This window comes from Crotalus tigris, unplaced genomic scaffold (assembly GCF_016545835.1).
Source record: "Crotalus tigris isolate CLP2741 ecotype Arizona unplaced genomic scaffold, ASM1654583v1 scf7180000017744.3724543626:3957646, whole genome shotgun sequence".
In the NCBI taxonomy this organism is placed as follows: domain Eukaryota; kingdom Metazoa; phylum Chordata; class Lepidosauria; order Squamata; family Viperidae; genus Crotalus; species Crotalus tigris.
This window is the reverse complement of record NW_024096611.1, coordinates 1,976,629-2,107,556: the sequence shown is the minus strand read 5'-3', so window position 1 is coordinate 2,107,556 and position 130,928 is coordinate 1,976,629. Positions and strand designations below refer to the sequence as shown.

Here is a 130,928-nt window from a genome sequence, read left to right as displayed (position 1 = left end):
TGCACCACTGGCTGGAAATTAGGAGAGGTGATGCCTTTGATGTTTTGAAGGCACAGGCTTGGAGAAGATGAACTGAGAACTATTCAGTAGATACATTTCCAAAACTAGATAGTTAGGATTGCCATTTAGGATTGTGCTTTCTATGGAATTCCTACTGAAATCATTGTGCAAAATAAAGAACTGGTTTACCCTTCATTTTTGTGAAGAATATTACTATTTTTAAAAGCCTCTAAATAGGCAGTAGTAAGAATACAAGAAAACAATGAAAATGCATGCGTTGTTATGAAAAGAGTTTCAAGCTCTTTTTTTTGCTTGCCCCACAAAACATTTTTGCCTGCTAGTGACTTTCATGCACCAATCAATTACATCCTGTGGGTTAGGGTTAGGATTAGAGTTATCAATTGATGGTTGAATTTTACTTCTGAAAATGTATGTACCTAGCTCATAATCAGAAGGATATTCTACCAACTGATTACATCCCGGTGGATTAAACTTTTTGGATGTGAAATTCTAATAGCTGGCAAAAAAAAGCAACAAGAGCTGTGTTTTAAGTTTAAAATATTTGCCAGAATAGTTCAAACTAGCATAATTTGGTCTAATGGTTAAGACACCTGACTAGAAAGGGGACACTGTGAGTTCAGTCAGTACAACCCATCTCACAGGGTTGTTAGGAGGACAAAGGTACTGGAGAATTCTGGTCTTAAAGTTGCCACGGTTGGGGACCCATGTTCTAGAAGGCATCCAAGTAGCATATGTGAACAGAAATGATAGAAATAGTACCTGGCTGATAATGTCCCCTTTTTGATGAAGTTTGTTGGGAAGATGATGGGGCTTCAGTTACAGAGTAATTTCACCTGGACTGCCTTCACTCAGAACTCAGGGCAGAGCATGGGATGGAGACCACTCCGCTTGCTTTGGTGGTTACACATTGATGAATAAATCCAGCCCTGTTCTGTTTTCTAAGTGCTGTTTCTCCAGGGGCATTCTTCATTTCGCAACAAGACAGTCATCCTCCCCCTCTCTGCCAGAGAGCCATCTCTCCCACTTCTCCTGCCAGACATGGCACCAAATCCCAAACTGGTGTTTTGTAGGAATGGCAAGGGAAGTGATGCTGGGCTCTTTAACATTTGTTCTCCGATCTGTGGGATCACCATCATGAGAAGAAAAAGATGGCAGGAGTCTCTCACAGTAACGTTGCCCATCCAGGCCCAGCACAGCAGGCATGCTAGTGCTTGATCCATGAAGGTAGGAGGGCATTTATTTATTTTTTGACACACACCCAGTGATCTTCTGGAAGATTGATGGATATGTTTATGACATGAGACCAGCAGTCTTCCTTAAACTGAGTGTGTACAGGTAGTCCTAGACTTATGACCACAATTGAGCCCAAAATTTATGTTGCTAAAAGAAACATTTATTAAATGAATCTTGCCCCTTTCTTGCCCCAGTTGTTAAGTGAATCTGTTAATGCTGCTAACATTGGATGTTTTTGCTTTGACAACAGATGGAAATGCATTCATTTTTGTCTTTCGCTTTCAGAGCTGATTGATGCTGGGAGGGGGGATGTGGATGAGAGTCCAGTTAGTCATAACAACAGTTTCAAGATGTGGGAATTCAAGGTTACTGAGCCCAGAGTTGATAACGATTTGGCAGGCTGGAGAGCTGTGGAGAGAGCCCAGGTTTCAAACTAATTGGGGAATGTGATTTTTGATTGTTAGTTGGAGGATGGAATTGTGCTTTGCTACTTTGTGCCAAGGGGAGGGGAATTCAGTTTTTGGCTTCAACTATGTAGTGCCGACTTTATGCTGCTCAAATAAAAGATTTTTTAAGGTAAACAATGCCTCAAAGTTCTTTTGAAGAGTTTCATCAGTCGGAACCATGACAGAATCATTGCAGTTGTTAAATTAGTGACATGCATTGATTTTGCTTATCAGAAGGTTGAAAAGGGGGGTCACAGGATCCTGGGACATGGCAACCATCATAAATATGAACCAGTTGCCAAGCATCCGAATTTTGATCAAATGGCCATGGAGATGATGTGCAACAGTCATTAGTGTGAAAAATGGTCATAAGTCTTTATTCATTTTAACTATTTAATTAAACTTTTTTCCATCTTTATTACTTTATTATTACTCAAGGCAACAAACATACCCAATACTTCTTCCTCCTCTCTATTTTTCCCACAACAACCCTGTGAGGTGAGCTGGTCTGAGAAAGAATGACTGACCCAAAGTCACCCAGCTGGTTTCTTTCATCGTCTCCTGATTTCTAGGCCAGCATCATAGAAAGTTCCAGGGATATGAGCTACATGGAAAGTTTAAAAAGAATAAGGACTAAGGCAATGGAAAACCACTTCAGTACTTTTACCAGGAATACTGCATGGATGCTTTCAAATCCAGTCTGAAGGAGTATTTACCATTTACCGGCAAAGTTTTTATCTAAAAAGATGCATTATTCATCGGAAAAAAGAGGAAAGTTTATTCTAATTTCTCCTCAGGAATGGACAACAGCCTTTGTAACTTTCCCAAGGATATGTATAATTTATTTTAAAGGGAATTGCTATGCAAGGAGCAAACCCAAACACTGTAATTTTATGAGGCCAGTTTCTTTTCAAATGGAATGTACAAAAAAGGCTGACCTTTTAAAAACAGTCAGGAATTCCTGTAACATAGATCTCTATTTTGAGAACTGGATGGCAAAGAAATATGTCTCATTGGATTCCTCTAAACTTTCCAGAAAACAATCATCGTTGTCATTGACAATTTTGTAAGCATAGTGCAATTGGGCTGGGCTGTTGTTGTTGTTTTTAAGTCCACATCACAATCAGCTTTAGAGACGTCTGTTCCTCCTTACTGTTCTTAACACCTTTCTGCTGTGGAACTTTTCCATATCTGTTTGCCTCATTGAGAAATTTAGCTGATTCATTCAATCTAACATGTAAAAATCAATTTGTTTTTTTAGAATTTTATCCCATCTTTATTACTTTATAAGTAACTCAAGGGAGCAAACATACATAATACTCCTTCCTTCCTTCTTTTCTCCACAACAACAACATTATGAATTGGTTGGGCTAAGAAAGAGTGACTGGTCCAAAGTCACCCAGCTGACTTTCATGTCTAAAGTGAGACTAGAATTCACAGCCTCCTGGTTGCTAGGCCAGCACCCTAATCACTAGATTAAACTGGCTCAGGTCTTTCTCTAAAGGCCTGTGGTTCCTTGAGAGCCACTAAAGTTGCAGAATTTGACTGTAATTTTTCCCTTTGTACAACTAACAAGGACAAAGGGGAGAGAATCTTTCAATAATTGAAATTGAAATAATCTCCTTGGAAATCATCTTTGCAGGTAGGCAGAATAAAACTCAAAAACTGATCTCTGAGAGAGATGGGTAGTTAAGAAATACAAAGATAGATGATGATAGATAGATGGATAGATGTAGATAGATAGATAGATAGATAGATAGATAGATAGATAGATAGATAGATAGATAGATAGATAGGCAATGGATGGATGGATGGATGGATGGATGGATGGATGGGGCTAAAGCTAGCATGATGGTCCTGATCATATTTTTTCTCTCTAACTATAATTGCACAACTCCCTTATCTATCTTTAAGTGAACCATGGTTTACTCAATTCTCTTGATTCAGATGACGTCCTAAGCTAAACTAACAGAAAGGTTCATGGAGCAGTTGGGCAAAATGTAGCCTGTTAGTTGTGGTTTAGTTTCTGTGCCTACAGCCTCTTTTTTCTTTCTGTCATTGTCCCTGCTTTCGTTTTCATTTTGCCCAGCAGAAGAAAGAGAAAGCATTCTTGTCGGAAATCTGAATTCATTATTTGTGAAGAATGCATGAAATTAGTCCAAACCCATTGGTTGGCAAAGCTGCCTTGGAGGTAACATGATGGCCTTACTACTGCTGATTACCTTATGATGAGATTTCATTTGCAAGTTTGCTCTTTCCTTCCAAGGCATCAGCCAACAACTTTTCTTCTATGATCATTTTAGAACTTACATCATTCCACTCATTCCCATCACTCTTGTTTTCATTGCTACTTTATTCTTGACCTATTCCGTTCTATTCCATTTCTTTCATTAGGCTGAGAGTTAAATGCAAACTGAAATGACAGGTTAAGACCATACATGCTGAGGGTTTCTTTCTTCAAAATGGTTCAGAAATAGCTAAGGGGAGAGATTAAGTGGAGTGAATTATGCTCTCTTTTTCCAAAACCTGTTTTATTCTCATAACAACTTTTTGAGCTAGGTAGAGAGATGATAGTTGGCCCAAAATCACTAAATGAGCTTCATAGCTGAGAAAAAAAGTATTGAAAACCTCCTGTTACCTATTCCTAGACTGACACTCTAATCTCTACATCACATACAATAGTTCATATATCATACTAAGTCATACGTTATTAAATAAATTCCAGTTAGCTAGGTTTGAACTTCTTACTAAGCCATACATTGTGGTTTACATAATGACTTGATATAACAAGCTAAGCACACACAAAAAAGCACACTGTGATGTCATGTGTTGTGCAAATTCTGTCATTACCTGTTTGGTTCAAGAAATAAAAGAAGTATGGCTGATGGTTCTTTCTCCAGTGAAGTGGGTCCCACTTCCATCTGTTCCTGCATGGTACACTGATTTCAGGGACTTTGGGAAAACATATTTGAGCAACCACAAGTGGGCAGCAAAGTGTTTTTTGTATCTTTTCTAACATCTTGCGGTCATTCAGATTTTTCAGCCAGACAAAAACATATTTAATTATTCATGTAATTACGGCAGCCAGGATTGTGTTTGCACAAAATTGGAAAGCACTGAAAGCCCCCCCAGAGGGAGAGGTGATTGGGAAAATACTGGAATGTGCAGAAATGAATAGACTAACAATGACAATTAAAGATAAGACAGAGTCAGACTACTATGAAATCTGGGGAACTTTTTATGATTGGCTGAAAAGAGAATACGATTAAAAGATAGATAACATCAATTTAGATGGAAGAAGAAGAAGCAGATAAGGAGGGAGACCCAGGCGACACAGTATTGAATAACTGGAGGTTGTATAAATGTTTATAGAAGTATATACCGAGAAGATTAGATAAATAGAAGTATTAATCTTATTGTATATAATACAGATAGGGAAATTTGGAGAGAGGAGTTGCTCGGACATTACCCCTGAATTGTATCTGAAGAGGGATGAGAGGGAAGAAAGGAGAGGAGAGAGAAAAGAGTAAAGGAGGGGAGAAGGAAGTAGGAAGGTTGGAGGAGAAGAGGAGAAGTGGGGAGAAAGGGGAGGAGAGTGGTGAAGGAAAGAGAAGAGGAGAGGAAGAAGAGGGAAGTAGGGAAGAGAAGAAAGGGAGAAAGAAGGTAGAGAAGAAGGAGTGTGGATACAGTGAAAGGGGAAATGGGCGAGCAACACCAAAAGTCATGTGTATGTATTTATTTCATTTTATTAAAAGTATCTTATATATGAATGTAAAAAGAATGTATGTTAACATCTGATAAATATTACGGTATATGTATGGGGGAGAGTTTGGAAAAATAAAAAATTATTAAAAAAAAAAAAAGATTTTTCAGCCAGACATGACAAACACTCATTCTTCCATTTGTCCAGCTTAATTTACTCTGTAAAAGTTTGGTGCTTCCTTATTTAAAACAAACAATAACAGTTCTGTGCTCAGAAACATGCTGATGGTCTTCATGGAATATTTTAGGAGGCACAAGACCTGTAATGGATAGAATAATTATACAAATTGATAAGGTTACATTTTGAACATGGATGAAGCCAAGATTTCAATAGTATTTGTTTGTCTTACTATTTAATGACATTGGCCTATTCTTAAATTTTTAATTCATTGTTGGCAGGCACAACAGAAACAAAATACCAAGAGAAAGATAGTCAGTGATATAGTCCAGGGGTGTCAAACTGCCGGCCCACGGGCCGGATGCATCATATTGATACCGCGCCCACCCCATTGCCGGCAATGGCAAAAAAAGTCTCAATACATCGTGAGACGTCACGTGACGTTGCAAGTTTGACACCCCTGACATAGTCAAAGGAGACCTCACTGGCTGAAAAATTATTTCTTTACAGTAACAATGGATTGAACAAACCACTATCCTTGTGTAAATAAATATGTTTGTAGGGAGGGAAATATCAAATATTTAAAATTTTCTTCTGTTAAGGAAACAGTGATGGGAGTAACTGAAAGTGGGTGGTTGAAAAGCAAATCTCAGAAAAGTAAGCATTTCTTTTCCCTGCTTCCAAGACAAGTAGGCACTGTCCAATCTTGAGACATATGGTGGGTGGCTAAAATCTGGATGACCTTTACAATCATCCTACTACAAGGCAGGCAGGAATTGCCACCAGACCAAGCCAGACACGGTTTAAAATTGTTGTTACTTATTTACATATTTTTAACTCATGAGGAATGCAGAGCAAGGTTTTTTTTTAAGTAATTGTGTATAAATTTCTAAGAAAAGTATTTCATTAATTGTTTCATTTCTTTTAAATTTAAATTCAATGTAGTTTAATATACTGTACCTCTGCCATGGTTTTTTTTATAATTGTGTGCAAATTTGTTAGATGAATTTCTGCAGTGTGGTATGCTATTTTTCATTTCCTACTTGTGCGTCTGCTATTCCCAGATTTTTAACTGATGCATGCATTTGCATTATTAGATAGAAGCCTTCTTTTAAAATAAAAAATTCTATAATCAGAGATAATTTGCTACTTTATTTCAGAAATCATAACAGCGAGATTGAATTGAAGTTATAGGGGTTTTTGGGGGACGCATCAAAAAATGAGAGTGTTACATTTAGAAAGTTAATGGAAGGATTAGAAAATTCAGTTGTACAAAAGTTGTAGGACAGATACTGTATGTAGTAGTTATCTATTAGTTTACCAAGAGTAAACTTGTTTTGACTGATTATATGACATCAAGTGGACATTGATTTTTTTAAGGGGCATATAAATAGATTTCCTCCAGGAAATCTATCCTAAACCTGGTCCTTAAGAGTCTTTAACCATGAACCCATTGCTTTTGTAACTGAGTCTATCCACCTATGCTGATCATCCTCTTCTCATACCTTTAATGTTTTCTTAGAATATTATAAATGCCCTTTTGGCTGCAAAAAGTTACACTTTGTTTTAAGTAGTGCTGAGTATTATTGTGTGGTGTTTGAGTAGTACTTAGGAAAGGATGTTATTATTCCAGCTCCTCACCCTTCTCTTTCAACCCAGCAGAGAGTGTATCAGAAAAACAACATTTAGAGCTTTCAGAAGATAAATTTAGGACAATCTATGTGGGCTGAATTCTACCCCAGAATGAAATGGATCTGGAAATAGATACATATCTAATTTTATTTCCAGATTGTTTAGCAATGAAGCCTTCTGGGATCTTTGGAACTCTGACAAAATGTGCATTGCAGCTGTGACTCACTTTTATTAACATCTCATTTCAGTAGAAATAAAAAAAAAGTACCAATAGGAATCACACAGATTGCTGTCTTACACCCCCAGCTGAAACAAAGATGCAGCCTCTGATACCATTTCCTTGGAATGTACAAAGCATCCGTGATGTTTGCCCTAATTTTAAAAAGCTGAGCTTTTTAAGACAAATACAATTGTTTAAGAAAAAAATAATCATTTTTCAGCTCAGTCTAGAAGGCAGCTATATTTTTCTTTGGAATGTATTGAGAACAGCGGTTGTAACATAGCATGTCGACCTAGAATGAGTCCTGTCAGCTTGCCAATTTCCGAAGAATCCATTAGCAGAAGGGACAGATGGATGCTGTCATCTATGCACATTGAGAACTTGGCTTCAAGAAAATCACATTGTTTGCCTTTATACTCAACCTCTTTTGAACAGAGTACCTACCCTTTTAGAAGCCTTGTCACACAAGCATGCAGCTGGGACTTTGCCAAGTGGCTCACAGTAGAGCGGCAAGCCAAGCCAAAGAGAGAGAAGCATGAAAAACATCTATTAATGCATTCTCTTTTCATGGGCAATAGTGACAAGCATTGGCTAACGTACAAAACAGGAATATATCCAGGAACTTGTATGTTGGATCCACCAACATATTGCTTTTATGAATCAATTTAGAGTTGACCCTCACTACCTCAAGCTTCCTCTTTTCTTCTGCCCTTTACTGCTGTCTTCCTTCTTGTCCTCAGTCCTCTAAACTTCTTTCCCATTAAAACTATTTTTTCTTGTTGAGTGAGTTGGTTTCCTGTGGTTTTTAAAAATCTTTTTAACCCAATACTGTAAACTTACTGTAGTTATGATTAAAGTACTGAGAGCATAAAAAGGAGATACATTCACAAAAAATATTTCACTATCTTCAGTTTGTTGACAAGATATTACTCGTCATGAATTTCTTTGCTTGGTGTGAATGGAACTTGGATAGGTACTGTATATGCTGAAAAGGAAGGGAAGTTTGTAACGTCTATCATCACTGAAATACAGAAACCCTTTACTGCACCTTCTGTGAAGCATTGTGCGGATGCTAGAAAAGAAATGGAGAACACAGACAATCAAGAGATATAGCAGTTGAGTCCGCTGTCAGCTTATCTCATAAACAGCAACTTAAGAGAGAAATGTGGGAAGAAGTGTTTCAAGTTGTTCAGAGAATCACTCTGAATTAACTCATTAAGGCTGGGAAATTCAATTTCCAAGATTCCCAAGCTAGTACTATATATTCCTTACTGAAATCTGTGTAGTTCTTGCTTCTTTGATTATGTATTTATTTATTTATTTATTCATTCATTCATTCATAGTACATAGTATGTTTAGGTGTGTGTCATGTATGTGTTTCACTTTGAGAGTAGGCAACTAAACTTCATTTCTGATGTGTGTTGTTGTGCCCACAGTAAAAAAAAATGACAATAAAGATTATCTTATCTTCATTCATTCATCCATTTATCAAACTTCTTAACTGCCCATTTCCCTCATAGAGGGGCTCTTGTCAAGCGATGTAGGGCTTGACAACTATACAGTATTTATAGTGTATGATATACTTTCAGAAATGTAAAGTATTGTTTATCGAGACTTTTTAAAGGAAATTCTCTCCTTGTTGTTAGAGAAATAAAAGTTTTGAAGCTCTATTTGTTTCAAAGGAGTAATTGCCTTTTGCTGATCCCAGGGTGCTTTTGAAATATATATATAATAGTCTGGAAACTAGCAAGAACATAAGAAAAATATATAAAAGGTACTTTTGCTATTGTTTTTTTAAAAAAAACCTATAAGGCTGGAAGACACCCAGACATTTTATTACTATGAATCGTCCTTGAAGGCTTTGGACCACATGTGCTTGTTTACCTCCTAATTTCTATATGTTTTCCTATTGTTAACTAAACTGACTTAGTTGAATAATGTTACTATATCTGTCTGTCTGTCTTTATTTCTATTTGTCCGTCTGTCTCGTACAGAAGAGAGAGCTATTCTGATATATGTATGTATGTATACATTTAAGTAAGTAAGTATTGGTTACTTGCATTCTCTATGAATTAAATTCAAGATTCTTTAAAAATCATATTACATTTACTCATCAATGTAACAATATCATTTTCAAAAGTAGTTGACAATTATCAATAAATAATTGATCTTATTTCCCAATTTGACCCCTGTATGTATTTCCCAATTTCATTACTCCTTATCCTCCCTAATTTCTAATACCCACCTTAATAATAATAATAATAATAACAACAACAACAACAACAATAACAATAATAAAGTTGGAAAGGACCTTGGAGGTCATCAAGTCCAACCCCCTGCTCAGGCAGGTAACCCTATACCATTTCAGACAAATGGCTGTCCAGTTTCTTCTTAAAAACTTCCAGTATTGGAGCATTTACCGCTTCTGGAGGCAGGTTGTTCCACTGGTTAATTGTTCTAACTGTCAAGAAGTTTCTCCTTAGTTCTAGGTTGCTTCTCTTTTTGGTTAGTTTCCATCCGTTGCTTCTTGTTCTGCCTTCAGGCACTTTGGAAAATAGCTTGACTCCCTCTTCTTTGTGGCAGCCCCTGAGATATTGGAACACTGCTATCATGTCCCCCCTCGTCCTTCTCTTTGTTAAACTAGACCAGGGTAGGCAACCTTGGCTCTTTATGACCAGGGGTAGGCAACCTTGGCTTTTTATGACTCGTGGACTTCAACTCCCAGAATTCCTGAGCCAGCTGGCTCAGGAATTCTGGGAGTTGAAGTCCATGAGTCATAAAAGAGCCAAGGTTGCCTACCCCTGAACTAGACATATCCAATTCCTGCAACCGTTCCTTATATGTTTTAGCCTCCAATTCCCTAATCATCTTTGTTGCTCTTCTATATATACCATTACATTCCTCATCAAGATTTAGTACGTCTGTTTCTGTTTCTCATATGTACTTCATATAAGGTGAAGGCGCTTACAAATCAAGTTTGATACCTAGTGGCAGCATTCTTGATGCTGTAAGTAGCTTGCCATTGCCTTCTTCCAGTTTCTACTTCCCAATCTAAACAACAATCCTATCATTCCCAGTTAATCACTAACCCAAGTACTAACAAGGCTAATCCTGCTTAGTTTCCAACTTCAAGTATTTTCACCTTGGTATTTAGGATAACATATTTATGTATAATTGAGATTGCTGACCTTTGAAAAGCCTCCCATCCCCCATTACAACTTAGCTCTTGCTCTGGAAATTATCAGAAAATATAACACAAACTTGCTGAAAATTATCTATCTGTCTATCTGTCTGTCTGTCTGTCTGTCTGTCTATCTGTCTGTCTGTCTTCATCATCATCATCATCATCATCTCCTAACTGTATATAGTTCATTATGCAGAAATTTCTTTATCAGTCAATAACATGATGTCCTATACCAGTGGTTCTCAACCTGTGGGTCGGGACCCCATTTGGGGTCGAACGACCATTTCACGGGAGTCACCAAACAACGCAGTCCATAATTTTTTCCCCCTTTTCCTTAGCTGTGCTACTCCCTTTTATTCTATTGGCTTTTGAAAGCCAATAGAATAGACTCTCTTGAATAGAGTCTAATTCTATTGGCTTTCAAAAGCCAGTAAGAATTGTTCAAGCTGTCTCTGCCCTGCTGAGCCCACCAAAAGTCCCATTCTGCAAATGGTGCTGCACCAGTTGAGTAGTCCTCAACTTACGACCGGTTGAGTAGTCCTCGACTTATGACCGGTTGGGGGTCGCGGCATTAAAAAGATTGAGAACCACTGTCCTATACAAATTATAATGTCACCATCTGTTTTACAAGGAGGTAATGGGAGACATTATCTTTAAGCTTTGTTATATTTTTAATACCACCATGAGGTGGCAATAGCACGCTATGAATTATAGTGACAGCCATGCCGGTAGGCATTTTAGAAAGTATTTTTCTAATGGTTTTATTGTCACACAAGAGTTCTAAAAAACAATTTCCAACATTTAATCTTTGAAACAAATGGCTACAGGTAATAACTAGGCAGTTCTAGAACACATACAGAGAGAAGTTATTTCTCCCAAAAGCAAATAACTAAGAAATACTGTTAGTAGGAAGTCAAGGAAATTACCAAGCCCCATGAAGCTGGCAAGACAAGGAAGCAAAATCAATATGGATTTCAGGAAGATTTTTCAATACTGTAAGTTGAATTTCTCAGCTGTAATTAGATAATTAAGGCAGGATCTCATTTTTTTTTTCCTCAGCCTCTCACTAGCTGGACTGATGCTTCTTTTGAGATAAACATTCAAATGGTTCCTTGCCTGTTTTCACACAATCTTTCATAAAAATACAGTTCAAAAGATCAGTTTCCATTGATTTGATATATATTTTCATTATTTGTGAGCACCTGAAATATAAAGTTTGTAGAGCATAATTGTGAGCAAAATGACTAAGTATCAAGTATTTGTCATAATGCTGAATTCCATTGTTTAGGAACGCAAAGAAAGAAAATCACCCCACGCTACTGTGCATTTATGTCATTTGCATAGCTGTCTGTAATGCAGTGGCTCTGAGTCACTTAAATAAAATGTTCATTTAGGAGCAAAATTCATTAATAAGCTGTAAAAGCAAAATAAAAGTATCTCAAAAGAACATTTTACATAATTCACATGTTGGAGACACATTTTTTAGAACATGGATTGTTTTCAAACATATGAACCACTTTAAAATATATATAGGTCTATGCCTAATCCCCAAAAGACCACATAATAAAGCTCTTTGCCAACGTTGTTCCATAATGGAGGTGGAGCTTACTAATAAAAAAACATATTTTGAGAATCACTCTTCTCACTTCCTTTAATTCAGCATTGGAATTTATGAGGAGCAAAAGAAATAAAGTCATATTTAAGATCATTTGCTTTCCCTCTATTTAGGAAATTCAGTATCTCTCTCTTAAGAATAGTTATCCTGTAGCGTTTAATTGAGTCTCAGCACGTCCCTGAATATCAGTTGCAGTTGAAAATTGTGGTCTAACCCTGAGATTGAAATGTACCAGGTTAGCAATATGCCAAACTACTTAACTTTAGACCAGTGGTTCTCAACCTTTTTAATGCCGCGACCCCCAACCGGTCGTAAGTTGAGGACTACTCAACCAGTCGTAAGTCGAGGACTACTCAACTGGTGCAGCATCGTTTGCAGAATGGGATATTTTGGCGGGCTCAGCAGGGCAGAGACAGCCTGGACAATTCCTATTGGCTTTTGAAAGCCAATAGAATTAGACTCTATTCAAGAGAGTCTATTCTATTGGCTTTCAAAAGCCAATAGAATAAAAGGGAGTAGCACAGCTAAGGAAAAGGGGGAAAAAATGGCGGACTGCATTGTTTGGCGACCCCCGTGAAATGGTCGTTCGACCCCAAATGGGGTCCCGACCCACAGGTTGAGAACCACTGCTTTAGACTATTTTTTTTTACTTTCCCATTTTGTGGGCAATGTAAGTCTGGATCCTTTGGGCAGCTGCCAACCATGCGTCCCTTACAATAGGAAAATAAGCTAACTGTTGCCCAACTAAATAAATTTATGCTCTAGAAATACCAGAATACCTGGTATTCTGAGCATTGTCGTCCCAACATCCCTGCATTGCAAAAGTTGGTGAATGGTATATGCTATTGAGATACCAGAATCAAGCTTACCTGAGACAAGAGAGCATACTTAGTTTCTCCCTCTCATTTGGATGTAATAGTGACCTGTGTAGATTTTTTTTATTTCAGTGAATAATCACAAACCAGGAAAAGAAGCCAATCTGCATTCCAAAGAAGCTATGAAATTGCATTAAAATTCTAACAGCCCAGTTGTAAAACATAGTTCACTAGTCTACATTCACAGTTCATTCATACTATTTTTTGTGGGTTTTGTGAGTGGGTGCTATACATCGGATCACACTGTGACAAGATATGGGGAGCACCCAGTGGTGGGATTCAGCCGGTTCGTACCACTTCGGCAGACCCGGTAGCTAATTTTATATATATATATATATATATATATATATATATATATATATATATATATATATATATATATATAAATGTTATTGAATATACAGTTAAAAACAAAAAAGACACAGTGGACATAATACAACTTCCCTGAAAAATTTCTTTACATTGTAACAAATTATACATATGAGATCTATAAACTTTCTAGTAAGCATTCTTTCAATCATATACATTGTGGTTAACTAGCTTTCAATTCTATCTTATAAAGAGTACTAATATCAAGATTTCTAAACTGTCAACTTACCAATCAACATTCGTCCCAGCGGTCTCCTTAACTCTAGCCATTTATACATGCCATTCCAAATTTCGAAATAGTCTGTTTCGGTTTTATTTTTAAGCTCTAATGTTATCCATTTCCGCGCAGGATAGGATTTTGTTTATTACTTCCTTTTTAGTAGGGGTTTCTTTCCTCTTCCATTTCTGAGCATATGCTAGTCTTGCTGCAGTAAGAATGTGCAGTACTCGGTATAAAGATCCTTTGCTGAATTTCTCCTTGGTAATCCCTAATAAAAAAAGTTTCTGGTTTTAGTTCGATTTTTTGTGATAATATCTCTTCTAGCCAATTTTTTATCAGATGCCAAAATTGTTGACCTTTTGGGCATTCCCACCACATATGATAATAGGTCCCTGGTAATTCTCTACATTTCCAACATATCAATGAAGTTTTTTTATCCACTTTTGCTAATCTTGTGGGGGGAAGATGCCATCTGTAAAACATCTTATATAGATTTTCTTTATAGGTGGTAGCTAACATTAGCCTCCTGTTCCTATCCTATATTAATTGCCAATTATCTAAATCGATACTGTAGCCGAAGTTTTTGCTCCAAGTTAGCATTGTATCTTTTACTTGTTCTTCTAGCATGTCTTGTTCTAGTAAATATTGATATGTCTTTTTTATCATTTTATCTTCTGTTCCAAGTAGGATTTTATCTAATTCTGTATGTTCTAATTTTATTTCGGGTTCTTTTTTATCTTTTCTGTATTTTTATTGTATTTGCAGATATGCCCACCATTCCAGCTCTATGCCATCTTCCAATAACTTTTCCTTGTTTTCAACTCTCCATTCTCATCTAAAATGTCTTTATATGTAATTACCTTTCCTAGATTCATAAATTCTGGATGCACAAATATCTCCAGTGTCGATATCCAATTGGGAATTTTCCTGTAGTTAGATTTTTCAATTTTAGTCCACACATCTAATGGTGCCCGTCTAATATAGTGTTTTTGAAAATACTGATGTGCCATGTGTTTCCCATCCCATAGTATTGTATGCCACCCTATCTGCATGTTGTGGCCTTCTAATGCTAACAGTCTCCAATTCCTTAAGTGTCCATTCCTTTATCCAAACAGATGTTGCCACCTGGTAATATATTTCCCAATTTGGGAGGAACCGGTAGCTAATTGTTTTGTTGCCCAGGCCCAGAATGGACTTCTGGAAGCAGCATCCACACAGAGAACCAGTTGTTCACATACTTGAATCCGACCACTGGGAACACCTATCTTCATCAGCATTTTAATATAGGTATGTGTCACTCACCAATTGCAACCACATCATGAACTTTTCCTTCCAACAGCCTTTTCACAATTTATTCTTTATTTCAGTTTTCATCATGGGAAAGCAACGCCTCACTAGCCGTAGGCAAATAGCAAGATGTAAAGATAAAAAGGTACCAAGAATTTACTATGAAACATAGGAGTTAAAGGATTCAGTGTCAACAAATCACTCTAAAATTTTCTGCAAAATTATAAAGCAATCCCACATTGTACTATGAGAGTACCCTCTATGATCATTATTTCTTAGTATTCTTGTGCGCTAAATTGATACAATTGCCAATAAAGCAGAAGGATGATGTTATCTTTACTGGGGAGAGGTGAAGAAGAGTACAAGAATGTGCAGATATGTTAAGCAACTCTTTATTGCAACAAAGGATTACATTTTTGCAAAATAGAAATTGCAGCCATAGAACACATTATCTCTCTCTCTCTCTTTCTCTCTCTCTCCATCACAATTTTATTGTGTCACCTATATAAAAGGAACTATATAAAATGCTTGGGGAGGCAGTTTGTTACAGGGCTTAAGGCACCAGGTTAGAAACTGGAAGACTGAGAGTTTTCCTTCCTATTTTAAAATATCCAGGACATTATATAATTATTTTAAAAATGCATCAAAAAGAGGAGTAAGGTTTTTTTTTAAAGAAAATGTATGAATTGGTAAATGGGTGTGGTGGGAATTAGAATCAATCAGTCCCTCTATATTCAGTCATAGACTGGCAAATAAAATACAAAATTCACAATTAATTAGGATTAAAAAAAGAAAAAAACATAATTGTTCTAAAATATCTTTAAAGGATTAGAGAACATACTATGGCAAACTGAATAGACTTTAGAACAATACTTGACTCCGGTCAAAAAAATAAAATCAGATTGATTCAATTAGCAGCTTAAGATAAACACATCATAAGAGCCAGAATGCTGAGTAAAAATGGAAATCATAATTCCTGGGGAGCACCTTTGTAAAAAGGTCAGTGCAGAATAATGTGTTCCACTGCTTCAATTATTCCTCCATCATATGAACACATGAACATGGTATCAACTCTACAATGAGCATGGCTGCAGCCATTTTTCTTCTCATTTTAGGTTGCCACATAGAACAGAGGGAGGGGATTTGCCCAGGTACTTCATTAGTCTAAACAATTTTCTGTCCTGTGGGAACCAAGGACTGGGCGTTGCATAAAAAGCCCACCAAATAAGTATATTGAGAAATGTAGTGTCAACTTTAGAATGAGCATGGCTTCAGCCATTTTTTCCTTCTCATTTCTAGTTGACACATAGCACAGAGGGAAGTTGGTTGCCAGGTGTTGTGCTAGACAAAACAGACTTTTTCTCTCAGAGTTTCTCTCATGGGAACCAAAGTCATTGGCTGCTCCCAAGACTGCGGGCTGGGCGTTTGATGAAAAGCCTGCCAACAAGCTGAGTGAGGAAACATAGTTGCTTGCATAGTCTCAGGGGTGGGATTTCTTAGCTTTATATTGGGGAATTGTTATGCATCTCTTCAGACTTGGTTTCACTTTTGAAGTACCGGTATATCAATAAACGTGTTCTTTGAGGAATTTGCAAGCCTCTGAGTTCTGCTTTATTTGTCTCTGTCGATCGGAACCATGACACGCAGTTGCTTGCATAGTTTTGTGGGTGGGATATTATATACTTTGTAATTGGACAATTGTTATTTGTGTATTCAGACTTGGTTTCACTTTTGACCGTGCCGATACTTTGTAACTAATAAACATGTTCTTTGAGGAATTTTCAAGACTTGGAGTTCTGCTTTATTCGTCTCTGTCTGTCAGAACCATGACGCATAGTCTTTGTTCAAAAGGAATCTTCTGGTATCTTTTTTCAGTAACAGTTGTTGGGAGGACATTGAATTAGGCTAAGAATAAGATCCTTCTGAATTTTCGAGTCATTGTGCGACTAAGATAGCTAGCTGGTTGAAGATGTGCATAATGACTCAAGAAGGTGTTTCTGAGTAGAGCTGGAAAGCCTAGTTGCAGTTCTAAATCAATGACTTGATATTTAAGATTAGCTGATGCACATTCATAGCTCATCAAAGTGATAGCTGGTCATGAAAAGCCATAACACTGTAGTTTCGCATATACTGCCTGGAAGACTGATCACTGTCAATCATAATTAAAGGGGACAAGAAGATGGAAAATAATAGGAGAAGATGAAAATCCAAGTAGAAATTTCATTTTTAAGTAGGCCAACTTCATGATGAAAAGACAGTGTTCAAAATGCAATGACGTGCTTGAAAATAGTTCTCAAAAATGTGGATTGAACTCTTTCCAAAGGAAGGAATGACATGTAAGGGCCCAGCTGAGCCCTGAAGCAGACCTGGGCTCAGATCTTAGCTGAGAAAACTTTAATTGCTGCAGGTATATGTTGAGCTCCTTTGGAGAAACAGAAGGATACAACACTGGTTTTTGTACATTTAAAATAACACAGTGAGCATGAGATTTACAGTGTGCTGTAGAAGGAAGTTAGAAAAGTTTGCATGGAGAAGGATAGTGAATGGTATTGATAGAATTAAATTACTTAGTTTGTCTTTTCTAATAGGAGAGAATAAAATCGCTCAGGGTTGAACTGTGAGTCTTGGTGTTATCTGACCTTGGTTGTCTGCTTGAAGATGTTTCATTACCCATCAGGGCTCCTAACATCTGCAAGTAAACAAGCAAGCTCAGACAGTACCAAGGACTCCACACTTTTTCTTGTTTCTACTCTTAGTTTACTTCCTTCTCAGTCAGTAATTTTCTGTGTTCTGCATAATGCTGGTTACCACTGAGAAGGAATTGCATGATGGATGTGTATACATTAAAATGGCTGAATGTTCTGAGCTTTAAATCATAATGGCGTTGCCAGAAGCTAGCCCTCTAAGACAAAGAACTGTGCTGCACAAGTGATTAAGGATCAACACTATTGGCTTCAAAACTTGTATAAAAATGTGAGCCACAGTAATTGTTTCAGAGGTGTCTTGTGGAGCTGTTAGAATAGACTTTAAAGTGGGAAAAAGATGTAAATGCTCATGAGTTGTTTAACAGGAATGACTGCACTCTTTTTTGTATATCTAGAGTACACAAAGTTTTATCAGCGACTTCTGAGTCCTGCCTATTCAGGTTCCTGACCTAAACACCATTTCCCAGAAGCATCAAATATTTCTTTCCCTGCTTTTTGCAGTTCCTGGATCAGTGACAAGGAAATTGTTATCTCACTTGGCTGTGTTAGAATCTGCCACATATTATCACATCAAAGTTGAGGTCTTGTCCATGTTGTTCAGAGTTCATAGAGCATAAAAACAACTCTCAGCTAGCCATGCTTAACCTGTGAAATGCCGCCTGTTTGAAGCCAACCAATCAATTTTCACATTTCAGAGTTTCTTAGACAGATGATTCTTGTTAGGACAGGTGAAACTTCTTTTATTTTGAGTGTATTCTGGTTGTACTTGGGCAATATTTAAAGCATGGTTTTCCTTTCCGTTTTCACCTGTTTGCTAAATTTGATCTTATATAGGTTTTATCAAAGTATGCAGATTACACTACAGTAGCTTGATTCCTCTAAAGATATTTTTATTATTCAATATCTATTTTCTTCTTACTTGTGAATTAAAATATACTTATGCTTCTGCATCTCCTCTTCAACCATATTGAACCATTTGGAATATTCTCCTGCTGGAAGTGAGGTTGATCCCTGCACTCCAGCCCTTCCAGAACAGCCTTAAACCTGGTCTCTGTCAGCTGACCTGGTGTCCCAATAGGGACATTCTGGGCTGGGAGTGGCTGATGGGGTAGAGAGAAGATTCCCACTCCCATGTTACCTGTCCTCATGGTTTTTAGTCTTTATTTAATCTATCTAAATTTTAACCATTTGGTTTTATGTTTTAAAATAATTTTATCATTTTGTAAGCCACCCAAAGTCTCTGCAACAGTCAGATGGATTGAAAATAAATAAGTCTAATAAATTAACAGATATTGGCAGTGACCTAGGAGGGGGATGAATTTTTTTCCACATCTTCTTTCTGTACAGGTTTCTTGGAAACATGAATCATTCTTGCCACGCATGTATTCATATCATAAGAATTGTTTAAAGTGATCACAAGCGTTGCCACAGTGTGCCTGATTGTGATGGTTTGGAAGGGAGAAGACTAAACACGGATACACGTTTAGATAGAAATGTGTCTTATGAATATGTGCTATACCATAGGGCAGTAATGGCGAACCTTTTAGAGACTGAGTGCCCATACTGCAACCCAAAACCCACTTATGCATTGTTGGGTGCTGGGTGGGTGTGTTCTAGGCTGTTTATTTGTATTTTGGGTGTTGTTGGGTGTGTCAACATTCAGCAGTCATATAACTCACACCTATTTCCCTGGCTAGGATTTCTTGGGAGTTACTAGGACAATATGTTTAAATGAATATCTACAAACTGCTCATAAAACGGTTGGCTGAATTTCCAGTACTGCATTTCATAGTTGCTTTGTCCTTATGGTATTAATGTGCTGCCATTGTAAATGGTTTTGTACATCCACTTAGAGATTATATTTTAAATAATGAAAAATGACTTATGTTTTCAATAAATAACAGATTGTGTTAACATAAAGAGAGGGCACACAAAACAAATCTGTAAAGAACTGGAGTTATTTGCTGAAGATCTATCATATTCATCATTTATGTCTCTTAGAAGACATACTGCTAAACTTCTGGAAATGTATTTGTAAGGATTTGCAGATTGGTTTGGTCAAACAACTTTGCTGATACCACTTGCTCGGTTGTTAAGCATCATTGTTTGAATGCTTTCAGTATTGAAGTTAGCAGAAGGAGTGTCTCTGAATAGCAAATTTGGGATAGGCAAAAGTAAAATTATACAAGAAACTGAGAACTATGACAAATAAGTTCAAGCTTTAAATGAAGGTTTTCCTGGATCTTGTGTTCTAGGACACACTGTCTGATAATAATTAAACTGTGCAATGAATCAAGTGAAAATGATTCAGAATGTGCTGTCACAGGAACTTAAGACTCATTGCCTCTCTTTGCACAAAATACCAAATTATGCTGTTGGAATATAAATTCTGAGATTTGCTGATTTTTTTCCTCATCCAAGGACTAACCAGGCTTGATTCTTTTCAACTTTCTGAGATCAGCCAATTAGCTAAGTCTGAGATCTCCTGTAGCATTGCAATTATGTACCAACTGAAATCTCATCGTAGAACTAACATAGTTTGTTTCACCTAAGTAAATTCATGCACTGCCTGGTTATCCATACTTACACTAGAACTGATCTTCCTCAGTGCGGTTCTTGAGTATTACAATCAGTGCTGGGATTCAACTATGTGAATAACCAGTTCTCTGTGTGGATGCCACTTCCAGAAGTCCATTCTGGGCCTGGGCAACAAAAAATTAGCTACCAGTTCTGCCGAAGTGGTGCAAACAGCTGAATCCCACCACTGATCACAATATACCAGTGATTACTGTCTTTGTGCCTACTGGACTCTTGGACCATCTGCCTGGTTCTATTTTTTTTTTTCACACCAAAACCGAAAACTGAAATACTAAGTAGTAAATTACCAATCTCCAAATCAAGTTTCAAGACACCACTTCGATTTCAAATGGGCGCAGCAAACTTTCTTAGAAAATAAAATGAGGGCACTTGGAAGGTTTCTGCTTTGTTTAGAAATGGGTACATTTGCTTCTATCCCCACCCCGTGGCAAAAGTAACAGAAATAGTAAGGAGTGTATTGCAGATTGTGAGGGAGTGAAATTGGGGAAGATGGTACAGTAGATATAATTTTGGTAAATCTGTTCTTTATTATTCGTTATGTTTTCCAGGACAGCTATTTTGGGAGTGTGCTGCAAGATACTGTTATAATTTTATTGTCATAAATCTAAACAGTTTTGTTTTTTTTCTCCATTACAGCAAAAGACTGTTCAATTAGGTAAGTGTCAGTTTGCTTTAATCAAGCTCTTAACTACTATATATTCTTCTCCTGTAAGGAGCAGCAAGAAAGAGAGAGGCAGCTTTTAAGCAGAGAAAACACCACAGGAAAAAAAAAGAAGTCATTTGGATTTTTGTCAACAGCTTAAGATCCCTGAAGCCACATTTTTCCTTGGTAAATACAGAAGTTGATTACTGTACCATTTATCTATTTTTGCAAGTTCTTCAACTTCTCAGTCAAGCCCACAACCCTGGTATTCCTGGATAATCTCCTGTTCAAGTACTAACCAGGTCGGGTCCTGCTTGATTTCTGAGCCCAGGCAAGACCAGCCAGGTGCTGTCACCAAGACTGCAGCTTGGCTAGAAAGGGACCTTACTTGCATACATCAGGAGGAAATTGCACTTGGCTGAGTATAAACAAATTTATACAAAGGTTACAGATTTGGTAAGGAAAAATCCAAACCCACCATTTCTAGAAAGTGACTGATTTCGGTTGTTGACATATTGAAACATTCTTTACATAGTCATTGTTTGTTCCTGTGCTAGTTTTGTTCTACAGCAAAGCTTGAATATTGGCTAGGATAGCTACGAAGCTGGGGTTGTTTTCATTGGTTTGCCTGATCACAAGATTTTTTTGGGGGTGGGAACGATAGTAATTTATGGATATTTGCTTAAATATATATAATAAGCTCACTTACAAGTTAGGTAACCTTCCTGCTAAGTCAGCACATATGCACTATAAAAGAATCAGAAGGCTCCAAGCTCTTTCCATCAGTCATCACTTGAGGATAAAAAGTTATTATTTGTCTAATTATTTGTAGAGCTAAAACATTATTTCAGAGCCTTTATCTAGCAGCCATTATTAATTTACCTGCCTGCCAAGGCTCAAATTCATCCTACAAAGAATTGAGCAACTCCCAGTAGCTTTATCCTCTTCCAACTATTTTAATGGATGGATGGATAGATAGATAGATAGATAGATAGATAGATAGATAGATAGATAGATAGATAGATAGATAGATAGATAGATACAGACAGATTCCCACTAACCACCTCTTCTAACTCTTTACAGGAACAGAAAACATGACTAAGCTATTTTAAATATTGCTGCCCTTTCATGACACTGAAAATTAGCTGCTGAAACAGCTGCCTCCCTGTTTACTAGCAGGACTGGCCCTGGGGAAGCAGTGAAAAAGGTTGCTTTTCTGTTTATCAGATAAAGTTTATCAGACCAGGCCAGGGTCAACTTCAATCAATTGATGTGCATTGCCCTTTGGTTCACACTGTCTCCCTCACTGTGCCAGAAAGAAGTGGAGGGCAGAAAGGAACTAAACTTCCACATAACCTGATAGTTTTAATTGGTTTGTGCTTTCTGCCTTTAAGAAATAAATCTCAAGTCTACAAATTGAAATGCCTGGCACTTTTGACAAAATGCCAGCAGTTAGCTTTGAGATCATGGGCGAAAGTAATCTATGAATACTTCCTGTAAATATCTCTCTCCCACACATCCACACCCATAGAGCTGTACACCACACATCTTTTTGTTGTTGAGGTTAGGAAATGGGTGAAGTCAATCTAATACAAATGAACTGAGAAGAAAATCTTCTTGCAAACCTTCTAAGTGGCCATGTTATGACCAAGATTGTGAATGGAAGCAGCCCATTTGACATGCCACCTTAATTATACTTTTAATTAATCTATGTACAACACCTGAAAATGGATATTCTGATCGTCCTATCTCTACTTAGTCATGTCTTATGAGGAACAGGCAGTTTGTGGTGAGTACACTGAACAAGATGAAACATCTACAAGAAATCCAGAAAATGTGACTATTCTCCTCTAGGTCAAGAACTTATGCTTCTTTGAGTTGCTCAAGTGTTCCAACATTTGGAAAGTTGTTCTTCCTCTTTCTTTGCTTCAGGGTTTTCCCACAATTTCCTCATCATTATGTAGGTTGTACAAAAATGTTATATAAAAAAGATTCAGACAGAATTTTTGGCAGAGTTCATGCTGGAAACAAATCTGGGTAAGAAATCAAACTATTAAGAAGAGAGAATGTTCTGATTTATTTATTTACCACTTTAAAAAGCTGATCAAAGCTTTGCATGATATATAGCCTATCACACAATGCAATATTTGTTGAACATGGCAACGGATGGCAGATTTTATGCTGTGATTATTGTAAATTGCCTGAAATGGAGCTGAGCAATATATGAATGCATGCAAATACAATAAAATACATTTTATACTTCACCAAAATATTTAATTTGCGGCAGAATTCTGCCGCATTTGGCTATGTATTAACATATTTCATTCCACTTATCCTCTATGTCAGTGGTTCTCAACCTTTTTAATGCCACGACCCCCAACCGGTCGTAAGTCGAGGACTACTCAACTGGTGCAGCACCGTTTGCAGAATGGGACTTTTGGCGGGCTCAGCAAGGCAAAGACATCCTGGACAATTCCTATTGGCTTTTGAAAGCCAATAGAATTAGACTCTATTCAAGAGAGTCTATTCTATTGGCTTTCAAAAGCCAATAGAATAAAAGGGAGTAGCACAGCTAAGGAAAAGGGGGGAAAATGGCGGACTGCGTTGTTTGGCGACCCCCGTGAAATGGTCATTCGACCCCAAATGGGGTCCCGACCCACAGGTTGAGAACTGCTGCTCTATGTGTTAAGTCTGTTTCAGCAGAAAGCAAAACATTCCACTGGCAAAGTTACTCCTATTAATGTTTCAGGCTACAAGTTTAACTTATACATTTGTTAGCTTTTAAGATCTTTTTAAGATCATTAATTATTTCTTTGCAGTTTATATAAAATGTGCCCAGGGCATCGAATCTAAATCAGTATGGGACAGAATGGTTTATTTCAGCCTGATGCACAGAAGTGGAATGGAATTCAGAAAACAGAATTATGATTTTTGATAGTCCTTGCATGGAAAAATGCCTGAACTTTTGTATGCACTTTTCATTATAATGGTTACAGACACTAAGAAACTTAAGTAGGGGTGTAATTTTTTTATTTTACAATGTTCCAAGTGCAGAAATTAGCCTCCTTTCTAATGCAAAATGAGTCATTTCATGCAGCATTATCAGAATGTCCAAAACAGGATATTTCACAAAATTTTATGGTTGAAATATTGCAATTTTTTGGTACACATGATGCATGTAAGCTTTCGTAGAACCCAGTGTACCATTTTAGTTTCTGAACATGATGAAATTTCTTAGTGAGTAGCATCTGTTTCAGTGTTAGGCCTACAAAATTGGGAAACCAAGTTGATTAGAGCTCTACTTTACTGAGACAGGATACAGTCTCTTCCAAATACTATAATTAAGGAATGTTTCAGGTCTCTTTGCTTATGTCAGTGTTTCCCAAACTTGACAATTTTAAGGCATGAGGACTTCAACTCCCAGAATTCCACAGCCAGCAACGCTGGCTGTGGAATTCTGGGAGTTGAAGTCCACATGCCTTAAAATTGTCAAGTTTGGGAAACACTGGCTTATGTAATAGTTCTTGCCTACCTACCCTATATCCATGAAGGCCATCTCCCAGACTGTTTACATTCAAGCAGCTAAGCTGAAGAGCTATAGGGCAAATAGTAATGGGGTAAGAAATAATATTTCTCTGTTGTTTCCAACTTTTCAAAACTTGGTTTTAAAAATTTTTCTTTTCATAGTGAGAGAATGAATTTACCACAGTCCCTGAAATCCAGGACCACCCATGCCAGCCACTCATCTTGAATCAACATTTACTTTCCACAGTAGCAAACACAAGACGACACTGACCCTGCTGCCAGCACATCAAAGTGGGGGCAAACTCCAAGTGTTAAAGCTCTACATATGCAAGTGCCCAGCACTAGACCCAAGCCAGATTGTGTTACAGCCGTGCCCTACTTCACCTGGAGAGCAAACCAGCTCTGGCCACAAGCACCACAGATCCCTAGGGCTGAATCACTGCCAAAGCACACTTTCCTTCTCTCCAGGGGCAAGATCTGGCAGCAACCACACCCTGGGATTGTAATTTCCCTCTCATGTTTGCCCACCCCTGGAAAGCATGACCCAGTTTGATAACTCCTATGTAGTACAGAAAGCAACAAAACAGGGCTTGGGCTCAATGTTGCAACCAGCCAACGTTTAAAAATATACTTACCAAATGTGACTCCACTGGTCTGATCCAAACATCAAGAGAGGATCTTTGAACTTCCTATCCCTTATACAGGTATACAGCAAATTATGTGTTACCCATCCCAGGAGGTATGTTTGGCTTGGACCCTCTTTGCATTCAACAAAGCCTTAAAATCCAAACCGATTATGAATGTCTACTGCAGCGTAATAAAGTAACAAAGACATACTGTGTGTAGTTGTTGCTTTATTGAACAGGTGGTCCTCAAAAGGTATGTGGTAAGTTACACATTATTCTTCCCACGAGGTATGTTTAGCTATGATCCTCCTTGCATTAAGCAAAGCTTTAAAACCCAAACTGATTATTTATTGACAATGGATAAGTACCGCAGCATAATAAAGTAACAAAAACAGGGTGTATAGTTGTTAACAAGTGTTGCTTTATTGTATAGATAGTTCTAGGTCAGGGATAGGCAACCTTGGCTCTTTTATGACTCGTGGACTTCAACTTCCAGAATTCCTGAGCCAGCCACGGTTGCCTACCCCTGTTCTAGGTTAATGATGCTAATTGGGATCAGAATTTCCATCACTAAGCAATGAGTACATAAAGTGCAATGTCATGGTGGGCAGAGGGGACTTGAAACACCCTGCAGTTGTAGAGGTGTGTGGATTGCCAAGTACCCAAATTTTCATTTCATGACTGCAGAGGTACTGAAACTTTTAAGGACTGGGCCTAAGTAGCATTCATTTAGCACAGTTTTAACTTTTAATATTGCTCAACAAATGGTCATTTAACAACTAGGACTCCCTGTACCACAAGCAGTCTGTGTGACTGGGTTGTACTAGAAATAAACTTTCCATTTTGCTCCCCATATTTCAGTCTGGATAACAGCCAGCAGTTATGACATATCAAGTGCAACAGTTTCTGCAGTCCACACTACCCAACTCTGATCTCATTATTTGGTGATTCCGGGGGGGGGGGACCACAACTTTAATAATTACTGCCAGAGCACATACAGTACAATTCTCTCATATTGGATAGTGGCACTGGGCAGAACACACAAGTCTCCTGCCTCGACATACAGCAAACAGATTAACTTTGGACTAGTCACTAACTTGATCCTAGGAAGAAGGCAAGGGTCAGCTGCTGTTGAAAAGATTAACCATTTTTTAAAATGGCCTTATGTATAGACTTAAAAGAACTTAATAGAGACTGTTTTGCAGCAGTAGAGAGTACATGCCAATTCCTTTTCTTGGAGCTTAGGCATCAAGGAATCAATCTAATAATCACATGTTAAGAGTGTTAGTGATGAAACTAGAACTAGTGAAATATAAGTAGCAATAGTGGCAAATGTGAAAGTCTTCCTGCAAATAAGCTTGCGATAGAAAAATAAATTTGATAATGTATATTTAAAATGTCTAGACTTGTCATTTTGAATGAGAAGCCAATATATCTATCATTTTAAGAAGCGAGGATTGATCTATGATTCAACTATATCTGATAACTTTTATCTTACCTTCTATTTATTACCATACTGGAGTTGACAGTCACAAAAACTTTTAAGTCTTACAGCCAAGTTTCCTCGACTCTTAATCTTCTATCTTCTGAATTGTCTAGAACAGGGGTCCCCAAGCTTGGCAACTTTAAGACTTGTGGACTTCAACTCCCAGAATTCCCCAGCCAACTCCAATTCTGGGAGTTGAAGTCCACAGGCCTTAAAGTTGCCAAGCTTGGGAACCTCTGGTCTAGAATCTTCCCTGGGAATATAAGGCTGTGATTTCCAATCGTAGATCTTTGTGATATCTTTCTGTGGCCATTCAGTGTTTAATATTTTATTTGGAAAGAAACCTGTGTGGTTATTTTTATTCTTTGCGACTTTCACTTAAAGCCTTGTGCATTTATTTTTAATAGGAATATGCTACACTTGGTAAGCCTGCTTCTATCTGCATTGGTTACGGGTGTCTCTTTCATCACTTGTGTATTCCAAAGCAGATGACACAAACCGGTGCAATTCAGATGTCAGCTGGAAATTAGAGAAGGGTGACACTGATATTAAAGAGGAAATAAGATTTTTTTAACAGGTGAGGGGGAGGAACAGATATAGTTTTGCACTATTCAGTAATTTTTAACAGGAGCACAGAAAAGGATTAGGATTTTTCAACCTACAAAACTATTGTAGTATTATTTTTATAGCTTCTTATTGTTGCTGCCTTGCTTCGTTAAAAATCTTAGACCCCAATGCTTAGATAAAGATTAAAAGGCTATAATTAGACATTATGTAAAAATTGCAATAAGCATGAAAAATAGTACATGTCAACTATATCTGTTCTTTCCCCCTCATCTGTTAAAAAAAATCTGTTTCCTCTTTAAAATCAGTGTCACCCTTCTCTAATTTCCAGCCAGCTCTCCCCAATGCAACTGAATTGCACTGGTTTGTGTCATCTGCTTTGGATTACACAAGTAATAGTAATAGTAGTAAAGTTGGAAGGGACCTTGGAGGTCATCTAGTCCAACCCCCTGCTCGGGCAGGAAACCCTACACCATTTCGGACAAATGGCTGTCCAGTCTCTTCTTAAAAACTTCCAGTGTTGGAGCATTTACTGCTTCTGGAGGCAGGCTGTTCCACTGATTAATTGTTCTCACTGTCAGGAAGTTTCTCCTTAGTTCTAGGTTGCTTCTCTCCTTGATTAGTTTCCACCCGTTGCTTCTTGTCCTGCCTTCAGGTGCTTTGGAAAATAGCTTAATTCCCTCTTCTTTATGGCAGCCCCTGAGATATTGGAATACTGCTATCATGTCCCCCCTTGTCCTTCTCTTCGTTAAACTAGACATACCCAATTCTCGCAACCGTTCCTTATATGTTTTAGCCTCCAGTCCCCTAATCATCTTTGTTGCTCTTCTCTGTACTCTTTCTAGAGTCTCAACATCTTTTTTACATCGTGGTGACCAAAACTGGATGCAGTATTCCAAGTGTGGCCTTACCAAGGCATTGAAGAGTGGTATTAATACTTCACGTGATCTTGATTCTATCCCTCTGTTAATGCAGCCTAGCACTGTGTTGGCCTTTTTGGCAGCTGCAGCACACTGCTGGCTCATATTTAAGTGATTGTCTACTAGGACTCCGAGGTCCCTCTCACAGTTACTACTATTGAGCATGGTGCCACCTATGCTGTACTTGTGCATTTGGTTTTTCTTGCCTAAATGTAGAACCTTGCTTTTTTCACCATTGAATTTCATTTTGTTAGTTAGTGCCCAGTGTTCAAGTCTGTCCAGATCCTTCTGTATCTGAAGCCTGTCTTCTGGAGTGTTGGCTATTCCTGCCAGCTTGGTGTCATCTGCAAATTTGATGAGTTCCCCATCTATCCCTTCATCCAAATCGTTGATGAAGATGTTGAAGAGTACTGGGCCCAGAACAGAGCCCTGGGGCACCCCACTACACACTTCCCTCCATATAGATGCAGTTCCATTGAGGACCACTCGCTGAGTACGGCCGGTCAGCCAGCTACGGATCCATCTGGTGGTGGTTCTGTCTACCCCACATTTTTCTATCTTGTCAAGTAGTAGGTTGTGATCTACTTTATCAAATGCCTTACTGAAGTCCAAGTAAATTATGTCCACAGCATTCCTCTGATCCACTAATTTTGTCACTTGGTCAAAGAATGCAATAAGATTTGTCTGGCATGATCTATTTTTGACAAACCCATGTTGGCTTTTAGTAATGACTTTGTTTGCCTCTAGGTGTTCGTTGATTCGTTGTTTGATTATCTTTTCCAGGATCTTCCCAGGTATTGAGGTCAGGCTGATAGGTCTGTAATTTCCTGGATCCATTTTTTTTCCTTTTTTGAGGATGGGAACTACATCAGCTCTTTTCCAGTCCTCTGGTAGTTCCCCTGTGTTCCAGGATCTTTGAAAAATATAGTTCAGTGGCTCCGATATCACATCTGCCAGTTCCTTGAGAACTCTGGGGTGTAATCCGTCTGGTCCTGGCGATTTGAACTCATCTAGGCTGGACAGGTGCTCACTAACGATTTTCTTGCCTATCTTAACTTGTGTTTCTGTTTTGTTTTTTGTGGCACTATTTTTGATAGGTTGGTCTGTTTTTTCCCTTTGTGTAAAGACAGATGCAAAAAATGAGTTAAATAGTTCTGCTTTCTCCCTGTTGCTTGTCACCTTCTTGCCACTTCCACCCACTAATGGACCAATCATTTCCTTCACTTTTTTCTTGTTTTTTACATGTTGAAAGAAGCTTTTTTTGTTATTTTTGACTTTGGTCGCAAGCCTTAGTTCATTTTGAGCCTTGGCTTTCTTCACTTCATCTTTGCAGGCTCGGGCTATTTGCTGATATTCTGACTTAGTTATGTTCCCCTCTTTCCACTTTCTATACTTGTCCTTTTTATCTTTCAATTTGTCAGAGAGTTCTTTATGCAGCCATGCTGGTTTCTTTTGAGAGCTGTTATTTTTCCTCTTTGTTGGTATTGTGCTAGACTGTGCTTTTATTATCTCATTTTTCAAAATTTCCCAAGCTTCTTGAGTTGTTTTCCCCTTGAGGATTCTCATCCATGGAATCCTTCCCAAGCCCTCTCTAAGTTTATTGAAATTAGCTCTCTTGAAGTCCAAGACTCTAGTTTGACTGTGTTCTATTGGTTGTGCTTCTATAATGTTGAATTCTAATATTGCATGATCACTTCCTCCCAGGGTTCCTATGGCTCCAACACCGTCTATCATTTCATGATGAAACCAATGCAGATAGAAGCAGGCTTACCAAGTGTAGCATATCCCTATTAAAAATAAATGCACAAGGCTTTAAGTGAAAGTAGCAAAGAATAAAAATAACCACACAGGTTTCTTTCCAAATAAAATATTAAACACTGAATTGCACAGAAAGATATCACAAAGATTTTCTATGGTTGGAAACCACAGCCTTATATTCCCAGATAACATTTCTTGTAAGAAGATAATCTGAATATTCAGTGGAACCCTTTCAGCTTCTGTCTGGAGATAACAGACTTCCATCAGTGGGAGAGGAAGGAAATAATTTTCAGCATATCCCATTCCTCCCTGTAGCACGTATTCTCCCTAAAATCTGCCTCTAGAGTAGAGGACCCCAAAGAGCAAATATTGAGTTGCTGGAAATACTAGGGAAAGACAATTATTGCAAACTGTCCCATGCTTACTTTACTAGCAGAGGGACATTAGCTGAATTCCACCCAAGAGTTAAGATGTTTACATTTACTGAAATCACGTTTTTCTCATTATGTCTCATCAAGTCAGTGCTGACTTGAAGCTATCCCAGATAAACCTCCTCCAGGATATGCCTCCAACTTGGTCCTTCAACCCATCACCATATACCTTGCTACTATGCTTTGTGTTCTTTTCCTTCCACTTTTTCTGGCATTATAAACTTCTCAAGGAAGCTAGCTTTTTGTATAATCTATGTAATATATCTTAAAATATAATTTGAGCTTGGTCATTTGCATCCCAAGTGAGAACTCTGGGTGGATTTATTCAATGATCTATTTGTTTGGGGTTTTTTTGGCTACTTGTATTCTTAGAGAGTCTTTCCAATTCTGAAGTTTAATAAGTGTTTACCATTGTCTTCTTTCATACAATATGAGGCAGTCATCCACCTCCAGCATTTTCCTATATCACTGCTGCCAAATATAGGAGTCTACTTGAGATAACCTTCAACCCTCAGGTGAACTGAGTATCTGTTGAACATGCAAGTCCTGATATTCTTCTCTCATTCTTTCAAGGAATGCACCCATTACTGTCACCGTGATGAGGAAGTACACAGCAGGACTTGAAGAAGTAAATCTAATTAGACATTAACTAAATTAAGTTATACATTAGTCTATTAAATCAGACAATACTATCCTACACATGTATTTTAAAAGGTGAATTTGGGGAAATAAACCAATAAGCAAAGCAATTCAAAATTTGATCAAATATTTGCATATAATAAAGTATCTGGATTTGATCTCTATTATATGGAGTAAGTTATCTCTGAAAGAATAGGTCCAAGTCTCTTGAACCTTAGTTACTCGGAGTTGCTGAAAGACAGCACTGACCTTATTGCATGCTTCTAATATCTTATGCAAAAATTAACCATATGTGAAACAGATTTCAAAAGTCAGCTCTAGAGACTACAGAAGCATGGATGATAACTGACAGATCTTTCCATTTAAAGCATTGGTATCCAACCATCTGGCTTGCTGGGGCCACACTGAGTGAAGAGGAATTATCATGTATAAGATATATAAGAAGCTACTGTATATAAATGACATAATGTTAAAGATTTATGATCTTGTGGGCTGCATTACTAGCTGTGCAGGCCTGCATGAAGTCTGAGGTTCAGATATGTCTGATGCAAAGGATACAATCAATATTTCCGGTTCAACGGTTCTCAGAAAAAAATATTTTTACCTCTACTTTATTTACAATATAAAAGGCTGTTTATTAAAATTAGATATGACAGGAGACATTTTACTTTGGTTTAAGCCTGGAACAATACAGCTACTTGAAGCATTCAGCGAGATTCCAACTTGGCTAAAATCCTAATGGATTTAAATTCTTCCGTGTTGTAATGGGGTAAAATGGAAAATGTTCCAACCATGAGGAAAAATTGAAATCTGTTAATCTGTTATTTGTGTTTTATTCCAGACCCCATTATCCATCCTACAGAAAAAAATGGGATTAAAAAAATACTTTAAAGAAAACATGCTCTATCTTCTTATAAGTGCTATAAGAATGTTACATCAAAGTTTTGATGCATTTTGTAACTGCAGTAGTTCCTCACATAGGCAGATGATAAAATTGAGAGTCAGCACATATTAATTGTAGCAACATCACAAAAAGATGTTCATTAAGAAGCAGAAATCTTGGCTGCAGTTTAAGGTAAAAACAGAAGATATATCGTAACACAAGCCATTCGAAATTTGCCTTAACTAATGCACAGGTTTCTTTTAAAAAATGTGTTAAGTGGTAATAATCATAGCTAAACATGGGTTGAACACTTGCTTATAAGTAAGTCTTCTATTTATGTGAATGTACTTCTTTAAAAGCATGGTAAAACAATGTTTTAATGAATTTTCAGGCACTCCCTGGATTCAATGACCAATCTCTCTACTTTGTTTTTCCCTTTCAAGGATGAAAAATTGGTAATGTGCTACTTTTATCTTTGTCTCATCTTCAAAAATTTAGAAGTATACCACAAACATTTAAAGCAAAGCAGTAGTATATTTAGTTCTAACTATTTCATAGCACATGATACTTTCAATTAAGATTTCACGTTTAGCTAAAGCCACCTGATAAATTCAACAAATGCAATATTCAGGAATTGGTTTATTTTTGGTTTACAGACAAAGGCACCCAAATATTTTTTATTAAATAATTATTTAAAATGCTGTTTTTGAAATCTATTCTTATACTAGGGAACTCACACTGTAGAGGAATGTTGTTTCTATAGTCCTAATTCTAAATTCTGGCATATTCAAGGGATCTGTTTCATAATGCCTTTTTCTCTCACTTCAGATTTGACCATTCTTTTTGAATTTTGAAACTTTCCAGGCTAATATTCAAATTCACAGATTTTTCCTTTAGGTTTGAAACAACTAGTATTGATATTGCTATATTAGCAAGAATAGCATGACAATATTTAGATACAAAAAAAGCATGAAACACCTAGATGTGTGGAAGGCTGAAAGATTTGTCTCAAAAATGTTATGGAGAGTTGTGTTATTTCTCAGCTGTATTTGTTTTAAGGAAACCTATAATTTATTCCATAAAACAAGATACACAGGAAAAAATGACTACCTAAGTAACATACAGTTGTCTTATCAATATTTATTACATCTGTGTACACATGTACACATGTACCCATACTCTTGCATGTTAAGTTCTAGACATCTATTCCAATGTGCCAAACTGATATATGGTCAGTGAGGAAGAATTTAGGGAGCAACGGTGACAGACAGATATAGTAAGGATGTTGCAAATAAATGGTAAAATGTTACATCACAAAGTTCACAATTTATTGTATTCCACCATTGCAACAGCAGTCTCACACACTCTTTAAAAGAGTATGGTCCTTGACCATGCAATATGTTGTATCCCTGTAAATATTATATGCACATTTGACTTTTGTTTTTAAAAATCATATTTAACTATGAGAAAAATAGTTAAATTTTAACAAGGAAACATTATTTTTAAAAGTAGAAGCACAATTACATGGAAGATTTTAACAGTGGCATAAAGTTTGAATGTGGAATAAGAAGTGTAGGACACATAATGTCTTGTGCATAACACTTGTATGGTTCATTCACAATTTACTTAAGCATAGTAATAAAAATAGATACACTAGAAGTTGATCAGATTATCCTATACCACACCTGGAAATGTGGGTTATAACAAATAAAAGCATATAAATTAGCACAGAATGTAGGACATATCGTGAAATATAAGAATGTAGAACATGTCATGAGATATAAAAAGCATGTTTTAAACGTAGCATAATTCAAATCTAGTTTTTATGGGGACAGTTGCAAATGGATGCTCACTCTAAATCAATTTAAACATATAGAAAAAGATATTAGCCCAAGTAGAAATTATTCAACAGTTTCCATGTTCTACATTTTTGTTTCAACTATTTCTACTGAAACTACTGAACTTATTTAGCATAAATATACTGACTCCTAAATGCTAAATAAAGCATTTGGTAATTCATTTTTAAATTATATAGGTAACACAGGGAACAGACTTCTTTCCTATTTGGATCTCAAGTTCCTGATCTGCAGTGAAAGTTTCTCTTGCTGTATTTAAGGGACAAATTCACTTATTTCATCATTTTCTCTTTGCACCCTCTTTTATAGCCACAATTCAAAAAGCTGGAGATAAAACACTGTGTACCAATGGCAGTTTTCTTCTTAAAAGAAACCTGCCTTTTTTAGTTGAATGATGGGCTTAAGAAATAGGTGAGGGAAACAATCATTCTAATGCTTGTGTATAATTGTCAGTAGTGGAGTTAACTGTTTCCTGTGGATTAATCTGCATGTATAGGTGTACTTGTAACAGCAGTCCCCCCCCCCAAAAAAAGATTTTTTTATTTCTTTTAGTAATTTTTGTATAGTTAAGACCCTCTGGAAAAGAGCTAAGAAGGAAAGATTAACAGAATGCCCAGTTTAAATAATTTACAAGGAATATTTCTCATAAGATTAACCAGAAAAAATCTACTTTGATTCTCAAATAAATTGCCACCCAAGATAATAATTTGTTTACCTTATCTAAATGCGCTTATTTGCAATAAAAATTAAGTTTACTATGTTAAGGCAGATTTTAATTGAATGCATTCCAGACTTGCAGTTACACTGGTCCATGGCCTAACATTTTCCTCATACAGATATAAATCTGCTTGGATATTTTACCTACATATTTGCCTAATGAGAGATTGATCCAGATTAGCCATATAATCTTCACAGAAATGCACAATTAAGCATCACATGAACTGTATTTCACAATCCAGATCTAATATTTGATGTTTTTACAAAAGACAAGATGAGTAGGTATATTATACGGCTTTGTGCCATTAGACCACCAAGTGCATAGATGTCCTAATGCTGGAATTGTCATCTCTAATATCTCATAGTGCTGGATGCTCTGAAGTAAGAGAGGAACTTGTAACATAGGCTAACAACAAAATACCAGATGTTTCTTGCCATTTGGGATCTTGCAATGAAAATTCGCCAGATGAGAATTACAAGTACTGTATTGAAGCCATACCGTATGTTCCTTAGCCTAGAGATAAATCAAATCAAGAGAAAGGAAAAAAAACAAAAACAAATGTGGGAAACTTAAGAAAACTGGCAAATAAGAATATAACAGCTTGAGGCGGAAACAAAACATATCCTTTATCACATTTCTATTTGATTAAAAAGGGATTTTTATAGTAGTGTGTACAATTTTGTTATTGACAATACAATAGTTTAGTTCTAAAAAATCTGCATATCAGTAAACTATACTGTTCTACAGTAGAGATTTCCTTTCATATCATAGAATTCTCCTATCATACATAAAGATTTTTATGCAATTCATATGCTCTCTTCCTATAGAGTACATATATTAAGAATTACAAGATAACTTACATTTGAAAGACTGATACAAACAGTAACATCACTTCCCAGTTTCTCCCCAACTTAAAAGGTTATCAAAACCCCAATATGTAATCTTCAGACAAAAGAGATAAGCAAGCAATGTGGGGAGTCTTGATGTAACTCACCTAAATTATTTTACCATAACACCTGTTTAGCATTTTTTGAAATGATTACAATAAGAATGTCAATTTAGTATTTTAATATTTACAGAAGTGTTTAAATATTAATACAAGAGTTAGTGTGGCATGCCTTCCTACATTTTTCACACTCACAGAATTACATCAATCGCAATAGCAATAGCACTTAGACTTGTATATGCTCCATAGTGCTTTTCAGCATTCTGGGCTTTACAGAGTCAGTATACTGCCCCCAACAATCTGGGTCCTCATTTTACTTACTCTGGAAGGATGGAAGGCTGAGTCAATCTTTAGCCGGTCAGGATCGAACTCCTGGCTATGGGCAGAGTTGGCCTACAATACTGCATTCCAAGCACTTTGCCCCTACAGCTCATTTTACATTCAGAATAATTAACATAAATATGTATTAATTTATGAAGTAAAGAAGTCAAGTCCACATACTTATTTAAGTGTTTCCGAGCTGCTGGGAGACCAGACATTTCTTCATTCAGTACATATTTCTTTGTTCCCATGCAGTAATTTTCCATATATTCTGCCCAATGTAACTGCCGAACATCAAAATTAAATACCTGGTGTAAAAATTAAACAATGTATCTATTACTAACAAAATATAGTTTTGAAGTCAAATCAGTAGTACAATGGATAAAACATTGTTTCTTAGTAAAAAAAAAAAAATCAGCTACCCACCCAACCTAGGATTAACTTAACTTCCACTAATGATCCACAATATTGACTCCACAAATAAATTCAGAAGCTTGAATCCCTTATAATAATCACAAGCACAATTACATAAGAAGCATGTCTTGTAGGTAGGGATGTTTTACAGGAAACTAACCTGCCTTAATAGTCTCTGAAAATTTCAGCTAAGATAAAAACACTATTGTCATCAATATTTTAAAATCACCTTATTTTAATATTAAAGAGATTGTTTAAACTACCATTTATAAGCCCATTGTTACTATTGTGTAGTGGAACACCAAAAAGTATCAGAACAGTGATCTCTAAAGAACCTTATGAAAGTTTTTTGCTACATTTTATTCAGTGTTAGACACTCAATCTGTAACTCAGTTAAAATGTTAAAAACCAACAGCATTTATCTTGGAATATTCTTGGAGTTATTCATAAAATTTACAAATCAACCCAGGACCCTCTATGTTATTAACATATAAAATTAAATGTTTGCATGTTGATCATATACAGAGAAAGGGAGAAGGATCACTACTAAATAATCTTGTGCTACTACACGACACATGCTCATAAGCAAACAGTTGCCACATAGACAAAGTTATGTTACAGAAGCACTGAACAATTACAAACATATATCCAAAATGCAAAAAAAAGTTACACAGTATATTACTATGAAAAACATAGTATATTGCCATTCCAACTATTATGGAGGACATTTGTTTTGAATGAGGTCAAGGGATTTGTTTCAATATCCTATTGTTTTTGATTGGAAAATTTGAAACTTTTTAATCTTCATTCCACTTGAAAAGATCCAATTCAAAGTGTTTGGCAAAATGTTTTGAGTTGGGCTGTTTTATTCCTAGCTCAAAAGCAAACAGTTTTGAGTAATCAGATCCATCTCTAATTACATTTTAATTTCTATCTTAGACAGACAACAGTTATATAAAATATAAACATCCTTAACTAAACTAAATGTAAAAATGCATGTAAATTTGGAACATTATCTGCAGCACATTAATTTGTACTTGATATATCATTCTTAAATGGCTTTCTATCAACCTACCTTAATGTTAACACTTTAATATGTATGCGTTTTTATTTTACAACTAAATCTTTTTTTTTTGTACTCTATGGAAAATACACTACTATATATAGTAACTTTATTTAGGTTTATCTGGGATTCCAATGCAGCACATACAAAGATCTAATTGCGATTATGAAAATGAGCATACTGAACACATCTGACATTTTATTGTTGTTTCAGAAAAACTACAGTAGACCAAAGCTAGGAACTATGGAAGGGAATCACGCTACAGCTTTATCTTTTCATTAGTTTCTTATGTTTTCATTTTGCTCCTTATTTGAAATGCTATATGTACTATATTGTTATCAAGCAAAGCAATACAAATTAACTTGCCTTTTTGTCTTCAGGACTCAGCTGGCTCATAAGCATATTGACATTGTCTGTGTTCCATTCCCAAGAATTACTTGTGAAGTACTCTAATAGCACCATAGCTTTGTGAAGACGTGTTATTGTTTTCATCATCCTATAGTCCAGGAAAACATGTTATTAAAGAAAATCACACTCACAACTTAAATATGACTCAACTTTTAGAAGGAAGGTTCCTCCACGGGATCCTTCAGTTTACCAATTACACCATTAAAACCTGAACAGAATTTTCAAAAATAGAGTACTTCTGCATAGCATGTTAAATAATTTTTTTTTGAAAGGCTGAGGTCCTTTGCTTAGGTAGTACTGTAAACACAAGAATCTATGTATGAATTAGGGCTATGCAGATATGAAGGGGAAACGTAACATCAATTGCAACTCCTTTAAACCAGTGCCTTTTTTTAGGATCACAATGCACTCCAAATCATCTTTAACCTTTTGAATTTGAAGCTCTGCACAACTCTAATCAACCACACACTATAATTCACAAAGAGTTCAGATTTGCATGGAGATATTCCTTTGCCCATTAATTTAGAAATTGAAAAGGTCGTGGAAGAAATGTTTTTTTATAAAACCATCTTTTTTTGAATACTGGTTATAAAGGATGCTTTGCATCACACTGGTTCAGACGTTTACTACTTATTATGCAGAAATATTCTATTCATGTTTATTGCCCGTCAGTCAACATTAAATATTTTGTTTGAATATAGTGCATTCTATTAGTAGGATCAACTTGAAATTAGCTTTAAAATACGAGTATCACTGAACTTGAATTTAGTAAACTCTGTTGCACTTTTTGTTGGTGCCGCTATAACCAGCAATACAAACCCAGGAACCTTATTTGACAGCTATTCTGACCCTGACTCATTTCAAGTTTGGACCTTATAATAGAAAGCACTGATCACCAGGAAGATAAAAAGATGAAGGAGGAAAAGAAAAATCACCATGAAAAAAAGGTTGCTTTAGACATATTTCTTTTATTCAGTTATGATAAACTTGCTTATATTGAGGATATCCAAATGCAATTCTATTGAAAATAATAATGTGCATTTATTAAAAGGAAGACACACATCTGAAATATAAATAACAAGCTTCTATAAAGGTAATTCAGAACAGTGAAACTATATATTATAGTTTCTAATTTTTTTCCCCAACGGATCTTAACAGCTTCTGGGCCATATTAAGAGAAATTGTACATTTTGTCTATGTTATAAAGTAGCTGTCCCCAACCTTTCTGGCACCAAGGATAGGTTTCGTTAGAAAAAATTATCTTCCATAGATGGCGGGGGGGGGGGAAGAAACTCATGTGCAACCTAAATCCCATGCATGCACAGATGAAGCTTTGCTTGCTCACCTGTCGCTTGCACGGCCTGGTTTCTAACAGGCCATGGTCTGGCACCGCAGAAGGGTTGGTGACCCCTGTTATAAAGTACTTTTTTCAAACATTTATAACCATAACATCCAGCTCAACCAAACGTATTAAAAACAAGAGTCCTTAATGATATAAAATTTATGAGGAAAATATAACTAAGTTTATGGAAAGGACACTAAGAGGCATCCTAGATTGTTTCTCAAAATAAATGTTGCACTAGGGTCTCAAGTTGAAATCATGTATATATGTATGTGTATATAAGTATGTGTATATACATATGCATACATACATACATAAATGTGTATACACGTATATACACATATACATCTTTCCTGGAGAACATTTCATTTTTCAAATCTGAAAAGACTTCTCTTTCAACATTGTCATGATTTTTAGAGGTTAGTTTGGTTTCATTTTATTGTTTGCTTGCTGGATAGTTGTGATTTTAGTTTATGATATTCTATCTAGCTTCTTCTATTGTTTATTTATTAAAGCAGTTTTCTAAATATTATCACTCCACTCTAAATATTATCAATCCTTTAAGGACGAGGTTAGGGACAGTTTTTCATGGAGAAAATGTATCTGATTGCTAAAAATCAATATCAACTCTAAGAAACATAATCAATCCATAAAAATTATATAAACAAATAAGCAATTTTTTTTCTTTTTTTCTTATTTGTAAACTATTTAGTTATATCTATTATACAAAAGCTAGCAACTATATCAATAAAACATTTGTTTTATGGCAATAAATGATTATATTAAGCATATTAAGCTGTAATTGCCAAGCAATAATATAAGGGACTTAAGTCAAAAAGGCATCTGTTCATCTTCTACTCACATGAATCTATTAAATATTTTCTTCTCTGAAACATATTATTCTAACAGCAAAACCATTTCCTAATGATTTAGAACATTTTGTAGATATCATTGTTTATACTTAAGTAGTACAATTTTCATGAGCTGAAAACACTCACAAACAGCCTTTCTTCGAGGAATGCTCCTCACAGAGTTTTTCTGCTTAAGAACCACTGTACATTTGCATGAATATTCCAATGTTGCAGATCTTGTAGAATTATTAGTGTCTGAGTTGTTATATATTATTTTTGTCAGACAGATGAATTACATAATACAATTAGACAACCCAGAAAACACTCAAATCTCTCAAACTTAATCACAATCCTGCAAAAACTGAAAGACACCATAGAATATATTCAGCCTTTTGCATCCCAAAATGGAAAACCTTTATTAATGAAACAAATTTCTTAATCAGGAAAAAATTCAGTTTGACTGAACTTCCATACATTGCTACTCTTGCAAAGAATTCCAGAATTCTTTGGTGTTCCTTCACAAAAGTTTGTAAAATAAAGACAGGTCACAATGACCTTTCATATAGTATTTAACATTCATAACATTTAATACCTTAGTTCCATCCCATTATTACAATTTGTTCCAGGTAGAACCATATTTTGATATCTCAGCTGATACAAGGTGCTGCACCCAGGCTATAGATTGGGACTAATTATAATAGCAGGTTATTCCTGAAGCCACTGATATTAACTTACAAACCCTACAGTATATTATTTGGAATCAGATTATTTGGAACAAAATACTTTCCCTCTTTAAGATGCTTAGGATTTAAAGTAATTGAGAATTATTTTTATTTTGATCCTCAGAGTTGTTGGGAGAATAACATTAGAAAATTCTCTGTGGATGCTTCTAACCTTTAAAACTCCTTACTTTGGCAAGGAGCTCTCTATTAATATAGTACATTAAAGTAGTGTATTTTTCCTATATGGGTTTCTTCATATTTTTACGGTTGCATTCTATTTTTTTTTTCAGTTTTTGACTGTGTTACACTGATTCCTATCTTATTATTATTAATGGCTAAATACTACGTCTGATTAAAAGACAAAAATTATGTAAATAAAATAATCTTTTCTAATGCTATTTGATATCTGGAGGATTTTTGCTAAAGGGAAGCTTCTACATGTTGTTTATGATCAACACAGAACAAGATGAATTTTAATGGATTGTACTTCTTCTTTATAATCCCCTCCTTTCCAGTATTAGATAGCATAACAACATAAAGTTATTTGATACTGCAGAGAAATTGTATTGCAAGTTTAATACAATTATGGATCTGGTCTTTGATTTTTCTATACCCTACATTTCTATGCTCAACTTGTTTTATTTTTCAAAAATCATACTGTAACATGCAAAACCTCATTTTGTCTCATATACAACTTTGTCAACAATAACAACCTCAAATAGCTAAAAGCCTGAAAATTGCCAGAGGAAACCACTGCTAGGCTAAAAAATAATCTAGTCCCACTTTTCATTATAGAAAATTACACTGGATTTCTTTGCCAGCAAAGAAATGAAAATGTACCATGTGAAATATCCCAATGCTTGACAAAATTACACAATATGCCATGTGTGTGAACAATTAAGCAAGCACTTTAACTAAATTTAATCAAAAGCCACAAACATAGCTTTCCTAAACAGGACCGGGGAGTTACTAAGGTATTGTGGTCATAAATTTGATGGTTTCTTAAGAGAGGTAGTCAGGCAACAGCCTGCTACAAATATTGCTGAGCTAAAATGCCAAATATTTTCATACTGACCTGGCTTGTCTGGGATGCTAAGAATTATAATTATAATTAAGCAACATTGGGAGTACCACAGATTGCTTTTATCCCATTTAGCAGGCAACTAAAAATATATTCGTAATGTTTCTCCAGCCTTTTATTTTACTGTGATAAATGTTAAGATAAACTAATTCAGCATCTTTCATAAATAATAGAAGCAGAAACTGTCTCCTTCTTGGATCTCTAATTACACGTTAAAACACAATCTCAAAGGAAATACTTTTTCATGTTATGGCCTATTTGAAACATACTTTGATATTAAAGTATAAATTATGGTTGAAGCTTATTAACTAACTTGGGTGTACATATTCTACCTGACTTGTAGATTGTTATTATTACAAATCATTAGACTGTTTTATTAAACCATTTCAGCAGGAAATGGATTACTTCAAACCACTTTCTCATTCCTCCTAAAATGTACAAATACAGATATGAGGACTACCACCAATAATGCTATATGATCATAATGTTCTGGAGAGATGGTGATCTCGTTTTCTGATTCCATGGTACTCAGTTCCAAAATGTGCTAAATTTTAAAATAAAATCTTTTTATCTCATAGAAAATCATTACATTTCAGCTCACTGAAAACTAATTTTACATCAGAAGACATTCTGAAAGGCAGATACTGTCTACTTTATACAATGAATCACTTTTCCTTTGTTTGATGCAGTGGTTCTCAACCTTTCTAATGCCGTGACCCCATAATATAGTTCCCCATGTTGTGGTGACTCCCAAGTGGGTGTGGCCACCAATAAGAGGGAGTAGGACAGCTAGGGAAAAGGGAAAAAAATGGCGGACAATGTGGTTTGGCGACCCCCGTGAAATGGTCATTCGACCCCAAATGGGGTCCCGACCCACAGGTTGAGAACCACTGGTTTGATGGGATTCTAGTGTAAACAAGATCAGAAACAAACCATTTTATAAGTACATGTGTTCATCATTAAATAGGAATCTAATTTTCTCTGCAGGCAGAGTATGCAGAGTTTGTGGGATAAATTATCAGTTCACAGTGGTATGTTTTTAACAGATGTATCAACCAGTTAGTATGCAAACATGTTTAGGAAATACAAGCTTCGCTGGTAGGAAACATTTTTTTAAAAATCATTTTAATCCCAAATCCACCTTTCCCATGATAAAAATCAAGGATTTAAAATGACCTCAACTTAATATAAGCACATCCATGTATTTTTCGTGTTAACACTATGGAAGTAGTTTTTCAGGCATAGTCGTTTGGCATATTACTTTTCAACCACCTACAGCTCCTGCCATTTCCTGGTGGTCTCCTATTAAAGAAGTAATCTGGCCTAACCCCTGCTTAGATTCCAAACCAAAACAAAGTCATTCAGGTGATGTAACCTACTAAAGCATGTTTTACAAAATTCAAATACAGTATATTAAAATGTGAGTTATATCTGAAAGTTATATTACACAATAGCTGAGGGGAGGGAAAGAGAGAATAGAGTTTCTGAGGGGACAGGAAGAGAGAGAAGAGCTTCTGGGAATGGAAAAAATGTTCTCCACTCGAGAACTTTCTTCTAGGAATGTAGAGAAGACTACTAAAATGACAACAATGATACTAACCGATGCTCAGTATCCTTCATGGGAAAGTTGTTCTGAAGAGTAAAATTGCTGTGTATGGACATGGGAAAATATTATTCAATTGCCTTTGCTTGCAATTGAATAATATTTTCCCATGTACAAATGAAAGCTATTGCCCAAATTGTTATGACAAAAAAGTAAGAGCTGTGTCTGCTAAAATTATTTCTAACTCTTGGAACAGTATGTTAATGCTGTAAGAGAAATAATAAAGTTTCCAAAGTCAAAGACATATTCATTTTCTCATAGGTATATAAATTATACACACACACGCACACATACACATACCTACAATCTTTGACTTTGTACGTGTGTGTTTATGTGTATTTATATTTACAGATATAGATATATAGTTTCCTTCTCCTCTTCAAATACTAAACTACTGAAATAATGTAACAATATATCTTCTGTTCCTTCACTTTTGGGGGTGGAGGCTGTGCAGTTTGAGCAACAATTCTGCAAAAGAAAGCTTGAAAAAGTTGCCATTTTTAAATGTTAAGATAGAGAAAAAATATGCAGATTTGAGCAGTAAAAGTATACATTTGCCCGCTTTAAAAAACTCCTAAGCCAAAAGAATTATAAGCCAAATGATGGTGATATAAAATATGTCCTAAGTTATCTAAATAATCCATTAAAAAAACCATGTGTACCATAGTTTTAGTATTTCTATCCCCTTTCCCTCCCCATTCATTTTAGCTTATAATTTTCAATAACAGTGCTAGAGTAGGATGATTTGAAGAACATAGTAATTGCATGACATGGACCGATGACTCTAATAAAGCAAATGTCAACCAGCCACTAAGTCCCCAAAATTTCCAGCTCTTTTACTGTTATTGTTGGTTCCTCATTAGTAAATCTAGGATAAAAAGCTCATGCCATTGATCTAAACTGCCACCAAGCTTCCATCACTTTTAGCAAAAAATTAGCCCTTTCTTTCTTACCACGGTTTCTGACCTGTCAACCTGAGAACAACATCGTATAAGAACGCAGGAAGTATGTGACCGACTGTAGTCCAATAATGATGAATAAAGGGGTTGGACTGGATTTTAAGATTGGGACGCCTGATTGCTTGTTCTAAAGGATTCCTCTTGAATATCAAATTTAGGTAACATTCTGTAGGAAAAATAAGGGTCAAAATGTTCTGAGTAGCTCTTGTTCAAAGAATAAATCCAATCATCTCTAGACATCCTAATGGGTTAACTACTCCATACTACCCCATTTTCACTGTTGCCGGAAAACAGCAGACTTGGAGTCGAACACTTCCATGGATTTAACATTCCATTCAACCATAATTACGAAAAAGAAAAAAAAAGTGTTAATTGTGTTAAGCATGGGTTGTAAAAAACCAGAGGAACACAAAGTAGAGCTAGTCACCATTACCTTGGGTTTCTTCCTGTAATCCTGAGGTAGATATCATACAGGAATGCTGGGGCCTTATGGCTTACAGCAATCCAGTAGTGATATAAAAGGTGATTGGATGTTAGATTTACATTGGGCCGTCTGAAGGCCTGTTCGAGAGGATTCCTCTTGAAAGTGGATATTACATGGTATTCTAAGAAAGAAAAGTTGTGTAACAGCTTTGATAATAACCATGTAAATGTACTGGACTTCCATGGACATCACAACAGATAGTACTATTCCCATTGATTTAAACCACATTATTTTCTATACATACTTCATTAACTAACAAAGTGAAAGCATTTTATTCAATTAGACTGTAAAATTACAAAACTTTCTCATTGGACTTGTTTGCATACCTAAGCATCACTTTTTAATTTTTCTCCCCTTTTCTCTTTCTTACTTATTAAATCTGTGTGAATAAATGAGAATAGAGTTTCATAGGCTTACCTTCCTATAATTTACATAATCATACAACACTCAGGCATGTTACATTAAAGCAACATTTCAAAATTAAGATATATTGTATAATAAATTCAAGTAAATATTAACAAACTCACTACATAAAATAGATTATTTTTTTAAAGATCTGAGCTGGTGCTTCCTCTACCTTAACCTTTATTAGTAAGTCAGCCAATTTTTTTTTCTAAAGAAATAATTGAAAAAAATACAAGCTTTCCTTTTTCCACCCATAAAATCTAACCAAAGAACTGTAAATAAGAGATTACCTCTAAGCTAATGCCTAGATTAGACAATTTCTTAAGTTTCAAATGACTTCTGGGAAATACAAAATCAATATACCACATGGAATCTGAAAAGTTTAGAAACTAAAACAGTGGGCTAAATCTCAAATATTGGATGATGGGATCAGATGTCAGCGATAGTATAAATTTCAGCATAATACAGCGGCACCATATGAGCTAATGGGACAGAAGTAAAATCTGACTTTTTTTTCTCAGCTTCCTGATATGTAAGGGACATCAGCAAATACTATGCAGTTTCAAAACACATTTCTTGTGTTTTAGTATTGTTTGGTAATATGTCCTAATCAGAAATGCTATACAGCCATATACAGCCATACATCATAATTCAAATGCTAAGTAAAGCCACAGATACGTGAACACTGTTCCAAAAAACTGGTTTGTATCAGTGCATTTCTATCAGAAAAATGAGGTTCTGTGACTTTTATACAATATGCAAATTTGCTTAGTTTTATAGACGTTTAAGGCTATTTTTACTACACCTCTGAAAGTGCAGTGTGTACACAGGCAAATAAAGCTTGTGTAACCTTGTATTTCCTACTAAACATGCAGCTATGTGATTTACCCACATTGATGTAATTCAGATCAAATACTGAAGTTTTTCACTCCTAAAGTGTTCTATTCGATTGAGTATAGTTTAAAATATACATAACAAATTAATGAGAATATAACTTGGTTCAGTTGTATACATTTTTAAAGATGAACTTCAAACTGGATCATCTATTCAGCGAAAGAGCAAAAACAAAAAAAAAAGTCCTTCAGATGTATCCAGATAGAAGGGAAAATATAGCAGAATTAAGGAGAATCACTGCTATTTTTAAAAGTGATTCCAACTGAGTCTAACTTGATCATGGCTATCTTTATAAGCTATTTTTAAAATGAACTAATTATGAGAGGAAAAAAAAGAGGCCTACCAACTTCACCCCAATGAAAGGGATTAGTGCCACCCGTTGTACAGTTGTATACCATAATATTTCTTGGCCTGAAAAAAAAAAGATTATATTTTTTCCTATATCATCAGTATAAAACAATTTAGGCATAGTCAAAAACAAAGAGAAGCAGAACAGCAGAAAACTGGCTGAATAATTATAAAAAGTAGAGCAACAGAAATATAAAGCAGCAGCCAAACAGTCAGTTAACATTACATTTACAAAATAATTCAGTGGGATTAGGATCCTCAAGGAAAGGCAGAATAGAAATGTTGATGCATAGCCATCTTTTTAGAAAGGCAAGGGGGGGGGAGAACTACAGAAAATACATGCCTCTGGGTTTTTTAATTAAAAAAAAATAGGACTTATAACAGGAGTCCTCAACCTTAACAACTTTAAGACTTGTGGACTTCAACTCCCAGAATTCCACAGCCAGCAAAGCTGGCTGAGGAATTCTGGAGTTGAAGTCCACAAGTCTTAAAGTTGCCAAGCTTATAAGGAGGCTGTGGTTTTCAACTCATATTTGTCAGCATATTCTCAAACTTGCTGCAAATTTTGCCAGTTTTACAGGATTTACACTGACTACTTAAACCTCTTCCGTTCATTTCAATTAAAGAAAATGCCGTGTGTATGTTAAAAAAGAACTTGGCCAGGGTGTGCAAAACAAACAGAATGTTTGGCCAGAACTAAAGTAAATCAAGATTTTTCTGAAATCAGATTATTCTGCTGTCAACAAAACATGCACATTTTATTTGAAATAGTCAGGATCTAGAATGCAGTACCATCCTTAAATCTGGAACAATATATTCAGATATTGCAAGACCATGTCTTGCTATATTAAACAGCTGAAATCCTCTAAAGAAAGTTAACATATAGCATGTTCTGAAAAAAATGGATTCCTAATGCTGATATTTGTACCAGCATTTGACATTACCTGCTGCCTTTTGGCATTTTAAGTTCTGTACACCAGAGTTTGCCAACCTTTCAGGGTTGGCGGCCCAGAGCAGGGGGGAGGAGGGAAAAAAAGGGATGGTTTTGTGGTGGGATGAATGCATGCGCATGTACAAACACCCATTGCTCGCGCAAGTTGGGCTGCAAACTCCTACGCTCATGGCAACATTCATGCGAGTGGGATTCTGCAAATATGCACACTGGCCAGCCACTCATGCGGCCCTGTAGTCAAAAGCCCACAGCCCGGTAGTGGGCCCTGGCCCACAGGTTGGGGACCCCTGCTGTACACCATATTCGATATTTTATTTTCCGGCTTTTAGATCATTGCCGTTTCTTTTCCAGAACGTCTGTCTTGATGATATAATTCTTTTAGTGCATCTTTATTAATGTACAGGTAGACTTTGATTTACAGCCACAATTGGGACCAGAATTTCCATTGGTAAGCAAGGTGACTGTTAAGTGGGACATGACCAATTTTCCTACTTTTTTGCCACAGTTGTTAAATAATTCACTGTTGTTGCTAACTAAATTATGTGGTCGTTAAGCAAATCTGGCTTTCCCCATTGATTTTGCTTTGCTGAAAGCTGGCTGGGAAGCTTACAAATGGAAATCATACGACTCCAGGATATTGCAAACATCATAGATACATGCTGGTTGCCAAGCACCTAAGGTTTGATCATGTGACCCTGGAGATGCTGCAATGCTCGCTAAGTACAAGGACTGATCATAAGTCCCTTTTTTTCAGTGCCACGGTAATTTCAAACAGTTGCTAAATGAATAAGTCGAGAACTATCTGTATTCTATAAGCTGTAACAGACTGGGACAGCCCATATATCTCATAAATAACAAATAAAGGTTTGCAAATATCTTCAGAGAAAGAGTGCTGTCAAAAACTCAAGCATATCTGAACAATCACTTATGTTCAGAACAATGAAAGATCATACACTCCCTGATCTTGCATTATAGGTCAATTCATGACCTCAGAAATCAGTGATAAATTTCAGGCTGAGGATAGTGGATGTGTTGAGTAACTCAGATGAACTAGGCGGAACTGCACTTGTTATTAAAGCCTAGACCTATGTATAAGTTGAAGGAGCCTAATGGGTGTAAAGAAAAAACACAAATAACATCAATATTTGGGGAAATTTAAGCTTATAATTTAATGTTATATAACTATTGCTTATCCTATGTAAAAAGAATTGTCACCTGTTATACCTATTAACTCCTGAATACCAAGCAGCAGCTATTGTTGCATTGATGACTACATCTACAGGAATAAGATCGGCAACTGCATTATTTGAGGCTCGCATTGTTCTAAGAATTCCTTTTCCTGCCTTAAAATAAAAAAAAAAAATACACATTAAAAAAGCCATTTCAAATAAATTCAGTTTTTAAGAGAAAAAAAACCCTTCATTTAACTGTTACTTACAGCAATAAAAAGGCCACTAGGTCCATTAAAGTTATCAATCCATCCCTGTTGAGAAATAACATAATGAACAATGAAATATTTTGTATTGTGTATTGTGTTTTAATAAAACTACATTTTAATCAAATGTCTGAATATCTAATATTATATTACATTCATACCTGAAACATTCCGTATGGTTAAAGAATGTGCTTTTTTAGAAGAGAAATGTGTAGATAAGAAATGACAAATGTTAGTTATGAATACCAACATGTACTTGTTTTAAAATATTTATTGTTTTATTGAATTGCTGTATGCTGCCCAAAGTCACTGTTTGTGCATTGCGGCAGCTATATGAGTTTGCTAAATAAACAAACATCCATTTTCAAAAGGCTTAAGAAATAATGATTCTTTAGCATAGCTATGTTTATAGAGCAGTTTTTGATCCAACAGATAAAAAATCTTATTAGACATGAAAGCTGCACTAACTGCTTTATCAATAGGTATCTTCTTCTCCCTCTACTCCCCAAAGCCTCATATATTACATCTGTGATCAGACATAATGGTAAACTGGGATTTTGGAAGATCTTATAAATGAACTTTTACCCCAACTTGGCTCTTGAAGCTAGCATGAGTAACTCAACAAAATAGAAATTGTCTTTTTTAGCATTCCGTTTAAATAGGGATCCTAATCTGTCCCTCCCAACCCTCTCTCATGTTTTCAATCTAAGAATTAACACAGTTTGAGGATAAAGTTGGAATTCAGAGTTTGAACAATATACAAATATATCACTTTTTGGCTTAATATATTGTACAAACCTAGACAATAACTGATGGTAACATAAACCATACCTTAATATAACCTGAAAACTTCATTAATAGAACTATTTCCAGTTTAGTTACTTATAATGGAAGAACCAACCAGGAACAAGGCACGCTCCAAGAACTGATACATTCGTGGTATAACCGAAATATCAAGAATCCTGGTTTACTTTGCAAGTCAATATATCCACTGCTTAAAAATACTCATCTGCATGAGTTTAATACAGTTGTGACATTTCAGAAGCATGAATTACTGGAATTATATATCAAAGGAATTGTCAAATTTTGAATTACTTCATCAACAAAAATAGGTCTTAGAACAAGGAAATATTCTGCTTAGTTCTCATTATGATAAAATGAGCAGATACTAAAATTTAAGGATTTGAATTAGTACCTGCTTAAACTGATACTATTAGTGCTAATATGCTATGAATGCAAAAGGCTCTGTAATTACTTTCACATACATATCAAGAAAGTAGGAATGTTTTTTCAAGAGCTGTTTTAACAAGGTGCTCCAAAGGAACAACTGCAACATGGTGGTAGCGGTAGATTAAAATATAATGCTAGTATTTCTGAAATATCCTGTTCAACAATGTAATTATTAGTAATTATATGTTAACCAATCCTTGCTTTTGTAATATAATTGAGAAGAAATTAAAGGCAGAAAGCAGAGGCAGGTCAGCTTACATCCAACTTTTCACATAACTCTTTCCAATGTCTGAACAATAAAGATAGCTCAAAGTTCAACAATAGATACTAATTACAAAATATTGACAAAGAAAAAATAATAAACACTGACTTACAGGGAAAGGCTCCTTCCAGCTGGCACCCACAATTGATGGCCTCACAATGGCAATATTTAATTTTGTACCTTCCTGCTGTACAATGTATTCTGCTAAGGCTTTTGTATATGTGTAGGTATTGGGTCTATCTCCAATTAATTTTGGTGTAATAACATTTACTAGACTGTCATCCATCCACCTGAGAAATAAAATATAATATGTTAATATATAAAGTATCACCGCTTTCAAGTGTCCAACAAGCATAATATATATCTTGTAACAACTTTCTTATTTATTTAGAAATTTTATATGGCTGCCCAACTCACTCTCAGTAACTCCAAGCATTTTACAAGGATAAAACCCCAACACAAAGCCCAATACCATTTCCTACCAATTAAATTAAGCTACCTTTTTTTATTATTTCAGGGCTAAAGCACTTCAAAGATAAAAGCATTTTGCTAAAAATCTAACACCAGGTCCACTTATAACAAATAGTTAAACATGTCTCCTTACCCTCTACACTAGAAAATCAATTTGAAAGAACATATTTTACTGTAAGAGGCTTAATCAAGTTATTTTAATCGTAAGAGTTGTCATTTTCAAGGCATTGGTTTTTAGTTTCATTTAAATATGATGAAAATTAGCATCAAAAAAGTAAATTAGTAGCTGCAATTAGTAATAATTTCATGGAAGGAAAACCTAATTTCTTATACCACTCTTTAAATCAGGGGTTTTCAAACTTGGCAACTTTAAGACTTGTGGTTTTCAACTGCCAGAATTCCTCAGCCAGCCATGATGGATGAGGAATTCTGGGAGTTGAAGTCCACAAGTCTTAAAATTGCCAAGTTTGAAGACCCCTGGTTTAAATCATTAATAGTGAACTGAGTCTGTATTAAGATTGCAATTCTAAAAGTTCTACTCAAATTAAAGTCTGATGAACTTTACAAGTTTACACCTAAATACACAGAATTGCAGCCTTAGGTGTTCTTCAAATCTACTGAAACCAACCTGAAAAATGTAATCATGTTAACTCACTTCCATTTATTTCAATAAGTCACAATGAAGTTATGCCTGAACTTCAGACTTAGAGAATAGCAAATGGGGCTAGATAGGGGAAAGGTCATACTAAAAGGAACAGCTAAAAAGCTTAATTTCATTAAGACCTTCCAAATTTAAAAGATAAGATAACCTTTATTGTCATTTTTTACTATGGGCACAACGACACACATCAAAAATGAAATTTAGTTGCCCGCTCTCAAAGTGAACAAATACACGACACACACCTAAACATTCTATATACAACATATACAAAGACCTACAAACATATACATACTATATACAATATATGTATAGACTTACACCCCTACATATACACACAAAAGTACACAGCTTGTTCATTCTAACTAAACAGTTATCACACCTCAAGAAGAGTGTATTTATTAACATTATAATGCAATTTACCACCAAAATTTCTAACTGAAAACCAGAAAAACAAACTTTGGTTAGATCCAGAATTTCACTCTAGACGAGCAGAAAAGAAAAATGTGACCTTTGCCAATCTTCTCCTCCCTCTGAAATTTCCAGCAGCAGTTTTGTATTTTATACAAACCAATATACTGGAGCAGACTTTCAGAGGGTACAGTAGTCCTCGACTTATGAACACAATTGGGTAGCCCTTCATTTATTAACAAATAAGTGAATACATTTCCATTGCTAAGCAAGATAGTTGGTAAGTGAGTTTCTCCTGATTTTACAACCTTTTTTTTGCCATGGTTGTTAAGTGAATCACTGTAGTTCTTTGGTGAACCATGCAGTCATTAAGCAAATCTGGCTTCACCTACTGGCTCGGTTTGTCAGAAGTCAGGAGGGAAAGTTGCAAATGATGATCACATGATCCCAGAACACTGCAAACATCATAATTATATGATAATATAATTATATGTTCGCAGATGATACAATAGTGGACCTTATTCATGATGACAAGGTGGAAGCTTACTGCAAGGAGGTTGAGGGGTTGGTGAACTAGTGTAAGGAAAACAGCCTAGTTTTAAATACTGAAAAAACCAAAGAGATCACTGTTGATTTCAGAAAAGGCTGGCACAGCCACACTTCTCTGTGCATTAATGATTCACCTGTGGAGATGGTTACCAGCATCAAATTCCTGGGTGTGCAGCTAACGAGTAGGCTGGCTTGGTTGCTCAACAGTGAGAAACTGGTGAAGTGGGCACAGCAGTGCCTGCATTTTCTGCATCGCATGAGAAAAGCACATCTTCCTTCCCCTGTCCTGACCACTTTCTACAGGGGGACAATCGAGAGCATCCTGTCATATAGCATCACAGTCTGGTTTGGAAGCCTCACTGCTTCAGACAGGAAGGCAGTGCAGAGAGTGGTGAGGATGGCCAAAAAAATCATTGGCAGCTCCCTCCCTCCCATCCAGGACATAGCACAGAAGCGCTGCTTGAGCAGGGTCCGTAAGATCATCTGGGACACTACACATCCTCTTCACGACCTGTTTTCCTTGTTACCTTCTGGGAGGAGGCTTCATGGTATCCGTAGCAGAACATCCAGATTCAGTCATAGTTTCATTCCATACAGCATTAACCTTGTGAACTCTCAAGCTTCCTCCTTCCGTTATATATTCAAGATGGACAATATTTAATATTTATTTGCTATGTATATGTAGTAGTGTGGGTCTATACATATGTTGTACATAGTATGTTTAGATGTGTGTCATGTATGTGTTTCACTTTGAGAGCGGGCAACTAAATTTTATTATGGTTTGTGTGCCATTGTGCCCACAGTTAAAAAAAATGACAATAAAGGTTATCTTTTTATCTTTATCTTATCATCTTATCTTATCTTATCTTATCTTATCTTATCCTATCCTATCTTATACACTGGCTACCAAGTGCCCAAATTCTGATCACATGACTATGGGGAAGCTGCAATGGTTAAGTGTGAGAACTAGTCATAAATCACTTTTTTCAGTGTCATGGTAATTCTGAATAGTCATCAAACAAATGGTTGTTAGTCAAAGACTACTTGTATAAGGTTTGAAATGGAAAATCTACAAAAAATATATTTTGCCTTTTCACCTGATGAAATGATCTGCTGATCAAAAGTGCTTCAAACCCCAAAGAACCTTTTCTAACAAAGCTAGGATCTAACCCCCTTATATCTAAATATGCAAGGTCATTGTAAAATATTAGTGAAAGTACCAGGCAATTATATTGGGAGTTAATTCAAACCAAAAATGGTCTTAAATTAAAATGCAACTCTTAATCATCATCTCCTAATATTCTCAAAAGAAAAAATAGAAAAGGAAAAATATTAAAGAATACATACTCTAAGGAATCTATTAATTTCTTAGGATCAACAGGAGGTGGATAAACAACTTCCTCAATGTGTTTTCGATTGCAGTATGCAAATGCTGTTGAAACATGGACAAACACATCTAGATTCTTCATTTTCTGAGCCAAGAGGAGAAGCTGTTGTGTTGCAATGACATTGAGTTGAACAGCATCCCTGTTGAAGTAAAAAAAAAAAAAAAACCCATAAGAGCTAGTCTTTGTGCCATGAACAGCAGCCCAAGAAAGAAAATGCCTAGTGTAAAAACAAAGCATGTAAAATAATAGAGAATTCAATCATTTTTCTGAGACAAACTTAAATTTCAAATTACAAATTGTCATACTCTTTAATTCAATTGTCAATTAAGCAAGTATATTTTAAAGTCTTAGAAACAGTAAAATGTACAGGTAGTCCCCTTAGTGACCATTTGTCAGCAACCATTTAAAGTTATGACAGTGCTGAACAAGGAGAGTTATGATTGGTCCTCAAAGTTTGGCTATTGCAGATCACTGGTCATATGATTGCAATTCAGGTACTTGACAACCAACATACATTTACAATGGTTGCAGCATCTTTTGGTCACCATTTGCAACTTTCATAGACAGCTGCCGACAAGTCAACAGGGAAACCAGCAGGAAGTCACAAGTTATGCTCATGCAATTTTGCACTTAAATTGATGATTTGCGTAACAAACACAACTTGACTAGAGCAACTGCATTCATAAGTCACTTATATGGTCATGTGTTTTTGCACTTTATGACTGCATCTCTTAGTGATGGAATTGCTGGTCCCAAATGTGATTGGTAAGTGAAGATTACCTATGTAGTAAATATAAATTAATACATTCATTCTTACTCAGAGCCAAGACATTAAGGCTTGACAAAGTAATATTTTTTCTCTTTAAAAGTTTACAAAATCAAGACTTTACACTAAAAATATTAGAAACTGTGTTAGTTTTAATAAAACATACTCACCGTAGGATTTCATTGAATCGTACAGTAGCAGCACAATGAAATATAATATTAACATAATTTAGAATACTCTTCTTGTCTTCCTCACTAAGGGCCATTTCTACTTCTGTAAGATCACTGGCAACTGGAACAATTTTCTGTTTGAATTCTGGTTGCTCATCTCGTAATCTATCAAAAAGCTATAAAAAAGAAGCAGGACGAGACATTAAACAAGACAAAAATAGAGTGCTCATACAATTCTCAACACTAATCTATGATGGGCATATTATTTACATTTAAGCAACATATCCCATATTCCAGGCAAGAGTTTTGATATGTACATTTCATAAGGACGGATTCTGTAACATTCAGTATTCCAGTAATAATTACATACAGTATCATTAATACATTGATGTTACCTTGTTATAGACTGCTGGCAGTATGCAACATCAACATCTTGCTAAATGTCTCAAGAGTGTAAGCCTTTGCATGGGATAAATCAAGTCGAAATTGAATCCAAGCTAATTGGAATTTCCATTAGCCTATCAAGGTTTCGCCAATGATATTGTTTGAGAAGGCAATATTGCCCTTCCAAGAGCAAGTCTATTGCTTTAGCTTCTGCTAGAGCAGTGGTTCTCAACCTGTGGGTCGGGACCCCATTTGGGGTCGAACGACCATTTCACGGGGGTCGCCATTTTTTTCTCCCTTTCCTTAGCTGTGCTACTCCCTTTTATTCTATTGGCTTTTGAAAGCCAATAGAATAGACTCTCTTGAATAGAATCTAATTCTATTGGCTTTTAAAAGCCAATATGAATTGTCCAGGCTGTCTCTGCCCTGCTGAACCCGCCAAAAGTCCCATTTTGCAAACGGTGCTGCACCAGTTGAGTAGTCCTCGACTTACGACCGGTTGAGTAGTCCTCGACTTACAACCGGTTGGGGGTCGCGGCATTAAAAAGGTTGAGAACCACTGTGCTAGACCACAGGTCGGCAACCTGCGGCTCCGGAGCCGCATGCAGCTCTTTGAGCCTTCCCATGTGGCTCCCAGCCTCCTCTGCCTTTGCAGAGAGAGACAGAGACAGAGAGAGGCAATTGCGCTTCCCTGCTTCTCTCTCTCTCTCTCTCTCTCTCTCTGTGTGTTTGTGTTTTTGTGTGTGTGTGTGTCTGTGTGTATGTGTAAAAGAGAGTGCACTCACAGTATTCTCCGAGGAGCTGAAAAGCTTACTGGGCGGAGCTCCTCCCTTTGCTGAGTCTCTGCAGGAAGCAGGAAGGGCAAGAGAGAGCTAGCTAGCCCAGCTAGGCTGACTCAGGAATTCTGGGAGTTGAAGTCCATGAGTCATAAAAGAGACGAGGTTGCTTGTTGGACAACAGCTTGAAGCTTGCCAGGTGAGCAACAGATAGGAGGGGGGGGGAGAAAGAGAGAGAGAGAAAGAGAGAGGGAGGGAGAGAGAGAGAGGAAAGAGAGAGAAAGAAAGAGAGCGGGGGAAGAGGAGTGGCAGACCAAGGGCAGATAGAGAGGGAGGGAGAGAGAGACAGAGAGAGAGAGAGAGAGAGACCCTTTTGACATCTAAAATGAAGATAACACTGCATATATCCTTTTTTTACCTGTGTATGTGTGTGTGTGTGTGTGTATATATACACATATACATATATATACACACACAGATACACACAGAAACACACACACACACCTATAATAAAGGTAAAAAAGGATATATGCAGTGTTATCTTCATTTTAGATATCAAAAGGGTTTTGCGGCTCCCAGTGTTTTGTTTTTGGTGGGAAACGGGTCCAAGTGGCTCTTTAAGTGTTTTGGGTTGCCTACCCCTGTGCTAGACTCATAGAACTTGCTAGATGCGTAGGTGGAAGCCCTGGCCAGGGATGTGTCTGCCTAGCTTTAACCCATAAACCAGTTACAGCATTGAATTAAAGTAATAATAAAAATTTTAACATTTTTTTTATCTCACCCAAGTGCCAGTTGAGCATATTTATTTGGCTGACATGGGCATATTTCACCTGTATTCTAGCCCTCCCCTTGTCACCCAGGGCCTAGGAGGAAGCTGCAGGCTGTTGGGGAAAGCAATGAGCACTGAGTTAAGAGATGCTATATTGGTCTTGGGGCCCCCGCTTACAACTTGGGGGATGTTGATGGTTCTGCTTTTTGACTCCCTAAATGAGCTCCGGATCTGTGCCACTGGGACTTTGCCTGAAACTCAGGGGTGTGTGGTTTCCCTAGCTTTCTTTATCTCTGGGGGTGTCATCACTCTCATTTTGGTGGGAGGGGAAATTTACTCTTTCACTGAAGGGGCTTGCCTCCAGTTTCCATCGAGTGCTTGGGTAGGTGTGGCCAAAGGGTGGTGGGTTCCCTATAGTGCCAGTTAGTTTATTGGGAACAATGAGTTCAGTACATGTAGGATCAGTTGATGTGAGATTATGTACTTAGCCTGGGAAAAAGAAGTGAAAGATGGGAGGCCAATGGGCAAATGGAAGTATGGTAGGAACTCAGGGGCAGGCTGCACTCAAGGACACCAAGAGCTTTTTGAAAGTGATCCTGGTGTGCAAACCCTCAGTGTACCCACCGTGACTGGGCTATCAGATGCTTGATGGTCCTAGGTTTCAGATACTACTTTTGAAGACCAGGACAGTATGTAATAGTGTTTCTCACTTTATTGGCCTGGTGTCTCTCACTAAAAACTAACCGCCCCCCTCTTGGAACCTTCTGAGTTCAGGTTTAGCGTCAGTTGAGATTAAAGGGAAAGGGGAGAGGAGGTGTGGCTTTAGTCATTTACAAATCTTTATGTGGTCTTAGAGGTTCTGTTCCACAGTTAACCATATGTTGAGGTGTTCTGGTTGAGGTTGAACTCTAGGGAACAATTGAGATGTTGCTAGGGTACCAGCCTCCCAGCTGCCCAGCAGCATCACTGCCTCCACTGCTAAATTCTTTTGCTGGGTTGCCAATAGAGTTGCAAAGGCTGTTGGTGTTCAGGGATTTCAATCTGCCACCTGATGACATTTAATCTGAAGCAGTACAGGAGTTTGTGGCCTCCATGGCAACCATGGAACTGTCCCAAGTCATCAATGGTCAGACACATACCAGCATCTGGACATTGGATCTGTTTTTTGTCTCAGAGCAATTGCAACATGATCAGATGGTAAAGAATATTACAATCAGTCTACTGCCTTCTGACTAGCTGGTGTAAAATGGGCCCTATCCCACAGCAGAGATGTACTCTTATTGTGTGATCTGAGATGAGTATCAATGAGTATTCCATCACTGAGAGAGGGGATAGTGCCTACATCCTCAAAAGGGACAGCGGTATGCCCCCTTCTCAAGAGGTCATCCTCAGACCCAATGCTGCTAAATAACTATCATCCCATCTCCAATCTTCCCTTGTTGAAAATGTCAGTCTGCAGTTGCTGAGAAGTCTGGAGAAAGCAGAATATCTTGTTCAGTTTCAGTCAGTTTTCAGTACAGAGACAGCCTTAGTTGCCCTGTTGCATAGCCTAGATGGAGGTGATACACTCATCCTTGTGCTTCTTGGTGTGTTGCTAGTTTTCAATAGTGTTAACTATAATATCCTTCTGGATAGGCTCTGGGGTTTGAGAATTGGGAAAAGAATTTTCTGGTAGTTGTCTATCTTCTTTTGAGGTTAGTTCCAGTTGGTACTGGGGAAGGCAGAAGAGATCATTCTGTTGGGCCCTCTTTTATGGAGTATCTCAAGGTTCAATGTTCTCTCCCTCCTATTCAAGATCTATATGAAACTGCTATCTGTTATTCACCACTTTGGCATTCAGAATCATCAGTATGATGTATACTAATTAAGGCACCAGGCTAGAAAGTGTGAGTTCTAGTACTGCTTTAGACACAAGACAGATGGGTAACCTTGAGCCAGTCACTCCCTCAGTCCTAAGAAGAATGCAATGGCAGATCACTTCCCAAAATTTTACCAACAGGGACGTGCCCAGGAAACAAAACTGACTTGAAGGCATGCATTGTGCATAAACACAGAGAGAATGCTACAACATCCAATTTAGGCCAAGCCAAGTACTTAGAAGCTGTGTGGATACATTTTCATCCCAATATCAAAACTAAATGGATGTTATTAAGGCCAGCTAGATCCAGGGAGATTCCAACTTTGACATAGGGTAGGGTTGTCTTTTACCACTGAAGGATTATCTGCAATCTGGAGATAGCCTTGAACTCCTAGCTCCTGCTCAATGAGCTAAGCTGTGACTAAAGGCCTTTGCACACTTTCATCTGAGCTATCAGTTGCACCCTTGTGGTAGATCGGCATACTTTAGGCCTCTTCTATTAAATAGTGTCATCTTTTGAGATACAAGAGAGATACTTTCCCTGCTGCAGCACTTGCCCTCTGGAATGAAGTTGCCCTGGAATATGGGCGGCTTCTACCCTCATAGTCTTGATAATCTTTTTTAGGCTTTGGGCTAGGATGGTTGGATCTCCTTGTGAATTTTATGGTTGGATTCATCTTCTTGGTTTTTATTTGCTTTCTTATTTGTTTTTTGCTGGTTTGTTTTTGAACTGATTGTATTTTATTTTTTCTGTTGTACTGTAACAGAAAATTGTTTAAAATTGGATGGTGTCTCAATTGTTTGTTGTTTGAAATTGGATCGTGTCTCGATTAATTAAATTAATGTATTTATTTGATTTTGTGTATCACCCATCTCATCTAGAGGTGATTAGAAATTGAATTTTTAGTTCAATTCTTTAATATCTTATCAAGATCACTCCAAATTTTGTTGAATATAGACAAATAAAATTTTGTACCACTGGCAAATTTTATAAAATGTTTCTCCACTTTTTCACTCAAATCCCTTTTTACGACCCCATAAACCTTAATTTGGGGTAGATTCAAATTATTAATAACAAATTTGAAAATTATTGTATCTGGACTCCTGTGATGCTCAATTCATTTTAGACCAATGAAAAGTCATTGATAAGCATTATTTCAGTATCATTTCAAGCCAGCTAATATATTAGGTATATTAGCCAGCCCAAATTTAACTATCTTGATAAACAGAATGTTGTGGCTTACTTTGTTAAATCCTTTGCTAAAGTAAAGTACATTACATGAATAACATTTATATATTCTACTAATGAGCTAAGATTAGTTTGGTAAGACTGGTTTTTGAGAAAACCATGCTGATTTCTGTAATAGCTCTATTATTTTCAAGGTGCATTTCAAGATTTTATAATCTTCCCAAGTTATGTCAGATTGATCTGAATTCCCTGGATCTTTCTTTCTTCTTTTCCTTCTTCTTTTGGGGGGTGGGGATGGGAGCAATAGACAAACATTCTCTACCTGTCATTTAGTACTTCACCAGACTTCTCAAATGGAGAGATTCAACAAGTTTCTTCACTATTATACAATATTTCTGAAAGTCTAATCTCACGTAAAGTCAGTAGGAATCCACATTATTATATTCTCAAGTTCAAATCATACTTCTTCAATCAGTATTTTACATTTAACAGAATAACAAACTTAGAAGGGACTTGGAGGTCTTCTAGTCGAACCTTCTGCTCAAGCAAGAAATCCTATACTATTTTAGACTAATGGTTGTCAAATCTCTTCTAGCCTGGTATAACACATATCCTCGTTAATATGTAAGTCAATATAAGAGAAGAGTACTTCTATCTTTTCTTTGTATTTTTTTGCTATAACTACTAAATACCTCTTATATTGTTTCTCCATTTATTTGAAGACATAAATATTTTATTCTTCTTCATATGCCAAACTCAACTCATTCTGAACTTCAACTTCCTGACATTTTTCAGGGCACCTATATGTATTCTTCTTTGATCACTTGTCTCTGTCTTTCCACCTTCAACATGTCCTTTTGTTTTCAGATTTTCATGAATATTTTTGTGCAGGAGCGAATTATTTAGTTGCCTCTTCTCCACCAGAATGTGCTAATGGTCTGACACCAGTAGTTTAAAAAGAAATGTTTGACATTCAAGAATGACAAAGGTTTTTGGCAAGAAAGCAAAATAGCCTCTAAACTCAAACCAGAGGTTTCTTGCTACTTCTGTAGGTAAAAAATGATAAAAAATGAGTACTATATAGTCATGTAGTAAAACATTACTCCAACATGTGTATTCTCTTATTTTTAATCAAAACACACTTCAAAAATCCTATAACATTTTAATAAACATGTTTTCTGAAATCATACCTTGCACTTGATCATTTCTTCTACTCTTTCTTGAGATGTCTTTCCTGCTTTATATCTCACCAAAACATATATTGCCTTTATCTTTGGACAGGATCGTAGTAGCTTTTCTAGAAGAACTTTTCCCATGAAACCGGTAGCACCAGTGAGGAGAATATTCTTGCCTTCATAGTATTCTGGGATAGATACCATTATGATCTGAAGAGAATTTAATAGTAAGTTATGGCCTGCATCCATGCTGTCGGTCAATTTTATTTTATGTGCTCAGTTTTCACAGGATTAGATATCAAATTTCATTACTACAATGTATAAAATTCTCCCCAATGTAAGTGAAAGAAAACCAGACTTTCTGTCTTTTATTTTCTTTATATTCAAATAGTACGAAGATTATGTACATATATATATAATGGGAAAGCCTAACCTGTAAATGTATAAATGTAAATTAAAATAACAACCCTTAGAATTATTACCTATTATCTGGAACAGGCATTGCATAAAATACTGAAATTAAATTAAGAAATACAAGAGGAAATAAGCAAAAACAACAACAAAAAAACCACCCCACCAACCATTAAAAAATGTAAAAAGAATACTTAACGTATAATTGCTGGCAAAGTTGCCTTAAGATATCATCCAAAATGATGACTAATCAAAAAAAAACCTGGCTTTTTTACCCATCATCTAGCATTAATGGATGTCGCTTAATGCTTAAAATTGGACTCGATGATAGAAAATAACTAATCCCATTTGATCCATCATCAATTTGGACAAGACAATCACTCAAAATTGTCTTGCTACATTGGCAAATATGCATTTGTGTTGTTTCAGATATATAAGCCTCATGGTAACTGGAGACATACTGAGACCTTCTGGATAAAGTACTAATGCAATTTTCTTTAAAAAAAAAAAGAAAAGAAAAGAAAAAATAGTTTCAAAGCAACCACAATCTGCTTATAGGTAAAAGCTTTGTGTAGTAAGGAAATGGCTATACTCCTCAAGTAAGTAAAGCAATGGATAAAAGGCAATGGATTTGCTTTCTATTTCTTTTCAGTATAGCAACTGAACCTTTTCTCTGAAATTAAACTAAGTCTATTCAACAAGTAGCAGTTTTTTTTTTTCCCACCCAAGACCCACTTATTCTAAATGGGCTTTTTCCCTTGTCTTATCTTTCTTTTCACTGTAATTTATCTTCTCCCCCCCCCCAAATACCTTGCCAATTCATTTCCTTAGTTTTCAACAGTGTACAGATAGTCCTCAACTTATGACAATTGAGCCCAACATTTCTGTTGCTGACTGAGTTTTGTCTAAACTCACTTGAGTTTTGCCCCATTTTGCAACCTTTCTTGCTACAGTTGTTAAGTGAATCACTGTAGTTGCTAAGTTAGGAACACAGTTAAATAAATCTGACTTCCCCATTGACTCTGCTTGTCAGAAGGTTGCAAAAAGTGATCAGTTGTCAAGCACCTGAATTTTGATCATGTGAATGCTGCAATGGACCTAAGTGTGAAAAACAGTCATAAGCCACCTTTTTTTGGTGCTGTAACTTTGAACGACTAATGAACTGTTGTAAGTCGAGGTCTACCTGTAGGTTATCACCATTTCATTCCCCTTGCCTTTTCCTTCATCCACTGTTTTTTTCAGTCTCAGTGATTTGCCTTTCTTGCTGCTTGCTCCTTCATACCTTTGTTGTAGGCTGTTAAACTCTTCCATCCCCTTTTGTAAATGTAAACGTAAGAATCTAAGTGCCATCCTTACATTTGGAAGTACAGTAGCTTTTTGTTTTGCAGAGATGAAGTGGGAGAAGCATAGCACAGGAATCTCTCTTTTTTACATTGCTGCACCTCTCTTACAGCCCACTACCAAGATACAGGGTTTTATAAATGTCTTGCTCAGAGATAAAACTTTAAAGCAGCAGGAGAATACAGCAAAGGAGAGGAAAACCTAAGAGCCAATGACGGTAAGAACTTCCTGACAAAATATATTAGTCAAGAGGATGAACTATTAAGAAATATTAACAGCGATAGACACAACCGAGAATCTGGTGAGACCTAAGCTCGGAACAAAAGTTCTTAACAAAAGAGGCGTTGTCTTACCTGAACGCCTTTTCTCAGCATGATGATGGATAAACCACGGATTGGGTTTCTTGAAGTCCCTTCTGTCCAATGGACTAAGTCTGAGAGTTAGCCACACCTCCCGCTGGGCCATGCTGCCCCAGTTCCGACGAAGGCGAAGCAGCAGACAAAATCCGACGCATTGGTTCCCTGACCCCTGACACAGGATCTGACAGTCACTAAAGGGTGGGAGTGGATTATCCATCATCATGCTGAGAAAAGGCGTTCAGGTAAGACAATGCCCCTTCTCCAGCATGAGGATGGATAATCCACAGATTGGGACATACCAAAGCCTGCTCTGTCCCTATGGGGGGGAAACAGTCAGGGCATGTGGTCCACCAGACGATACTACTCTTTGTAACACCTGCGGCCAAAAGAAGTGTCAGCAGAAGCAAATTTATCAAGTTTGTAATGTCATATAAACGGAGAGGGCGATGACCAGGTCGCCGCCCGACAAATCTCCTCAATAGGCGCTTGAGTCGCCCAGGCTGCTGAAGTCGCAGCACTGCAGGTGGAATGAGCAGTGGTATGGTTAGGGATGGATAAGGACTAGGATTGGTATGCCTTAGCGATACAGGCCTTTATCCACCTTCCAATGGTGGTCGATGAGACCTTTTGTCCCATGGAAGAAGGCTGGAAAGAAATGAAAAGCGCTTCCAATTTACGGAAGGCAGAAGTCCGCTTTATGTAAAGGTGCAGTGCTCTGCGCACATCCAAGGTATGCCACTGATGTTCTAGAGCATGAGACGGTCTAGAACAAAAGCTCAGCAGAATAATATCCTGGGAGCGATGAAATAATGTGTTTACCTTGGGAATAAATGATGGATCCAGCCTAAGGGTCACACAATCAGTACGAAAAATGCACAGATCCTCCCTGACAGAGTGCTGCTAGCTCGGATATGCGTCTGGCTGAAGTCATTGCCACCAGAAAAGCTACTTTCATTGACAAGAGCCTCAAGTCACAAGACTTAAGAGGCTCGAACGGTGATCTGGTAACAGCTTGGAGTACGCATGAAAGATCCCAAGAGGGGTACCTATGGATTGTGGGTGGCTTTGTGTTGATCACCCCCTTAATGAAGGAACAAACCATTGGGTGATGGGCCAGAGAAGAAGAATCGTCGCATGAGAGCACCGTGGCTAGGGCCACTACCTGCCTTTTGAGGGTATTTGGAGAGAGGCTTTTGTCGACCCTGTCCATCAAATATTCCAAGATTCTAGGCACGGTAAGCGACGACATATCAATTTGGTTCCTGAACACCAATTGAAAAAGCCCTTCCAAGTGGAGTCATAAATTCTATTGGTAGACGGACGCCTGGAAGCTTGGATCATGGTGATAACCCTTGCTGGATAAGACCCTTGAATCACGTTGCTGCTCAAGTGCCAGGCGGTTAGCTGAAGCCATTGGGGATTGGGGTGTTGAAGCGCTCCCTGACTGAGCGCTATGTGATCCAGAGGCAGCCTCCACAGCGCTGAGATGGAAAGGCTCACGAGGTCGGCAAACCACAGATGCCTCAGCCAATGGGGAGCAATGAGAATAATCTCTGCCCTCTCCCGTAAAATCTTGCGAATAACCGCAGGCATTAGAGGAAGAGGGGAAAACGTGTACAGTAGGATCCAGGGCCATGGACTGCGTAGAGCGTCCACTCCCTCCACTCCCGGAGATGTAAACCGGGAAAAGAATCTCGGAAGTTGAGTATTTGCCGATGACGCAAACAGATCCAGAGATCCAGAGCTGGTTGCCCGAACCTGCCCATTATCTCCACAAACGGGGCAGATTCAGATGCCACTCAGAATGGTCCACCGTTGCCCTGCTCAGTGCATCCACCTGTTTGTTTACCACCCCCGAAATATGGTCCGCCTTGATGGAGGAGAGGTTGTGCTTGGCCCAGGAGTGTAGCAGCCTGGCCTCAGTCATGAGCGACTCGGACCGGGTGCCCCTTGACGGTTCACGTAAGCTTTGGCTGCTATGTTGTCCATGAAGACAAGAACGTGCTGACCCCTCACCATGTCTTTGAAGTGTTTCAATGCCAGGTTTATGGCTCTGAGCTCCAGCCAGTTTATATTGTGCTCCAGGTCCCGTTGGGACTAGCGATCCTGAGCCAACTGGGAATGGAGATGAGCTCCCCAGCCAAATAGGCTGGCGTCAATGGTGAGAATAAGTCGTGACGGTTCCTTGAAGTTGGAACCCCTGGCTACTGAATGGGAGGTCCACCATCGGAGAGACTTTGGCACTAGAGATGTCACCCACACTGACCTGTTGGAGGAGGCAAGCTTCCGCCTCTGAAAGGGAAGGAAGAACCACTGCAGGACCCTTGAGTGCAATCTGGCCCAAGGCACTATGGAGATGCATGAGATCATCTTGCCTAAGAGTTGGGAGAGAGTAATCAGAGGAATAACCCTGGCATGTTGAACCTACCGTTACCAGGGCCCGGATACTGATCTGGCGGTCCAGTGACAAGCAGACCATGCACCTTGCCATATCTATTACTGCACCTAAGTGAAGAAAATGCGTAGAGGGAACTAATTGGCTCTTTAGAAAATTCACAGAGAATCCGTGGTTCTGAAGTACCTCAATGGTGAGGGCCACATCTGGCCTTGCTGTCTGAACTGACATGGACTGAATGAGGATGTCATCCAGATAGCACTGGACCCATATTGGGACCTATCTCAGATGGGCGGCCAAAATGGATTGCAGGATCTGCATTTTGAAATCAAGAATGGCCCTCCATCCTCCCGAGGCCTTCAGCACTACAAAAAGTATGGAGTAAAAGCCTTTCCCTCTCTGATTGGCCAGAACGGGTTCCACGGCTCTGATCTCCAAAAGGTGATGTATAGCCTCTTCCATGAGGCTTCTTTTGGATGGATATGAAGGTGCTGGGCATAGGATGAACCGATCCGGTGGCCTGGATAGAAATTACAGAGCCAGACCATGTTCTATGATGGATAGAATCCAAACGTCGGTGGTGGTGCTTTCCCACTGTGTGTGAACAGAGAAAGCCTGCCCCTATGGGGGGGTCTCTGGAGGCACTTATTCCTCCTAAAGGGACAGTCCCCCATGCCCTGAAAGGGCTGTTTTGCCTGTCCTTGTTGTTTGAGTTTGGGGCTAAAGCGGTCCAATTGACGATCGGACCTGGGAGGGAAGGAGTGAGCTGATTGAGTCCATTCCGGTGTGGAAATGTTACGAAAAGATTGTTTATGGTAAAACAGGGAAGTCTTTCTGTCCGCTCGTCTGGCCTGGTGGACTAACACCTTCTTCTTCTCCTTGTTCTCCACAAAGTAGGTGTCAAGAGCTTCCTCAAACAAGTGACCCCCGGAATAAGGAGCGGTGGCCAGACGCCATTTAGACTTTAAATCCGCTCGCCATTCTTTCAGCCAGAACCGTTGAGTGGAAACGTTAGCGGCAATTGCCCTGGCTGAAAATCTGGCCACGTGGAGTGTAGCATCAGCCGTGTATTCAGCCGTCGCCATCAACTTACCCAAGGTCTGGTGGGCGCGCACCTGATCCTGGGGAATCATGGCTTGAAGCACCCGAAGCCAAATGATGGAAGACCTGGAAAAGAAGGAAGCTGACGTGGAAGCCTTCACTGCCCAACTGGATGCCTGATGCGGCCTTCGTAAGGAAAACTCAGATTTTCTTTCCTCTGGCTTTAAGGCTTCCACCATATCACCAGGAATGGTGGAAAATGAAAAAATGGGAGTTAAGGAAGTATCTACAGCAGGAATTTCTAGTAGATTTGTTAAAGATGGAGCCACATTAAAGATTTTCTTATCAATGGCCCCAGGAGCAGGGGAAACGCCGAAACTAGCCCATTGTTTCTTTATGGTATTGATAAAGAAAGGAGGACACGGTATGTGCTTTTGGGCTACAGTGGGTTCAGAGAACAAAGGGTTTCGTGTTTGACTAGTGGAAGAGGTAGGTTGAGGTTCTTGCTTAGGCGCTATCTTAGATGTAGCGGTGGCCTTAGCCAGAACAGATCTGAACGTGGGATCAAACAACCCCACAAAGGGAGAGGGTTCCTGATGTGATTCCTCATCCTCTGACAATGGCGGATCCCGAGGCTCCTCAACGTCTGAATATGACTCCCTGTCGTCAGATGAGTGATCAGAGGCAATGGAGCAGGCATATTCTGAGGGTTCAGAGTGGAACTGAGCAGAGGACGATGGTTTGGGCCTCTGTAAGGAAGTAATACTCTCCAAAACCTGAGCCAGCATAGATTGGACCTGCTCTGCCCCAATTGCCTGAGGAACCTCGGGATGGAGAACAGCAGCAGTGGGGGTGAACGTGGCTGATAGTCCTGGTTAAGGATTGGGTGGGGGGGCCACCCAGGTAAGGTTTGGATTGGGAACCATAGTGCTGATGGACCTCTGTTGGGACACAATATCAGGGAACAATGGCCTGTGAACCTAAGCCGTTGTTGTTAGTTGGGTCAGAATAAGGAGCCTTCAGAGGTAATAGTGGAAGCTGGAGGACTCTCTGTCAGAATCACCTTCTGGGCCTTTGAAATCTGCCTTTCCATAGCCAAATGCCTCCTGGCAACCTCCTTTTCAGCTGCTTTGGAAGGGGCCTTGTTAGACAACGCCTTGGCTTTTGTTTTCTGCTTCCCTGCTGCCTCCAATTTGGAGGATTTGCGCCTCCTCTTACTTGGGGGGCTGGTAGGTGACAGTACAACCTGAGGCTGTTTGTTTTCTGCCATTATGGAGATCCTTCAGCACAAGTCTGAGGATGGATCTCAATGAGGATAGGAGCTGAGGTCTGATGCAATAACTGCTGTGAACTGGTAAAACCAGTGTGAGCTCCTGGTAATAGGAGCAGAGGCCTGAGTTGATGACTGAAGAAAAACTGGTAAAACCAGTGTGAGTTCCTGGTAATAGGAGCAGAGGCCTGAGTTAATGACTGAAGAAAAACTGGTAAAACCAGTGTGAGTTCCTGGTAATAGGAGCAGAGGCCTGAGTTAATGACTGAAGAAAAACTGGTAAAACCAGTGTGAGCTCCTGGTAATAGGAGCAGAGGCCTGAGTTAATGACTGAAGAAAAACTGGTAAAACCAGTGTGAGCTCCTGGTAATAGGAGCAGAGGCCTGAGTTGATGACTGAAGAAAAACTGGTAAAACCAGTGTGAGTTCCTGGTAATAGGAGCAGAGGCCTGAGTTAATGACTGAAGAAAAACTGGTAAAACCAGTGTGAGCTCCTGATAAGGCCCTGTGAGCCACAATATATTGTGGAAGGCCAGTAACCGGTGGAGTAGCAATTCCAAGTAAGGCTTCCCAGGAGAAGCAGTCTGAAACTCCCAGGTGCCCCAGTATATTGCCAGAGGCAATGTCAGGCAGATGTGCTAGGAGTAGTGTTGCACAAGCTACAGGGCATCAAAACCACCAAAAATGTGTGCTACTCAAAATGGCGGCCGTCCACATGCAGGGCGATTGCAAGGCTGTCCGAAGGCATGTGGAGTTCAAATTTGCTGATAAAGTCCTTGATGATTGAAATCCCCCCACTTACTCTCCCCCGTTTGTTGAAACCGGAACCCGGGGGGGTAATACTGATGATTTTGGGGGATTAAACGGCACTTGGGGCCTTCAAAATGGCGGCCGCCAAACACGCAGTTAGGCCGGGAGCACGTGAATCACCTGATCTAGGCCGCGATGACTAGCAGGTAAAACCAAAAACCGAAAGTGAAAACTGGCCAGGAAATGCTGAGAAACGCAATTTGTAAACTTCGTTTGTGAAGCAGAGAGAAATTCCCCTTGATTCAAACAATCCCAAAGCAGATCGCCAAAGTGGCATCTGCTGGCTGCGCGACGGGCCAGTGAGACTGGAGATCATCGGGACCAAAGCCCAGCTGATCAGTAGTTGTCCGGGGCCTCCGTAAAGGTCCGCCGATCAGATGGAGCGATCAGTGGAGCCGCAGCTCGGCTGGCTTTATCAGAATAAAAGCCTCATGGGCTGAAAAGCCCAGGAGACAAAAGGGGAACCAGGAAGACAAAACAAATGAATTGGAGGCTAAACAAGGCGAAATAGGACAAAACTATAGTTTCTACAGAAAGAGGAAGGTTAATACACGGAAAATATAATGTGATTCAATCTGAGAGGGAACCAACGCGTCCTACTGGGCATAAAACTAAGTTGGAACTGGGGCAGCATGGCCCAGTGGGAGGCGTGGCTAACTCTCAAACTTAGTCTATTGGGCAGAAGGGACTTCAGGAAACCCAATCCGTGGATCATCCATCCTCATGCTGGAGAAACATGAAATTTAAACAATGCATTTTTGTGATCAGATAAAGGTCAATCTTAGCTGAGCTCCATCTGAGAGACTTAATCTGTTTTTTCCGTCACCAAGCTTACTTGAACATTCTACTTGTACGGTCAAAGAGCTTTGCACTGCAGACTTGCAGGAGAAAGGTTGCTGGAATCCTTGCAAAATGCAGCTCCTGTTAATTGAGACTAAAATAGGTCCTCATGTGTCTCATCACTACCACTTTAATTAAACTAGCGCTCTCACAAAGGAGCGGAATTTTGTTAAAACCAGTAAATCTTCTTCCTATTTAGTATCAGGCAACCCTTAGTAGAAATTCCAAGTCTATTAAGGACATTTATGAACTGGGTGAAAAAACAATGACACCTTAAATTCTGAAATAGCATCTCTTTCCTTACCCTGCTTAAACCTCTCGTGGTTTTATACATTTCAGACTTACAACCATATGATTCACTTAATGACTGTGTTATTCACTTAACAACTGTGGTGACTCAATTAATGACCCTCATAAAAGCAGTCATAAAATTGAGTTTGATCATATGTGATTCCACTTACGATGGCAACGTATAACCAATCTTCTGGGCTCAATTGTGGCTGTAAGTTGAGGACTATCTGTATATAGCTTTCACGCAGAAGAACTTTGCTTTTTTAAACGAATAAGTCACTAATTGGTTGCAATGTTTTTTAATTGCAATTCAAATTCAGCTGCAGTAAAAACCAAAAAGATATTATGTCACTAAAGCAATAATCAGGACTCTGATAGAATCTTTTCACTGGGTAATATGATTAAGTTGAAGACCACCTGCATAAATGACCAAATTATTGTTTCAGGTCTGTTGCAATTAAGAATCAACAAAATGTAATTAAACATTGCAATATCAATTCATTCAATGGGTTTAAAAAGTGAATACTTTGCATTCAAATACTCTATATAATTTTTGTTTTATATGTAATTATGTTAGCATAGTAATCCCCTCCATTCATGCTGCTTTATGATGATGGAGGGTGTTCTGGGGAAAAATGACTGAAGAACACCTGGAATCCATGTCAAATGTATGTATTGTTAGCAGGATCACCCCAGGAATAAAGGTCATCCCATCTGCCCAACCTATATTGGGCAGCAGCAATATACAAAGATGCTGGAGGAAGATGATCATTTAAGTGCAATGACAAAAGCATTAATTCATACTGCTCCCGATCAAGCCATGCCTTATTGTGTATGCCTTACTGTCACTCTAGTATTTTTATGAAGAAAATCCAAAGGCAGAAAATATAAATGACTGACAACATCGCACCAGATGATGGGCCCCTCAGGCTGGATGGCACTCAACATGCTACTGAGCAAGAGCTGAAAACTTTTTGAAGTATTAATTGTGTTTACAAAATGGCTAAATTAAAACCTTTGGGGTGTCTAGTTAATATTGCCATACAGGAAAAGAAAATCTGAAGCTGCAAAGATAGAATTACAGTAGGAATATGGAATGTAAGAAGTAAGAAATAACCAGATTCTGATTTATTAATGGACATGACTGGCTGTACAAAAAACATGTTTGTCTTTGTCTACAGAATTTACTGAATGACTTGACAAGCAAGATAAAAATATTGTACATAAACAAGTCACCAATAGCAGTGTGAAACTGCAATTCTTCAAAGCTGCAAACTACAATAATGCTGTGTGCTATAATCCTGAATAGTTGAAAGTGCACCAAAAATGTTTTAATAAGCCAAAGATAAACTCAATTTTATTCTTGAGACAACTATTCTCATTTTACTTTTTTGCCTTTAAATAGGCTATAAACTATTTTTAGATGAAATACATATTCATATGCCCTTGATTGCAGATTATTCCTGATAAAAATGTACCAATTATTGTTAGTTGGCAGTTTGGGGAGAGATGCCTTGCCTTTTGACAGAAATATTTGATCACACAGTGATTTTTAAAAAAATTCTATGAAACACAGACCCACAATTCTAGTACTAGAGCCAAAATGTTATCTCAATAAAAGGTGCTATTGTCTAAAGCTATCTAAACACCATTGTCATATGCACAATAGCTGCTCTGTTGGAGCTCCTGTACCATTTCATCTCTGATTTGTTGAAATATCAGCTTTACTAATTGTTTTTTTTCAGAACCCAAGTTTTAAAAAAGAAATGGGGGTAGAAAACCTGAAGAAGAGAGAATCATTATAGATGAAAGTTGGATTTCTAGCTAAGTTGTTTTGTTACAATAATATTAAAAAAACTTGGGGCTTTTCAAAGTGCAACATATTGTGAGAATTCAATATATTTTTGCTGTTGTGCTAATGGTGACATTGTGTGCTTGCAACAGATGATATTACTGATACATCAAATATAGGAAAAATATACAAAAAATGACATTTTGGTTAGCAGATTTTCGAGCATATTGTTCCAAATATTCCATCACCCAGACAATGCAAGTCAGCAGTATAATTCAATAATTTTAATACAGCAAAGTTCTAATGAGCTAAAATCAAGTCCTTGCCTCTAAGGCATAAGGGCTGGAACAGAGAACCATCGACACATTTTATTGCTGCAGGCAATATATTGCAAACAGAGCAAATCTTATGTCTCCACCTGCAGCTCAGAACTGGTAACTCAGGAATGCAATATGGTTCTAGACTCTAGACTCTGAAAACAAAATACTATATTTCTGCTTTTGAAGAACCCTCTGGGCTTATTAGCCTCACCAGAATCTAGGTCTTTTAATCACAAACAGGATAATGGAAGCAAGAGCATGGGCTTCTCTTTTTATATGCAATATAAATCTTTATTGAAAAACAAGTTATTGGCTGCCCCTGCCTTTGCCACAAATCAGAAAAATCTATATTACTACCGATATAGCCAGACGACAAAAACCAAATATTTAAAATCAGCAAATATCTTATAACTTAGACATCCATAGGTGGGACATCAATGGTCTTGCTTTTAACCCTTATATGAACATCCAGGATCTGGATATCCGAAGGTGGAAGCCTTATAAATTATTTAAATTAATAACACAACAAATAGGAGTTTCAATTTATGTACAGTATACTATAGCCTCTATACAAATTCTTCTTGCCAGAACTTTAAGCAGGCTGCCCATTTATAACTGTACTTTACCAAGTGATTTTCCAGAAAGGTGCAACAAGTTGGACCATTTCCTGGTATTCAATTCAGAATGGAATACTTTTTAAAGCAATTAAACCAAATGTAACACAACCTGATCATTATTTGCTATAAATAAACCATTTCAAAATATGAATGATTTCAACTATCTCAGAAAAACTAAAATCGTTTACAAAAATCATTTAAAAAGGAAATGAATTTATGTAAAGGCTTTGTAATAAAAACTCACCCAACATGAAGAAATATTTTCAGTTATAAACAGGATATTCAACCAAGTTTAAAAGTATTGCTACATCCTAAACTGCCATGGAAAGCATTACATGCTTCATTTTAACCACTATACATAGACTGAAGTATTTTGTACATATAGATATTTCAACATACAGTGAAAAATCCCTCTTGAATTTCCTACGCATGCTTGTATTGTAATTGGAAGACAAAATGCTATACTTTTTTACTGTCCCGTCATGAGTATTCAGAGTGAGGATCTTCTTCTTTGCTGAAATCTCATAACAAACTCTGGACAAGTGTTGATATTTCAGTTACTGTGGTGCTCAGCAACCTATTTATTTCTTCTGCTGATATAGCCACGTAGGTGTTTCTTTTACTATGTTATTATTTGTATGGCCTCTCTTTGAAAGTCTTTCCATCCTGACTATTCACATAGGTGTTGCTAATACTTTTCATATGTGCACTGCTATATTCTTACCAGAAGAAAAAGTGGTTCTTTACCGTGAGCTTGATGAAGGAAATGGTCAGTCAGTCTGTCCTTTATTAAGACTGGTGATCAGAATTAGATTTTTAAAGATAACAATTAAAACATTCATAATCAAACAGTCATTATGACTGGTTACAGTTTTGTTGTTTTTACAAAAAACTCCCTGGACAATAAAGCCAAATGATCTGAAAATGTAATTTGGAATGATATAAAAAATATAGTCGTGCATTTTTATAAAATGGGCAAATGCATCAATTCTTTCAAAGTCCCCTTTTCCTTATGGGATTTTTCTGAATTCTGGCTGTTGGAAGAGAGTGAAAATGTAGTAGAATTAGTACTATCCTAAATTTAAGAATGACACTTTGGTTTAATTGTTATTGGTCCAAAAGAGGCAGACCAGTTACTGGGGGGGGGGAAACCCTCTAAAGAGGGCTGACATATCTGATTGCCATTCGCTGAAGATTTCCCTCCAATAAAACTATGAAAATGCCCATTAAGAAGGTATGTGCCAATTTGGCAGAGCTAATTTAAGAGCACAACATCTCCCCCAGTGCCAGATTTTAAAGATATTTAATGTAAGAGTGCAAAAATAGGTAAGAAAATAAAGAAAGGTTGCTCTGTTCTCTTATTTTCTCAATTAAGCTAGAGCTATTCCAGAACAAATAGGAAAGGGAGGGAACCACCCTTCCTCCAAAAACCTCATGAAGGGAATTATTCTCTTCAGTAATCTCCTCCAATTCAAGATTCTCTTCATATATTTCCTCCATCTTTCTAATTACTTAAATGGGACAAAATATGCAAAATAAGACTCAGTCACTGCTCAGGAATTTTCTATGAATCATTTTAGGTAGTTACATTTATTATCTAACTTCTTAAAAATAAAAAAACCAATTGTATTGTGAACTGCCAAATATAGCCATGTATATTCTCACAACAATAAATAATTTTCAAATAGTCATTAAATTGTTGGCAGCTCTCCAAGAAAATTTTGTGTATTTTATTTTTTTCACCTCTCAAGAGAAAATGACTAAGTAAATTAAATGGAAATATTGAATTGTTTCCATGTCTTCTAGTCCTGGATATACTGATAACGCTCCTTTTGCAAAATTAAGGCATTTTTAATTTTTTTTAAACAAATTTTATTGGGTTTTTTAATTCTTAAGACAAAGTACTCAGGACACACCGTGGTGGTGGGGTAATTAAACATCGAAAAACAAAACATATATACATAGTACAATCAATACATCAAATATTCCCTCTCTTTTTCCCTCAAATAGCATAGTATATTTAAAATAATCCAATTCTAGCTTAAATTTATTCAACCTGAACCTGTTTTAAAGCTTTATGAATTTAAAATACCGTAATCAAAATTAACTTCAAATAAAAACACTATTAATTCAGGTATCCCTTCCAAATATATTCAGTTTGAAGTGGAACTTCTGGTTCTTAATTCTGTAGTAAACTCTGTTATTGTAGCACATATTTCTGCAGCAGCCTCATAAATCTTTTCCAATATAAGTTTGCAGTTTAACTGTAACTGAACTTTCTCCATATTGATAGTAATTGAAGAAAGTCTCTTTTTTCCTTTTTTGTGGAGGCTGTATTTAGTAAAAGTTGAGCAGTATCCACCACAATTCCCACTGCTACATCAGCTTATCTTTTCTCTTGAAAAAATTTGAAGGTCAGGTCTATTCCATCTCCAAGAATAACCAGAGGTTGCAATATTAGGTTTTTGCCAGTAGATGTCCTCAATAGATTAAAAAAAATCTTTTCCAGACACCATTTCCCCCTTTTTTCTATTTTTTAAAATATAATGTGAAAAAAGAAATAATCTTCAAGCATAAAATAATAGTACAGCTCTTTAAAAAAATTTTTTTTCTGTATCCCAAAACAGATGAAAATAAAATATAGTCTCTAAAATTTTATTCTATTCCTTTGTTCAACACCTTTCTTCCCAAACATATAGAAGCTGCTTTTTCAAAACAGGGGAATAGTTCCAACAAAACTCTTACAGGCAAAAAAAGAAACAAAATAGAATAAAGAGAGGAGCCAAAAAAAAAGTCTCACCCGGATTCGACACGGTGGTTCTCAATGCTTAGATATTCTTTGACTTGCAGTTTGAAGCAGCTGGGTGATTGGCCATTTTATTGGCCGATCTTCCTTCTCCATCGGCCCTCAGAGATGGCTTGGACAGCTGGAGGAGCCACCGCTCCTCCGCAGCCGAGTGAAGCCTCATTGACAGAAGTCACACCCTCCAGGGTGACTTTTGACCTGCATAAGGGTCTACCGGCAGAGGGAAAACTAGCCGACAAGGAAACGAATCTCCTTGTGCGACTAGGGACGCCACAATCTGGAAGCGGAAGTCCAAGGCATTTTTAGTTTTGAAGTTGTAATCCTATCTGTGTTTTCTCGGAAGTAACTTCATTCAATATCTCAGATCTAATTTCAGAGTAGAATTTACTTGAGAGACAAAATATAAATAAGTAATCTGCAAATTTCAGAATTCTTAAGACAAAAAGCTAACAAAAATTTACGTAGCAGAAATTACTCTTGACTTCAGCTCCACAATCAACATATTTTGGGCCATAAACATACCTAAGATCTAGAAACAATCTCTCAAATGAGCTCATGATACAATAATTTTGATTTTGTTAAACAGAAACAAGTGGCCTAGACACAAACAAATCTCTAAGGCAGACATGTTAAACACAAGGCCCGGGGCCCGGATGCAGCCTGCGAAGTGGTTTCATGTGGCCCACGAAGCCATCCTGGAAGCAGTGAGGGAATGGCCCCTGCTGCCTTGGCCCTGGCCCAGGACAGCAGGGAACCAATGTACAATTTTGTGGTGGCCATCTATGCTGAAATGCATTCAGTCTTAGCTCCACAAGGCCATCTGGAAACAGTGAGGAACCAGCCCCTGCTGCATCGGCCCCGCCCCTGGGTGCATGCTGGAGAGGTGTCACCCTTTGTGAGGAATAAAGAAATGGACCATGCCTTGGCGCTTGCCCCGGTCCCACCCCCTTCTGCCAGACCCTCAGATCTGTCCCATTCCTGCCCAGGCCCCCACAGGCACCCTTGACGCGAATGATGTAGAGCTGGCCATGCCCACCCAGGCCACACCCACTCCATCCACACCCACCCAGTAGGCCACACCCACCCTGGCCACACCCACCTGGTCCCCCAAGGGCAACCGCAATGCTGATGCAGCCCTCAATGAAATTGAGTTTGACACCCCTGCTCTAACGCATTTCCAAGCTTGCTTACCAAATGATATAAGCATTACTTGGGGAAAAAGAACCGATGAAACTTTTTGCAGCAAAGTTCATTAATGGTGTGCAAAATTGTTTCAGGTAAAATGGTCTATAGTAGGCATGTCAAACTGCCAGCCCGCAGACCAGATACACCACACTGAAACTGCACCCACCCCATTGCTAGCAATGGGGAAAAGGTCGCAATACGTTGCACGACATCAAGTGAGTTTGACATGCCTGGTTATAGTATTGTGAGTGGCGTACAATATACTTTAGCACTTTGATTCAAAGAATAAGGTATTAACATTATACTTAACACACATCTTCATCTTGCATGGCAACTGCTCAAATTTATAAAGGCAGGGAAAGGTAAGTGGAGATTTAGGTTCATTTTAATATTCTTTCTAATATAAGATCTGTTTAATATAGATTTTGTGCAAAGTTAATACTTTAAGCCAGCGGTTCTCAACCTGTGGGTCGCGACCCCATTTGGGGTCGAATGACCATTTCATGGGGGTCGCCAAACAACGCAGTCTGCCATTTTTTCCCCCTTTTCCTTAGCTGTGCTACTCCCTTTTATTCTATTGGCTTTTGAAAGCCAATAGAATAGACTCTCTTGAATAAAGTCTAATTCTATTGGCTTTCAAAAGCCAATGGGAATTGTCCAGGCTGTCTCTGCCCTGCTGAGCCCGCCAAAAGTCCCATTCTGCAAGTTGTCTGCAGCGAAGGCGAGCTGTCTGGAAGTTTCCACCCCTCCCTGCTGAGCAACTACTTAAAAAAGAGGGCCAGGGGTGGGAGGTGGGAGGCCGGCAGGCGCAGGGAGGGTTGCTGGCGCGTGTGGGGCCCAGCAGTTGCCTTACCTCTCTTGGGCTGGGCCAGCTGGTGGCCCAGCCGGTGGTTGGCCTGCTCCGTCTCTGCCGTTTGCTAGCTATGCCTTGGCCGGCACAGGGGGCAGCACCATGCATGCACAGCGCTCCCGGGCAGGGAGTCCTTGACTTACGACCGGTTGGGTAGTCCTCGACTTATGACCGGTTGGGGGTCGCGGCATTAAAAAGGTTGAGAACCACTGCTTTAAGCTAATCAAAGTATACCACGCTTCTAAGCATCTTCATTAGGGCAAGGGAAGAATAACCTTTAGCAAATTTATGTAACTCAAATATAAATACAATTTCTTTGAAAGTGGCCAGTGCAAATACTGTAAAATATACTTGCTATTCTATTAGCCTGGCAACAATTGTTATAACACATCAACAATTGTTCTGACTGGTTTGCCTGATTCGATAAAGCCATAATAACATGGCTCTGTGCCCTTGCTTGGGGCATGCAGATGAACATGCAGCTATGGGATTGGTTGCAACCCAACCTGGAAAGTCCTCCCCCTGCCTCCTAATTCTTAAGATCTCTTCCTTACATTTTTTTAAAATTTAATTTTAAACACTTTTTAAAAGTTTTTAATATTTTATTGTACACTGCCCAGAGTTCATCTGTGAAGAGATGGGTGGTTCTTAAATATGACAAATATTAAGTACACTCTCAGGAAAGTTCATATACAAAGCAGTAAAGGAATATGAAGCAGGCAAACATGCTTTAAATCCATTGTCTGTACCTCTTAGTAACACATTAAAGCAGACATGTCAAACTCGACATTTTCCCCATTGCCGGCAATGGGGTGGGCACAGTTTCCTCATGATATGTCCGACCTGCAGGCCAGCAGTTTGACACCCCTGCATTAAAGGAAGCCATGATATGACAGCTACCATGCATGCTCAGGAAAGTTCCTTGACTCAAATCCCAATATTCCACAGTTCAATTCATATACATGTTATACCTTCTGGCCCAATATACCAAGATGGATCTAGATTATTCTAGTATATATTATTTCTGGTCTTTTCAGATAGGAAAATCCGAGATGGTACAGTAATCTGCTAGCACTACCAAGAATTCTTATTTCCCCATCTCATTCCATTTGTCACAGAATTGACAAATTTAGTTAAAGGATCACTTAATCCAAGGATAATTATATTCCAGATATCTTGGAAATGATTCCTGCTAGTTTGGACAATTAGAAATGCAACACAAATTATCTTAAGGGAGTCAAGACATCTATATATCTGATGTAGTCAAATTTATCATAAGGGAGCAAATCTGTAGCAACTCTTTCTAAAGATAATCCACACTCTTTATATAAGATGGTACAGTCCTTGCTTAGTGACTGTTCAAAATTAGGATGATGCTTAAAAAAAACTTATTAAACAGTCCTCACATTAACAACCTTTGTAGTAGCTATTTCACTTGCTCAGTCATGCATACCAAGATGTCCTCAAAGAAAAAGAGAAAAAAACCAAATTCAATTAAACAAAGTAGTAAAAAGCAAAGGGAAACTGAAGTGAAATGCACAGTTGCCTGCACAGTTGCAGTCACATAATTTTCACTTAGCAAACTCTCTGCTTAACAACCAAATTGTTAGACTCAACTTCTAAATAAGGACTACCTTTATGTACCATCATTTGTGGCAGTCTTTTTCCTGATTAAGCAGCCCATAACTGCAAAAATTATCTTGATATTCATCAAAGAGAACTATCAAAATTATTTGATCTGCTTCTTTGATAAATCAATACATTCATTTTTATATTTTTATGCAAATGGACAAAAGCAGGCAAAAGTATGCCGTTAGGTTTGTTTTTAAACTTTTCACACTTAGGTTCTAATATAGGAGTCATCAGCAGTTATGCTATAACAACACTTTGGGGTAGACTCCAGATCCTTGAATTCTATGCCAGAATTAGTTGGGAATTTGCCAAAAACTTTGGAAAGCCACGGCCCAATACATGAACAGGTTGATCTGTGGTATATACACTTGCAAAAGCACTACTGGAAATAAATCAGTATTACTTTCCTGAATTTATTAAAACATTTACAATTATATCCTGGGATGAAAACCAGAGAATTAAATCACTTTTCTTAGAAGTGAATCTTAACACTCAATAATTAATTCATGGATTCATATCCAGCAGTAAATCAGTTTTGTTTTTAAAAAACAGTAAGATGTAATAAATAGGGTGTCTATTTGTTCACTGCTAATTGATACAAAAAACTTTTTTACAATAATTCGTAAACTTGTAACACTAACAACTAGTACATATATGCACACATGTACTATATTAATGTGTACATTTGAGAAGATTGCTCAAATATATTAATAAAAAATGTGAAGTGTAATGCCTTTCCTTTGACATATGAAATCAAGCAAGATAAGAGAAATGAGAGTCCCAAAGAATAATTAGGAAGTCATTACAATTATTTTCTCAATGCATTTATTTGAATGAGAAAACATTAATATAAATATAAATGCAGAAACATCCACTGATGTTCAATTACTGAAATATAGTATAAACCACAATTAAAATTAGAAAACAGACACAGACCATAAAGACAGAGATAAGGGGGAAAAAGCTAATAAATGCAAGCCAAATTTAGACCTGGACCTACAAATAAGTGAATGTATGTTCTTTCCAGAGTCTCTTTTTACCAATGCTCAACTACTTTAGTAGCTGAGTAGTATTTCATTTTAAGTTTCCTATATTACTACAGAGTAAAAGGAAACCATTTTTCTCTCCTTCATAAATAAAAATCATAGTTTTAGAATAATTTAGTCAATTATTTTCTTTTATCAGTTTTCTTTTTATAATGTTCTGCTTTTTTCATATTCATTCCAACATGGTACTTTTTTTCCTGCATAATATACATTTACTGTATTTGCAAAGTCTTCTGGATAGGCAAAGCATCAATAATCTTTAATGCTTTCTTTTTGGTATGAACACCATACACTTATTTCAAGAAACTGATTACTCATAGCATATTAAATAATTTCAAAAGATTAGGGCTAACTACCAAAAAAACCATATCCCCAACTAGATTTTTAGTACAAGTGCACTCTATTATTCAAAGTGTTTCCTTTCTAGATCTTAACATATGAAGTACAGAAAAAGTACAGAGAAGAGCAACAAAGATGATTAGGGGACTGGAGGCTAAAATATATAAGGAATGGCTGCTGGAATTGGGTAAGTCTACTCTAATGAAGAGAAGGACGAGGGGTGACATGATAGCAGTGTTCCAATATCTCAGGAGCTGCCACAAAGAAGAGGGAGTCAAGCTATTCTCCAAAGCACCTGAAGGCAGGACAAGAAGCAACAGATGGAAACTAATAAAGAGAGCTTAGAACTAAGAAGAAACTTCCTGACAATTAGAACAATTAACCAGTGGAACAACCTGCGTCCAGAAGCATTGAATGCTCCAACACTGGAAGTTTTTAAGAAGAGACTGGATAGTCATTTGTGTGAAATGGTATGGGGTTTCCTGCCTGAGCAGAGAGTTAGACTAGATGACCTCCAAGGTCCCTTCCAACTTTTTTTTTAATTATTATTATAAGTTAGTGGCATCATTGTTTCTCATGTAAGAGATACGGTACATCCTCTTTCTGGCATCTCACAACTTTTTATTTTCACAATTGTTAATCATCACTATGGCAAGCATCATTATGGCAAGCCAGTAAACAGCCGAGAACAAGTTTAGAGTTGCTTTGTACACCATGTATTGGACCTGGCTCCACCCGCAGGAAACGAGTTGAGGATGATGAAACAATGTTCATTATAAGAAAATGACATTATCTGAAAATGTGAAGCAAAAGCTTCTGAAAGGGGAGATAGGAAATCTAAATTAATGCTGGCAGAAAAAAACAAGATGTTAACAAGAAGGCCTCAGATGTATACAATTCTCTTAGCAATTCTATACATCCAGTCTCTTCCTCCTTATACACTTTTTCAAGGCAACTTCTCAGTACTTGCCCAACCAAAACCACAATTTTTTCACTTCTGTCCTCATTTTTATCCTTGCTATGAGGAAGAATATAACGGTCTGATATGGGGGGGGGGAAGGGTGCGACACAGACTCAGACAGACATATACTTCGGGGCCATTTTATTTTTAAATTTATATTCTAACTTTATTACCCAAGGAACTATCTCCACGGGAATATGTATACAGAACAAAGTAAAATTAACGCCACACGCACACACCCCGGGCTAAAGATTCAATACACTTCAAGGACATCAATTAAAGCGAATCCACGTAATTTAAATCTTTTTCTCAAGACGCAAAGGCTCCTGCTTGCAGGAAATAAAGGGAAACCCCACCATATAGAGTAAAAGGGGAGGGGAAATAATCCTCGGAACATTACTCGCCCGCCCCCCTTTTCCGAGCCCCTCTTGCTCGAGAGGAGTCCGCCGTCTCCCCATCTTTTCACTCCCAACGCGCTCTCCCTCTTCATCCTCCTTGGAAGAAGGGAGGGTGGGCCAACAGGTCCAACCAGCCCTCGAGAAACCTGCTCACATTCAACGTTCCTCTTCCCGAGACACCCCCCTCCCCATACGCGCGCGCGCGCGCGGCGTCGGGAGCACCGGCGTTTAGGCCGGAAGCGCAGCGTTCTCCCTTTAACCGAGGGGCTCCATGCGTTGAGGTCGGGCGCCTCCTCTGCTCCTCCACCAGCACCCCGGACGGTTGGTTCCTCCTGTCCCTGCGCATGACGGACAGCAGCAGGAGCAGTAGCAGATTCCGCTAAGTCTGGACAGCCGCCGCCGCCCCTCCCCGCCATCAATCCCCTCCCCTCTGTGTCCTCATCTGTCCCCCGAAGTCGGACCCCACCCGCCCAGACACCGCCGCGAAGGAAGCCGCTTACCCAAAGGTTACGTATCACCTCTACCGGCGCCGCTGCAACTGCCGCTCTATCCTACAGCGGTGCTGGGGGGAAAAGCCTCGGCGGGAGGCCGCCTCGCACAGGATTTACAGCAGGGCCATAGGGCGCCGTGTACGCCACTCTGACGTGCGCCAACTGCTGAGCTTGTTGATTGGGCAAAGGTCCCCGTAGATCCATTTATAGGGGTGGAGCTTGCTTGCCTCCAGTTGCAGAGCAAGTTTGACCAATAGAGGGAGAGGGAGCGAAGGGAACGGCGTGTTCTGCTGCGCCTGCCTCGCCTAGCCGTTATCTTAGCGCTGCTGCTGCTTCTCTCGTCTATACGTTAATAGCCCATGGCCAATAAAAACCATCGAAGCTTGGCCCCGGCCTCGGCAGTGCGTTCTGCTGCGTTAATGTTTTTGTTTAGCTCTGGACTTTTCGGGGCCTCTAAACTGGACTCCTTGCTTTACTTCAGCCTGGATTTCCATGGGCTGGGCGGTATTCAATTCAAGTCTTTCTTGAGGCTCCTTGCAGTCTGCCTGAAATCTTAAATTAGTGGGTGATCTCCGTGGACCACTCAAAACTGCCTAGTTGTCCGGGTTCTTTTTTAGGTAATTTGATTAATTGACTTAATTGGGTGAAACAGTTCGCTCAAGAATGTATTTGGGTCAATATAAAAGGGGGGGGGAATAACATTGCCATTTGTTGTTAATTGCGAACAGAGGAAATAGATGAACTTTTTGCTTGTCAGCTAACTAAGGTATGTAGGAAGCACATCACAAGAGTAATGGGGGACTTTAACTAACCTGACATCAACGGGGAGACAAACTCTGCACCAAGTGAAAGATCAGATTCCTGACAGACCTAGCAGACAGCTTTGTCTCCCAAAATGTAGAAAAGGGAATTAGAGGATTAGCCATTTTGGATCTAATTCTCAGTAACAGATGAAATGATAGAAGGTGTTGAAGCCATAGGAACTTTGGGAGAAGTGATCGTGCAATATTGGAATTCAACATTATGGAAGCACAAGCAATAGAACACAGTCAGACTAGAGCAGTGATTCTCAACCTTTCTAATGCCGTGACCCCATAATACAGTTCCCCATGTTGTGGTGACCCCCAAGTGGGTGTGGCCACCAATAAGAGGGCGTAGGACAGCTAGGGAAAAAAATGGCGGACAGCATGGTTTGGCGACCCCCGTGAAATAGTCATTCGACCCCAAATGGGGTCCCGACCCACAGGTTGAGAACCACTGGACTAGAGTCTTGAATTTCAAGAGAGCTAATTTCAATAAACTTAGGGTTTGGGAAGGATTCCATGGATGAGAATCCTCCAGGGGAAAACAGCTTAAGAAGTTTGGGAAATTTTGAAGTGGGATAATAAAAGCCCAGTATAGCACAATACCAACAAAGAGGAAAAATAACAGCTCTCAAAAGAAACCAGCATGGTTGCATAAAGAACTCTCTGATAAATTGAAAGATAAAAAGGACAAGTGTGGAAAGGGGGGCACATAACTAAGTCAGAATATCAGCAAATAGCCCAAGGTTTTTAAGAAGAGACTGGACAGCCATTTGTTCAAAATGGTATGGGGTTTCCTGCCTGAGCAGGGGGTTGGACTAGATGACCTCCAAGATCCCTTCCAACATTATTATTATTATTATTATTATTGATCATTGCACAGTCAGCCAGTTGTTCAGACTGGATTTGGCAGTTTGTCTACCTATTGAGTCCTTACCCAGGACCTGGGATAGGCAGATGTGGATGTTTGATGGTATTACAGATATCGTCGCAGGATGGAAGCAGTTCCTAATAAGGCCGCCTTTTGCAATTGACTAATAGCGAATTTGTCAATGCCAATGGTGTTCAAGTGGTGCTCCAGTTGTTTTGGAATTACACCCAAAGAGCCTATCACTATTGGTACTACCCTTGCTTGCTTTTGCCACAGTCTTTCTATTTCTATTTGTAGGTCTTTGTATTTTGCTATCTTCTCCAGTTCTTTTTCTTCTATTCTGCTATCTTCAGGCACTGCCATGTCCACTATCCAGACTTTTTTTGTTTTTCTTATCAACAATTGTTAAGTCTTGGGTGTTATGTTGCAGGTGCTTGTCTGTTTGAATTCTGAAGTCCCAGAGCAGTTTAATTTTATCATTTTCTATGACTTTCTCTATTTTATGATCCCACCATTTTTTGCTTACAGGCAAATGCTATTTTTTGCAGATCTTCCAATGCACCATTGTTGCTACTTTGTCATGCCGCTGCTTGTAGTCAGTCTGTGCAATCTTCTTGCAACAGCTTACCACATGGTCCACTGTTTCTTCAGCTTCTTTGCATAGGCGGCACTTACTGTCTGTTGCTGTCTTCTCAATTTTGACTTTATATGCATTTGTCCTTAAGGCTTGGTCTTGTGCAGCCAGAATTAGTCCCTTGGTCTCTTTTTTCAATTTTCCTGCTCTTAGCCATTGCCAGGACTTGTTATTATCTGCTTTACCAATGGTGTTCAAGTGGTGCTCCAGTTGTTTTGGGATTGCACCCAAGGAGCCTATTATTATTATTATTATTATGGATCATCGCACAGCCAGATGTTCAGACTGGATTTGGCATTTTGTCTATCTATTGAGTCCTTACCCAGGACCTGGGATAGGCAGATGTGGATGTTTGATGGTATTACAGGTATCGTCGCAGGATGGAAGTAGTTCCTAGTAAGGCTGCCTTTTGCGGTCTCTGTTCTGTTATTTCTGATTCTGGATGTTGTTTTATCAGAACTGGTGCATTCATTTTAGATATCCTCTTCTTGTTGGACTTGATCTGTAGTAACAGATCATTACTTCTTTATTTTCCATCACTGTGTATCTGTGATGGGTAAACACCTTTTCTTCCAGTAGTTCTGCAGCTGCTGGCCCTGGTTGCTCAGCCAACAGTCCTGAGTCCTGTAAACCATTTTTCACCAGATATCCAGGAACTCCAATATCTAGCGTGGTTCTTGTTAACCTGGGCGACATCCAAGCCAGTATGGCATTCTGTAATTTATGTCTCACCATATTTTTATGGGAGAGACACTCTTTGTCTGACTCCTCTGATGAGACCTGTCCAGTATGGTTGAACCTCTGGCATAGCTCTCATCTTTCTCAGAGTACACAAGCCCCACAACCACCTCAAGGTAGTGCCTCACTGGGGGGTTATTATTATTATTATTAATATTATTATTATTATTAACTAAGGCTTGCGACCAAAGTCAAAAATAACAAAAAAAGCTTCTTTCAACATGTAAAAAACAAGAAAAAAGTGAAGGAAACGATTGGTCCATTAGTGGGTGAGAATGGAAGAAGGTGACAAGCAACAGGGAGAAAGCAGAACTATTTAACTCGTTTTTCACATCTGTCTTTACACAAAGGGAAAAAACAGACCAACCTATCAAAAATAGTGCCATAAAAAACAGAATAGAAACACAAGTTAAGATAGGCAAGAAAATGGTAAGTGAACACCTGTCCAGCCTAGACGAGTTCAAATCACCAGGACCAGATGGATTACACCCCAAGGTTCTCAAGGAACTGGCAGAACTATATTTTTCAAAGATCCTGGAGCATTGGGGAACTACCAGAGGACTGGAAAAGAGCTGATGTAGTTCCCATCTTCAAAAAAGGAAAAAAATTGGATCCAGGAAATTATAGCCTGACCTCAATACAGCCTATCAGCCTGACCTCAATACCTGGAAAGATTCTGGAAAAGATAATCAAACAACAAATCAGCGAACACCTACAGGCAAAAAAGTCATTACTAAAAACCAACACAGGTTTGTCAAAAACAGATCATGCAAGACAAATCTTATTGCATTCTTTGACCAAGTGACAAAATTAGTGGACCAGAGGAATGCTGTGGATATAATTTACTTGGACTTTAGTAAGGCATTTGATAAAGTAGATCACAACCTACTACTTGATAAGATAGAAAAATGTGGGTTAGACAGCATCGCCACCAGATGGATCCATAGCTGGCTGACTGGCCGTACTCAGCGTGTGGTCCTCAATCTACATGGAGGGAAGTGTGTAGTGGGGTGCCCCAGGGCTCAGTTCTGGGCCCAGTGCTCTTCAACATCTTCATCAACCATTTGGATGAAGGGATAGATGGGGAACTCATCAAATTTGCAGACAACACCAAGCTGGCAGGAATAGCCAACACTCCAGAAGACAGGTTTAAGATACAGGAGGATCTGGATAGACTTGAACACTGGGCACTATCTAACAAAATGAAATTCAATGGTGAAAAAAGTAAGGTTCTACATTTAGGCAAGAAAAACCAAATGTACAGGTATAGTATAGGGGGTACCTTGTTCAATAGTAGTAACTGTGAGAGGGATCTCGGAGTCCTAGTGGACAATCATTTGAATATAAGCCAGCAGTGTGCTGCAGCTGCCAAAAAAGCCAACACAGTGCTAGACTGCATTAACAGAGGAATAGAATCAAGATCACGCAAAATATTAATACCACTCTACAGTGCCTTGGTAAGGCCACACTTGGAATACTGCATCCAGTTTTGGTCACCACGATGTAAAAAAGATGTTGAGACTCTAGAAAGAGTACAGAGAAGAGCAACAAAGATGATTAGGGGACTGGAGACTAAAACATATAAGGAACGGTTGCTGGAATTGGGTGCGTCTAGCTTACTGAAGAGAAGGACGAGTGAAGACATGATAGCAGTATTCCAATATCTCAGGGGCTGCCACAAAGAAGAGGGAGTCAAGCTATTTTCCAAGCGCCTGAAGGCAGGACAAGAAGCAATGGATGGAAACTAATCAAGGAGAGAAGCAACCTAAAACTAAGGAGAAACTTCCTGACAGTTAGAACAATTAACCAGTGAAACAACCTGCCTCCAGAAGCGGTGAATGCTCCAACACTAGAAGTTTTTAAGAAGAAACTGGACAGCCATTTGTCCAAAATGGTATAGGGTTACCTGTCTGAGCAGGGGGTTGGACTTGATGACCTCTAAGGTCCCTTCCAACTTTTATTATTATTATTATTATTATTATTATTATTATTATTATTATTATTATTAGGGTAACAGTTTTGTTGCCATTTCCAATAATCCTTGACAGGTTCCCATAAGTCAGGGGCAAAGCTGACAGAAGCACAAATTCATTTGTGATTGATAATATTTCTAGCAGCTTCCCAGAAGCAGACACTTTGCTTGTGGGAAACACAGGGAGCGTTGACAATGGAGAAGCTAGAAGGGAAGGTCATAGGTTGCTCAGTTAAGTCTCCCCCACCTATGCAACGTCCCCAGCCTCTCATGCTATGCTGGACACCCTTGCACCCCAACCTCTCAACCCATGCTGCACTCCTGCATGCCCTCCCTGATCCACTCTGCACCTCATTTGTACCCCATGTTCACCTTGCTCACCCTCCCTGACCATGGAGCACGTCACCTCTACTTACACTTCCTGATCCATATTGCATTCCTACCGCTTGGGAGAAATGTGCCAGACCCCATGCACCCCAACACAACCTTCCCAACCTATGTTGCATGCCTACATGGGGTCATAAGAGGTGTCACATGGGTTGGGAGGTTACATAAGAGGTTCCATGCAGATCAGAGGGTGAGTAAGAGGTACTACGCAAGCTAGGGAGGCTGTGCAGGTGTTGCAAGCTGGGAGGATACATGGTGATGTGCAAGTCTGCACGGAGGTGCACATGTGTTAGGTAAATATCTCTGAAATGATGACCCAATGAGTCATGGGTTTGCTACTTAGAATTATACAGATAAAAAGTAATACAAAGTACAAAACATAATTAACTAAAAACAAAGATAGTGGAGGAAAAAAATGCAAAAAGGAAAAAATAAGAATATATCAACCCAAAAATAAAGAAATATATAAGAAAACATTCTTCCATTATCATAAGATCATATCATATCATTCTTATCTTAAAATACTACAATATATAGCAGTCTCCTGATACCTATCTATAAAGAAAGTCCTGATCAGCAAAAATCCCATTAAAGGTTATCAGAACAATATCTACTTTAACCTCGATCAAATAAGCCACCTTTATATTCTTTCCCTTTTTTTAACAGTCTTAATCTTTCATCCTTTCAAGTAATGTCTCAGATTTTTTTTTCTTTGACCCTTCTCACCAAGTCTTTCAAAACTTCAATAGATCTTTTTGGAAATCCAACATCAGAAAATTAACCAAGGAGTCTTCTGAGGACATTGCAAATTGACATTCTGGAAGAGTCAGATGATACTCTAGTTGATAACGGCAGCCAGATCCTGCATCCAGGCTGATGAAAACTCTCCAGAGAAGGAAATCTTGTGAGACTGCCCACACACGAGGAACCAAGGTTTTTCAGTCAGCTTGCAAGCAGCTGGGACCACGCTCAGAGTCTTTAATGTAGCTTATATGGACTCCACATTTGACCAGTCCTCATTTCTTAAACACTTTGAAATTTTTTTTTTACTGTTTTACAAATGTTCAGAACCTTCTGGATGGTAAATCTTATCATATTCACTATCTGAGTTTCTTTCAATTCTTTAAGAAATGTTTTAATATGACTTCCAGTTTGCGGTGACTCCGGTCGTGTCTAGAAACTTGTCTCCACACCGGCTGGGTTTTTCTTCACCGGTAGACCCCTTGTGGGTCGAAAGTCGCCCTGGAGGTGCGACTACTGAGGAGGAGGCTTGCTGGAGACTGTGGGAGGGTGGCAGCTTCTCTCGTGGCTCCAGCTATTTCCTGAAGGCCGACGGAGCAACAGATCATCCTGTAAGATGGCCAATTACCCTGCTGCACCAGCCGAAAGTCACAGCAACATCTAAGCGTGAATAGACCCACCATGGATGATCCGGGTGAGACCCCTTCTCCTCTTCAGCCTACTTTGTTCTTTTTTTTTGCCTGAAAAAGCTCTGTTGGAATCATTTCCCTGTCTTGAAAAAGCAGCTTTGGTATGTGTGGAAAGAAAGGTGCCAAACAAAAAGGTTAAAATAAAAAAATTTAAAGATTACACTTTATTCTTGTCTACTTTGGGCACAGAAAAAACCTTTTTAAAGAGCTCTAGTATCATATTATACTGTAAGATTGTTTTTTTTTCCACCTTTTTCTCTAAAAGATAGAAAAGGGGGCGAATGGTGTCTGGAAAATATTTTTTAACCTATTGAGGACATCTAGTGGCAAAAAGGTAATATTGCAACTGCTGCTTATTGTTTGGAGATGAGATAGACTTGGCCTTCAAATTTCTTTTGAAGATAAAAGATAAGCGGATGCAGCTGTGGGAACTGTGGGGGTGGATACTGCTTTACTTTTATTAAATACAGCCTCCACTAAAAGAAAAAAAGGGACTCTCTTCAATTATTATTAAAATGGAGAAACTTTATTCACAATTGAACTATAAACATACTGTATATTGGAAAAGATCTACGAGATTATTGAAGAAATATGTGCTACAATGAAAGAGATTTCTATAGAACTAAGAGTCAGAAGCCATATTCCAAACCTTCAGACTGACTTTCAACAACATCTGACCATTCTATAAACCAGAACATACTAGAATAGGATTTAATTGAGACTAAAGAGGAATTTATTTTACCCTACAAGCATTTCATCTATACCTTTGAGGATCAGAAAAATCAAAGACTGAGATTTGAGCCTTTAAAGCAACGAAGCTTTAAGGATAAGAGAAATAGATGCCCAATGTAGAGGACGGGATGCTTCTCATTGTCTCAAATGATACTACAAGCAACAAAGAGAGACTTATTGGCTGAAAGGGAAGCTTTGTTATGAAAACCTGCCTGGCACAAAAAAAAGGCCAGAATAAAACTGAAAAGTTAAATTCAAAATTATATGTGATGGATCAAAGGCACTGTAGAATTATGGATTGATTTAAGGATTAAGATGTAGAGTTAGAAGTAAGAGAAAGATGGGTGATTATTAGAATATATATTTTAAATAGATTAAGAATGTATTCTTTGGAATAATAGGTTTATTTGTATGAAAACTATTATGTAATGGAATGAAGAAAACTGAAGAGGCGTTTTAGATCTGGATTGATTTAATAACTAATTAAGTATAGTTAAATTAGTAAGATGATGTTCCTGTCTGATAATATGGACGTTATTAGGTATGATAATTAACTGGATGAAATCTGAATTTCGTTCAAGGGCTGATTTAAGGTTTGATATTATTTTTTTAATTGAAAAGTTTTATAAAAATTACAGTATACACCCCAAAACCCACCCACCCTAAATCCCCCTCTCCCTCCCCCACTTCCCAGAGCTGAGTACAGGGTTACAAATATAATAATCAAACTCTAACTAACATTAACCAACTATATAAATAACCAAGTCCATAATGTGCTTTAACTCCCCTTTAACATAGGTATAAACAAATTAAAAATAAACATAATAATATAAACAAGTCGATATTATTAAACACTACAATATCCAAATTGTTAAACAGTACTAATACTAAAAATAATAAAACTAATAAAAATTCAATTATAATAAACTATTAATAATAATAATACTCTAAAATTTACTCATAAACTAAATGGAACTTTTTAGTCCCATATTTATTCTGAATATAATCTATCCATCTTCTCCAGACCGAAATGTATCTTTCTTGTGAATGATCCTTCAAGTAAGCAGAAATTTTCACCATTTCTGCTAAATTTGACACTTTAAGCATCCATTCTTCTATAGTAGGCAAACAATCCTTCTTCCAATATTGCCCTACCAATAACGTTGTAGCTGTTATCAAATTCAACATCAAATTAATTTCTTTAGCATTACAATCTACAATAACACCCAATAAAAATAATTGTGGAGTAAACGTTTATCTTTCTCCTAAAAATCGTTTGAATGTTCCACCAAATCTTAATCCAAAAAGCTTTTATATTTCTACAAGTCCACCAGATATGAAAATAAGTAGCATCCAAGCTACCACATCTCCAACATTTGGGCTGTAAATTGGGATACATACAAGACAACTTTTCAGGATCCAAATGCCATCTATAAAACATGATCACAATTCAACTGCTTAGAACCTGCCTGCACTAACAACCGCAGAAGCACTTCAATTCTCCCCAGTCTCCCCCCATTCATCCCTTTTTGTCCTCCTGTACTCCGCAAACCCCTGCCACTCCAGTTGACCTTTCCTGCCTTCTTGCTCTCACTGCCATGCCTGGGGCCTGCCCCTTTGCAAGGCAGTTGCTGGCTGCAAAAAAGCTTTCGTTCTAGAGTTATGTATGGCAGTTTCCTTGTGAGGAAACTAACTAAGGAAAATGGCTTCACATGGCCAGCAGCTGCCTTGTGAAGGGTCAGGGTGGGTACACTTCTTTACCAGTAGGAATAGGAAAACAGTGAAGTTTAGCTAGGGTACCAGGCCTTCAGAGTGCAGGGTGACAAAGGTGGCTATAGCTAGGAGTTGGCTGGGATAGCTGAATTTTCCCAAAGTGGTTGCAGCTTTGTGCTAAGGCAATGTGAGCTTCCTGGAATTCTGCAGCTTTGTGTGATGCTATTGGGGCATCCCATGCTACTGGGGCAGCTGAGGTTTCCTGGGGCGGTTGCATCTTCGCGGTGTGCTGCAGCTCAGAGGTTTCTTGCAACCCCTGAACTACAGGGCTCCAGGAAGCCCATGAGCTGTTTTGGGGGCTGCTTGCCATCCCACAAGGTAAGGTGCAGCTCAGCCAAAAGGCAGAGATAGCCGGGAGATAGGTAACTGGGGGATTTGAAGAGGGAGCATTCCCTTACCAAGAGTCAGGGCTGGGAGGAGCAAGCTGAGAATGCCTTTGACTGGGGTGGGTCCTTAGCTAACAACTGATAAAATTCAGATTATGATGGCAAAGAGGAGTGCCAGGATTGCTGTCACTAAACAATGTAATATCACGCTTGATATTTCCAATAACGTTTATTGGATTTTTTACTAAGTTTGAATGATGAATTTTGGGGAATTTGTTTAAAGATTAAAAAAATCTGTCTATGTACTAATAAAACTCTTGTTACTGCAACCTTTAACTGAAACAGTGCAAAATGTTTTTTAACCAAAGTACCTCAAATAGGCTAGCTTACAGAATGCATCCAAAATCCAGGACCCATGATTCCCGAAGGAATGAAATTTGGGGAAATTGTGACTGCTTCAGTGCTCCTGGGATACTGCTACAGTCATATCAACTTCATTTTCAATGTCCCATGATAACTTCCTAGCCAGTCTTGCAATCCCTCGCTTCCTCCCCCAACCAACAGCAATCACCTACTTGGGAAAGAAGGAAGGAAGGAAGGAAGGAAGGAAGGAAGGAAGGAAGGAAGGAAGGAAGGAAGGAAGGAAGGAAGGAAGGAAGGAAGGAACAGAATAACGAGGGAGGAAGTTGGAAGTTTCTCGCGCTCCCCTGTTCTTTTTTTTTATCCACCAATGGACATTCTGTTTCTCTATTTAGATAAGGAAATATGTCTGAAATGATGATCTAACTGGCCATGAATTGTTTAGTTAGATATAAATGTAAAAGAAGGGATTTCAAGTGGATTTATTAAATTAAGTTTATAATCAATAGGTTGTTATCTCTGGTAACTCTTAATGGCTTTTGCTCGTTAGAAGGGAATGATGAGGCTTTAATGATTGTTTTATAGAGAATGAAGTGAGATTTGGGATTGTATCACATTCGTGTCAAAAGCACCAAGGTGCTTCCAGGTTGAAAGGATTAGCCAGTGACATCACTGTTGCCTGAGGGATGCCCAGTTGGAGACTCCTTTCATGTCCCTGGCAAGTGTTAGAGCAGTGGTTCTCAACCTTCCTAATGCCGCGACCCTTTAATACAGTTCCTCATGTTGTGATGACCCCCAACCCCCCATCCAACTGGCCGGGGAGGGGGGGGCAGGAAGTCCGCTCCGCCGGCTCCACCCAGCCTGGTTGGAGAAGCGCCCAGGCGGGGAGAGGGAGAGAGAGCGAGAGAGAGAGCCAAGAGGGCGACAGCGCCAGTAGAGCTTAGTTCAGCCTCCTCCACAGAAAGGGCCGCAAAGCAGCGCAGCCTCCCTTAGGACAGGGATAGGCAACCCAAAACACTCAAAGAGCCACTTGGACATGTTTCCCACCAAAACCAAACACTGGGGAAACACTTTTGATATCTAAAATGAAGATAACACTGCATATATATCCTTTTTTACCTTTAATGTATGTATGTGTGTGTGTGTGTGTGTATGTATGTAGGTATGTATGTGTCATGAGTCTGACTAATGAAACACTTCAAAGAACTTTCAGGCATGGTTTAACCTAAAAAGCCTTTATTAGTATAAAGGAGTGTCAGCACGGCCTGGTGAATGTCAAGATCTGAATTTCCCTTCATTTGCACATAACATTCCAGGCATTTCCCCTCCCCTATTTTGGGGTCATGATTCACATCTTCCAATTAACCTGGAGGGCAAAGATTCACTTCCGTTCCCTTCCACGGGCTTTTCTCTCCTCTCTCATTCTCATCTAAATTAACTCTAAAAGTAGCAGACAGTTCTGCATATTTTGTCAAAGCAAGAATATTCAATATTAGCAGCGTTGACAGTATGTATGTATCTGTGTTTGTGTGTGTATATATAAAATAAAGGTAAACAAGGATATATGCAGTGTTATCTTCATTTAAGATGTCAAAACGGTCTCTCTCTGTCTCTTTCTTTCCTCTCTTTCCTTTCTCTTTCCTCTCTCCCCTCCCACTTTACTCTCTCTCTTTCCTCTACCCTTTCTCTTTCTCTTTCCTCTTTCTCTTTCCTCTCCCTCTTTCCCTCTTATCTCTCTTTTTCTCTTTCCTCTCCCCCTCTTTCTTTCCTCTCCCCTTCTTTCTCTTTTTCCTCTCTCTTTCCTATCCCTCTTTCTCTCTTTCTCTCTCGCTTTCCTCTCTCTTTTCCTTTGTTTCTCTCTCTTTCCTCTCTCTTTCTCTCTCTCTCTTACGGTAGCATCGTCAGGAATCCCCCCGCCCCCAGCCCAGCCTCCACCGCGTCCTCAGCCGAACAGGCGGGGAGGGGGAGCAGGACGGGAGGCAGCGGCTCTGGTGGTGGCGGTGGCAGCACGGCTGCATCATCGGGGGTTCCCGCCGCCCCCATCCCAGCCCTCTCCCCTGCTGGAACTTCACGCTGCCCAGCCTCGCCCTCCGCCCATCAATGGAGCTGCAGTGGGGACAGTGCTTGCCCAAGCCACCTGGGGGGCAGCAGGAGGAAGAAGGAGAGAAAGAGGGTGAGAAAGCAGCCACCCCGTGCTGCCCGCCCTCGCCCTCTGCCCATCTGATGGAGCCGCGGTGGGGGCTGGTGCCACGCGGCCCCTGCCAGCCCCTCTGCCAGCCTGGCTGCTCCCCCCATGCACCTCTCTTGTCCTAGCACCCGCCCGACCCACCTGGGGGGCAGCAGGAGGAAGAAGGGGAGGAGGAAGAGGAGGGCAAGGAGACAGAGGAGCAGTGTCTCGGTTCCTAAGACCATCGGAAATATGTGTTTTCCGATGGTCTTAGGCGACCCCTGTGAAAGGGTCGTTTGACCCTCAAAGGGGTCACGACCCACAGGTTGAGAACTGCTGTGCTAGAGCAAAGGATGGGAGCTCACCTGCTCCAAGGCAGCACTTGGGTCTTGAATGTGGGCTTGCTAATCTCCAACCCATCGTACTAACCATGTGAGCCACCATGCTTCTAGATATGGGATGAAAAGATTGACAAATTATCACCATTTCTTAAAATATAATGAAGTTGTTTATACTTGCTGGATGAAGGGGAATGTTACTTCTTTATATATTTCTTTTTATTAACATTTTTTTTCTCTGCACTTTTTATTTTTCTTTCTTATTCTTTTATGTAGTTTGTATTAGTTCTATCTATACAATGTAATCTTTAATAAAATTATTATTAAAAACAGAAAATTATCCAAGTTATTCTTCTAGTTCATTATTTATATGTCCCTTTTAATTATTAAAGCAACAGCTGGTTTCATTTGTATATCCAATATATCATCTTGGAATTTATATAGAAATACAACAATCATCTAAAGGAGAAATGCAACATTTCCAATATTATTATCCAGGAAGCTATTTGTACAGACCAAGCTTAAATTCTTAGGAAACTCTTTGTTATTATGGATTAACAGTTAAGGCCAAATTTTAATAAAATGATGCTTAACTAAAGCAGATCTTCAAAAACTATCAGGGTTTTTCTCAGATCTCATAGCCTGTCACTTTTAAATCCACAGTTAAATCTGTTTCAGTCCTGTCTGGTAGAACATATGTACACTCTAAAAATTAATTTTTGATTCTATTGTTTTGATTCTATTGAGATTTATAAAAACTGTCTCCTTTAATTAGAGAAAGGTTATCACTGATATTCATCAATGACTAGAAACCCTTTCTGGACTTTTTACGTAAGAAAGTAAATGATTTTGTGACATCTGGTTTTGGTGACTAGAAAGACTAAGTTATAGAAAGAAGGGAATTATGATGAAACCTTAAGAGAAAGACTTCTGGTATCAGAGGCCTGGGAGTTTCAGAGTTCTGACTTGGTTCTTGGGATCTGGAGCCATTTTCCCAACATAGGCGTCATAGCCCTGAAGCTCCTACCATCACTGGGATCACTTTAGCCTTTACTTTCCACATCAGTTCCTCCTTCAGGCCTTAGTATTTCTCCAGCTTCTCATATTCCTTTTTCCTGATGTTGCAGTCACTTGGCACCCTTACATCTATCACCACTGGTGTCTTTTGGTCCTTGCCTATTACCATGATGTCTGGTTGATTGGCCTGTATCTGTCTGTCCATCTGGATCTGGACGTGTCACAGGATCTTAGCCCTTTTATTCTCCACAACTTTCGGTGGAATCTTCCATCTGGATCTGAGAGGGTCTAGCCCGTATACCGTGTAGATGTTCCTGTACATACTGTCAGCTACTTGGTTGTGATGTTCAGTGTATGCTGTTCCTGCCTGCATCTTACAGAAAGTCGTTGATTTGCAACCAGTCATTTAGTGACTGTTTGAAGTTATGACAGACTCTCCAGGGCTGCTTAAGACCCAGATCTGAAGTTCCAAGGCTACTCCCTGTGTGGTCACATGATCACATTTCGGGCACTTTGTACCCAGCCCACAGTTACTGCTTTTTGCAGCATCCCACAGTCATGAATGTGATCTATTTTTTTTATTATTTTTTTGGGGCCAGAACCTGGTCTTTACGTCTGGTTTCCAGCAAAAGAAAATGCTCTTTGCAGATGTTTGCTTAATGACCGTGATATTTCATTTAATAACCACTGCAAAAAAGTCATAAAAATCAGGCACACCCATGTGATGTCCCCTTAACAACCGGCACAAATTATATCCATAATTTCAGGTTCAAGTACAGTTGTAAGTTGAGGACGACCTGCATGCTCTTCCACTACGCGTTGGACTGTCTCTGAGGCTTCCCCGGGTCCTCCCTCCCTTATAGACCATTTATATAAGATTAGATATGCTTTCATATGCTCTTCCTTTAATGTGGATACATGTCATCCGGTGCAAACAGTACCTCTCTTGATTCTAGGGAGGACACATAGGACAACTATGCAGAAGACTTAACCAATAAGTCTGACATCATGGCTCAGTAATAGCAGAGCATTTCAATTTCTGAGAACCCTACCACAAATCTCAAAGTTGACTGTTTTGTAAAAACGAGACTAACAGCATGACTGAGGGAGAGGTTACTGCACTCACGTACAGCAAAACGTTTCAAAAGGTCTGGACAAGCACAATAGGATTTTAATACTTTCTTTTACCTTTGAGTCAATATTGACTTTGGCAACTACCTGAACAAGTCCCTATAAGTTTTCTTGGTGAGAGTTTGGAAGCGATTTATTATTACCTGAGAGAGAGTGATTAGGCCAAGTTTACCCACCTGGCTTTGTGCCCAAAGTGGAACTAAAACTCAGTCGCCTGCATTCTAGCCTAATCTCTTTTTACACAATGCAATTGTTAATTTCTAAGTAAGGCATTCACATCCTGTCTCGCATGCAATCTTTAATTCCATAACCAACCTATCTTCCTTCCCATCCCCGTATCCCAATTTAAGGGCTACATCACTCTATGCATCAAATAAAGTGAGCTGCAGCTCACAAAAGCTTATGCATTTTAAGACAGTGTATCAGTTGAAAATGTGCTATATGACTCCTGATTTTTTTATGCTTTCCGCCATAGTTATAAACTTGCTTCATTAATTCTTTTTTAACTACGGTATTTTATTTTTTTCAAAAGATTAAAATCCAAATTCCCTCTCCCAAAAATTGAACAGAGAACAAACAAAATTAAACAGAAACACTGAAAAAATCTGAATTTAAAAAAATATAAAAACAAAATATAAAAACACATATTATCCCCCCTAGTTGAACACTGAGAAATCAATGACAACATTAATAGCTACCCCCTTTGCAAAGCAGGTCCAAAATTTATAGGCTTGTACATCTATTTGCAACCCAATTGATCCGTCATACATGATGTATCTAAAATATATCTAACAGGTTAAAATAATTCTTCATTAAATTTCAGCTTTTTACATTAACATTAACAAAGGTATAGAATCAAGATCACATATTTATCACATATAGTTAATATCATTTTATAGTGCTTTGGTAAGACCACATTTCAAATATTGCATCCAGTTTTGGTTACCGTGAAAAAAAGGATGTTGAGACTCTAGAAAGAGTGCAGAGAAGAGCAACAAAGATAATTAGGGGGATGGAGACTAAAACATACAAAGGATGATTGTAGGAATTGGGTTTGTCTAGTTCAGGGGTAGGCAACCCAAAACATTCAAAGAGCCACTTGGACCCGTTTCCCACCAAAAACAAAACACTGGGAGCTGCAAAACCCTTTTGATATCTAAAATGAAGCTAACGCTGCATATATCCTTTTTTACTATATATATATATATATATATATATATATATATATATATATATATATATATATATATATATATATATATATATATGCTGGAAAATTTGCATAAAAATACGACTCCTGGGCATGTCTATGGTACAAATAAAATACGAACACCAGGAGAGTATAAATATAAAAATATACTTTACTAAAAGCTGCCAAGCTTTCATTTGGAAACTCCAAACATCATCAGGGCTAAGGAGCCAGTAAACAATGATGACTTAAATGGGTTTTGCCGGCATCTGCACCCGGCTCATGGACCGCGTCACCGGTCCCGGCCGGTTAATTAGTGTTCCAGATGTTTCTTTATTACTCTCCTTACGCTTCCTTCTATGGTTCTTCCGGATCATTCCTTCCACTATCTCATTACTGGTATTCATCTCCTCCACCACCCCTTTATCCTTATTTCCTTCCATAGCACTGACCCTCCTCCCCTTTTTGTTTTCATTCTCCACCCTGGGGGCATCTGTTTCTCCTCTATCAGTGTTACAAGCTTCCCTGGGCTCACAGACGCTCCCCACACACACGCTTTTCCCAATCCCTGCTCCACACCCTTTCTTCTCACTCTTCCACTGTCATGAGTAACTTTCATACGGGTGTTACATATTTGGGGGTCTATGCCCTCCTCCTCCGTCCTGGCAATCTTCGTGTCGACAGTTCTCCACCGTTCCATTTGTTTGCTGCGTGATTGGGTGCTTACCCCGTCTCTCAATTCATCCCTCCTCCCTATCGCACGAGATGGGGGGGATCGTTAAACCTGACAACTCATCTGCGCCCGGAAAGAAACAAGACGATCGACTCGAGGAGGAAGAGGCGACCCCTCCGCTCCGCAATGCCAGCTGAGCTGAGAACACATGGAGTGCGGGACGAGGCTGACGGCGGGTTGACGGATGCCTCGGAGAGTAAGGAGAGGAGTGAATCCAGGCGGAGGAGCGTGCGAGAGGGCGGGGCTTGTAAGACCAGCTTGCCACGCCTCACACCCATAGACTCCAAAGACTTCCGTTACATGTGTGCAGGAACAAGAGGCATCGGAACGAAGAGGAGGGCAAAAGAGGAGCACTGTGACGCTCGAGGAGATTATAACTTCACCCCCACCCCCCCCAGACCGAACCCCCAGATTACAACACGCGTGTTAAGAGCGCAGAGGGCGAAAGAAAGGGGGGGAGGAGTAAGACGGATGGATATAGCCACAGTTATGAGACTGCCCCCATAGACAAACAACCTACCGAACCACCCCAAGTTACCACCATATCCCAGCCAATCCGGAATATCACATATGACCACCTTGATGACAGTTGGGCACGAGGGGGAGGCATTAAGGATGAAAGGAAAAACATTCATAAAGGGAACAGTTGTGTGGATGGCGATTGGGAAAAGGAGAAGGAGAAATGCATATTACCACTCAAACCCGATGGGGAGAATGGATTAAAGGATAGAGACGATCAGAGAGGTAGGGAGTTTACTCCACCTACCTTAGAATCCAAGGAAAGGAAGACAGATGAAGATATACACGTAATTAAGAGGAACAGGAAGAAACGAACTGCCAAAGTACAATTTAACCAATTAGGTCCGATGACGAGATCGAGGAGCCGGGCGCAGACTTCGGCTTGCTTATAAAAGACTCTCTCACTCCCTGGCGCTCTAGCCCTGATGATGCCGGCAGGTTGATGGCGAAAGCTTGGCGTTTTTAAATTAAACTTTTTATAGTTTTATTACCTTGGTGTTCATTTTATCTTTGACATGAATATTCCCAGGGTTCATATTTTTAGTGTTATTAACCATATATATATATATATATATATATATATATATATATATATATATATATATATATATATGTAGGTCTTTGGTTGTTCGGGTTTTCTCCCGCGTAAAATTGGAAGTGTCTTGGCGACGTTTCGACGAAGTCCCATTCGTCATCTTCAGGCTGGTGCTTTCAGCTTCGTGCCTCGAGCAGCAATGTGTGGTCTTAGCTGTTTCTTCCTTTTAACTGCCAGTGGGGGTATGAACTGATTGGGTGGGAGCTTGGCTGTGTTCTGATTGGGTGGAGGTGTGTTCTGATTGGTTAGGGGCATGGCTGTGCTCTGATTGGCTGGGGGGTTGGCTGTGCTCTGATTGGCTGGGGGGTTGGCTGTGCTCTGATTGGCTGGGGGAGTGTTCTGTTTGGTTGTGCTCAGGTTAGTCTGAGTTGCAGAGGGATTCAAGATTTTGGGCTGCCCTGCCATTCCTTGGCTTCGCGTTCGTGGTCGTGCTTCCTCTTCATGGAGGGTGTCAGTTTGCTTCATGTATGGATTGGGGGGGGTTTAAAGTGGCTAATGATGCAGCTGTGGTCTGGCTTCTGGTTTGTGGTCGTGCCTCATAGTCAGTGTGGCTTTGGGTTTGTTTTTTGCGTGGATGTTTGGTGGTGACCTCCTGTGTGGTTTTTGTGAGTGTGGGTCTGGTATCATTTTTTGTGTTAGGGAGTTGTTTGTCAATGAGGGCGGGTTTCCAAATGGCTGGTAGGCGGGAGGTATCATCTCGCTTGTTCATGCTGTGTGGGCGTTTTTCTATCTCGATGGCTTCTCTGATTATTCTGTTATTAAAATGTTCACTTTTGGCAATGGTTCTGGTATTTTTAAAGTCAATTTCATGTCCTGTAGCTTTAAGGTGTTGGACCAGGGAAGATGTTGGTTCCTCTTTTTTGATTGAGTTCTTATGTTCTTCAATGCGTGCACTTATTCTTCTGTTGGTTTGTCCGATGTATGTGGTGGGACAAGTGGTGCATGGGATTTCGTATACTCCTTGATTTTGTAATTCAATTTTATCTTTGGGGTTTCTAAGGATGGTGGATATTTTTCTGTTTGTGCAGAATGCTGTTTTGATGTTGTGTTTATGGAGGATCTTACTGATTCTGTCTGTGATGCCTTTTATGTATGGGAGGATGGCTTTGCCGTTTTCTTGTTCTTTGTCTTGGATTTTAGTGGGGGTTTCTTTTTGGATTAGGTTTGTAATCTTATTTCTATGGAATCCATTGGATGTTAGTACATTGGTGAGAGTGTGTAGTTCGGGTTTTAGGTGTTGTTCGTCAGCTAAGCGTTTTGTTCTGGAGATGAGTGTCTTGGCTACAGAGTTGATCTGTGCTGGGTGGTGGTGTGAGAGAGCGTGCAGATAGCGGTTTGTGTGTGTTTTCTTCTGGTAGATGGTGTGTCCTAGGGAGCCATTGGATTTCTTGTAGACTAAGACATCCAGGAAGGGAAGTTGGTTGTTAGTTTCTGTTTCCATGGTGAACTGTATTTTGGGGTGTAGGCTGTTGAGGTGTGTGAGGAAGTTGTCCAGTTTTTCTTTCCCATGTGGCCAGATTATTATTATTATTATTATTATTATTATTATTATTCGTGCTTCGAAGCATGAAGCTGAAAACACCAGCCTGAAGATGACGAATGGGACTTCGTCGAAACGTTGCCAAGACACTTCCACTTTTACGCAGGAGAAAACCCGAACAACCAAAGACCTACACACACACACACACACACACACATATATTACAGTAAAAAAGGAAGCGATCACCAGGAAATAAAACACCAAGGTTTTAATAAATAAAAGCTTTCGATGGTAGCATCTGCCATCATCGTCAGGATACAAGCTAGCTAGTGAGGAAACCTGCTTTTCAGCATAGCCACGCCTAAACTCTACGCATGGACCTTGTAACAGGTCCAAGCCGATTAATCCTTACTTCACTTACAGTCTTCAGTGATTCTTTCTTATAGCTCTTACTTACATCCACACAACCACCCATGTTTCCCAAAGTTAAAGGGTCCTTTGCGCTATTAAGTTGGTTCTTCTTTCTGTGTTCCTCGGGACGTTTCTCTCCTCCACTCCTCCGGCACACATCGTATTTCATGCCGGGGATTCCGTCTCGGTTCTCATTTTTTAGCGCCTTCAATCCTGTCATTCCTCCAACCCCCCCACAATCCTTGCCATCAATTTCATCCACACTTTTATTTCCCCCCACTGTGTCGCATCCTCCATGCTCCTCCTTCGTGCCATCTGGTTCAACTCTCAATCCGGTTGCCTCTCTTTCAATCTTCCATAACGCCGCTCTCCGGGAGCGCGTAACCACCCCCATAACGGGGCGGCTGTAAGTATTGGTCTTCTGTACATCCATTGAAGGCATGTCTCTGTCTTGGTGGCTCTGATCGGTGCGGCCGCATAGCAAAAGTGTTATTCTGCCATCGCTCGTAGTAGGTGTTGCCTTTTTTGAATTCCTATCCATTTCCAAGGCACCAGCGACCAGGTGCGTTGCAGCAGAGGCACCATTGGGGACAGTGGAGCCGATATGGTCACTGGGGTAGTGAGTTTGTTTTGTATTAATTGGGACGCTTGTTAACGATTTATCTGTACATCCGCCATTAATTAAGAAATTTATTGATATCAGTGGCCCATCCTCGGATGCCCCAGACACCTCCTTGCATTGTACCCAATACTCAAGAACAAGAACAACAAGTGTCCCAATTAATATGGGGGGATTAAGGAAGAACTGCACCCCCTCCAGAGTATGGTGCCATACACAGGAGGACGAGGGGGGAGGGGGACAATCACCATCGGCAAGCAAAGGGGAAAGAACTCCCTCTAGCCCTGGGGTTAACGAGGAGAATTCTTACAGTAAAATACGGAGGAGACATGGGAAAACATCATGCATTGACGTAGGTGGTGTATCTGAGTCACGGCACGATCATCTGGGTCCAATAACACATTCTAGAAGCTGGATACAGGCTGCTAACATCGTATAAAGACTCCTTCCCAGTGACTACTTTTAAAGCCTTGACGATGTTGAGTGGTCCCAATGAAAGCTTGGCTCATTAAATAATTTTTTACTATTTTCCTCTTGGTGATCGATATTTATTGGTTTTATTATATATATATATATATATATATATATATATATATATATATATATATATATGTTATCTCATTTTAAATGTTAAAAGGGTCCCTCTGTCTCTCCCTCCCCGCCTCTGTCTCTCCCCTCTCTCTCCCTCTCTACAATCTTCTGCTCACCTGGCAAGCTGGCTTCAAGCTGTTCTCCAACAAGCTCAGGGGTAGGCAACCTCGGCTCTTTTATGACTCATGGCCTTCAACTCCCAGAATTCCTGAGTCAGCATAGCTGGGCTAGCTAGCTCTCTTCTGCCCTTCCTGTTTCCTGCTTCCTGCAGAGAGGCAGCAAAGGGAGGAGCTCCACCCAATAAGCTTTTCAGCTCCTCGGAGAACACCGTGAGTCCACTCTCTTTTTTACACACAAACACACAGAGAGAAAAAAAGAGAGAGAAGGGAAGGCAAGTGCCTCTCTCTGTCTCTGTCTCTCTCTGCAAATGGCAGAGGAGGCTGGGAGCCACAGGGGAAGGCTCAAAGAGCCACATGTGGCTCCGGAGCTGCAGGTTGCTGACCTGTGGTCTAGTTTAATGAAAAGAAGGACTAGGAGTGACATGATAGCAGTGTTCCAATATCTGAGTGGCTGCCATCAACAAAAGGGCATCAACCTATTTTCCAAAGCACCTAAAGGAGAAATTTCCTGATAGTGAGAACAATCAGTGGAACAACTTCCCTCCAGAAGTTGTGGGTCCTCCAACATTGGAAGTTTTTAAGAAGAGATTGGACAGCCATTTGTTTGAAATGATATAGGGTTTCCTGCTTGAACAGGGTTGGACTAGAAGAACTTCAAGGTCCCTTCCAACTCTGTCTTTCAGGAATGCTTGTACACCCATCCTTTATCCTTCAACTTCCATACCTCTTTACTAAATTTGATAAAATTTAGTAAAGTATTGTTAGCAGGTAATAACTTCATACAATTAGTTATGCCTTCACATCACCTCACAGAACCTTGCTTAGAATCCTCTACCTCAGTCTACATTATAATTTCTCCATTGGTCAATTTTTTTATATATATTCACTTTCATGAAAATAAAGATTTAATATTAAAGCAATAAGCAATAAATCTAGACTGATCTTTAAATATTTTTATTCAATATTCTTAATATGCTATTTATGGTTGAATAATCTCATATAGATTGTGCATTTCTATAGATTCAGACAAAGCCATTTATGCAAACCATCTGCATGTCCTGTGCTCTCAGTAGAAGCAATCCATCCATAAAGTGATTTGCACCAGTCTGTAATGCAAGTTAGACAGCTGGCTTGATAACAGAGGTTGAAACTGAATTGGCAAGTCACTTTGTTCATTAGAGCTTTGTAAAAACTTAAGCTTTTCTTAGTCTTTTCTTTATACATAAAACATTAGTTGTCTCTGCCATTCATTTAACATCTTCAATTCTTATTGGAACCACTTGAATTAAAAAGATGATCCCAATTACTGGTGCTGTTCTTCCTAGCCAGGGCAATTTTAACTTTTTCCACCTCATAAAGTATTTGCCATTATTCGAAATCTATGAACAGTCCCACTCACTTATTCATTTTTCTTACGTAAAAGTTATCATTATTATTAAGCGTATGATGAGAACATGATAGAAGTAAACTTATACCCACAACGTAAAAGTTATAAATCTATACTATTTTGACATTGCTGTATATCAGTGGTTCTCAACCTGTGGGTCGGAACCCCATTTGGGGTCGAACGACCATTTCACGGGGGTCGCCAAACAACGCAGTCCGCCATTTTTCCCCCTTTTCCTTAGCTGTGCTACTCCCTTTTATTCTATTGGCTTTTGAAAGCCAATAGAATAGACTCTCTTGAATAGAGTCTAATTCTATTGGCTTTCAAAAGCCAATAGGAATTGTCCAGGCTGTCTCTGCCCTGCTGAGCCCACCAAAAGTCCCATTCTGCAAACGGTGTTGCACCAGTTGAGTAGTCCTCGACTTACGACCGGTTGAGTAGTCTTCGGCTTACGACCGGTTGGGGGTCGCGGCATTAAAAAAGTTGAGAACCACTGCTGTATATACTTTAAATTTAGGTCCCCAGTACACTTTTTTTCTACTTTCTTTGTGTTTTTTTCTTTTGTTTCTATATTTTTCTTGACTATATTTTTAAAATACATTTAAATAAACAAGTAAATAACAACAAGAAAACCAATCCCATATATCATATTGGAATTGGAAATATTTTTCTGTATTATTATTAGCGCAAATAAAAATATCCTTCCATGATAGTCAGAAAAACAACAAATTCTTTCTGTTTTGCAACTGGAAATATTGAAGGGTACATATGAGCCACATTGAAATTTAGATCATAGGCACTAGCTGAAGCAAGTTCAGAAACTTAGATATGTAACTTTGACACACCTTTAATAAAGAAAATATTTCTATTTGTGTAAGAGGGTTCTATGCATATTCTTGTGCTACTCAAGGGCCATTTCCTGATTTAATTTAGTGATATGAACTAAACATATCAAACATATTTGCAAGCACTTTCTTTGGAACAATTTTTTCTTATTAAAACTACTGGTGGAGTGCCTTCAAGATCACTCTAATGAATTTCTTGCAGCTCCTTCATAAAAAGAAATGATGAACATAGTGATTGTGTTTACATTTGACACACTAGAACACCTGTGAAATCTACAAATCTCTTATAGTTTTGTCTTGGTGTTCTTGGGAGCAAAATGGCTAGAATACTGGAAGATCTGGAGGTATCAATTTGGGGAAGGTTAATGAACACAATGTTCTTCGGGCTCAGAAAGTTCTTTTGCAGTAAGTTCAGCTGAGTCTGAGATATTAGACGTTTGTCTGTCTGTCTGTATTGTATTCTACTCGCCCAGCTCAATTTCAATCACTTCTATTAATCTGAAGATCCACATTGAACAATGGAAGTAAGTTCTGCATAATAATGGTAATAGAGTTGGAAGGGACCTTGGAGGTCTTGTAGTCCAACCCCCTGCTCAGGCAAGAAACCCTGTACCATTTCAGACAAATGGTTGTCCAGTCTCTTCTTAAAAATTTCCAGTGTTGGAGCATTCACAGCTTCTGGAGGCAGGTTGTTCCACTGATTAATTATTCTAACTATCAGAAGTTTCTCCTTAGTTCTAGGTTGCTTCTCTCCTTGGTTAGTTCCATCCGTTGCTTCTTGTCCTGCCTTCAGGCGCTTTGGAAAATAGCTTGACTCCCTCTTCTTTGTGGCAGCCCCTGGGACATTGGAACACTGCTATAATGTCACCCTTCATCTTTCTCTTCATTAAACTAGACATAGTCAATAGAAAACTATTCCAGTACAAACTTGATGTCTTCATCGCTGTTTATCCTTATGTGGTCTCTTTCATTTCTGCTCCTAGTCATAGCATTTGCCACTGCCCAGCAGTATACTTGAGTTTAAGGAGAGGACAATGAACTTATACAAGACAAGAGGTCAAGGATTTGCCTAGAAAGATTTCCAATAGCATCATTACTTTTTTCCCTATTAAAACATGTCTTGATTTCTTGTATTCCCAAACATTCTAATTTTCTTGTTTGGTCAAAATATATATGGAATCAAATTCCGAAGGCAATCACAGGCAACTGAACCAAGCAGATAAATCTTTGGGGACCTGGTACTGATGGATCTAACTTAGAAAAGTGGTGCAAGATGACAAATAAAAGATTCTGACCATGCAAAAGATTCAACACCAAAAAGAAGAGAGACAGTGCTAGGCAAGATTCATAAGTGCGAGGCAAGTCCTGGAAAGTAGACTGTACATTTTGAAAATGATTCGGGGGAGGGGAGGGAATCGGACTTGGCAAAATTAGGTCATCTTTTCAGCTTTCCTGTTTTAAATGCCATTGTCTTAAAGCAACAGTGCCAGTTTTTTCAGATTTGCAAAGAAGCCAAAAATGAGCAGGTTACCTAAATAATAAGAGAAGGTACTACACTTGCTTGAAGTTTGAAATACATTTTTGAATCATTTTTGAAACATACAAAATCTTAAGGGGAAGGAGATGAGGCCAGTCTTGAACTAGAACAGGGGTTCTCAACCTTGGCAACTTTAAGACTTGTGGACTTCAACTCCCAGAATTCTGGGAATTGAAGTCCACAAGTCTTAAAGTTGCCAAGGTTGAGAACCCCTGAACTAGAATATAAACTAGTTTGAACTAGTTCTACTACTTCTAAAATCCTTGGATGAGTATAAAACATATTGTCCTCACTGCTGTTTATCCCTATCTGGCCTCTTTTATTTCTGCTTCTAGTCAAAGCATTGGCCAAGCTTCTTTCCATAATAAGAATGCATTCATACACCTTGAGGCTGTCATTGGGCGCTGCTAGGAAAAGGAAGAAATTACACTGGTGCAGATACAGGCATCTTAAGCCTCTTTCAGCCATGGGCTGAGACTGATATGGATATGAGGGGGGAAGGGTTGTCTGAGCGTATCTGTCCCATGACAGGAGCAAGTAGGAAATGGTCTTCATCTACAATTCAGTTAAGAATGGAACCACATATAAAAATTCTTTCTAAATCTGTGGCTTGGCTGATCTTTTCTGAATTGTTGGCTGAAATTGGGCTCATTTGTTTTAATAAAAATGGAATTTACTGGAATAAATGGAATCAGAGTCAGTGGAGCGAGAGAAAACGATGGTCTTCTCTGTACTATGGTCTTCTGATGTAGGCTATGGTCTTCAAGAAACTTCCGCTTGGAAGGAAGCAGAACATGGCTTCTTTTGAAGGTTTGTGGCTTATTTAGCCAAGGTCTTTAACCGATGTAATTGGTGACTTCCGTGACTTTCCTGACTGGGAGGGGAATATTGCTAAAAAAAAGTTTCATTCAGTTGAAACTAATCTCAAGGTCAGTTTGACTAATTGGAAATAGAAATTTACTGGTCATTTTCTGAAATAATGGATTTTGCCCAGAATGGGGATCAGTTGGAATGTGGTTCTCAAATACATTTGTCATATTACTGCGTCAAGGACCTTGAGTGTCAAAGAGCTGGTGAATTAAATTCATTTGGATGATTGAAAAGTGGTTGTTTTAATTTAGGCCATTTCCATATATAAATATTTCTGTCCAAAATGAATATCAGAACATAGTTTATGTGATTATTTTTTTTAACTAACTCCAGCAAACTCTTCCTGTTTTATATAATCAGTGAATTTGGTTAGATGTGAAGTAGGCATTCTGGCAGTTGAGATCAATTTATTTTAAGTGCAGTGCATTCTATTTTGGCTTTTACACTGGCATTAGCATTGGGGAAATATCTCCATTGATGTCTTTTCAATAAAGTGTCATTTGTCAATTTTTTCTTTAAACTGATTCCATTCATTCAGTGATCCAAATAATTAACTTTAGAAACATTTGAAAACAGTTTAAAGGAATGATCATCATCTAGTGGTTGATAAAGGAAACTTTATGCCAATGTCTGATTAAGGCAGTGGTTCTCAACCTTCCTAATGCCACGACCCTCTAATACAGTTCCTCATGTTGTGGTGACCCCCAACCATAAAATTATTTCCGTTGTTACTTCATAACTGTAATTTTTCTACTGTTATGAATCGTAATGTAAATATCTGATATGCAGGATGTATTTTCATTCTTACAAATTGAACATAATTAAAGCATAGTGATTAATCACAAAAACAATATGTAATTATATATTGTGAAATATTTATTTCTAATTAGAAATACATGAAATTTTGTCTTGAAGCATGGGTGCTCCACCTATGACTCTGAAGGGAGACCTGACCTTTTCTCTTCTTTAGATGAGCTCTTGAAGTTGCCTGATTAGGTTAAGCATGAGCTGTGAAAAATTAATATGATTGTGTATGGGGGGGGAGTGCTTATGGGGTGGGAGAAAATAAGGATTAGTTGAGGTGATACTCCAGGGGAGCTATACTTGTAGACATTTGTTGTCCATGTGTGTGATGTGGCCCACACAATTCGCCTCTTCAGCCTGAGCCACTATCCATTTTTCTACCTCCAGCTGAAATTCACTGAGGGTGTGGAAGAGGACCCCTGTCCTTCCAGGACAATTGATCCTAATGACCTTCAGAGCTTCTCTCTCTGAAGAAGGCAGAAGGGAAACCTTGGCTCTTTTATGACTCGTGGACTTCAACTCCCAGAATTCCTGAGTCAGCATAGCTCAATTCTGGAGCTGTGCCTGCCAGAATCTTAGAGATTTTTGGAAGGAGGTCTTGTCCACTGAGGCAGAGGCAGCAGAAGGGAAATCCATTCTTTCCTCCCACTCCACTGCTGGTTCCACTGAGCAATAATCAACTGCTTTTGGTGCAGCAGCCAGGGCAGGAAGAATGGGGAGCATTACTACAGCAACTGCAAGAAAACACCCCTTGGAGCTTCTTGATTCCACACTAGGAGCAGATTCATTCCCCCCCCCCCCGCCTTTCCAGAGGCACACTAGGAAACAGAGAAAAGGCAGGCAGGAGGGGAAAGGGAAACACATGCTGCAGACCAAAACATCCACCCAAAGCAGCTTTCATCTCCAAAGCCCCCCCCCCCTTTGATCTCTTCCCTTTTCACTGCCTGGACCAGTTTTCCTTCTCCCACCTGTAATGAAATGCCGCTCCCTTCCCCTGCATCCCACAAGTAGGAAGCCATCAAGGGGGGGGGAGAAGGAGGGATCGAGCAGCAGGAATCAAAAAGTATGTGCTGTCTTAAGGAGGGCTGCAGGGATCTCAGAGGAGGAGAGGACAAGGGGGTGGGGGAATCAGCTGCCGTGGGAAGAGAGGAAAAAGCTACTATACTTTTATGCCCGCCACATAAGTAGGAACAAAGCTCCCACATTTATCATTAGTGTGATCTATCACTGGGAATTTAGGGGATCTCATGCAAACTTCCAATTGTGTGAGGATGGGTTATCTGGGAGCTCAGTTAATTCCTGTGCAGCAACTGCCACCATCTTCTCAGAGTTGTGATAAGAGTAATAAAAACAGCTAAGCTCTTCATTAGGTTTTGCATTATCACAGGTGGACTGTTTTTGCATGGAGATTGTGTTTTGTTTTTTCCTAACGTAGGACACCTTTGACATCATAGGAAAGCAAGGGCATTATCTTTTAGCAATGGAGATGTCCCGAGCAGCTTTTTCTGGGAAGCGAACAAACATACCACCATCCCTCCCCCACTCCGGAGCATGAGGAGACTGCTCCTTCCTTTTATAAACTGCCCGCCTCAACGTAAAGCTTGCCGGGCTTCTTGCAAGCTCAGTCGCATCTGCACGCCTGCTCACAAGATCTCGAAGCTTGGTTTTCTTCCTCCACAACAGAACAGTTGGGGAACTTTCCTAGCTGTCCAGCTATCCATCCGCCCACGGAGAAGCAGTGGCTTCGTAGGCCCGCCCATCGCCCCTTTGAGCCGAGCGTCAGTTTTATAACCTGCCATCTGCCTCAAAGCACTTCTCCGTAGTGAGGAGGCAGAGGTAGCAGCCTGCTGGGCAGATGCCTTCTTCTTCTTCCTCTCCCTCTCCCTGAAATGACAAGAGTAGGATGCTGCTGGCTGGGTCACCCTGCAGGGGAAAGCAGGGTTCTTTCTCTGAAAGGCGCTTTAGCCAGCTGAGGCTCCCGGCGGCAACACAGCAGACAACCTCTACCCCGAAGCACGCCAGAGCCGGGCCAGCATCTGTGAGCTCCAGAAGCAGCGCCCGAACACGGCTCCACCTTCGCCGGGCCAGATCCTTCCCTGCTCGGGCTTTCCTCTGCCTCCTGCTCCCTTCGCCTGGAGACGGATAGAGGAGCGGTGTCTCGGTTCCTAAGACCATCAGAAATATGTGTTTTCCGATGGTCTTAGGTGACCCCTGTGAAAGCGTCGTTCGACCCCCAAAAGGATCGCGACCCACAGGTTGAGAACCGCTGGATTAAGGTCTAATAATGCCCTTCAGTTTTGTACTTACTGAAGACCAGGATATTCTGTGGATAAGTCATACAACAGATCTTCTACCCATGCTTTGCTTTCTACTTGTCTCAAAGTATGGACTGCTTAATGCCCAGAGAAAAAAATAAGACAAATGAAAACTTGAGTACTCCAGGAAAATAAAATAAGCAAATAATACAGTTATATACTAGCATAGCAGCTAGCAAATGTTGATACCATATAAGAATATCTAAATATTTATTTATTTAAAGTATTTGTATAATTGCAAAGAGTTGGTTTCAAGGTGGGTAAGTGTACAAATGTTTTAAATAAATAAATCCTAAGCCTTAATTTACAGTTGAATTCCACACAAATATAGGCCTATTCTTACCTATGTTAGAGCACAATGGGGGTGGGGAGAAGCTGAAAAGATGATACTTTTTTTCTGTGTTGACCTCTCTTCTTCTCCTCCCTGGGGTCACTTCATGCGTGACCCTATGGACTATATATGTTTGATGAGAATTTAAGTTTAAGAGATAACTGAAAAACAACTGCAGGCCCTTTGCCACTATGTACTATAGGGATCTGTCAGAAATGTGTTTTAGTGTTTTACTCTTGGACCTAATGGCCAGAGCAAGGTCTAAGGGCTTCTGCCTGAGTGATTATCTGGGGGGGGGGGCTGCTTGTTTACTTGCTTTAGATCTAAGTTAGCATTGGATTATTAATACTTAGTTAAGAGAGAGCTCCACAGGTTTTGTGAATAACGCATGAGCACAGACTATTCTAGCTGGGAATATCAGTCTGTGGATCAGGCTGTTTGTTGGGGTCGAAAAAACAATTTGACCACTAGACTAGAGCAAACTTTTTTTTTGCATTTCTTTGGATCATTTCCAACCTGCCACTGCAACCAGTATGGCTTGCAGGCATATGTATGGGGCCTTCCCCCAAAATATGCTCTCTCCCCCAAAGCCTCATCCCCTGCCATAGAAAATAAGAGCTGCCCTTGCAGAACACTAAGTGGAGCATTTGAAAGATCATTGTAGTCCACCAAATTTGCATACAGAGCTGAAAACAAATTTTTGAGCTAGACAACCTGTGATTGGATCTTATACATTTGAGAAGTGCTAAATATTTATTACCTGCTCAGACCATAAAAATTGGCTTTTTGTCAAGATGCCACACTAGTCACATAGACAATCAGTGAAATTCTCTCTTCTCTCTGTCTCCCTCCCTCCCTCCCATTTATGTCCTGATAATGGTTTTGTTTACCAAGTTAATTCCTATTACTGAATTTAGGAACAGGTAATTACAGTGTACACTGTGCTTTGATTACTGGAATTTATTAACTGTCTGCCTGGATGACATGCAAGAAAGTCCCACCACCTAAAACAGTCAAAGAGTTCCCAAGAAAAGGATTATGGCTGATCTATATCAAATTGGAGAAAACATCAAAGCTATTAAAGATATTGTCAACACTATAAGTCCTAGAGGATTGAAAAGTGTCAAAGCAGCAGGCTTTGCAGGGACAATAGAAACCTCATGTGTGATTGTACAGGAAGAGACTGGCCTGCCATCACTAACAAGACGTGGGTAGGCATTGAGTAGAGGAAGGTGGAAATGTGGATTTTGAATGTGGTAATAACCAAGATTGCAGAGTAGAGGTGGTCATTCAGGAGACTCTGGTGGCCTCCAGGCACTGCTCTACAGATAATCAGATGTGAATTCCAATTATGAAGCTTGGTATTGCCATTTGTGTACCAGTTTCCTGGCTTTTCAGGGAGTTGTTTGAGTCCATGACTAGGCTATGTAATTGTATGTGAGAATGATCCTGAGAGACAGGGAGAAGAGACACAGCCAGGGGAATGGTGAGGTAAAAGAGAGCCTTGTATATTGGATCATAAGAAGTACAGCCAGATGAGCTAATTCTACCTTATTTAAAGTTGCATTAACAGAATCTTGCAAGTCTGAAACTATAGTTCTTCCCCCTGCCCCCATCTGCTTTACAGCACAAGAAACTAGGGAGCCTTTGCCCTGCCCCTCTTCCTGTTGTGGGCTAAGTTGTCTTTCATATGACCGTTTCTTTGGCTGTATCCTTCTCCCAGTCACCCAAGGTCATTCCCACATACCACTACAGGCTGGCAGTGGAATTCCCTATTCTGGGTGAAATTCCAGGTGCTGGTGTATTTCAAACTTTCTTTGCTTGAACCACAATTAGAGATATGCAGGAGTCCATGGCCTTCATGACAACCATGGACTTGATCCAAATTACTGATGGCCTGACTTGATGATGGTCACACATTAGATCTAACTTTTATCTTGGGGCAGTGGCAATGTGATCTGGATGGGAAGAAGTTGTCATCAGTTCCTTGTCTTGGATAGATTACTTCTTGTTAGCCATGGAGTTTTCAGTAACTGTTCCCCCACTGCAAGGAAAAGGGACCTATTTGACCAATTTACCCAGATAACCGATGGATCTTGTAGGATTCCAGAGAGAACCTGGTGTAGTTCATGAAGCTCTCATGCATTGTTCAACTAAGGCCTTAGTTGCTGTTGGGAATGAATAGTTGATGCAGCCTTAGTTTGGATTGCACTCTCCAGGAATGGGAATCCCAAAGGTCCCCCCCCCCCTGATGTTCAGATGAGTTTTGGGAGATGAGTTGACATGTCTAGAACACTAGACGTAAAGAGTAAGGTAGATGAACTTGACATAATTAAATTAGATTCTTTACCAAAGCAACATGTAGAAAAACATGGCTTAAGTCCAAAATAAGCAAATATATATAAGTGGTTCAGATAGTTCTCTAATTTAATTAGGTATAGGAAGGGGTTGTACACATAAGTGTACAACAGAGAAAGTTCCTGAGTCCCAAAATATAACAATGCTTGATTGAGGAGGCCCAGACTATGTTAGCTTTGTCAACTCATACAGTTCAAAAAGAAGGTAGATAGTCCCTCAAATAATAGGATCCTATACCATGTAGGTCTTTATAGATGATAACCAGCACCTGGAATTTCACCCAGAAGCATACATATAAGCAACCAATGTGGCTTATAAAGGGAGGAAATCATGTGGGCATAGCAAGGCAAATCCACCACTGCTCACATTGGTGCATTCTGGAGCAATAGCTTATGAGTAGTCTTCAATGGCAATCCCATGTAGCACACACTGCAGTAGTTGAGCTATGAGGTGACATGATGATTATCTGTTGGGCTACCAAATGCAGGAGGAGTCTTTGCCTGATGTAATTATTCAAAGACACTCTGGAAGTGTCTTTGAAGAAGATCCCTGAACGTAGTGGCCCCAGCAACCACAGTCACTAGTTCTTTGTAGAATTAAATTGGAATTGGTTTCTCTCTGTCCAGATCCTCACAGACTCCAGGGACAGGGTGTTGACATACTTATAAGACAAAATAGAAACCTTATAACACAAAATACAAAACATTTGCTATGGCAAAGCTAAAGTTTACATGATCAGAAGAGTGCAGCTTAAATAGGACAATTGATATGCAACAATGGGTGTATTGATGGAAAAAAAATAACATTCACTGTGAGTAATGTACAATGAGGAAATTGATACAAGCTGTTCTCTCACCAATACATTGCTCCAGAAGTGATTATTAATAGGGACAATACATATTTAGAAAATTGTTGTATATGTAAAATCAAGAGCCGAGGTGGCGCAGCAGTTAGAGTGCAGTACTGCAGGGCACTTTAGCTGACTATGTTCAGCAGGTCAGCAGTTCAAATCTCACCGGCTCAAGGTTGACTCAGCCTTCCATCCTTCCGAGGTAGGTAAAATGAGGACCCAGGTTGTTGGGGGCAATGTAAATATATATATACATTGCTTACTGGTGTACACCGCTTAGAGAGTGCTTGCACTTAAAGCGGTATATAAGTCTCATAAATAAATAAGTTGGAATGTTTGATCATATCTAGTGGAAGCGTCATAAAGCTCATCTATTCTATTACATGATTTGCTGCAGGATAAAAATTCTTAAAAGCTGATTTTCTTTTTTATCAGTTACTTTCTATTAAAATACCCACAAAATGCACTGTTAACTGCTGCCAGGATACTTTATCCTTTTAACTGGAAATCACAGTTAATCCCTTTGTTAAGGATAGCTGAAACTATAGAAGTTCTCATCAATATCTGAGATAAAATCATATATGAAAAACCTGTCCTATTTTAGTTTCAATTTAATCTGGAAATGGTTATGGAGTACAATCACATGTATGGGTCGCTGCCAGATCAAAACCTGGTTTCTCTTAAAATAAGAGATTTAAACTCTTTAATTATAATTAATTTTACTATATAAATTGCTTAACTAATCTAAACATTGTTTTTAAGTATACTTACAACATAATCATTTTGAAAGTGCTAAAGTATTAAACTGTCAATATGTTTTAATTCGTTGATATCTAAGGATGAAAGTAAGAAATTTATCCAATTAAATCTTTTATACTTTTTATTTATGTTATATTAGTCTTCTTTTTCATATACTCTTTATATTTTGCCATTTTATAAATCTGTCTTATTCATAAAACTTATATCTGTCTTTCTCTGTCTTATTTTCCTTTTAACATAAAAGAAGGAAGAGGAAATGTAGCATTTACTTCATATTTGCTTACTGTATGATTCACATGAAAGAGGGACATAATATTTACCTTGGATATGTGCTATGAAAAATCTGAATGTCCCAGAGGTTGGCAAATTTATGAATCATATTTTCCTTGATTGTTTATTCAGATAAACTATTGATTTTTTCTGAGATCCTCTCCTCCCTACTGATCAAGTCTTATCAGTTTTCTATTAATAGAGTCACCGGGTGTGATTGAATGTACAAGAGCAATAGTGATGGGGGGGGGGGAGAGACTTTTGGCAAAGAACATTCCCAGAAAGAGGCCCAGATTACAGAGTTCCAAACTGGATATGGAGGGGAAGAAGATTCAGGGTAGTAGGTTAGAAGTTATAACTTTAGTTTGACAAGATTCTGTCCATTAGATATAAGCAAATAAGAAATGGACTCAATTGGATCTTGCTGTCGGAATATGGGCTTCACACTGGGTTAAGCTAGAAAACTTTGCTTTTGATCTGCTTACCAGCACCATTTGTGTTACCTGGTTAGTTAGTTGGATAATGAAATGTTTGCAAGAAAAACAACTAAGCTCAGAGAGCTCCAAGGACCCTACAGTTCAGGCCTGAGCTACAAATATTCTCTTCTATCGTTACATTAATTTGTTGGGCTATCATTTTCCTTGGGAAGAAAAACAAAAGAACTAAGGATCTGTTCTGGGAGCCATCACTGACAGTTACCGAACACATTTGAGGGACTTTGCTAATATTCATCATAAATTTATTCCCAATTTTTCTGCACTGATTGCATCATTAATTGATCTTATGAAGAAGGGAGTTCCCCTTAAGCAGAATCACCAATCTCAACAAGCTTTCTGCTATTCAAACGTGCATTCACTTTTCTCACTTCTTCCATCCCCCTTGTGATCTAGGCTGGTTACTGGGGTTTCACTTTGAGAACTGTGCTTCTACAAAACATTCCAGAAGTTAAGAATAATATCTTCTGCAAATTCCAGCAACATTTTACCTGCCATCCCCATCCCCAAATATAATATTTTTAAGGAGGCGTCTTTGGTCCAATAAGGCAACTTTTCAGTATCATTGCTTTCTTTTCAAAGGTAATGAATGTCCCATAGTTATCTGAATAGATCACAACAATCAGGAACATTAACATGTTTTTTACAAGTTCACATGTTGCAAGGTAAGGCGAGCAGATTATTTTTCTCACGTTAAACTTTCTAATCACTTACATTTCTGGCTTGCAGAACAGGCATGTTTTGGTAAGTTGAGTGCGGCGCAGATGGAACACTCCAGAAGTTTCTGGAATAAGGCAAGAAACAACATAGTCAAGAATGAATAAGTCCTGACTGAGGAGATGTTTCTTAGAGGGCATCTGCCCACATAGCAGGGAACATGTGTGACTTTCAAGACAGAAGACCAAAGACAGGTTTCAGCCTGCCTGACACTGCTTCAGCAGTGGCCTGGGTAACAAGATGGGGGCTTCATTGTGATGACATGTCCTCAGCAAACAATTAGTGAGGTATCTTTGCATTGTGGTGAACAGTAAATGAAACCATTGAAAAGTTAAATCAAATCTCTCCAGGTTGAGTTTTGCACTTGGTGAGTTCATGAATATACACTCGTGTAAATTTGCTTACTACAGTACCAAGGTGATTTCCTATTTCTAGGATCTTTTTCAGTTTCATAATTTAGCCTATAGTTTTGGTATTTTCCAATAGGCTCCCTTCAAATCAGATGCGACTCTGCTTATTTTGCTAGCTCAGAGAAAGTCAGTCAGGTGCTGCCACCTGCTGAAGTTACAAAGCTATATATTGTTCAGCCAAATTTAGGATGTTGTTTCTTCTTATGGATCATCATGGCCACATATAAAAGTATATAATTTTTTTCAGTAAAAAAAATGAGGTTGATGCTCACCATCTTCTGTGCAGAAGTCAATAGAAATTGTAGTTGAATTTTAGGTGCAATAGGACAATCTTCTCTCTTGCCTCTGAAGGCAACATCCTGTTACATGCTGGCAAAACAATGGAAGGGCTGCAGGGCTTTCAGGTTTTGTGGCTTTGGCTGGTTATTCTTCTATGTTTATAATCAAACAGTCAATATTCTTCCTGCCAGGGTCTGGGCATGAAGAGACAATATGCCTATAGAAGAATTCAGGTGCTGCCTACATGAACACGATTCCCTCATTTTACTTAATGATACAGTACAGTACCTATTACTGTTTGTTGAAATGGGGGAGGGGTTATACTTGATCAATGCTTTCTGATAAGCCTTGGATCTTTTTTCCTTCAAAATATATATTTTTAAAAATTGCTAGGATTCTGCTAATACTGATATGATAATAAAACATCCTAAGAACGTGCTGTACAAGTAAATGTATGCAAGTACAGAATTAGATAGATAGATAGATAGATAGATAGATAGATAGATAGATAGATAGATAGATAGATAGATAGATAGATAGATAGGCAGGCAGGCAGGCAGGCAGGCAGGCAGGCAGGCAGGCAAGCAGGCAGGGAGGCAGTTACCAAGTAACTCTGGATGGCTAACAAGTGTTAAAAACCTCAATACCAGAAAATGATAAAAATAAAATATAGCAAAGTAAATTGAAATAAACATCAAAATAGGAAAGAGAAAGTAGGGAATATGGAGGAAAGGTAGGTTTAAAATAACTGAGACTGTCAAAGAGAACATTTGGAGATGAATAATACTGCTACAATATTCGAGAAGGCTGAAGTCCTGCCTTGGTTTACATACTGTGTTAAATCATGGTCTCTCTAACCATGTACCATAAGTAATTTTGTAGAACATATTAAACCTCAATGGCTTGGGTTTTCACAGCATGTTCAGTCTAACTAGTGCTTTTTTTCTTAAAAAAAAAAAAAAAGGTGCCAGAACTCACACATGTCATACAACCCACCTTGCCTACCCTACAAGGTTCCATCCAAAAAAGGTGCCGGAACTCCGTTCTGGGCATTCTATGAGAAAAAAAGCCCTGAGTCTAACCAAGGAAGCATATTGTTGCATAGTGCAGGGTGTGAACTCAGCCATATGGTTCCTATGTAATTGTACATTACAGAGAAGAGCAACAAAGATGATTAGGGGACTGGAGGCTAAAACATATGAGGAATGGTTGCTGGAATTCTGTATGTCTTGTTTAATGAAGAGAAGAATGAAGGGTGACATGATAGCAGTGTTCCAATACCTCAGGGATTGCCACAAAGAAAAGGGAGACAAGCTATTTTCCAAAGCACCTGAAGGCAGGACAAGAAGCAACGTATGGAAACTAACCAAAGAGAGAAGCAACCTAGAACTAAGAAGAAATTTCCTGACAGTCAGAACAATTAATCATTGGAACAACCTGCCTCCAGAAGTTGTGAATGCTCCGACACTGGAAGTTTTTAAGAAGAGACTGGACATTGTCTGAAATGGTATAGTATTTCCTACCTGAGCAGGGGGTTGGACTAGAAGACCTCAAAGATCCCTTCCAACTCTACTACTACTGCTGCTGCTGCTGCTGCTGCTGCTGTTGTTGTTGTTGTTGTTATTCACACATATAGCCATATTACCTGCTACTCTTTCCAATCAAAACTGGGGCAGTGAACCAAACCATAAATAGTTTTCAAACATTATTAAAATGCAAGTGCCAAAAATAACAGACTGATACGTTTCCACCCTAATATGTTAGAATCTAAACAATTAGATACTAACACACTACACTACAGACCTTGGATACAGACCTTGAACCACCTGTGTTTCACTGTCACTGAATGGTCTAAAACGTTAAGGAATGCTGGTGACAAAGTAATAATCATACTGATTTAGTGAGCTAATACAGAACAGGGTCTTATTACATGAAAAAAAGAAGGCAGGATCCACATCAGCAATAACAGCTGTCAATGTAGCCTGCTTAAGCAATGTGAAACATGAAAGTTATGCTGGGAAATGTTTATGTTGAAAAGCTGAGTTCAAAGAGACTCTTCAAACCTTGGGAATGGGAAAGTCTACACATAAACTAAAGCAAGGTAATAAACTATTGTACTTAGCACAATTATTATCATTGTAACATATATTCTCTCTGACCTACTTCTGATAATCTGTCTTTGAACAGGTATGCTACATTATAGGATGGTCCATTTCACAACAGAAACAATAAAATTGTGATGAGTGAATGTGATTAAGGATTTCCTGATGGGAATGGTCTTAGTTGTACAGGTAGTCCTCAAGTTATGAAGGTAATGGAGCCTGCCCATTCCACTCGTAACCTGAGTACTCATAGGGATGAATCTCGTACCTTGAATGAGATCACTCCCTGCTTTCGTCCATGCATTTGCTAATCAAATACGTGGGCAAATGAGTGGTTCGTTAAGTGCACTTGAGGTATCTTAGGGTGGGGAATGCCGTGGGGGCGTAGTGATAGAACAGGCTTCCAAGGCCTCCCCGACCCACTAAGATATCGCATGTTTCCCCCTCCTTTCCTGCTATGCCGGACTCACCTTGCAAAGATCTGTCTCCTCTCTGCAGAGGTTTCTGCCTTTGAGGGAGAGGAGAGTCAATGGAAGCTCCTGCATGCCGTAATATTGCGTGAGTTCAGGCATCCATCTTCTTTTGCAGAGAATGGATGCCTGAACTCTTGCGAAATTGTGGATCTCAGAAACGTTCATTTTCGGTGCAAAAAGTGTTCGCGGTGCCTCTCTCCTGCTCACCCCAACTCCTTTCTGCCACCACCAGAACACTTTTCACCCAGACGGAGACCTTGGAAGCCCCATCTGCATGCAAATGAGACACTTGAAAATGCAGTGATTTGCTGTGTTTTCAAGTACCCCATTTGCTCACAGATGGAGCTTCCAGTCTCCCGAAGATCTCTGTTCAGGCAAAAAGTGTTTGAGCACTTATGGGGCCCTTGGAAACACTGTGATTTGCTCCATTTCCAAGAGTCCCAAAGGCGCTCCCACACTTTTTATCCAAATGGAGACCTTGGGAAGACTGGAAGCTCTGTCTCTGTGAAAATGGGGGACTTGAAAATGCAGCAATTTAAAAGGAGGTTTATGAAAAACAGCCATCTATCTATCTGTCTGTCTGTCCGTTCATCTGTCTGTCTATCTATCTATCTATCTATCTATCTATCTATCTATCTATCTATCTATCTATCTATCTATCTATCTACCTACCTACCATCTATCTATCTTTCATGGATATTATTTATCCATTTTCTCATATCTATTCTGGAGGATATGGGGTATTTTCATGTGTATTGAGCTTCTCAATAATGATCTTGTCCTATACAAATTCATTTAATCCAAATGTTTGTTTTTATAGACCCTCACATCTGTTCCAGCTTCTGAGCTTATTTCTGGAGAACAAAGAATAACCCACACCCCCAAAATGCAGACGTTGTTTGATACAGTCAAGGTGACCTGTTAGTCACCTTCAAATGATAGCTTCATGGTTTATCATAGATTGATATTGTTGATAAGAAGCAGATTGTCACATGAACACTAACAAGATGTTATCCAAGTACTGTTGTTTAAAAGACATTTCAAGGTCCCATGCTTTCTGCAAAGCCTGCAGATGAACTGATAATTTCTGCCTAGATGTTCTGTAGATTGATGTGACAACACTGGATGATAATAAGTACAGAGGTGTTCTTTAAGGGAATTATACCAATTCACACTTTTTGTTCAAAACATAGTGTTCCTGAAATGGCAAACTCGGCCATTTTTAGCCACTGTTACAAAATAATTATCTAATAATCCTGCATTGTTCAAACTGAAATACTATTTATAAGAAAACTGTGAAAGCCAGGCAATTGAAAAATGTAGCATTTTATTTCAAGAAAACACAAAATCACTCAACCATCATGATTACATCTTTAACAATATTCAGTAACTTTTTCAGTACCTTATTTTTATGGAGATGTCAGTTTGATGGTCCTGCTGTGGCATGTCATTGCTTTTTTTTGAACCTCCAACAATAAAGTAAAACCAGAAGAATAGCTTCATGGAGCTGGGGAGATTAACAGCACCAGTTGACATATATGCATTTCAACTCCACAATTATCCATTAGATCAGAGGTCCCTAATCCCTAGGTCTTGGACCGGCATTGGTCCACGACCTGCCAGGAACTGGTCCATGCAAGCAAGTGAAGCATTATCCACATGTGTGTGAGATCTAGGCAGCACACAAAACTACTACTACTTCCCTGTCTGTGGAAAAACTGCTCTCTACAGAACCAGTCCCTGGTGCCCAAAAGATTAGGGGTCGCTGCATTAGATAGCCTCCCATGTTCGCTACCAAAAAAAGCATTAAGAAACACAAGCTGATGAGCAAAACTTATGATACCATTCTGTTGAATCTCCCCCCCCCCCCACATACTATGCACAAGCACACAACTTCACTTGTTAGATGTCTGAATAACCCAAGTAGAATCAAAAAGAATATTTAAGTTTTTAAGTGGGGAAAAAAAAGACTTGGAATCCTTTACAAAAGGCTTAAACAGAGATAGAACAGGATATGCATGAGAATTGGAGAGAGATAGGGGGGAGGGAAATGAGAGAGAAAAAGGAATCACTCTTGGAGAGGATGTTAGATTTTTGCAAAAAAAATAACAGAAACCTTAATAGGGAATTAGAAACAGACCATCACCCTATGTGAATGCAAATTCTCTATCCTGAAAAATCTATTGTGATACAAGATCTACAGCCTTGGTAATTGTGTCTTCCATTATGAAAACAGCTCAAGTGCGTAAGACAGGGATATCAGATCCCACAGCCTTTCTTAGTTAGCCTGGTGCCTTCAGAATTATTAATACTCTTAATTCTAAATCAACAGGACTTGGCAATTGGGAATTTATGGAGCTGAAACTCATAAATGTGGAGACTCATCTAGCTAGCATTTGTAAAAGAAAATAAAGTAATTGAGTAACAGTATCACTGAAGAATAGATTGCTGTTTTTGTTTTTCTATGAAGCCTAGGTACCTTTGAATAACAACATAGAATAAAAGGTTGTATCTTTCCCACCCATTGCTTCATTCTAGCCATTATATTTCGGCATATCACGAACTCCAGAAAGGCAGGGGGATAAAAAAAAACCCTCTAAGAACATAGCATAGCGAATTCAAATGGAATGGCTGGGTTTCCGAGAATTCCTACCATTGCTTTAGACAAAATTCACATGGTTGGGAAACATGCCCTTTTTTTTCTTATGGTTAATTGTTATCCCTCTTAACTATTATAATCTCATGACCATTTGCATTATTATTATAATAAAGCTAGAATGAATTAAAAATTAAAAATAAGCTAACAAAACCATCAACCATTAAAATGCGTTAAAATGCTGTTTTAAGGCCTTTATAAATATTTGAAATAATGTCAGTTTTCTATATTTAATAGGGAATGTATCTCTTAGAAAAGGACTGTTATTTTCCCTCAAAGGCACTGACTGACTTTTTAATTAATTACAGATAGAAGAAAAGTGGGGACAAAGAAACTGCCTTGATCTCCTATAGAAATGATGCATCCAGCAAGCATGCGAACACACTGCTGATTATTAAAGTGGAATTGTTGAACTATAACTAAGAAAGAGAGTGGTCACTGGGTAATATTTTTATGGTTTCTGAGACTCATGAGAAAGGCAATGATGTCAGATTTAGGCTAGAAAAGTCCAGTGAAAGTAAATCAGTCACATCTGGGCAGATGAGATAGATATGTAGGTAAAGCAGGCCCAGGAACCAAACTCAAAGCATGGATCACTTGGCAATAATGCAATATTTGTGTTGGACATTGTCTAGATTTCAGAAGAACCTAAGTTAAAGTTGGTTGTTTGAGTGAGCTATGCAAGTTCACCCAATGTGGACAATTGATGTGTCAATGCATTATACAAACTCAGAAGATTGGATTAAAAATTGAATAAATCATGGTTTACTGGGAGTTGATATCATGCAAAGTGCTGATATTTATGATTGAAGACCTTTGGATAGAGGACACTGGCAAACAATATTTTAGGTAGATCCAGGAGAGTTCTGAGGGTTGAAGCTATTCCTGCCGAAACAACTGATTTCTTTCAAGAAACTCACTGAAACTAAGTGAATTTTGGTTAAGAAATAAAATCTGTAATGTGGCCACTTTCACTTCTTATGAAGAGCTCTCAATAAGCCTTTGTCAATGTTGCAATATTAGACCATTGCAAGATTAGGAAAATGGACTTTCTGGTGGAACCATGAATCAAAGGATAATACTATTTCTTCTGGACAGGAAGTTCCTAAAAAATGGAAGCATCAACTTCTTCATTTTTTGTTGCACAGCGATTAGTCCAAAGATCTACACTGTGTGTGTTGAGAACCTTTCTGCAACATTCCTCAGGATGCAGAATAAATTGAATGGCAGACATAATTCTCTTCTAACTTCACATAGCCACTTAAAATTCCCCAGCATCTATTACCAGAGGCAGCTATCTCACTTTGCCTTATGACAGAGGCAGGCTGAGCAATAATTAGGCATGTAAACTCTGCCCTTACATTCTTTTTAATTCAGTGCTATAGGATAAAATATAACTTATGAATCTTCACTTGCTGTTGTGAGCCAGTCACTTGTATGGCATAAGTATCTATTAGCATATGTTGAGCTAATGAACACTTATCTTTGTCCCTAACAGCATAACCTCTTGGAATCTTGAAGAAAATGAGAAATACTCCAGCATGTAAATAAACACAAATGGAAGTAAGACCCTTAATGTATGTAGGTCTTTGGATTGTGTCACATATTTACAGCATCTCAGTAATGTTTTTGTGACTGCACAATGGCTTTCCCGCTACTGATCACTAAGGTATGTCTCTGAGACAAATAAGATGACATTTATCTTCATCACTTTAATTGCATTCTTCTAGACAACTCCATCCTGCCTGGGATTCCTCTCATTGTTATGATGATATAACCAAGGCTTCAGAACCACTATGTAATGCTGTATGTAGCTCTTGAAGAGAAGGCGTGAAATAGCATACAAAAGGCAGAGTGATTCATACACCAACTAGTTTTCAGAATATGGCCTATCCATTGCACTTATACATAACCAGCACAAATAATTTGGAGTATGCAGGATCTGGAATGAGGTAGTTATGAGTTGGATTCAAATACAATTTATTGCATTTTGTTCCTATTGAAATCAGTGAGACAAACCATGATAAATCATGTCCTGATTCACCAGAGATTCACAACTAGAATTAATAAGCCATCAGATAAAAAGTGTAATTCCTGGATTTATAGTCAGTTGTTAGAATATGAGATTTTTATGTTTCCAGTGAAGTAAATGTGATTCTTAGCTCTGGCACAGTTTATACCTTCCTTAACCACAGGCCTCCATTGAGGCCAGGTGATAATAAATTAAAAGATTCAAGATTGCAATATAAAGGAGGAAATCAAATATTAAAAAATAATATGCTCATGTACTTGGTATGTGTGCTGCTGGCAATCACTTGCTGCACTCCCCATGCTGCAAGAATATTGTAGTATGTTCGAGATACACACTTGGGTAATTGCCATCTGGAAGATGGGCTGAAATATAGAGCCCATAGGTAGGAAACTATGTTCTGTCACATTTGTGCTATGCTGAGATATTAATTTATATTTTGAACTTATTCTCCTTCACTTGTAGGGAACTGAAATTGTCACTGATTCTTTTTTTGATGAAAAACATTCTGGTATAATTTTGAAGGATAGGGAGAAAGTTCATATGATGCCTAAGAATTTGGTGTAAAGTGTATCATTCTAAGAAGTTTTGCTTTTATAGTGCAATCAAGTTTTCAGCAATCTGAGGTTCCCTGGCTTTCCATATTTCCATTTCTATGCTAAATGAGACACCTATCACAGGATTTCTTCAGGTTAGCAAGCAAAATGGCTGTGAGATGGGAAATTAATGCTTAACAGAAATATAACAATATTAACAAGCAAGACCAATAACTCTATCAAAAGAAGCTCTGAAATAACCTAAGAGTTAAACAGAATAACAGAGACTTCTTTTACCAAGGAGATATCCTTCAGGAACTGGATGGCCTAATTTAAACAGAAAAATTGAAAGAGGAAACAATAGAATGTTTCTTTAGAAAATATTTGTTCAGTTAACCTTCTTCCTTGTTTAGTGCACAAACATTCTGATGTTTGGCAGCACTCTTAATACATGTCTTATTTTAGAGTTCAAAAGTATGAAATCATCTTTGGTAAATACTTGATAAACACTTACTGAGATGCTTATTAGGAGTCTTTTAGTACAAAAGTACTTGTGTGGTGTTTATCCTTCATCAAGAGGCTTCTTTTAGCTGCTAGCGTAGTGAAAAAGACACCTGAGGCTGTATCATGATGATTATGCCATTGACTAGGCATGCTGCTATGGTATTTAAGAAACCACAAATCTTGTCAATCAAAGGAAGATCTAAAGGTTTACTGGCAATCTTCAGATTTCATTGTGTCAGGAGAGAAACATTCCTTAGACTCTTTTAGCATTATTGCCTCACTACAATCATCCACTGTGTCACCATTTACTAATTGCTATTTTCAGGGAAGTAGTGAATCTACTAAATGCACTTAAGCCTTCGAAGAAAGCAAAAGAGCTCCTCCACGAGCTGTAATCAACCATCTTAGAACTTATAAAATGTCTATCAACACATGAAAGTGTTCCTGATCCTATTATAAGCAAGGAACAGAGATGAGAATTTCTGACTTTCAAGAGATAGGTAATCTTTGTTAGCAAGTGCCTTGGATGACAATCATTTGCAAATTCAACAGTAGTAATAAAGAACAGCAAACTGTATAATTAAAAAGTCATTTTCTGGTCAATGAATGCCATAAATTTCTGAGCCTGAGAACGACATGTGCCAAAGTGAGAGTAATACTAGCATTGCTATATAAGAATTTTTTTTTTAAAGTGAGACAACAGCAACCAGCAATCTTTGCAGGATCTCTTTTTTCCTCTGTCATGTGGTTCGCTTAACAGCCATGTTGCTAAGTGACCATTTCACAGAAACAAATTGCAGTTGCTAAATGAGAACTACCTGTATTGATGAACTACCATCATGTCTAGCTATAATGCTCAGTATTGACTGAACAATAATTGGAAAGCCATGATTTCTTGGTCTTTGAAAGACACCATCACTTTCTAAGTATCCCAAATTAGTAAGCAAAGCACTGGAAAACTGGAAAAAAAATAAGATGCACAGCTAGCTGTATTTGATACAATAGGAAGACAATCTACGTCAGCATTAATTCTATCACTTTCTATTTCTTCTATCACTTGGTATTAAATAGCTGCATGTCTGTGCATCTTTCTTACACTGCAATGGCAGCAACATTTTGTCATGCTTTGCTCTGCTGCACGTATGAAGGTTAGCGAAGGATAGCTGCTCATCTCTTCAGTGGAAAAAGTCTTTGTCAGCTCTTTCTCTTCTAGTGGATAGCCAGCATCTTCATGCCCTGTCACCACCACCTTCTACAAATTCCTGATGCCCGGAGCTGGTACATTCAAGAATCAAGCCAATGTCATCATTATAACATTTAAGGTACATCTTCACATATTATCATAGATTATAGATAAACAAACAGCGGGTTCAGAGAGATGCAATGATAAGATATGTTGTGCATATCAGCTGTTTTTAATACCAAAGTGTTTTTTTCTGGACACTCACAGAAATTTAAGACAAGAGATAATGATGCCGGAGGGTCTCCTGATCAAGCAGAAGTTAATTTATGATTGTCACATTCAATATGGACCTTTTCTAGTCATATATTCTCCATGGGTTTTTTTTTCAGGCTTTCTTATCTACTAAACATATGTGTTTGCTCCAATGGAAGAGACTGCACTTAGACCTAAAGTGTTTTTTTTTCAAACAAGAATCCTTTTAAGGAAATAAAACATTCATGCTGAATCAATGTATAAAAGTGAATGTCTGGAGGCTGCATTGCCAAGGATGCTCCTCCATCTAATACAGTGGTTCTCAACCTTTTTAATGCCATGACCCCCCAACTGGTCATAAGTCGAGGACTACTCAACTGGTGCAGCACTGTTTGCAGAATGGGACTTTTGGCGGGCTCAGCAGAGCAGAGACAGCCTGGACAATTCCCATTGGCTTTTGAAAGCCAATAGAATTAGACTCTATTCAAGAGAGTCTAATTCTATTGGCTTTCAAAAGCCAATAGAATAAAAGGGAGTAGCACAGCTAAGGAAAAGGGGAAAAAAATGGTGGACTGCGTTGTTTGGCGACCCCCGTGAAATGGTCGGTTGACCCCAAATGGGGTCCCGACCCACAGGTTGAGAACCACTGATCTAATACATGTGAGGTCACTGGAGATATCTGCAAGAAGGAAATGTTGGCCTGCAGCATCCACATAGTCTGAATGATGGAGACTCTTTTGTATACTGCAAGGGCTTGAAATAAACACAGTTACCATATCATAGATGGGAGCAAGTAGGTGCACATAATGTTAGGGTTAGGCAGCAGGCTACAAACCAGAAGCTGTGTGAGCCGGCTGAGTGAACTTGGGCCAGTCATTCTCTCTCAGCCCAACTCACCTCACTGGGTTGTTGTTATGGGGAAAACAGGAGGAAGGTATGTTGGATATGTTCACCACCTTATTTGTAAAAATAATAAAGGTGGGATATAAATAAATAGTTGCGGCCCTCATCTCATTCATACAGAAATGCAACAAATGATGGTTGCTTCTGAATAAAGTTAACATTCTGCTCATCTATCTGCCTTTCCATCTTTAATATTAATGTTCCTGATGTGTGACTTGCATTCTATAAAATAAGGGCAAAATTTGAAATAGCTTTTCTGTTGCACAAAGAGAAAACATTGTCTTTTGTATTCCTTCTAGCGTAATAGGACAATTATTGGCACCATTCACAGGTAAACTGTTACCTGTTCAAACCCTGCATCTTCTTTATTTATCTGGTGAATCTTACAAATAAATCGTGGGGATAGTCTTGTCCTGCTGCATTCACTAATTTGTAAGCAAATGATACAGCATCCTATGAGCAAAATGTTCCCAAAATCTTATTTTTTTCACAAAGCTCTACTGTACTATAGCTCTACAATAAGCTATGCTGGAGTCTAACTAGAAAAATAAAGCTTTTGAACATAAGAACATATATTTTCCGACAGAAAGTATATATCTATTAATAATGTATTTCTTTGAATACAGAAACCGAAGTTGGATGTCTGCCAATCATAGCAATGTCCATGTTTGTACTTAAAGTGATGCCCAATTGTGATTAATTAATTAAGCTGGATTTACAAGACTTCAAGGTTTGTCTCCGATTTGTAAAATTCCCAGGGAATGTTAATGTTCCCAATTTGAATAGAGTAAATTTGATAACAGACTGAATAAAGATTCCTGCAGCTAGCCATTCATGTTCTTGAACCTTGATAACCCCCCCCAAAAGGTTAGTCTTTAGTCATCCCAGTATTCATTAACATTTAAAACTGATTTTCATTGCTTAATTGACATAATTTCTTTATATGCATTTTTTCCAACCTTAAACACTCAGATTCCCTAAAAGTCAAACTCTTGTGAAGTTTCCCAGGTTACTGTATTTTGCCCTAAACCTTTTTTCTCTATTCTTTCAATGCCCCATTAACAAAAGCACATGATGGGTGGTACATCAAGGTCAGGGGTGTGTTCGAAAAGTGACATCAACAAAAGGAGACAATAAAAGGGCTCCTTAGCTACTGAGAAGTTCTATTTAAAGTTACATTTAAGGAGTCTTCTTAGACCAATTAAGCAGTCTTCAAATCAACTTCTGCTTGCTGAGACTTATCTAAAGGAAGAACCAACTTAAAAGCTATTTGGTAAGAATACTCTGTTTTATTTTGAAAGTTAATTTTCATGTATGTGTATGAAATTGGATAAAATAAATGTAGATAGGAATATGAACTATCCAAATTATATTTATGTTTAGGTGGATAATAAAAATGCATGTACAGAAACTGTAAATCGCTTAATATTTTATTTAGCATTGCTATAGCACCTTTATAAAAAGTTATTTGAGAACACACATTTCATTGCCAATCAAAATTACACTGGAATTTATAACTGGATTCAGAATTAAAGTTACATTTTACTTCTTGAATACTTATCAGCTTTTATGTTCTTTCCCGAGAAACTCAAAGGCTTTGTCAATAAAATTTCTAGTGATAATAATTGGTTTATGATGCTTTCAAGAACAAATTTTTGATGCCTACACATTTTCCAGGGGGAAAAAATAAATCAAAATGCCTCCTACAGCTAAAATAGGAAGATTATGAAAGGAAAAAAGATGCTGCAGTTTCATTTACAGCACAATGAATTTCTAAATGATGGGAGGTTTGTGTTAGGGACAAAATTGGTTTGACTGCTCCAGTCAAATTAATGATTCCCAGTCATCATTCAGTATCAATGTTTATCCAGGACAGGCAAGTTGCAGCCCTTGGGCCAAATTGGATCATCCTACCTGATTTATGCTGCCTTTCTACCACGAATAGCCATTTAATAATTAAGTGAACACATATTTTTTTTTTTCATTTGAAATCAAAAAATACCTCAGTTAACAACAGTTACTGTTCTTTTATGCCCGTGATTTTAGTTCTGACTTTGATTAATTTACTTCATATACAGGAGGTTAAATATGTCAAATTGCCCATTCATTGGACTGAGTTAGTTGTTAAGATTAAAATTAATAGGTCTTAGTGGCAGATGGGAAATGCTTCTATATATCCAAGAACATGCATGCAGTATTCAGCTTATGATTTTGAACATCCTGTTTAGGATGCTTCCCCCCTGTTCCCACTTTTATCCATACAGGATTAAAACATCTCAAAGCCATCTCTTAAGTTTTATCTCCCTGGAAGCACAAGATTATCTGTCAAGTGAAAATCAGTTCTGTCTAGTTAACATGAGATAAATTAACACAGCTGTTAAAGCAATCATATGACTGCATCACTATGTTTTAAAACTACAGGATCCATTTAAGTCATGCAATCAAGAAATTCATTTTGGGTCTACGAACCCTAATTTTACCAAAACCAAGATAATCCCTTATTGGTGATAAATAAAAAGATTTTGAGAAAAAATAAATCGTCCTTCTTACGTAAGAAATTCAGTAGAACAAAATGTGGCGATATCTGCAAACTTTCAATAAGACTGAAAGAATTATCCATGAAAACAACATAGAAGCGTAGCAGATAAATAACGGGAACCTTATTAATTCCACACTTTGTATGTTTCCTGAGAACAACTGGATGGCTGCGGTTGGAAAGAAAATGGGAGACAAGACATATCTATGGTTTGATACAGCAGAGTAGGGTTTATTGAAAGTATTCTGCCAATGTGACTTCCATTATATAAATAATTTCATCAGAATTAGTGGATTAGCCATCTCTTAATTAACGAATAGATGCTGAATGAGTTCTCTTTTGTTATGTATGATGCAGATCTGCACCAATGTAGAGCAAACTAGGATATACATAAGAGGGATTTGGAGAAGAGAAAGTCCCATGACCTGATTGAAAAACTGTTTGAATTGACATTTGCTATTGCTTAAATATGTATATATTTGCCTGGCTGATCACGCCAAGGCTTATTCTAGTTCAGCATTTTGCTCCTCACAGTAGTCAACTAGAGGTCTCTGGGGTGCATGATCCTAGGAGATGGAGATGGACTTTTCTACCTTTGCTCCCCTGCAAGGGATAGATGAAGGCAAATTCTCCCCCTCCCCCAAAAACCCTTGGAAGTAATATTGCATTATCAAGATTTGCCAAGATATAATAGATATATTACCCATTGATTTATCAAATCCCCTTTTAGAATGATCCAAGTGGCCACCAGGTCTTGTGAGTTAATTATACACTGCGTGAA

The 130,928-nt window shown here is 38.6% G+C and overlaps 1 protein-coding gene and 1 long non-coding RNA gene across 8 annotated transcripts; one reads left to right on the top strand and one right to left on the bottom strand.

The window, feature by feature from the left end:
• Positions 1-32,379: 32,379 nt before the first annotated feature.
• On the bottom strand, positions 32,380-116,342 carry FAR1 (fatty acyl-CoA reductase 1). 6 transcript variants are annotated; one of them, XM_039340365.1, is made up of 12 exons: positions 116,282-116,342; positions 60,634-60,828; positions 54,468-54,643; positions 53,491-53,670; positions 50,167-50,344; positions 48,566-48,610; positions 48,343-48,470; positions 46,171-46,238; positions 44,478-44,649; positions 37,445-37,574; positions 35,782-35,909; positions 32,380-34,847 (listed from the first exon to the last, which is right to left on the bottom strand). In XM_039340365.1, the coding sequence occupies exons 1-12, from the start codon at positions 116,303-116,305 to the stop codon at positions 34,685-34,687; spliced, it is 1,587 nt and encodes a 528-aa protein (XP_039196299.1). In that variant the 5' UTR covers positions 116,306-116,342; the 3' UTR covers positions 32,380-34,684. The 6 variants fall into 6 exon arrangements, with proteins under 6 accessions (XP_039196299.1, XP_039196300.1, XP_039196301.1 ...); XM_039340366.1 differs by lacking the exon at positions 116,282-116,342 and adding an exon at positions 81,822-81,974; XM_039340367.1 differs by lacking the exon at positions 116,282-116,342 and adding an exon at positions 74,905-74,929.
• A 5,256-nt stretch (positions 116,343-121,598) lies between these two features.
• On the top strand, positions 121,599-128,881 carry LOC120306699. Of its 2 annotated transcripts, XR_005556376.1 has the most exons (5): positions 121,599-122,646; positions 123,703-123,873; positions 126,345-126,595; positions 128,238-128,341; positions 128,680-128,881. It is a non-coding gene; the product is annotated as an uncharacterized LOC120306699 (long non-coding RNA). The 2 variants fall into 2 exon arrangements; XR_005556375.1 differs by having other exon boundaries at positions 128,238-128,881.
• Positions 128,882-130,928: the final 2,047 nt, after the last annotated feature.

Coding starts and splice junctions, on each gene's coding strand:
- FAR1 (XM_039340365.1), bottom strand. CDS start 116,305: ATGCCTGTTCTGCAAGCCAGAAAT. Junction 60,829..116,281: donor CTGTTCTGCAAGCCAGAAAT/GTAAGTGATTAG, acceptor AATTCTCTTCAG/ATCATAATGGTATCTATCCC. Junction 34,848..35,781: donor GCTCGGAAACACTTAAATAA/GTATGTGGACTT, acceptor ATTTATCTCTAG/GCTAAGGAACATACGGTATG.